The sequence below is a fragment of the Ranitomeya imitator genome, chromosome 2 (assembly GCF_032444005.1).
Source record: "Ranitomeya imitator isolate aRanImi1 chromosome 2, aRanImi1.pri, whole genome shotgun sequence".
NCBI classification, from domain to species: Eukaryota; Metazoa; Chordata; class Amphibia; order Anura; family Dendrobatidae; genus Ranitomeya; species Ranitomeya imitator.
In genome coordinates, this window is record NC_091283.1 from 460,151,289 (window position 1) to 460,295,467 (window position 144,179).

Below are 144,179 nucleotides of genomic sequence, written 5' to 3' on the forward strand. Positions count from 1 at the left end.
CGTAGGCGTCATGAAAGTCGGTGCCATTCCGACCCATGACGCCTATGCGGCGTCATGGAAAGATCGCGTCCCTGCAGATCGGGTGAAAGGGTTAACTCCCATTTCACCCAATCTGCAGGGACAGGGGGAGTGGTAGTTTAGCCCAGGGGGGGTGGCTTCACCACCTCGTGGCTACGATCGCTCTGATTGGCAGTTTCACTTTCAACAGCCAATCAGAGCGATTTGTAATATTTCACCTATTATAACGGGTGAAATATTACAATCCAGCCATGGCCGATGCTGAAATATCATCGGCCATGGCTGGAAATACTAGTGTGCCCCCACCCCACCGATCGCCCCCCCCAGCCCTCCGATCTGGCCGGTACACTGCTCCGGCTCCCCTCCGTCCAGTGCTCCGCTCCCCCCCGTGCTCCAATCACCCCCCCGTGCTCCGATCCAGCCCCCCGTGCTCCGTTCCAGCCCCCCGTGCTCCGTTCCAGCCCCCCGTGCTCCGTTCCACCCCTCCGTGCTCCGTTCCCCCCCCGTGCTCCGATCCCCCCCCCCGTGGTCCCCCCTACCCCATCATACTTACCGATCCAGCCGGGGTCCCGTCCGTCTTCTCCCTGGGCGCCGCCATCTTCCAAAATGGCGGGCGCATGCGCAGTGCGCCCGCCGAATCTGCCGGCCGGCCGATTCGTTCCAAAGTGCATTTTGATCACTGAGATAATCTATCTCGGTGATCAAAATAAAAAAAATAATAAATGACCCCCCCCTTTGTCACCCCCATAGGTAGGGACAATAAAAAAATAAAGAAATTTTTTTTTTTCCACTAATGTTAGAATAGGGTTAGGGGTAGGGTTAGGGCTAGGGTTTCGGTATGTGCACACGTATTCTGGTCCTCTGCGGATTTTTCCGCTGCGGATTTGATAAATCCGCAGTGCTAAACCGCTGCGGATTTATGGCGGATTTACCGCGGTTTTTCTGCGCATTTCACTGCGGTTTTACAACTGCAATTTTCTATTTGAGCAGTTGTAAAACCGCTGCGGAATCCGCACAAAGAAGTGACATGCTGCGGAATGTAAACCGCTGCGTTTCCGTGCAGTTTTTCCGCAGCATGGGCACAGCGATTTGTGTTTCCCGTAGGTTTACATTGAACTGTAAACTCATGGGAAACTGCTGCGGATCCGCAGCGTTTTCCGCAGCGTGTGCACATACCTTTAGAATTAGGCTATGTGCACACGGTGCGGATTTGGCTGCGGATCCGCAGCAGTGTTCAATCAGGTTTACAGTACCATGTAAACATATGAAAAACCAAATCCGCTGTGCCCATGGTGCGGAAAATACCGCGCGGAAACGCTGCGTTGTATTTTCCGCAGCATGTCAATTCTTTGTGCGGATTCCGCAGCGTTTTACACCTGTTCCTCAATAGGAATCCGCAGGTGAAATCCGCACAAAAAACACTGGAAATCCGCGGAAAATCCGCAGGTAAAACGCAGTGCCTTTTACCCGCGGATTTTTCAAAAATGGTGTGAAAATATCTCACACGAATCCGCAACGTGGGCACATAGCCTTAGGGTTAGGGTTGGAATTAGGGTTGTGGTTATGGTTAGGGGTGTGTTGCGGTTAGGGTTATGGCTACAGTTGGGATTAGGGTTAGGGGTGTGTTGGGGTTAGTGTTGGAGGTAGAATTGAGGGGTTACCACTGTTTAGGCACATCAGGGGTCTCCAAACGCAACATGGCGCCACCATTGATTCCAGCCAATCTCGTATTCAAAAAGTAAAATGGTGCTCCCTCACTTCCGAGCCCTGACGTGTGCCCAAACAGTGGTTTACCCCCACATATGGAGTACCAGCATACTCAGGACAAACTGCGCAACAATTACTGGGGTCCAATTTCTCCTGTTACCCTTGTGAATCAAAAAAAAATGCTTGCTAAAACATAATTTTTGAGGAAAGAAAAATGATTTTTTATTTTCACGGCTCTGCGTTGTAAACGTCTGTGAAGCACTTGGGGGTTCAAAGTGCTCACCACATATCTAGATAAGTTCCTTGGGGGGTCTAATTTCTAAAATGGGGTCACTTGTGGGGGTTTCTACTGTTTAGGCACACCAGGGGCTCTGCAAACGCAACGTGACACCCGCAGACCATTCCATCAAAGTCTGCATTTCAAAAGTCACTACTTCCCTTCTGAGCCCCGACGTGTGCCCAAACAGTGGTTTACCCCCACATATGGGGTATCACCGTACTCAGGAGAAACTGGACAACAACTTTTGGGGTCAAATTTCTCCTGTTACCCTTGGGAAAATAAAAAATTGCAGGCTAAAAGATCATTTTTGAGAAAATATATATTTTTTTTTTTTCATGGCTCTGCGTTATAAACTTCTGTGAAGCACTTGGGGGTTCAAAGTCCTCACCACACATCTAGATTAGTTCCTTTGGGGGTCTAGTTTCCAAAATGGTGTCATTTCTGGGGGATCTCCAATGTTTAGGCACACAGGGGCTCTCCAAACGTGACATGGTGTCCGCTAATGATTGGAGCTAATTTTCCATTTAAAAAGCCAAATGGCGTGCCATCCCTTCCGAGCCCTGCCGTGCGCCCAAACAGTGGTTTACCCCCACATATGGGGTATCTGCGTACTCAGGACAAACAGGACAACAATATTTGGGGTCCAATTTCTCCTATTATCCTTGGCAAAATAGGAAATTCCAGGCTAAAAAATCATTTTTGAGGAAAGAAAAATTATTTTTTATTTTCATGGCTCTGCGTTATAAACTTCTGTGAAGCACCTGGGGGTTTAAAGTGCTCAATATGCATCTAGATAAGTTCCTTGGGGGGTCTAGTTTCCAAAATGGGGTCACTTGTGGGGGAGCTCCAATGTTTAGGCACACAGGGGCTCTCCAAACGCGACATGGTGTCCGCTAACAATTGGAGCTAATTTTCCATTCAAAAAGTCAAATGGCGCGCCTTCCCTTCCGAGCCCTGCCGCGTGCCCAAACAGTGGTTTACCCCCACATATGAGGTATCGACGTACTCGGGAGAAATTGCCCAACAAATTTTATGATCCATTTTACCCTACTGCCCATGTGAAAATGAAAAAATTGAGGCGAAAAGAATTTTTTTGTGAAAAAAAAAGTACTTTTTCATTTTTACAGATCAATTTGTGAAGCACCTGAGGGTTTAAAGTGCTCACTAGGCATCTAGATAAGTTCCTTGGGGGGTCTAGTTTCCAAAATGGGGTCACTTGTGGGGGAGCGCCAATGTTTAGGCACACAGGAGCTCTCCAAACGCGACATGGTGTCCGCTAAAGAGTGGAGCCAATTTTTGATTCAAAAAGTCAAATGGCGCTCCTTCCCTTCCGAGCCTTACCATGTGCCCAAACAGTGGTTTACCCCCACATGTGAGGTATTGGTGTACTCAGGAGAAATTGTCCAACACATTTTAGGATCCATTTTATCCTGTTGCCCATGTGAAAATGAAAAAATTGAGGCTAAAAGAATTTTTTTGTGAAAAAAAAAGTACTTTTTCATTTTTACGGATTAATTTGTGAAGCACCTGGGGGTTCAAAGTGCTCACTATGCATCTAGATAAGTTCCTTGGGGGGTCTAGTTTCCAAAATGGGGTCACTTGTGGGGGAGCTCCAATTTTTAGGCACACGGGGGCTCTCCAAACGTGACATGGTGTCCGCTAAAGAGTGGAGCCAATTTTTGATTCAAAAAGTCAAATGGCGCTCCTTCCCTTCCAAGCCCTGCCGTGCGCCCAAACAGTGGTTTACCCCCACATATGAGGTATCAGCGTACTCAGGACAAATTGGACAACAACTTTCGTGGTTCAGTTTCTCCTTTTACCATTGGGAAAATAAAAAAATTGTTGCTAAAGGATCATTTTTGTGACTAAAAAGTTAAATGTTCATTTTTTCCTTCCATGTTGCTTCTGCTGCTGTGAAGCACCTGAAGGGTTAATAAACTTCTTGAATGTGGTTTTGAGTACCTTGAGGGGTGCAGTTTTTAGAATGGTGTCACTTTTGGCTATTTTCAGCCATATAGACCCCTCAAACTGACTTCAAATGTGAGGTGGTCCCTAAAAAAAATGGTTTTGTAAATTTCGTTGTAAAAATGACAAATCGCTGGTCAAATTTTAACCCTTATAACTTCCTAACAAAAAAAAATTTTGTTTCCACAATTGTGCTGATGTAAAGTAAACATGTGGGAAATGTTATTTATTAACTATTTTGTGTCACATATCTCTCTGGTTTAACAGAATAAAAATTCAAAATGTGAAAATTGCGAAATTTTCAAAATTTTCCCCAAATTTCCGTTTTTATCACAAATAAACGCAGAATTTATTGACCTAAATTTACCACTAACATGAAGCCCAATATGTCACGAAAAAAACAATCTCAGAACCGCTAGGATCCGTTGAAGCGTTCCTGAGTTATTACCTCATAAAGGGACACTGGTCAGAATTGCAAAAAACGGCAAGGTCTTTAAGGTCAAAATAGGCTGGGTCATGAAGGGGTTAACAAAGTTTGGAAATTTTCTTAACCACTTAGATCAGGGGTGGGGAATCTTTTCTGCCAGGAGCCATTTGTATATTTATACCATCCTTCGGGAGCCGTGCAAACTCCACCCACAAAGTACATCCTGACTGGCACTGGTGTCAAGCCGTAATCTTTCATTGCATGGTGTTCAGAAAAGTGTAAGGCTATGTTCACACTTTGCGGATTCCACTGCGGATTTTTCCGCAGCAGAATTCCAAAATCCGCAGTGAAAACACGTTGCGGTTTTTACTGCGGATTTATCGCGGTTTTTACTGCGTTTTCTTCTGCGGATTTTCATCTGCAGTTTTCTATTGGAGCAGGTGAAAATCCGCAGAAAAGTAGTGACATGCTGCGGAATGTAATCCGCAGCGTTTCCGCGCGGATTTTTCTGCAGCATGTGCACAGCGTTTTTTGTTTCCCATAGGTTTACATTGTAATGTAAACTCATGGGAAACTGCTGCGGATCCGCAGCGGTCAAATCCGCTGCGGATCCGCAGCAAAATCCGCAAAGTGTGAACATAGCCTAAGGCTGCCGTCACACTAGCAGTATTTGGTCAGTATTTTACATCAGTATTGGTAAGCCAAAACCAGGAGTGGAACAATCAGAGGAAAAGTATAATATAAACATATGCACCACTTCTGTATTTATCACCCACTCCTGGTTTTGGCTACAAATACTGATGTAAAATACCGACCAAATACTGAGCGTGTGACGGCAGCCTAAGTGAGTGAGTGCGTTCTAACAGAGCAAGAAATTACTGAGCTGGTGGCAATCAAAATATACCTCCCTGCCCACGAATGCAGTCCCTGACAATCTAATCGGGGGCCTGATAAAAGGTCATCGAGGGCCGTAAATGCCCCTGGGGCCTGAGGTTGCCCACCCTGACAGATAATAAAGAACCTAGAAATGTTTGGTGTCTACGGACTCATAATCACCTAGAGAATCACAATGGCAGGTCAGTTTTAGCATTTAGTGAACCTAGTAAAAAAAAATTTCCCGTTTTCCAGGATCTGAGATGTTAAAGCCAACGGTGTTGTTCAACTCATCCTGCAAAAACAAACAAACAAAAAAAAACAAAACACAACAAGCCCTCACAGGGCCATATTGACCGGTTTAAAAGAAGAAGTTATGGCTCTGGGAAGGAGGGGAGCAAAAAACAAATGCAGAACTGAAGAACCAAACATACCTCCAGTCCAGTCATGAAGGGGTTAAGCCTCACTCAAATGAGGTTTATCACAGTCAAAAGACAGCTCAGGGGTCTGTAATACACTGCTCACATCACAACACCCGGCTGGAGTTCAGTGAGGAGAACCAGCGCTGGATCAGGTAGTGTGGGCAGAGCACGTATCACACATGAGTAACACGGACCTAATTATGGGACTAATGAGCTGAACTTACAGTAGAGGGAGGCCACACGCTGTGTATTCAGGTAGTGACTGAGCATCAGGCCAGGATTTGCAGGTGTAAAAGAAATGCTATAAACACCTGATGGCGGTTTTAAAAGTGATGTGCACTAGTTGACACTTGTTAGGGTATGTGCACACGATAAGAGTTGCTGCAGATCTGAGTACTTATGCAGCGTCAAACCAGCAGCGGCCAGATGTTACAGCCTAGAGGATGATTTCAAGAAATCCCGTGTCCACTACGCGTGCATGTGCACCTGCGGATCACCCGAGGAGACTAAAGGTACCTTCACACTGAGCAGCTTTAGAACGATAACGATCCGTGACGTTGCAGCGTCCTGGATAGCGATATTGTTGTGTTTGACACGCAGCAGCGATCAGGATCCTGCTGTGACATCGCTGGTCGGAGCTGAAAGTCTGGAACTTTATTTCGTCGCTGGATCACCCGCTGAATCGGCGTGTGTGACGCCAATCCAGCGATGTGTTCACTTGTCACCAGGGTAAACATCGGGTTACTAAGCGCAGGGCCACGCTTAGTAACCCAATATTTACCCTGGTAACCATAGTAAATGTAAAGAAAAAAAAACAACACTACATACTTACATTCCGGTGTCTGTCGCGTCCCCCGGCGTCAGCTTCCCTGCACTGTGTCAGCGCCGGCCGTAAAGCAGAGCACAGCTGTGACATCACCGCTCAGCTTAACGGCCAGCGCTGACAGTGCAGGGAAGCTGACACCGGGGGACGCGACAGACACCGGAATGTGAGTATGTAGTGTTTGTTTGTTTTTTTTCACATTTACAATGGTAACCAGGGTAAACATCGGGTTACTAAGCGTGGCCCTGCGCATAGTAACCCGATGTTTACCCTGGTTACCCAGGGACTTCAACATCCTTGGTCGCTGGAGAGCTGTCTGTTACAGCTCTCCAGCGACCACACAACGACTAAACAGCGGCGCTGCATCATTGTCTATCAGTGCAGCGTCACTTAATGTGATGGTACCTTAACATGTGGTGCGTCTTTTCAGACTGCAGCATGTCAATTTCGCCAATAGAATTTCTTGAATGCGGTGAATCTGCACGGTTCAGTGAACACATGCGGATTCATCTGCATTCAATATACTGCAGCAAACCTAAGCTGCATCTAAAGTGCTGCCACAACCAGATCATGTGCACTCGGCCTTAATGGGAGTCTATGCGCATAGTCGGTGGATCGCCAGAACAGATCAGAGGCCATTAATAGGCTGCAGCGGACGGGTGCTTAGCGCATTAGTGCCCACTGATCAGCTGCAGCGCTCACATGACAAGATTACAAGCAGAACACCTGGCACAGACATCACTGGCGGGGAATAAAGTTTATTTTAGGCTACGTTCACATTGGCGTTCCGCGTGCGTTGTTGTGCGTTGTTTTGGTGGCGTTTTTCGCCACGTGCATCGTTTCCGACGCTAGCGTCGGACGCAAGAAAACGCTACATTGTAGCATTTTCTGTGCGTCCGATTTTCGTCAAAAACGACGCACGCGTCGCAAAACGCGCGCGTGTTTGCGCGCGTTTTTACGTGCGTCGCCGACGCAGGGCAGCGCAACGCTAGTGTGAACCTAGCCTTACTTCCCCATTTCACTGGTGGTCCAAGTAGAGGACAACCACTTTACATGTAGTCAGACATGGCGGATTGTTTGCAGATTTATATGGCGGTCCCATTCAACTAAAAAGGGTCCATATAAGGCACGCGCACCCGCTCGCAGTGACGGAACATCTACTTTGTGCAGTGTACGATGGCGCAGACGTGGGCACAGCTTTGGGTGGGCTCTCAGATGCCACCTTCACATCTCACAGGGTTTGGCGTGGAACAGTCACACTTTACCCACCACAGTGTGAAGTGGAGAGTTACATCAGGACCCCCCGTGGATGAGGCCACAAGTCTGTGCCACAGGAGTGTGGACAACGAGGTTATCATAAGTGATAACCCTATAGCGCCCCTGTCAGGGACCGCAGCTCCGCACAGAAGACGCAGGGACTGAACTGTCCGTAACACACCAGCGTCTAGTCACCGACAAGTAGAAAGTTAGAGAGCTGCAGACAGAAGTCGAGTCCCGGGACGGAGCGCACAGACCCCAACACACCCGGAGCAGTCAGCGCGCCCTCTCCTCCTCACGGCCCCGGAAATGCTGCGCCTCCCGCCCGCCCCCGGTGCCCGCGTCCTGCACACACCGCCTCCTATCTCCGCCCCCGGAGGCTGGGTGTGTGACAAGAGAGCGGGCTTGTGTCTCCCGTCCACAGCGCAGACAGTCGGGGGGACTTGTAGCCTCCCGCCGGCGGCAGGTGTGACGCCCTTCAGCCGGGCGCTCACCCGCAGCCATTTTGAATTAGCACAGACAAAGAGACGACCCCTCCTCCCCGTGCCCGCTGAAGGCGCTATTAGTCCCATGTTCCTGCCTCCAAACCCGTCTCCGAGCTCGGTTAAGTCCGCCAGGCCCGCTGCCGTGTAATGTGACCGCTGCCACCCCAGGAGCTCCGCTCCATACCCTCCTGGAACACCGAATACCGCTCGCAGCCATTTGCCCATGCTTTATATAGGGCGGCGCCGGCCAATGGGGGAGTTGGTTTGGTGTGACGTGTGTGGCCAGCCGCGCAGGCGCAGAGCGCCGCTGCCCTCCTGGAGTTGAGCGGCGGAGTAAAGATGGCGGCGGGTTCGGATCTGCTGGATGATTTCTTCAACACGGACGTGGACGACAAAGTGGTCAGTGAACTGGTGGGCTCATTGGAGTCCCAACTGGCAGCCGCAGCCCACCACCACCATCACCACCACCACTCACAGCAGCCGCATCCGGGTCCCCCCGAGGTCCGCAACCAGGCCCTAGCCAACCATGTTGCCAGCCCTGGGGTAGGGGCAGCAGCCAGTGCCGGGGTCCAGCCAGAGCCGAAGATAGGAATCTCCCCGGGGATGCCCAAGACTGGTGAGCCGGGGGAGCGGTGTGGTGGAGGGCTGGCGGCGCGCTGGATGTGCTGGGGGCTCGCAGGGGGGACGAGGACATGCCTGCTGTCACTGGTGGGGTGTGAGCTCCTGCCGGGGCCTCTGCCTGTCTGTCCCGGGGGCCCAGCAGTCATCAGGGAAGTGCTGGGGGTCATCGGAGCTGCACAAAGTCACCCTGGGGGTGATCAGGGGTCACTGAGGGGTCCCCCAGGTGTGGGGGTGCCACATGCGTACTGAGTGGGCTCGGGGGGTCTGCAGATGCGGCCTCTTGTTATTTTGGCGCAAACGGTCACATGATCTGACTTTCACGCCACTTGTACTGCGCCACTTTCCGTTTCTTCTCATAAACGGTAACGGAAATGTCATGTGACCACTACAGTCATGTGATCGTCGTGGTCATGTGACAGCCATTAATGTTTACCTGTCTGGTTACAGTTTACTGCAAGTTTTGCTGGTTTCATTAGTTCGGCCGTAAGGGGAAAGCGCAGTGCCAGTTTGTGGGCACTTCTCAGACATCAGTGACAGTTGTCTCAGTCAGGTAAGGGTGTGACAGGGGTTAATGCAGTGACCATCATGGTGGCGATATTAGAATGCAGCGATCTGCCCCTTTGCCAGGTGGTAGAGTATGCCAGGGGCGCCTGATGCCCTCCTGTCTTCCTCCTCTGTGGGATCACTGTGTCACACTGTTGTTCTGTCCCGTAGGAGCTTCTGTACCTGGAGTTCAAGGAAGCGTCATCAACAACAGCCGACCACAGACTGCGGCCCAGCAGCCGGATGATGTCCAGTCCGCTGGGTCTGAAGCGCCAGGACCGCTGAGTCAAGCCAAAGCTGGGGTCCTTGGCACCATAGCGACTGCTCTGCCCAACCACGGCTCAGGGAACGCAAAGACTACTGCCCTGCAGACCATAAATGGGAATAATGTGGTATTAAACTCTCACGGACCTGGTGGGCATGCCCCCGCATTTCAGGGGAACAGTAATCCTGTGCCAGGTGTTAACCTGGTAAACAACGGCCCCGCTTCTGTCGCCAAGGGTGGTATAAACGCAGGGGCCAACACCGTGATTCAGACTTCATATCTTGCAACGACTAATGTGTCAGCTTCTGTCATCTCCTCCTCCTCGTCAACACCGACTCCTGGGGCAGCTGCGCAGCCCACGGGCATGGCAGGTGTACCCACTACTGTAGCGCTGGTGAGACCTCTCGTGCATCAGGGAGTGCCAGCTACCCAGAATGGAAGCAATACTGTGATCAATTCCCCTTTGCCTGCTCCTGGCGGGGTCTCTTTGCAAATTAACAGCCAGCCCAGCCCGGCCTCTAGCCAGGTGATCAAGTCGGAGTCCCCCAAAACTATTATTCAGACTCCTCAGCAGAGCCAGCCTAACCCTGGAAATATGGTTATCGGACAGACTATGCAAGCAGGGCATCCTGGCCCTGGAGGAGCAGCTCCTGCACCTGGCACTCCTGCGGTGATGGGCAAAGCGACAGTCAGCACTGTGCCTCAAAGCTTGCCAAGGACTCCTACAGCAGCGCCAGCTGGTGGCATCAGGGCAACTATTGCACCTCCCATGTTGGCACCGCGGGTGCCGCAGCCTCCAAATCCAACCAACATCCAAAACTTTCAGCTACCCCCAGGTAAGAAAGCGGCGTGTGTTTTGCCTGGCAGAAGTGTTCCCGGGCCTCGCTCCCTCCCTGTGTTGATGCTGCTGCATGTGATGCCGTGTCTGGGACCAATCACTCTGTCGGCTTGGCAGCAGCTCTTCCCTCCGTGGGCACATAGGTGCTGTGAGCACTACTGTGTGGCTGGGGAACAGCGGTGGTGTGTGGGTCACCTGGCCTGCCCTGGCCCTAACTTATGTCCCCAGCTGCCCCCATTTCCTAGTTTTGTGCAGAAGTGGCAGGAGAGACTCTAACCTTCCGTGGCTGGTTGTTGTTGTACACCTCAGTTAACCCTTCACCTCTGTGAAGTTGCCGATTTGGGTTATTTATTGAGAATGACAGTGTCGGACGATGTCGTTTCTGTAGACTGCTAATAAAGCTACAGATTTCAAATGTCATTTGTTTTCATGTACTTTTATATTGATGATGGCCGCATAGGATGTGATCTAGGGCACTCATAGTAGTCACTCTTGTGTATTGTGGTACTGACTGCGGAGAAAGAGAAGGGGTCATCGGGGGTCTTATTTACACTAACCACTGTCATTTTCTCATGCATGGACTCCTCACTATATTAAAGACCCCTGGTATCCGAGTGATAACTGACCGGAGGTCGATCGTGTATTTCACAGCTGTCATTTGTGACCATTGTATCCCGTCTATAGACAGATCTCCTATGTTATGATAGGTTACTCCAGTGGCTTTAGCTCCAAAAGGAGACTCCGACTGGATACAACGGTGGTGAACTTGGCTGTGAGAAGGATACGTCCACTGACAGCAAGTTGTGAACTTGAGATTGGACAGAAGTGCCTTAAGAAGCTTAGATGGATTGTTTTGTTTTCTCAGATTTCTAGGAAGTAGGAGTTAGAAAATTTGCTTTCTGTATTGGGATACTGAATGACAGCGGCTGAGGGACTGAGTCTTATACGGGAGGTTGTGTATATATAAACTGGATTTGTATCCTTGTGCATTAGTGTTGCTGTACGTTTTGTTATTTCCGACTTGTCAAAATTGGGTCATCGCCCTCGAATGTTGGAGGAGCGCACCTGCAGGACTGCGCGGTGTGCGTACAGTTACGTATATCCACACATGTGAGCACACCGACCCTGCACCAGTTCTTAGCCGGGGACTTGTGTAAAACTGATTACAAATACTATGTGCATTACAGCCAGTGTAGACCATCCTTTGTGATCACCCTCAACTGGACTCCAGACCCTGCTACATTGTACCTGCGCTGATACATTGCAGCAAACTATCAGACGCAAGGTGCGTTTCATAGAGGACTGTTCACACTCTGGGGAGGGAGATTCAGTCTGGAGGTTTTTAGCTTCTGCATCTGAATGTGAATGTTCTACTTCACTGTCATGAAGCAGAAACATTGAAAATGGTGATTAAATCGTAACTCGCAGGAGATTAGAAAACTGCAGAACCGTTTATGAACTTAGATGAAATAAAAAAAACCTTTGGGCTTAAATTTAGACATTGGGCATTTTTCTCATGCACAAAAAACCCAGAAACAATGTCATCAATGTCAGTTTTTACCATCAGTGTTTCATCAGTGATTTTCACACTGAAAAACAATTGAGGAAAAACATCTACATTTGGCGCTGTTCATTGCGGACAGTACGACGACGCCTCCCGAGTGCTGACCGGGATTATAACGGAGTCATAGACTTGTATGCGAAATTGGGATCTGTTAGATGGATCAAAATTGGACATGTCAGGTGACTTTTTTTTTTTTCTTTAGTAGGCCTATAGTCTACAAAAAAACTAAACCGCAGCCATGTGTATAGATCTAATAGATATGTGTTATAGCCGTGAACACCACAAATAGTTCGTATGAGAAAACTGGCCTTAAAGGGAACCTGTCACCCCCAAAATCGAAGGTGAGCTAAGCCCACCAGCATCGGGGGCTTATCTACAGCATTCTGTAATGCTGTAGATAAGCCCCCGATGTATCCTGAAAGATGAGAAAAAGAGGTTAGATTATACTCACCCAGGGGCGGTCCCGGTCCGGTTCTGGTCCAATGGGTGTTGCGGTGCGGTCTGGTCCGACACCTATCTTCATCAGATGACGTCCTCTTCTTGTCTTCACGCTGCGGCTCCGGGGCAGGCGTACTTTGTTTGCCCTGTTGAGAGTAGTGTAAAGTACTGCAGTGCGCAGGTGCTGGGCCTCTCTGACCTTTTCCGGCGCCTGCGCACTGCAGTACTTTGCTCTTCCCTTAACAGGGCAAACAAAGTACACCTGCGCCGGAGCCGCAGCGTGAAGACAAGAATAGGACGTTATCTGATGAAGATAGGCCCCGGACCGGACCGCAACACCCATCGGACCAGAACCGGACCGGGACCGCCCCTGGGTGAGTATAATCTAACCTCTTTTTCTCATCTTTCAGGATACATCGGGGGTTTATCTACTGCATTACAGAATGCTGTAGATAAGCCCCTGATACTGGTTTGCTTAGCTCATCATCAATTTTGGGGATGACAGCAGGTTCCCTTTAACCAAACTGGACCAGGACTGTAGGTAATCTGTGACCTAAATGAGGTCACCACATAGCACACATGGTGGCTGACGTCTTGGGGCACTTGTATTACCGCAGTGGAGGTCTCCGCTTCTTCAGCTTCTCGGTCAGGAGGAGGATTTTTCCTATAAACCTGTTGCTGATAGAGCGCTATTCACACACTAAGGCTACTTTCACACTAGCATCGGAATCTCCCCGTCGCAATGCGTCGGGCAGAGATTCCGACGCTAGCGTTTGTCGCACTGCACAACGGGTGCAGCGGATGCATTTCTCCGGCGCATCCGCTGCCCCATTGTGAGGTGGGGGCGGAGTTCCGGCCGCGCATCCGCAGTCGGAAAAAGCAGTCCGTCAGGAGCAAAAAACGTTACATGTAACGTTTTTTGCTCCCGGCGGTCTGCAACAACACGGCGCAACCGTCGCACGATGGTTGCGACGTGTGGCAAAGCGTCGCAATGCGTCGCCAATGTTAATCTATGGGGCAAAAACGCATCCTGCAAACAACTTTGCAGGATGCGTTTTTTGCCATAAACGACGCATTGCGACGTCTGGCAAAAAACGCCAGTGTGAAAGTAGCCTAAGCTGATTTATAGTCGGCTATCTTTACACTAAACCTCCCGCTGCCATCTTGCGTTATGTGCGTTCCAGTTGCACGCCTTTCCTACCTAGATGGTAAAATAGAAAGCTCATCCCCTTCAATGAGCACGCACCGAGCGTTGTGGGATCTGTTTGACATTGGAGGCACGTTAGAAGCCCTGTACTTTTCGGTGGGTACCTTATTATAGCCCCGTCTAATACTGACCATTATACTAACGCCATGCGCTCGCTATATACCCTCATGGTGCCACAGGGTGACAAGCTTGTCTCGTAGCTGAGAAACAGAAAATGAAAAGTGCTGCCAGTCTCCACTTGGAAGGGTGACTAGGAACGAAAGCTTTTCTTTACAGACATTTCATTTCCAGCCCTTTTTTCTATCCGCCTTGGCACACACCTGTAGTACAGTGGTGATATGCACCTACCATGCCAACTCCCACCCCCTGCCCAAATCAGGCTGTGATGATTGCGGGAAGCTCTAGTTTCGGTGCCGTGCACCTGCAGATTGCCTCTAGAGAAGGGCGCTGTGCTTGCAGCCTGGTCAGCGCTGTCCTCAGTACCACCTAGCGGAGCAGGTAAGATCCCTTACCTCCACTGCCCACGGATGTAGCAAGTCCCTGCACCATTGATGTGTAGTACCTATAGCTTTTTCTCTGGTTTGCAGGAAAACACAATGACCCACAGAAGCCATTTAGCTGTATGCTCAGCTCCTGCGCATAGCATGATATAGTATGTATTTGTAGACCTTTATTATCTGACTTGTGTGACTAATGTGCCTTCTATGAAGTATAGGAGGATGCTAGAATATAAAGTACTGTTGACTTTGGAAGCCAGTTAGTTCACTCCAGGAGCCAACTGACTGGGCAATAATAATAAAAACAAATTGATATCTCAAGAAGCTACTCATCAACATCACGTTTCTGGATGTGTCAGCTACTTGTCCCCTAAACTGTCCGAAACCCAAATATGTGTGTATTCCTCACTGCCCCTGAGTCTTGCTGATGGCTGTACAGTTTGGAATCTATAGCTTCCAGCAAATAGTCGAGGAGTTGTAGGTTTGTCACAGGGAGGAGATTATTTTTTAGATTTTTCTACAATTTTATAAAATTCCCAGAAGTAATGACCTCCTCTCTATCAGTCCTCTGACTGCTGCTGGCAATTACTGGTCTCATTGATCACGTGTGTATGATTGGCTGCAGTGGTCAGGTGATTGATGGATGACACATCGTCATATATGGTATTTGCAGGTGATCCAAGGGGGTAAGAATTGCTTCTTAATTTTAAAACCTTACATGGGAGATCACATAAGATTATTGAAAACGCTGCAGCTCTGCCGGAGTGAAGTATATTTGGTTTAAAAAGCCATATTGAACCTGGCTGGGGGAATATAGGAAGACTCTTCCCAATATTTTACGGCATCTGTAGGATGGGAGGGGGGAGATCCTTGCTTTTTCATTCTATTTTCCCACCAAATTTACACACAGTGCAGTAGTACGTGTCACTAAAGCCTTGGGCTGTGCTCACATCTGCATCAGAAGCTCAGTTAGGAGCCTCCATTCCAGATCTTCCCTTACTGGAAAAAAATAGTATGGCTCCTATTCCTCCTATAAGAGGTCCTATTCCTCCAATAAGAGGATGGACACCATGACTGAAACTTGATGTACCTTAATACTGTCAGTGGGGCCCATTTGGTATCCTTTGGGTCTACCATGTGACTGATTTTTACCCCCTGCGTGAAGAGAGACTTCAATTTTTCTGTTCTTACATGGCTAGTTTCACATCTGCCGTTTGTGGTCGAAGCATGGACTGCAATGTCTGGATCGGCTGCAGGTCTTCTTACCCGAATTCAGTAGCCTCATATATACCCCTTGGGTTGTTGAGTCCTGGTCCAGGAGACCCATGGCCCGTCAGCACATGGCAGTCCCCCTTGGGTTGTTGAGTCCTGGTTCAGGAGACACATGGCAGTCCCCCTTGGGTTGTTGAGTCCTGGTTCAGGAGACCCATTGTCCGTCCGCACATTGCAGTCCATTCTTGGACCTGAAATATCAAACGTTTGAAGACGGCCTTACAGGTTAGAAAAAACTAATTCTGAGTGTACAGTTGTGGCCAAAAGTATTGACACCCCTGCAATTCTGTCAGATAATACTCAGTTTCTTCCTGAAAATGATTGCAATTCTTTGCTATTATTATCTTCATTTAATTTGTCGTAAATGAAAAAACACAAAAGAGAATGAAGCAAAAAGCAAAACATTGATCATTTCACACAAAACTCCAAAAATGGGCCAGACAAAAGTATTGGCACCCTCAGCCTAATACTTGGTTGCACAACCTTTAGCCAAAATAACTGCGAACAACCGCTTTCGGTAACCATCAATGAGTTTCTTACAATGCTCTGCTGGAATTTTAGACCATTCTTCTTTGGCAAACTGCTCCAGGTCTCTGATATTTGAAGGGTGCCTTCTCCAAACTGCCATTTTTAGATCTCTCCACAGGTGTTCTATGGGATTCAGGTCTGGACTCATTGCTGGCCACCTTAGAAGTCTCCAGTGCTTCCTTTCAAACCATTTTCTAGTGCTTTTTGAAGTGCATTTTGGGTCATTGTCCTGCTTGAAGACCCATGACCTCTGAGGGAGACCCAGCTTTCTCACACTGGGCCCTACATTATGCTGCAAAATTTGTTGGTAGTCTTCAGACTTCATAATGCCATGCACACGGTCAAGCAGTCCAGTGCCAGAGGCAGCAAAGCAACCCCAAAACATCAGGGAACCTCCGCCATATTTGACTGTAGGGACCGTGTTCTTTTCTTTGAATGCCTCTTTTTTTTCTCCTGTAAACTCTATGTTGATGCCTTTGCCCAAAAAGCTCTACTTTTGTCTCATCTGACCAGAGAACATTCTTCCAAAACGTTTTAGGCTTTTTCAGGTAAGTTTTGGCAAACTCCAGCCTGGCTTTTTTATGTCTCGGAGTAAGAAGTGGGGTCTTCCTGGGTCTCCTACCATACAGTCCCTTTTCATTCAGATGCCGACAGATAGTACGGGTTGACACTGTTGTACCCTCGGACTGCAGGGCAGCTTGAACTTGTTTGGATGTTAGTCGAGGGTCTTTATCCAACATCTGCACAATCTTGCGTTGAAATCTCTTGTCAATTTTTCTTTTCCGTCCACATCTAGGGAGGTTAGCCACAGTGCCATGGGCTTTAAACTTCTTGATGACACTGCGCACGGTAGACACAGGAACATTCAGGTCTTTGGAGATGGACTTGTAGCCTTGAGATTGCTCATGCTTCCTCACAACTTGGTTTCTCAAGTCCTCAGACAGTTCTTTGGTCTTCTTTCTTTTCTCCATGCTCAATGCTCTATTTAGGTTCTGTAGAAGGACGTAGATCTGGGGATTTATTATGATGGAATATAGGCTGAACTGGATGGACAAATGTCTTTTTTCGGCCTTACTAACTATGTTACTATGTTACTATGTTACTAATGTGGTACACACAAGGACACAGGACAGAGGTTGAGTCATCTTTAATCCATGTCAACTGGCTGCAAGTGTGATTTAGTTATTGCCAACACCTGTTAGGTGCCACAGGTAAGTTACAGGTGCTGTTAATTACACAAGTTAGAGAAGCATCACATGATTTTTCGAACAGTGCCAATACTTTTGTCCACCCCCTTTTTTATGTTTGGTGTGGAATTATATCCAATTTGGCTTTGGGACAATTCTTTTTGTGTTTTTTCATTTAAGACAAATTAAATGAAGATAATAATAACAAACAATTTGTGTTTGCAATCATTTTCAGGAAGAAACTAAGTATTATCAGACAGAATTGCAGGGGTGTCAATACTTTTAGCCACAACTGTAGATGTGAATAAAGCCTTAGGGGCCATAAAAGGCGTAAAGTATAAAAGGGCAGCAAAAAGTGTAATATGTGTCACAATATCCCACTGCTACCAAGGCTGTGAGCTTTATCTGTAACATAAATGTCATCCATATACATGTTAATAACTATAAACCCATAGTAAAACAAATAAACCCCTAGGTTTTTAAACCTCTTTGAGAACCATTTAAGGCTTTGAAAGCTGAGATGTCGCTAAAAGAAGTCACAAGACTGTTCTTCAGGCAACAAAGTAGGCTCTTCAGGGAAAAAGTAAGTATCTTCTGGTTCAAAAGCTACTCATCCATCTGCGTCTATACCCGGCCGAGTGCACGTGTCTGAAAAATTATTCCTGGGAGGGTTACGGGCGGCTTATCTTAACTTTGGACCCTCATCTTTCTCAAGGGCTGGGCCCAGTTACCAAATTTAAACCCCCAAGTTTTGTAACTCATCTAAATGAATGGGGAGAACAACACATGCACGGCCACCTCTCCAGTTCTGTTTGTGCGTGACAGTGCCCCCATCTCCAAGGTATATATGCGTCTCGGGGGATGCCCTAAATTTCTGAGATGAGAGTAGAGACCCCTCCTTTATAGGGAACGTGTCATAATTTCTGCTAACCATAAACCACAATAACAGCTATATAGGTGTTAGAAAGATGTTTTATAACATATCCTTTTATGATGGAGAGTAAATTACAGATGGCAATAAAGTTTCTCTGGTGCCATACTATACTGAAATGTCTCTCCAGTCCCGAGAATTGACGGGTTAGCTTTAAGATCTATTGGGGGCACATTATGCGCATAGAAATTTAGATTTAGAAGACACAATCATACTGCAGCTTTTGGCCAAATACTCCTTTTTATTGCTGAGTAGACAAATCATCTTTTGTACAGGGGCCTGGACCGTACGTGGCTGCTCGTGGCTATTCAGCAGGAGGCAGATTGTGGCTTTGACTTCATGCCTCCTATCCTCCGGATGGGACCTGGCCCTGTAGGTATTGGGGCACTGATGCTACCCCCTTCATGCTCCTTTACCCCATGTGGCGTGCCAGTTTCTTGCTCACTGGTAGAGTTGTGTAAGTGCCCTTGTAGTGTCATTAGGGCGTTCTGTAGGTTCCCGTACATTAGCCTGTCTGCTGCCCTAGTGATTATATCAGCAGGCTCCCTTTATGGTGATATTTCTGGGGGTGACGTGAGGACATTGGCTTTAGTTGTCAGATATGATTTTCCTATAATGAAAAACCATTTAGACTAGCCCATTATTGACCTATGGCGGCAATTTCCTGATGACCGAGCAAAACGCTCATTCATTGGGTGGTTGGATCGTTCATGCGCTCATAAAAATCCTCTTTTTGGGCAGCACATTGTCCTGTATGCTGCTGCTACAATCTATGGAATTGTACTCAGGAGGCTGATCAGGCCTGTAACAAACCAATAATCAACTTTTATATAGCTTATCGACAGTGGTTTACCAGCGGGTGTGTATTGGCCATAAGACTGCAGCTCTCCTAACCCGAACTCTGCGCCCTCCTAGGCCTTTGTGAGACTATCGAGTTTGGGTCCGTACCTGGTCTGTGCGTTGTTGTCAGAGTATGGACCGGGTAACACACGTGGGAATCCAGCCTAACTATGTAAGGTACTTTGAGCTGAGTTCAAAATAAGGTGGGAAACTGACCTTTGTTTTGTAGCCTGTTTTTGTTTCGGTTCTCCTATATAATTGTTAGTTTTATGATTATACGTGTCTTGTTTGACTGCTTTCGGTGTCCCCAATTTTTGCTTATAAACGCTTCTGCCTTCTCTTTCTTAGCCTGAAAAGATTTGGCTGCTTCTATTTTAACTATTCTAAGGCTGGGTACACACGATCGTATGCCATACCGACCGTCTGTTCTCCTTCCATTAAAAACTTACTTTTTTTTTTTTAAGTGTTAGCATCTTGAAAGTTGTCAAATACAGTTTCCTATCTTTAAAATTGTGATTGATCCGTAAAAAACGCATGACTTACGGATGGCGACTCCATATATGATCCATTTTTATGCACCCATTGACTTATGATAGTCGTCTGGTCCATAATATAGATCATAGTAGTGCATGCTATGATTTTTTTAAAATTTTTATACATGCAGTCCATCAGCTATCAATCAGTGTGTGTATGAAAGCAAAAACCTTGAATAAATCAGGATGGCTGCTATCTTTGTGTGAATAAGGCCGACTCTAGCTCTGTGCAACACTACTCCGCTGTTTCCTCCAGGTACAGACCAGAATTGATGCGTTTGTGAACGTTTCCACCCGTGCCTTGTAATGGTTTTATCCCGTCCCTAGGTCTCGGTCCTAGGTATCATGTGCCTCCAGTTTTATACAGGGGCACCCGGAGGAATGCAGGATGTATATTACAGCTATTCTCCCCCTGAAACCTTGCCAGTAGGGAAGAGTGCCATATATCATATAGGGGGCATCTTTCATTAGTTAAAAAGAATCTGAACAGTTGTTTTGCTGGAGACGACTTGTTTCAGTGTGGCAAGCCAGGCGTTGCACCTCCAGCGGACGTCACCTCTAGTGGGGCGGGGGAATGTCTGCTCCATATAAACTTGTCTTCCAAATTCCTCCATGCATTCTTCATATTTTCGAAAATGTATCCCCCATCTTACCAGATTTTTCTCCACCTTTTGAAGCCTTCTAAATCAACTTGAAAACCCATCTGTTCAAAAAATGCTGCCACTATCCAGTCATGTGGGCTGATGCTACGCTCATGTACTAGGTAGTTAGGAAAGCTGGAGGACTGCGGCAACGGTCTACAGGACCTCAGTAGTGTAAAGGTTGCTGCCATGTGGAATAAAGAGTAAACATGGCGTCTCGTGGAACAGTTTTTTAATAAATAAAAAAAAAAGCGTAAGGAAGGCCAAGCCGAGGTGTTACAAGTCACCGGATGATCCTCTTTCGCCACTCTATTGAGGTCCCGTACACCAATGGAGTCCTTCATCTCTCCTCGCTACCTTAATGTTCTTCACTTGCTGCTGAGAAGTTTTGGGAATTGGCAGCAGAAGTGATTTACGGAAATGAGGTCTTCCATTTTGCACCCTAAATGCAACTAAATTAGGTGAGCAAAAATGTAGTTCCCTTCCTTGGGATTGAGCCCCTACGATAACACACCAAGTACCACTCTTTTTCTTCTTTCCTTTCTACTTTCACATGCTGTCTCCCTTCCCTCATGTGGTGGGTCGTCAGTTTCCTCCTTTTCCAGTTGCACCTTTTTTCATTTGTACACTGCCCTGCAATTAATGGCGCTTCAAAATAAAAATGGAATGGAGTGGTCTTCATGTGACCTTATTGAATTGTTCCTTAAAATGGGCTATGTGTAGGTCGATTAGTGCTGTGATCATCCTTTATTATTACTTGTGCCGGCTGTAGACGACAGAGGAAATTGTGTCAATAGTCAAGTAGTTTTGGAACAAGTATTATTAGTATTATTATTTATTTATAAGATGGGTTTTCAGGTCTCTTTTGAAGGATCCAAATGTGGTGGATAACCTGACCTGTTGGGGCACAGAATACCCGAGGATGGGAGATATTCGGGGGGTCTTGGAGATGGTTGGGTGAGGAGAGATTAAGCATGGAGGAGAGAAGGTCTTGGGAGGACTGGAGATTACGTGAGGAAAGATATTGAGAGATTAGTACGGAAATATATGGAGGAGAAAGGTTATGGATGGCTTTGTAGGTCAGTGTTAGTAGTTTAATCTGGATATGCTGGGAAATTGGGAGCCAGTGAAGGGACTTGCAAAGAGGGGAAGCAGGAGTGTAGCAAGGAGAGAGATTAATTAGTCGGGCAGCAGATTTAAGGACAGACTGGAGGGGTGCGAGAGTGTTAGAAGGTAGGCCACAGAGGAGGATGTTGTAGTAGTTGAGGCGGGAGATGATTAGGGCATGCACAAGCATTTTGGTTGCGTGAGGGTTGAAAAAAGGGCGGTGTTACGGAACCACTCAGCACCCAGAATATGTTGTGCAGTTATATATATGTATAATAGGTTCCATGTCAGATGCATGTCCCTAATGCATCAGCCCACAGGCTGCGCCCTGGGCAGAGGGGACACAATATTCCCCTTTTGTCCTCCCCCCCACCTTTGTAATTCCCACAGTAAATATCGGCAGGCTCCGGCCACCTGCGGCTATTGTAATGTATGTCTGGCCTGCCGCTTTTCTATTGGCCTGCCCTCTGTATCTGTGTGATATATTCTGTGTCCTGTGAGTAAAGTGTTGTCAGACTGGAAATACGTGGAGAAGCAGTGATCTATGCGCCCATATAACCAAGCAATTCCAGCCAGCGTCCTTCATTCAGACTCCAGCCAAAGCAGAGTGGACCTCCTGAGACACGGGGTGGTACTGAAAGAGGTACCCCAGCTTGGTAGACCCCGTTACAGGCGGATTCTAGAAATATTTTTGAGCTGGAGGTGACAGGAGGTGGCGAGAGCTTGGATGTGCGGTTTGGAGGACAGGGCAGAGTCTAGGGTTACTCCGAGACAGCGGATTTCGGGGACAGAGGAAAGTGTGATTTCATTTATTGTGATAGATAGATCAGGTAGGGAAGGTGTGCGAGATGGAGGAAAGATAATTAGTTGATTTGTCCACGTTGAGCTTGAGGAAGCGAGAGGAGGAGGAGGATATGACACTCTGGGATTCTGGAGAACAGAGAGGTGACATCTGGGCCAGAGAGGTCATCGGCATATAGATGGTAATGGAAGCCATAGGACCTTATGAGTTGTCTCAGGCCAAGTGTATAGATTGAGAAGAGTAAGGGTCCTAGGACAGAGCCTTGGGGGACACCAATAGAGATGGGGTGAGATGAAGAGGTAGTATGGGAGTAGGAATCGCTAAATGTGCGGTTGGTGAGGTATGAGGAGATCCAGGATAGGGTAAAATCTTTCACACCAAAAGAAGTAAAGATAAAGTGGAGAAAAAGGTCATTTGATAGAAGAACTGTGGAATAGAAGCTACTTTGTTTACGTGTATATGGGGTGTATAACAATATACACATAGTATAATGGCTATATGGTTCCCAGTAATGCCTTGCGTGCAATGACCTCTGATGACGTAGCGGTCTCGCGAGACCGCGACGTCATCGGGTCATGTCGCAAAGCTTTACTGGGAATGCTAGCTGCCGGAATCATTGCGAGCATCGGTAACGCTGTGCGGGGCGCCGGAAGGTGAGAATATTGCGACTTTTTTTATTATTGTTAACATTATAGCTTGTAACTATTGATGCTGCATAGGCAGCATCAATCGTAAAAAGAGTAAGCGAGAGAGAATTTACCGGACTAGAAAATCCTTCCAGGCATGCTCAGTTTGAAAAGTCTGCATCCGTCGCTGGATTCCTGCTTTTCACAGTCAGCGACGGATCCTGCGCCCATAGGCTTCCATTATATCCAGCGTACAGAAAAAACGTTCCTCTGAATATTTTCTCCGCCTGACGGACAGCAATTTTCCAATGGATCCAGTGCACGACGGTTGAAACTGATGACCATCCGTCACAATCCGTCACTAATACAAGTCTATGGGGAAAAAACAGGATCCAGCAGAAAAATTTGCTGGATCCTGTTTTTTTCAAAAATCAACGGATTGTGACGGGAGCTAAAAGACGGGAAGTGTGAAAGAGGCCTTATATACTGCAGCAGAAACGTATTATATCTGCTGTGGGTTGGCATAACCACCCAGATTACCCATGTGGGGCTAAATGTGATCATTACTCCACACTGATACTCTGAAAGTAATTAATAGAAACTCAAGATGGGGTGTAAAGCATCCTGAACATTGGCCTTGCACGTGTGATTGTAGTTGTTGGTCTTGTTCTTGACAAGTTGTATATTACCCTCATGATTGACGCCTTCATTTTTCACATATCTGTTCGCTCTGTTCACATGCCGGTGTTTTGTTTTATTGTTTTTCATTGTGTTTGCAGATCATGTCTGGGGAAAAAAGTCAGAGACGTATCCGTTTGATCGAAGTCACAGCTCAAAATTACCCATAGAAGTCTATGGATCCATGATAAATCACTGACAGTATACATTAGTTATATGCATGCTGTCAGATTTTAACACTGTAAGGCTATCTGCACACATCAGGATTTCTTGCAGAAATTTCCTGAACAAAACTGGACATTTTCTGCAAGAAATCCGCATGCGTTTTTCTTGCGTTTGACGCGTGTTTTTTTTCCGCTTTTTTTCCGGAGGTTCCCAATGCATTAAATAGCGGGATAAACATGAAAAATCCACAAAACTAATGAACATGCTGCGTTTTTTACCGCGATGCTTTTTTTTCACGGAAAAAAATGAAACATATGCACAAAAATTGCGGAATGCATTCTAAATGATGGGATGCATATATATGCGGTTTTTATGTGTTTTTATAGCGAAAAAAGCACGAAAAAACGCAACGTGTGCACACAGCCTGATGGGTAAGAGAAGTTTTGCAATTTATTTTTTTTTTTTTTAGGAGAACATCACTAATAAATGACTGATCGTGAAAACTGACTTACTGATGAAAACCAGATCAAAAACCTTGATAAAAATTAGATTTTTTTTTTCTTCTTAATTTGTGTAAGAAGAAAAATCTCTGCATTTTGATTGCAGCCTAAGGCTGGGTTCACATTGCGTTAATGGCAATGTGCTGACGGCATCCGTTACATAGCGGCACTAACGCTATGTAGCAGATGCGTTAGCGCACCCATTAACTGCCATTATGTAGCGCATTGCTAACGCATGTCCTAATCGGCATTTGTTAGCGATGTTCCATCATTCTGTGACGGACCCTCGGACGCAGTCTGCAGCGTTTTCGGGTCCGTCACCGCTAGCACAGATAGAGCATCTGCGCTAGCGAGATCGCATAATCGCGATCTTTTTCGGCACTTGCGTTAACGCAGTCTATTAACGTATGCATTGAACGGACTGCACTAACGCAATGTGAACCCAGCCTCAGACTGTGTGATAGACTCTACTTTCCTCCATTGATAACATTTTGACTGTTCATATATTTGTGCGGCAGCACCGCTATCCTGCTTGACTGCTCTTCCCGCAAAGCAGACGTTTCTCATGTATCCATATAGATTTCACCATCCTTACCTGAAAAATATTAACATTTGAGAGTCCTCAGTGGTTAATACCGTTTTAATAAGTAACTTAAAGGGAACCTGTCACCCCCAAAATCGAAGATGAGCCAAGCCCACCAGCATCAGAGACTTATCTACAGCATTCTGGAATGCTGTAGATAAGCCCCCGATGTATCCTGAAAGATGAGAAAAAGAGGTTAGATTATACTCACCCAGGGGCGGTCCAGGTCTGATGGGCGTCGCTATCCGGTCCGGGGCCTCCCATCTTCTTACGATGACGTCCTCTTCTTGTCTTCACGCTGTGGCGCAGGCTTACTTTGTCTGCCCTGTTGAGGGAAGAGGAAAGTACTGCAGTGCGCAGGCGCCGGGAAAGGTCAGAGAGGCCCGGCAACTCTGATGCGCAGTGATGTCAGTAAGGTTTATGGTTTTTGGGCCCTTGCCAGGCTGATAATATAAGTCCACAGCTGTCTGCCTTACCTCCGCTGCTTATCAAAAATGGGGGAACCCCACATGATTTTGTTTTTCATTTTATTATTTGGTTAATACATTTAGGCTAGGTTCACACTTGCGTTGTGCAGTCCGTTCAACAAATCCGTTTAACGGACTGCACTAATGCAAGTGCCGACTTTGGCACTGCGCTAGCGCAGATGGAGCATCTGCTAGCTCCATCTGTGCTAAGAGTGTGCTAGCAGTGACTGACCCGGAAACGCTGCAGCCCGCGTCTCGGGTCCGTCACTCAATGACGGCACATCGCTAGCGCACGCCCATTGTGGGCGTACGCTAGCGATGTGTTCGCCATTGCTAGTAATGGCGGCGTTAACGGACTACGTTACACTGCGTTATGCCGCGGTGTAACGTAGTCCGTTAAACGGGTTCACACAACGCAGTGTGAACCCAGCCTTACCGTAAACAACACATGCAAAGCATTAATTACACACGTCTGCAACAAATATATTATTTTTGTGACGGTCAGCGACGGATCCTGCGTCCATAGGCTTCCATTAAAGCCGACGACGGACAGCACAGGATGCGTCGCTGACCGATTTTCCGACGTGCAGAAAAAACATTCCTATGAACGTTTTCTTTGCACGACAGCCCGCTATTTCCCGACGGATCCAGTGCACGACGGACGCAACGGATGGCCATCCGTCACAATCCGTCACTAATACAAGTCTATGGGAAAATGCAGGATCCTGCATTCTCAAAAAACGACGGATTGTGACGGATTAAAAAAAAGCCAAACTTGCCAAATTGCTTTTTTGATGGATCTGGCTTGCAAGATTTCTGCATTCCGGTCCTTTATCTGGGATAGAAGCCTCTACGAGTGTTTCTGATGACCTTTTATTCCCCCTCTCATCAGTGAGGACATACAGGTCCTTCTCAAAAAATTAGCATATAGTGTTAAATTTCATTATTTACCATAATGTAATGATTACAATTAAACTTTCATATATTATAGATTCATTATCCACCAACTGAAATTTGTCAGGTCTTTTATTGTTTTAATAGTGATGATTTTGGCATACAACTCCTGATAACCCAAAAAACCTGTCTCAATAAATTAGCATATTTCACCCATCCAATCAAATAAAAGTGTTTTTTAATAACAAACAAAAAAACCATCAAATAATAATGTTCAGTTATGCACTCAATACTTGGTCGGGAATCCTTTTGCAGAAATGACTGCTTCAATGCGGCGTGGCATGGAGGCAATCAGCCTGTGACACTGCTGAGATGTTATGGAGGCCCAGGATGCTTCAATAGCGGCCTTAAGCTCATCCAGAGTGTTGGGTCTTGCGTTTCTCAACTTTCTCTTCACAATATCCCACAGATTCTCTATGGGGTTCAGGTCAGGAGAGTTGGCAGGCCAATTGAGCACAGTAATACCATGGTCAGTAAACCATTTACCAGTGGTTTTGGCACTGTGAGCAGGTGCCAGGTCGTGCTGAAAAATGAAATCTTCATCTCCATAAAGCATTTCAGCCGATGGAAGCATGAAGTGCTCCAAAATCTCCTGATAGCTAGCTGCATTGACCCTGCCCTTGATGAAACACAGTGGACCAACACCAGCAGCTGACATGGCACCCCACACCATCACTGACTGTGGGTACTTGACACTGGACTTCAGGCATTTTGGCATTTCCTTCTCCCCAGTCTTCCTCCAGACTCTGGCACCTTGATTTCCGAATGACATGCAAAATTTGCTTTCATCAGAAAAAAGTACTTGGGACCATTTAGCAACAGTCCAGTGCTGCTTCTCTGTAGCCCAGGTCAGGCGCCTCTGCTGCTGTTTATGGTTCAAAAGTGGCTTTACCTGGGGAATGCGGCACCTGTAGCCCATTTCCTGCACACGCCTGTGCACGGTGGCTCTGGATGTTTCCACACCAGACTCAGTCCACTGCTTCCTCAGGTTCCCCAAGGTCTGGAATCGGTCCTTCTCCACAATCTTCCTCAGGGTCCGGTCTCCTCTTCTCGTTGTACAGCGTTTTCTGCCACATTGTTTCCTTCCAACAGACTTACCATTGAGGTGCCTTGATACAGCACTCTGGGAACAGCCTATTTGTTGAGAAATTTCTTTCTGGGTCTTACCCTCTTGCTTGAGGGTGTCAATGATGGCCTTCTTGACATCTGTCAGGTCGCTAGTCTTACCCATGATGGGGGTTTTGAGTAATGAACCAGGCAGGGAGTTTATAAAAGCCTCAGGTATCTTTTGCATGTGTTTAGAGTAAATTAGTTGATTCAGAAGATTAGGGTAATAGGTCGTTTAGAGAACCTTTTCTTGATATGCTAATTTATTGAGACAGGTTTTTTGGGTTATCAGGAGTTGTATGCCAAAATCATCAGTATTAAAACAATAAAAGACCTGACAAATTTCAGTTGGTGGATAATGAATCTATAATATATGATTATATCATTACATTATGGTAAATAATGAAATTTAACACTATATGCTAATTTTTTGAGAAGGACCTGTATGCCTGCTCAGCCAATCTGAGAGTGCATGTGCATAGCCAAAATAGCACTCGGCCAGATATCTGCTGAAGGTGTACGGCCCCAGTCGCATAACTCTCTGGGGCAGGTTCGCCGAATACCACCTATGGCTATGGATATTTTGAAACTTGTGTAACTTTTGCCGTTCTCTGTTGCAGAGTTGCACTAACGATTCATATTTCGACAATGAGCTATTATTTTTCACGCACAACAATAAATCATTCTATCAGTCTATTCTGTATGCAGTTACCAGCGTAGCGTGATGGCCGCATACAAATAACAGGTGGTGAGACATGGAAACCTCAGGATGAACGAGGGACACCGAGTAGATTTCACGGCTGTCTTCTTGCCTGTTTTGCATGGGAAATGGATCTTTATTGGATTTTTATGAAAAACTCTTTGTGAAATGCCATCCTTTGCTGTCTGCCCTATATCGTGTTGCCAGATCTTTCCATACAACTTGAGGCATCCGGCATTTTTATATTGGAGCCAACACAAGCTGGAGTGTATGTGTGTGGGGCTACAAATGTATGGCTTTATAGGTGGTCATCCAAATCCCCCCTCCAAGTGTTTATATTCGTCACTGATTTCAGACATAGAATTAAACCTATCCCAAAAATTTGCAGAAGTTAATCTGCAGCTAAAACGGCACGTGATGTATGTTCCACTATGTGAATTTGGCCCCACTCACCCCAATTTACTTTTTTTTTCCCAGTGGCTGAAATAATAGATATATAAATGGTATTTAAATGGGTTCTTTTTTTCGGGGGGCTTCATGTTGTGTTGTACAGGGGTTGTCTAAAGTGAATAAATTAGTAAAATTACAGTGTTTGTTAACCCCTTAAGCCCCAAGGGTGGTTTGCACGTTAATGACCGGGCCAATTTTTACAATTCTGACCACTGTCCATTTATGAGGTTATAACTCTGGAACGCTTCAACAGATCCCAGTGATTCTGACATTGTTTTCTCGGGACATATTGTACTTCATGATAGTGGTAAAAATTCTTTGATAGTACCTGCGTTTGTTTGTGAAAAAAACGGAAATTTGGCGAAAATTATGAAAATTTTGCAATTTTCCAACTTTGAATTTTTATGCAATTAAATCACAGAGATATGTCACACAAAATACTTAATAAGTAACATTTCCCACATGTCTACATTACATCAGCACAATTTTGGAACCAAAATTTTTTATTGTTAGGGAGTTATAAGGGTTAAAAGTTGACCAGCAATTTCTCATTTTTACAACACCATTTTTTTTTTAGGGACCACATCTCATTTGAAGTCATTTTGAGGGGTCTATATGATAGAAAATACGCAAGTGTGACACCATTCTAAAAACTGCACCCCTCAAGGTGCTCAAAACCACATTCAAGAAGTTTATTAACCCTTCTGGTGCTTCACAGGAATTTTTGGAATGTTTAAATAAAAATGAACATTTAACTTTTTTTCACAAAAAATTTACTTCAGCTCCAATTTGTTTTATTTTACCAAGGGTAACAGGAGAAAATGGACCCCAAAAGTTGTTGTACAATTTGTCCTGAGTACACCGATACCCCATATGTGGGGGTAAACCACTGTTTGGGCGCATGACAGAGCTCGGAAGCGAAGGAGCGCCATTTGACTTTTCAATGCAAAATTGACTGGAATCGAGATGGGACACCATGTTGCGTTTGGAGAGCCCCTGATGTGCCTAAACATTGAAACCCCCCACAAGTGACACCATTTTGGAAAGTAGACCCCCTAAGGAACTTATCTAGAGGTGTGGTGAGCACTTTGACCCACCAAGTGCTTCACAGAAGTTTATAATGCAGAACCGTAAAAATAAAAAATCATATTTTTTCACAAAAATTATCTTTTCGCCCCCAATTTTTTATTTTTCCAAGGGTAAGAGAAGAAATTAGACCCCAAAAGTTGTTGTACAATTTGTCCTGAGTACGCTGATACCCCATATGTGGGGGTAAACCCCTGTTTGGGCGCATGGGAGAGCTCAGAAGGGAAGGAGCGCCGTTTGACTTTACAATGCAAAATTGACAGGAATTGAGATGGGACGCCATGTTGCGTTTGGAGAGCCACTGATGTGCCTAAACATTGAAACCCCCCACAAGTGACACCATTTTGGAAAGTAGACCCCCTAAGGAATTTATCTAGATGTGTTTTGAGCGCTTTGACCCACCAAGGACTTCACAGAAGTTTATAATGCAGAGCCGTAAAAATAAAACAAAAATTTTTTCCCACAAAAACTATTTTTTAGCCCCCAGTTTTGTATTTTCCCGAGGGTAAGAAGAGAAATTCGACCCCAAAAGTTGTTGTCCAATTTGTCCTGAGTGTGCTGATACCCCATATGTGGGGGGGAACCACTGTTTGGCCGCATGGGAGGGCTCGGAAGGGAAGGAGCGCCATTTGGAATGCAGACTTAGATGAAATGGTCTGCAGGTGTCACATTGCGTTTGCAGAGCCCCTAATGTACCTAAACAGTAGAAACCCCCCACAAGTGACACCATTTTGGAAAGTAGACCCCCTAAGGAACTCCTCTAGATGTGTTGTGAGAGCTTTGAACCCCCAAGTGTTTCACTACAGTTTAAAACGCAGAGCCTTGAAAATAAAAAATCTTTTTTTTCCCACAAAAAATCTTTTTTAGCCCCCAGTTTTGTATTTTCCCAAGGGTAACAGGAGAAATTGGATCCCAAAAGTTGTTGTCCTATTTGTCCTGAGTACGCCGATACCCCATATGTTGGGGTAAACCCCTGTTTGGGCACACGGGAGAGCTCGGAAGGGAAGGAGCACTGTTTTACTTTTTCAACGCAGAATTGGCTGGAATTGAGATCGGACGCCGTGTCGCGTTTGGAGAGCCCCTGATGTGCCTAAACAGTGGAAACCCCTCAATTATAACTGAAACCCTAATCCAAACACACCCCTAACCCTAATCCCAACAGTAACCCTAACCACACCTCTAACCCTGACACACCCCTAACCCTAATCCCAACCCTATTCCCAACTGTACATGTAATCTAAACCCTAACCGTAACTTTAGCCCCAACCATAACCCTAACTTTAGCCCCAACCCTAACTGTGGCCCTAACCCTAACCCTAGCCCTAACCCTAACCCCAGCCCTAACTCTAACCCTAGCCCTAACCCTAACCCTAATGGGAAAATGGAAATAGATACATTTTTTTAATTTTTCCCTAACTAAGGGGGTGATGAAGGGGGGTTTGATTTACTTTTATAGCGGGTTTTTTAGCGGATTTTTATGATTGGCAGCCGTCACACACTGAAAAACGCTTTTCATTGCAAAAAATATTTTTTGCGTTACCACATTTTGAGAGCTATAATTTTTCCATATTTTGGTCCACAGAGTCATGTGAGGTCTTGTTTTTTGCGGGACGAGTTGACGTTTTTATTGGTAACATTTTCGGGCACGTGACATTTTTAGATCGCTTTTTATTACGATTTTTGTGAGGCAGAATGACCTAAAACCAGCTATTCATGAATTTCTTTTGGGGGAGGCGTTTATACCGTTCCGCGTTTGGTAAAATTGATAAAGCAGTTTTATTCTTTGGGTCAGTACGATTACAGCGATACCTCATTTAAATCATTTTTTTATGTTTTGGCGCTTTTATACGATAAAAACTATTTTATAGAAAAAATAATTATTTTTGCATCGCTTTATTCTGAGGACTATAACTTTTTTATTTTTTCGCTGATGATGCTGTATGGCGGCTCATTTTTTGCGGGACAAGATGACGCTTTCAGCGGTACCATGGTTATTCATATCTCTTTTTGATCGCGTGTTATTCCACTTTTTGTTCGGTGGTATGATAATAAAGCGTTGTTTTTTGCCTGTTTTTTTTTTTTTCTTTTTCTTACGGTGTTTACTGAAGGGGTTAACTAGTGGGCCAGTTTTATAGGTCGGGTCGTTACGGACGCGGCGATACTAAATATGTGTACTTTTATTGTTTTTTTTTTATTATTTAGATAAAGAAATGTATTTATGGGAATAATATATATATATATACAGTGGGGCAAAAAAGTATTTAGTCAGTCAGCAATAGTGCAAGTTCCACCACTTAAAAAGATGAGAGGCGTCTGTAATTTACATCATAGGTAGACCTCAACTATGGAAGACAAACTGAGAAAAAAAATCCAGAAAATCACATTGTCTGCTTTTTTAACATTTTTTTTGCATATTATGGTGGAAAATAAGTATTTGGTCAGAAACAAACAATCAAGATTTCTGGCTCTCACAGACCTGTAACTTCTTCTTTAGGAGTCTCCTCTTTCCTCCACTCATTACCTGTAGTAATGGCACCTGTTTAAACTTGTTATCAGTATAAAAAGACACCTGTGCACACCCTCAAACAGTCTGACTCCAAACTCCACTATGGTGAAGACCAAAGAGCTGTCAAAGGACACCAGAAACAAAATTGTAGCCCTGCACCAGGCTGGGAAGACTGAATCTGCAATAGCCAACCAGCTTGGAGTGAAGAAATCAACAGTGGGAGCAATAATTAGAAAATGGAAGACATACAAGACCACTGATAATCTCCCTCGATCTGGGGCTCCACGCAAAATCCCACCCCGTGGGGTCAGAATGATCACAAGAACGGTGAGCAAAAATCCCAGAACCACGCAGGGGGACCTAGTGAATGAACTGCAGAGAGCTGGGACCAATGTAACAAGGCCTACCATAAGTAACACACTACGCCACCATGGAGTCAGATCCTGCAGTGCCAGACGTGTCCCACTGCTTAAGCCAGTACATGTCCGGGCCCGTCTGAAGTTTGCTAGAGAGCATTTGGATGATCCAGAGGAGTTTTGGTAGAATGTCCTATGGTCTGATGAAACCAAACTGGAACTGTTTGGTAGAAACACAACTTGTCGTGTTTGGAGGAAAAAGAATACTGAGTTGTATCCATCAAACACCATACCTACTGTAAAGCATGGTGGTGGAAACATCATGCTTTGGGGCTGTTTCTCTGCAAAGGGGCCAGGACGACTGATCCGGGTACATGAAAGAATGAATGGGGCCATGTATCGTGAGATTTTGAGTGCAAAGCTCCTTCCATCAGCAAGGGCATTGAAGATGAAACGTGGCTGGGTCTTTCAACATGACAATGATCCAAAGCACACTGCCAGGGCAACGAAGGAGTGGCTTCGTAAGAAGCATTTCAAGGTCCTGGAGTGGCCTAGCCAGTCTCCAGATCTCAACCCTATAGAAAACCTTTGGAGGGAGTTGAAAGTCCGTGTTGCCAAGCGAAAAGCCAAAAACATCACTGCTCTAGAGGAGATCTGCATGGAGGAATCGGCCAACATACCAACAACAGTGTGTGGCAACCTTGTGAAGACTTACAGAAAACGTTTGACCTCTGTCATTGCCAACAAAGGATATATTACAAAGTATTGAGATGAAATTTTGTTTCTGACCAAATACTTATTTTCCACCATCATATGCAAATAAAATGTTAAAAAAACAGACAATGCGATTTTCTGGATTTTTTTTTCTCAGTTTGTCTCCCATAGTTGAGGTCTACCTATGATGTAAATTACAGACGCCTCTCATCTTTTTAAGTGGTGGAACTTGCACTATTGCTGACTGACTAAATACTTTTTTGCCCCACTGTATGTATATATATATATATATATATATATATATATATATATATATATATATATATATATATATATATATATATATATATATATATATATATATATATATATAAATATATATATATATATATATATATATATATATAAAATATATATATATAAAATATATATATAATATATATATAATATATAATATATATATATATATATATATATATATATATATATATATATATATATATATATATGTGTATATATATTATATATATATATATATATATATTATTTTTTTTTTCATTATTTAGGAATATTTTTTTTTTATTTTTTTTACACATTTGGAAAAAAATTTTTAAAACTTTTTTACTTTATCCCAGGGGGGGACATCAAAGATCGATGATCTGACAGTTTGCACAGCACTCTGTCAGATCACCGATCTGATAGCAGTGCAGGCTGCTTCACATCTTGGATCCGGGTCTGGAGCAGGCAGGGAGGGAGGTAAGACCCTCGCAGCAACGCAATCACATCGCGTTGCTGCGGGGGGCTCAGGGAAGCCCGTAGGGAGCCCCCTCCCTGCGCGATGCTTCCCTGCACCGCCGGCACATCGCGATCATGTTTGATCGCGGTGTGCCGGGGGTTAATGTGCCGGGGGCGGTCCGTGACCGCTCCTGGCACATAGTGCCGGATGTCAGCTGCGATAGGCAGCTGACACTCGGCCGCGCTCCCCCCGTGAGCGCGGCCGATCGCCTATGACGTACTATACCGTCGGTGGGAATTAAAGCCCACCCCACCTCGACGGTATAGTACGTCATATGGGATTAAGGGGTTAAAGACCAGAAACTTTTTAGTTTAGACGTTATTAAAAATCTTCTTGGGCTACATTCCCACTATCAGTATTTGGTGAGTTTTTGATGTTGCAGAATTTTTGCACCCATTATGTAAATTGGGTTACTTGCATTTTTGCGTGCGTTTTTTGTTAGTTTGGTGTGCCAAGCTTTAAATAAAGATACTTTGTATTTGAAACTTCCTTGTAGTTTACATTCTTAGATGCACATTATATGCATTTCTGATGCATTTACACCATGGACACCCTCTAAAAACCCCTGTGTTTTTTACCTGCTGATTATCCGCATCTAATGGAAATCTATGTGGGATTTCCACAGAAAACTCCGCATACCCAAAAGAGAAATTTGACAGTGGACATGAGATTTCTATAAATCCCATCCACTTTGTTGGTGCTGTAAAACCAGGGCTGTGGAGCTGGTAAGCCAAACTGTCAACTCCTCATTTTCCCTGACTCCACAGTACTGGTCACTACTGAGCATGTACATAAAGTGCAGCACAGATTCATCTCCACAGTACTGGTCACTACTGAGCATGTACATAAAGTGCAGTACAGATTCAGCTCCACAGCACTGGTCACTACTGAGCATGTACATAAAGTGCAGCACAGATTCATCTCCACAGCACTGGTCATTACTGAGCATGTACATAAAGTGCAGCACAGATTCATCTCCACAGCACTGGTCACTACTGAGCATGTACATAAAGTGCAGCACAGATTCATCTCCACAGCACTGGTCACTACTGAGCATGTACATAAAGTGCAGCACAGATTCATCTCCACAGCACTGGTCACTACTGAGCATGTACATAAAGTACAGCACAGATTCATCTCCACAGCACTGGTCACTACTGAGCATGTACATAAAGTGCAGCACAGATTCATCTCCACCAAAAGCCAAGATCCTTAGATCAGGAGCAGAACAGACATTTATAGGACATTTCATAACTTTCCTAAATTATTTTGAAAACATTTTCAGCACATCCTGCATTGTACTACTGTACCCAATTTATTATATATTTTAGGAGTCTGAGTCAGTCCATTTTATGTGGACTCCACCAAAATGGACACTGACTCTGACTACGCAGCCCTGTGTAAACCTCCAGTCCCAGCATGATAATAATAATAATAATCTTTATTTATATAGCGCCAACATATTCCGCAGCGCTTTACAGTTTAACAGTTTCAAACACAAAAGTCATAAGTAACAACGTTAACAATACAATAATTAAAGCAAAATAAGACGACCCTGCTCGTGAGAGCTTACAATCTACAATGAGGTGGGGGAGATACAAAGTACAGGTGTGTATTTACAATGATGTATTTACAATCATGGTCCAGCCATCTTCAGGGGTTGGGGAATAGATGGGGATAGTGAATGGGCTACACACACACAAACATAACATAACTTTGATTAGTGAACGTGATAGGCCGCTCTGAACAAATGTGTTTTGAGCGAGCGCCTAATATCTTGGGGTAGAGCATTCCAGAGGATTGGCGCAGCACGGGAGAAGTCTTGGAGTCGGGAGTGGGAGGTACGGATTAGTACAGAGGTTAGCCGAAAGTCATTTGCAGAGCGCAGTGGTCTGTTAGGCTGATAGACAGAAATGAGGGAGGAGATGTAAGGGGGTGCCGCACTGTGGAGAGCTTTGTGGGTGAGAACAAGTACTTTGAATTGTATCCTGTAATGAATGGGCAGCCAGTGTAATGACTGGCGGAGAGCGGGCGCGTCCGAGTAACGATTAGCCAGATGGACGACCCTGGCTGCTGCATTAAGGATGGACTGGAGAGGGGAAAGTCGAGTGAGGGGGAGGCCAATTAATAGAGCGTTACAGTAGTCCAGGCGGGAGTGGATCAGGGCGACCGTGAGGGTGACCAGTTACCTGGGCAAGGAGCACGCGATACGAGTCTTTATGCTTTACAGATTGCTTGTGCCACTCTTTCCCCCTGCACAAATGCCACAACCACACCGCTGGTCTGGACTGTCAATATTCTGCAGCCTCTTGCCGAGCAGAAAGCTAGGAACAGTCATCTCATCAACATTCATCTCAAGACTCCTCTAAACGAAGGTCCAAAATTAGAAGAAAAAAAAATGCCCACGAAGTGAGGGATGTATTGAAATAATGACATACTCTTTACATTCCCCTGCCATCCCATTGATCTCACCGATCTCTGGGAACTGTCCAGCAGCGATGTGATGGTGACCACACATATGTGACTGCTGTAGATGCCAATAATGGGTCTTGGTGGGTCACGGGCCGACTGCTACCAAATCTGCTGAGGTCAGTGCTTGGCTACCTTAGTCAGATGTACATGGTCGGTATTTCATCAGTGGAAGGCAATGCACAAAAACTGGCAGGACCATTGGAAAGGTGTGGGATTTACCTGGCGAGTACAAGTGTTTTTTTTTTTTTTGTGTGCCTATTCTGCTTTGTGGATCTTAACATTCACTGTTAGTATACAACTTATATATTTTTCTGTTTGGATATTTTCACACAGTGAGCTTTTCATGCTGCATGTTTTTGCTGCTCAAAAAAACCAAAAAGCAGCATCATATAGTTCCAGCAAAGTGGATGGGATTTATAGGATTTCTGAGATTTATTTTTCTCTTGCCGGTACTTTGAGTTTTATTTGTCCCACACAACACCTGCACACAATCACCCACACACTTCCTGGACCATTTCTCTGCCTGGCTGCCGCACTTCATGTCCTCAGAACTCCCAACCCTTATCCTGGGAGACTTCAACATCCCCATTAACAGCCCCACCTCCACATCTGCGTCCCAGCTTCTATCACTAACCACTTCTCTAGGCCTCTCACAGCTCTCAACCTCTGAAACACACAAAGACAGTGACACCCTGGACCTGGTCTTTGTCCGGCTCTGTTCAATCTACCTAGATAACTCACCGCTTCCCCTATCTGACCACAACATTCTATCCTTCACACTCACAATTCCTCGCCCACCCCAGCACTCTCCTACCTACCACCCATTCAGAAATCTACATGCCATTATCCCTCATACACTTTTAGACTTTTACACTCATCATTGTCCCAAATCTCTTCTTTTTCCTGTCCTGATCTGGCTGTACATCTCTACAATGACACTCTTAGAAGCACCCTTGACCAAGTAGCTCCCCTCACCCTCAGAACCTCCAAACACAGAGTAAAACAGCCCTGGCTCACATCGCTAACCCGATTTCTCCAGCGATGCGTTAGGAGTGCTGAACGCTTATGGAGGAAAACTCACACACCAGAAGACTTCATACACTTCAAATTTATCTTAATAACCTATAGCTCTGCCCTTCACCTGGACAAACAGACCTACTACACCACCCTGATCTCCTCACTATCCAACAACCCCAAGAAACTTTTTAACACCTTTCACTCCCTCCTCAGGCCAAAAGCACAAGACCCTATCACAGACATTTGTGCTGATGACCTGGCTTCCCACTTTATAGAGAAAATAGACAATATCCGTCAGGAAATCCGCTCCCAGACACCAAGTGCAATGACTCCCATCCATCCCTACATCTCTCCTGGCTCACTCGCCACATTCGATCCCATCACAGAAGAAGTCGTCTCCAGGCTCCTCTCCTCTTCTCGTCCAACTACATGCACCACCGACCCCATTCCCTCACACCTCCTCCAGTCTCTCTCTCCAGTCGTCACAACTCACCTAACTACAATCTTTAATCTCTCCCTCTCCTCTGGCATTTTCCCCTCCTCCTTCAAACACTCTATCATTACTCCATTACTAAAAAAAACCTACCCTCGACCCATCCTGCACAAACAACTACAGACTGGACTCCAATCTCCCCTTCATCTCAAAACTCTTGGAGCGCCTGATCTACTCCCGCCTTACCCGTTACCTCTTCACTCATTCCCTCCTAGACCCTTCACAGTCCGGTTTCCTCCCCCTACATTCGACAGAAACTGCACTCATCAAGGTGACCAATGACCTTCTGACAGCAAAATGTAACGGTGACCACTCTGCTGATTTTCCTCGACCTTTCTGCAGCTTTCGACACTGTTGACCAACCTCTCCTACTCTCTAGGCTCCAGTCACTAGGCATTAAGGACACTTCTCTCTCCTGGTTCTCCTCCTACCTTTCTGACCGCTCCTTCAGTGTTCTGTTCTCTGGCTCCACTTCATCTCCTCTTCCTCTCACTGGGTACCTTAGGGCTCAGTCCTTGGCCCCCTTCTCTTCTCCCTCTACACAGCCCCAATTGGACAGACCATCAGCAGATTTGGCTTTCAGTACCATCTTTATGCTGATGACACACAACTATACACATCTTCCCCTGACCTTACCCCCGCTGTACTACAGAACGCCACTGACTGTCTGTCCGCAGTCTCCAACATCATGTCTGCTCTCTATCTGAAACTCAACCTCTCCAAAACTGAACTTCTTCTGCTCCCGCCTTCTACTAACCTCCCTAAATCTGACATTTCCCTCTCCGTGGGTGGCACCATAATAACACCCCGGCAGCAGGCGCTCTGTCTGGGTGTTATGTTTGACTCCGATCTGTCATTCACCTCCCACATACAATCTCTTGCCCGCTCGTGCCGCTTACACCTAAAGAACATCTCTAGAATCCGTCCTTTTCTCACCATGGAGACAACAAAAACCCTCACTGTCCCCCTGATCCACTCCCGCCTGGACTACTGCAACGGTCAATTAATTGGCCTCCCCTCACTCGACTTTCCCCTCTCCAGTCCATCCTTAATGCGGCAGCCAGGGTTGTCTATCTGGCTAATCGTTACTCCTTTTGCATCCGCTGTTCGCCAGTCATTACACTGGCTGCCCATTCAATTACAGGATACAATTCAAAGTACTTGTTCTCACCCACAAAGCTCTCCACAGTGCAGCACCCCCTTACATCTCCTCCCTCATTTCTGTCTATCGGCGTAGCCGACCGCTGCGCTCTGCAAATGACTTTCGACTAATCTCTGCACTAATCCGTACCTCCCACTCCCGACTCCAAGACTTCTCCCGTGCTGCGCCAATCCTCTGGAATGCTCTATCCCAAGATATTAGGACCATCCACAACTTGCATAGTTTTAGGCGCTTGCTCAAAACACATTTGTTCAGAGCGGCCTACCATGTTAACTAATCAAAGTCATTTCATGTTTGTGTGTGTGTGTAGCCCATTCACTACTTCCATCTACCCCCCACCCCCTGAAGATGGCTGGACCATCATTGTAAATACATCATTGTAAATACACACCTGTACTTTGTATCTCCCCTACCTCATTGTAGATTGTAAGCTCTCACGAGCAGGGTCGTCTTATTTTGCTTTATTGTATTGTTAAGGTTGTTACCTATGACTGTTGTGTTTGAAACTGTTAAACTGTAAAGCGCTGCAGAATATGTTGGCCCTATATAAATAAATATTATTATTATTTGTGGATTTTCCCCATGTAATTGCATTAGCTGCGGAAAATCCACAGGTCAAAAAAACGTGAGTGTTTCTGCGGTTGAAATGCACTAAACGTGTATAATGTCTGCAATTCAATAAAGTTTTTTCTACAGCCAAATACTATGAAGTATCAAAAACAAAGCGGTGACGCAAGTAGTCAGTTACCTATAGTTGTAGCAAATCTGCAACATCGAAAATTTACCTTACACTCCTAGTGTTGGGTCAAGTTCCTATGATGAGCATTTGTAGTGTTTTTGATATTGCAGATTTCTTACAGCGTTTATGCATATTTAGGCTACTTGTATTCTTAATGAGTTTTTACATTACGTTGTTTTTGTCAGCTGTGGTTTGTCTCATTTTGATACTTCATGTTTTAAATAAAACTTTTTTTGTGTAGCTTCCTATTACTACTTAGCTGTGATTTAAAGCTTTATTGATAATCATGTGCAGATTACGTACATTTATTATTTTATTTTTTTCACTGTGTAAAAGCACTTAAAAAAGTGGATTTTCCAAATGCCATTCAAATCTATGGGGAGAACATCCACAAATAAAACCCATATTTACCGCAAGAGAAATCGACGTTCTGTGGATTTCAAAAGACGCACCGCAGGTCAATTTCTGCAGCAGGAAGCGAGCAGGAAAGTGTGTGAGAATTACATAGATCTAATCCACTTAGTGTGAACTGTGATTCTGTGCGTGTTTGTTTTTTGGAATATTGCACACTACTCGAACAGTAGGTTTTTCACTTCTGTTTTCTTTTCTATACTTCTAGAAGAAAAAAAAACAGAGGTGGAATTGCTGTGGATTTTTTTTCTCAGTACAATATATGCATAACGTACATTCATTATATGGGAGAATGGATGGTGTCATTCAAAACTACAATTTGCAAGAAAAAAAGTGCTAATACGAAGATGATGACAGAAAAATAAAGTTATGGCTCTTGAAAGGAGAAGGAGAGGAAAACATGACTTCAGATTTGGGAATCCTCACATCACACGCACTGCATGCTGTGAGGATTCTCCAGCGCTGTGAGTGGTCGTTCATACGATTTGCCGACTCCCGGCCACATTCCAACTAGACTGAGTCCAGCCTCGCCCAATACACTTCTAATTCCATCTAGTCTGCATGTGACTGCCTCCCTGCAAACCACATAATTGGGGTAGCCCTGGATAAGAGAATCCTGACAGAGTGCAGTGTGCACGATGTGAGAATTCATGAGTCTGCTGCGGTATAGAGTGACCGCAGACTGCGGCCACGTGCACACGTTGCGTATTTGATGATTTTTTTTTTATTTTTTTTTTTTACCCCAGTACTTGTAAGCCAAAACCAGGAGTGTGTGATAAATACAGAAGTGGTGCATATGTTTCTATTATACTTTTCCTCTGATTGTTCCCCTCCTGGCTTTGGCTTACAAATACTGAGGTAAAAAATTCATCAAATGCTCAATTTGTGAATGTGGCCTTGAAAATAACGTGTTCCTGTTTTGTCTGTTAGGCCACGGTCACACGTTCACTATTTGGTGAGTTTTTTACCTCAGTATTTGTAAGCCAAAACCAGGAGAGGGTGATAAATACAGAAGTGGTAACGTGTTTCTATTATACTTTTCCTCTGATTGTTCCACTCCTGGTTTTGGCTTAGGCTACTTTCACATTTCCGTCGGTACGGGTCCGTCGCTATGCGTCGGGCCGACGTACCGACGCACGTTGTGAAATTTGTGCACGACGTGGGCAGCAGATGCAGTTTTTCAACGCATCCGCTGCCCATTCTGAAGTCCAGGGAGGAGGGGGCGGAGTTTGGCCGCGCATGCGTGGTAGAAAATGGCGGACGCGACGGGGGAAAAAAGTTACATTGAACTTTTTTGTGACGACGGTCCGTTGCGCGATGGACGCGACGTGTGGCCATCCGTCGCGATCCATCGCTAAGACAAGTCTATGGGCAAAAAACGCATCCTGCGAGCACATTTGCAGGATCCGTTTTTTGCCCAAAACGACGGATTGCAAAAAACGCAAGTGTGAAAGTAGCCTTACAGATACTGAGGTAAAAAACTAGCCAAATACTGAATGTGTGAACATGGCCTACGGTAATACAAGGTATTGGGCATAGAGATATTTGTGTATTGAGCTCATGGTTGTACGTGTGCACGTGGCCTTATAGTTTAACACCAGAAAACTCTTTTAAGTAACTGGAAGAACCCAAAACAAAGCTGTTCTATTTATAACAGGACATACCAAAAAGACAAGCCATAGCAGAAAAAATGCTATAAAATTGCAATTAAAGCATAAGTCATCTAATTTATTTAATTGGTGCAGAAAATCTGCAAGATCAAAAACTCACAAAATATTCCTCATTGGATTGTTTTATTATGTTGCAGTTTTTCTGCGTATTTTTACTGCATCTTTTTCACAGAATTTGTTTTATTTATTTTTATAGTAAGACAATCTGTTACTTTCTCTATTCAAGCATAGTGAATACACCATGAAAACTCAGGCCCACTGGGTGTTTAAAGATACTATTGAACTGTATCTATATACATGACATGTGTACATGACATATACATATATGAGTATATATACAGTGGAGCAAAAAAGTATTTAGTCAGTCAGCAATAGTGCAAGTTCCACCACTTAAAAAGATGAGAGGCGTCTGTAATTTACATCATAGGTAGACCTCAACTATGGGAGACGAACTGAGAAAAAAAAATCCAGAAAATCACATTGTCTGTTTTTTTAACATTTTATTTGCATATTATGGTGGAAAATAAGTATTTGGTCAGAAACAAAATTTCATCTCAATACTTTGTAATATATCCTTTGTTGGCAATGACAGAGGTCAAACGTTTTCTGTAAGTCTTCACAAGGTTGCCACACACTGTTGTTGGTATGTTGGCCCATTCCTCCATGCAGATCTCCTCTAGAGCAGTGATGTTTTTGGCTTTTCGCTTGGCAACACGGACTTTCAACTCCCTCCAAAGGTTTTCTATAGGGTTGAGATCTGGAGACTGGCTAGGCCACTCCAGGACCTTGAAATGCTTCTTATGAAGCCACTCCTTCGTTGCCCTGGCGGTGTGCTTTGGATCATTGTCATGTTGAAAGACCCAGCCACGTTTCATCTTCAATGCCCTTGCTGATGGAAGAAGGTTTGCACTCAAAATCTCACGATACATGGCCCCATTCATTCTTTCATGTACCCGGATCAGTCGTCCTGGCCCCTTTGCAGAGAAACAGCCCCAAAGCATGATGTTTCCACCACCATGCTTTACAGTAGGTATGATGTTTGATGGATGCAACTCAGTATTCTTTTTCCTCCAAACACGACAAGTTGTGTTTCTACCAAACAGTTCCAGTTTGGTTTCATCAGACCATAGGACATTCTCCCAAAACTCCTCTGGATCATCCAAATGCTCTCTAGCAAACTTCAGACGGGCCCGGACATGTACTGGCTTAAGCAATGGGACACGTCTGGCACTGCAGGATCTGAGTCCATGGTGGCGTAGTGTGTTACTTATGGTAGGCCTTGTTACATTGGTCCCAGCTCTCTGCAGTTCATTCACTAGGTCCCCCCGCGTGGTTCTGGGATTTATGCTCACCGTTCTTGTGATCATTCTGACCCCACGGGGTGGGATTTTGCGTGGAGCCCCAGATCGAGGGAGATTATCAGTGGTCTTTTATGTCTTCCATTTTCTAATTATTGCTCCCACTGTTGATTTCTTCACTCCAAGCTGGTTGGCTATTGCAGATTCAGTCTTCCCAGCCTGGTGCAGGGCTACAATTTTGTTTCTGGTGTCCTTTGACAGCTCTTTGGTCTTCACCATAGTGGAGTTTGGAGTCAGACTGTTTGAGGGTGTGCACAGGTGTCTTTTTATACTGATGGTGCCATTACTACAGGTAATGAGTGGAGGAAAGAGGAGACTCTTAAAGAAGAAGTTACAGGTCTGTGAGAGCCAGAAATCTTGATTGTTTGTTTCTGACCAAATACTTATTTTCCACCATAATATGCAAATAAATTGTTAAAAAAACAGACAATGTGATTTTCTGGATTTTTTTTTCTCAGTTTGTCTCCCATAGTTGAGGTCTACCTATGATGTAAATTACAGACGCCTCTCATCTTTTTAAGTGGTGGAACTTGCACTATTGCTGACTGACTAAATACTTTTTTGCCCCACTGTATATATACACACACACACACACACACACACACTGTGTTCCAAATTATTATGCAAATTGGATTTAAGTTTCATAAAGATTTAATTGTTTTGTTTTTCAAATAAACTCGTGGATGTTATTGTGTGTCAGGGCTCAATGGATCACTGAAATCAATCTTAAACACATGTGATAATTAGTTTTCCAGGTGATTCTAATTAAAGGAAAACTACTTAAAAATGATGTTCCACATTATTAAGCAGGCCACAGTTTTTAAGTAACATGGGAAAGAAAAAGGATCTCTCTGCTGCTGAAAAGCATCAACTAGTGCAATGCCTTGGTCAAGGGATGAAAACATGAGATATTTCCCGAAAACTTAAGCGTGATCATCATACTGTTAAGAGATTTGTGGCTGAATCTGAGCACAGACATGTTTGTGCTGATAAAGGCACAATGAGGAAGGTTTCTGCCAGGCAAGTTCATCGGAATAAGAGACCAGTTGCTAAAAGCCATTACAAACCAGCAAATAGATATTTGAAGCTGCTGATGCCTCTGAAGTCCCTCGAATCTCAAGGTGTAGGATCCTTCAAAGGCTTGCTTTGGTTCATAAACCTACTTATTCGGCCACCTCTGAACAGTGTTCACAAGCCGAAACGGTTGCAGTGGGCCCAGACATACATGACGACTAATTTTCAAACAGTCTTGTTTACTGATGAGTGTCGAGCAACCCTGGATGGTCCAGATGGATGGAGTAGTGGATGGTTGGTGGAGGCCACAATGTCCCAACAAGGCTGCGACGTCAGCAAGGAGGTGAAGGAGTCATGATTTTGGTCCGGAATCATGGGGAAACAGCTGGTAGGGCCCTTTAAGGTTCCTGAAGGTGTGAAAATAACCTCTTCAAAGTATATAGAGTTCTGACTGACAACTTTCTTCCATGGTATAAAAAGCAGAAATGTGCCTTCAGGAGCAAAATCATCTTCATGCATGACAACGCACCATCTCATGCTGCAAATAATACCTCTGAGTCATTGGCTGCTAGGGGCATAAAAGGAGATAAACTCGTGGTGTGGCCACCATCTTCCCCTGACCTCAACCCTATGGAGAACCTTTGGAGTATCATCAAGCAAAAGATCTATGAGGGTGGGAGGCAGTTCACATCAAAACAGCAGCTCTGGGAGGCTATTCTGACTTCATGCCAAGATGTACAAGCAGAAACTCTCCAAAAACTCACAAGTTCAATGGATGCAAGAATTGTGAAGGTGATATCAAAGAAGGGTTCCTATGTTAACATGTAACTTGGCCTGTTAGGATGTTTTGGAGTTACATAGCTTTTTTGTTCAGTGAATATGACCTCCTAATGCTGCAAATTCCACAAATGAGCATTTTCAGTTCTTTAAAACATATCAAATGTTTATAAATTCTACTGTGCCTAATAATTTGGAACAATGCATTTTGAGTTTTTATTAATTGTGGAGATTATACTGTTATCATTGGGAGGTTTCTTCAATAAAAGGGTGATGACTTTTAATAGACTCACTGTCATTTGCACCGACCATTTATGAAAATCTGAGAAAGATGTAATTTGCATAATAATTTGGAACATTGTGTGTGTGTGTATGTATGTGTGTGTGTGTGTGTGTGTGTGTGTGTGTGTGTGTATATATATATATATATATATATATATATATATATATATATAATCTATATCTGTATTATAAAGCTTTAAAAATGCCACGGTTACAAAATACATCAAAGGGGAATGAGAGAATAATAATAATAATTTTATAATAATACTAGATGGTGGCCCGATTCTAATGTATCGGGTGTTCTAGAATATGTACGTAGTATACAGCACAGGCTACGTACTATATTGCACAGTGACGTAGTATATAACACAACCGACGTAGTATATAACATAGCTACGTAGTATATAACAGAGCTACGTAGTATGTAACACAGCCATGTGGTATATAACATAGCCATGTAGTGTATTGCCCAGGTATGTAGTATATTGCTGAGCCACGTGGTATATAGCAGAGCCACGTGGTATATAACATAGCCACGTAGTATATTGCACAGGCACGTAGTATATAACACAGTCACGTAGTGTATTGCACAGCTATGTAGTATATTGGTCAGCGACGTAGTATATAGCAGAGCCACGTAGTATATAACATAGCCACGTTGGTATATAGCACAGAGTGTAGTATATAACAGAGCCCACGCAGTATGTAACACAGCCCACGTAATATATAGCAATGTGGGCATTATATGCATGGTTAAAAAAGACTTAAAATAAAAAATAAACATATACTCACCCTCCGAAGGTCCCTTGAAGTCCTGGCGCCTGTGTGCGGTGCACGCGGCAGCTTCCGGTCCCAGGGTTGGTATGAGCACAGGACCTGTGATGACGTCGCGGTCACATGACCGTGACGTCATGGCAGGTCCTTCTCGCATAGCATCCTTGGCACCGGAACTTGCCGCTTGCACTGCCGAGGACAGAGCACCACGTCGGAAGGTGAGAATAACTTTATTATTATTATTATTTGTAACATTAGATCTTTTTACTATTGAGGCTGCATACGCAGCCTCAATAGTAAAAAGTTGGTCACACAGGGTTAATAGCTGCGTTAACGGACCGCGTTATGCCGCCATTAACCCTGTGTGAGGGCTGACTGGAGGGGAGTATGGAGCGGGCACTGACTGCGGGGAGGAAGGAGCAGCCATTTTGCCGCCGGACTGTGGCCATCGCTGATTGGTCGTGGCAATGGTCGTGGGCGTTTTGCCACGAACAATCAACGACTTGGATTTCCATGACAGAGGCCGCAACCAATGAATATCCGTGACAGACAGACAGAAGTGACCCTTAGACAATTATATAGTAGATTTTATTTATATATAGCGCCAACATATTCCACAGAACTTTACATTACATTATAGAGGGGACTTGTACAGACAATAGACATTACAGCATAACAATAAGCACAGATCAACAAGAGGGCCCTGCTCGCCAGCTTAGAATCTATGAGGAAAAAGGGGACACACGAGAGGTGGATGGTAACAGTTGCTTTCGTTGTTCGGACCAGCCATAGTGTAAGGCTCGGGTGTTCATGTAAAGCTGCATGAACCAGTTAACAGCCTAAATATGTAACAGTACAGACACAGAGGGCTATTAAATTCCTAAAGCATGTGAGAACATGATACGAGGAACCTGATTATAGTTTAAGTTTTTTGAATGGGCCACACAGGGATAGTTAGGTTAATGCGTTGAGACGGTAGGCCAGTCTTAACAAATGCGTTTTTAGTGCACGCTTAAAACTGTGGGGATTGGGGATTAATCGTATTAACCTCTGGGTAATGCATTTCAAAGAATTGGTGAAGCACGTAAAAAGTCTTGGAGACGGGAGTGGGAGGTTCTGATTATTGAGGATGTTAACCTCAGGTCATTAGCAGAATGGAGGGCACGGATAGGGTGGTAGACTGAGATGAGGGAGATGTAGGGTGGTGCTGAGCCGTGGAGTGCTTTGTGGATGAAGGTAATAGTTTTGTTCTGGATTCTGGAGTGGATGGGTAGCCAGTGTAATGACTGGCACAAGGTAGAGGCATCGGTGTAACGGTTGGTGAGGAATGTAATCCTGCCAGCAGCACTCAGGACAGATTGGAGCGGGGAGAGTTTGGTAAGAGGGAGACTGATTAGTATTGAGTTATAATAGTCCAGACGAGAGTGAGTGAGTTGAACAGTTACAGTTTTTGCAGTGTCGAAAGTAAGAAAGGTCGAAATGTTTTTGAGGTGCAGATGACAAGAGCGAGCCAGTGATCGGATGTAGGGGGTGAATGAAAGCTTGGAATCAAGTATGACCCCAAGACAGCGGGCATGTTGCTTGGGAGTAATGGTGGAACCACACACGGAGATGGCATTGTCAGGCAAAGGTAGGTTAGTTGAGGGAGGGAACACGAGGAGTTCAGGTTTTGACAGGTTCAGTTTCAGAGAGAGGGAGGACATGATGTTAGAGTAAGTGGTAAGACAATCACTGGTGTTTTTATAAAAAGGCAGGCGAGCTATCAGGAGCATAAGTGTATAATTTGGTGTCATCAGCATAGAGATGGTACTGGAAACCAAATCTACTGATTGTTTGTCCAATAGGGGCAGTATACAAAGAGAAAAGGAGGGGGCCTAGGACTGATCCTTGAGGAACCCCAACAGTAAGGGGAAGGTGAGAGGAGGAGGAACCAGCAAAAGATACAGTGAAAGAGCGGTCGGAGAGATAGGAGGAGAACCAGGAGAAAACGGTGTCCTTGAGGCCGATGGAGCGGAGCATAGTGAGGAGGAGCTAATGATCCACAGTGTCGAATGCTGCTGAGAGATCCAAGAGAATTAGCATGGAGTAGTGACCATAAGATTTCGCTGTTAGTAAATCATTAGAGACTATAGTGAGGGCAGTTTCAGTAGAGTGTAAAGAGCGGAAACCAGATTGAAGAGGGTGTAGAAGAGTTATCTGAGAGATAGCGGGTAAGACGGGAGTGGACCAGGTGTTCAAGGAGTTTAGAGATGAAGGGAAGATTGGAGACAGGTCTATAGTTAGCGGCACAGTTTTGGTCAAGAAATGGTTTTTTGAGTAATGGATGTATGATGACATGCTTAAATGAGGAGGGAATAATACCAGAAGAGAGAGAGAGGTGTTGAATATTTTTGTTACGTGAGAGGTGACAGCAGGGGAAAGGGACTGGAGGAGATGTGACCGAATGGGGTCGTTGGTGCAGGTGGTCGGGCAAGAAGATTTTTATTGCAGATTTAGTTGCAGACAAAAAGCAGCATTTACACTGTGTGAACACAGCCTTAAAAACTATTTCTGAAAATGCTCCAGGAAAAAGAAATAATTATCTAAAAACTCTCCAAAAAGGAGAATTTCTTGAAGTGGTTTCTGTTTGGAAATTTTTTTCCCCTCTTTTTACATCTTCCAAAAAACTTTTATCTATAAGTAACCTAAGGGAATGTTTTCAGGCATATTTGGAACAAATCTGCTCCAAAACTCGTGCTGCTGAAACGCTCCAAAGAATGCACACATGCATTTCTATGTAAAAGCGACTCGTTTCTCATATGATTTGAGTGTCTTTTAGCTGCTTCAGGTTTCCAAAGACACTAAAGAATTGATATGGCCATTCTTCTGCCAGTACAAAAGATGTGCCAAAATATCCATCAGTCAAAAAAAATCGCTAAGAAATGGTCCCATTGGGACACCTTTCTATCCTCCCCCCTTTATAGGTCCATTCATGGGTGATTCTCCTCTAATTTTAATCCACTTGTGACATGCTCTTTATAGGGAATCTGTCTCCCCCACACGTGTATGACCTGTTAATATGAGCATACAGGTAATAGAAATGTTACACTAGTCCTACCTGTATGCCTCATGTTATATATTATTATATATGTCCTGGGGGTGACAGATTTCCTTTAACTTTGTTTGACAACTCCTTTTCCTGTGTTAGGTTGGTTACTAGAGGGGGTATCTGAGCAGGAGACCTCCATATAAAGCATTCCTGGGCCCTTAATCCAACACCCAGTCAGGCTTTCTGGTCCATTTATCTCCTGATACAACCATGAATCTGTCAAAATCTCCTCCTTGACTGTATCCATTAGGGTGCCAGGGTATGCTGGGAGTTGTAGTGTTGTTCCAGCTGGATAACACAAAGTGATCGTCGGTATATTACCATGGGACTGCATTGAGGTACAAGTTGCGCTTTACACAATGTACAGAAAGTGCGTGCCCTTCTTCATTACCCCGCACGGCAGGCAGAGCTGCATTAAAGATGGCTGCCCTTGTGCGCCTCATCCTGCGCCTGGTGACGGAAAAGCGCAGACGTGGGGATGTCGCATGCCCAACGCAGGGAGGCAGATGGAGAAATTGCGTTACCATGGTGATTCAGTCACTTCCGTATATAGGTGTAGGTACGGCTGTCACATGTAGTGTTGTCCCGAACACAGATATTATAATAAAACTCCGTCTGTGGATTTCCTGTGTGGAAGTTTGGGAAATGTATTGGTGGTTTTGGCTTTAGGGAGTTTGAACTCTTTCTCTGCATTGTACCTGCGGGGTGTAATCTCTGCCCATTGTTTCAGTGCACTTACCTCATCTCTTCTGCCTGAAGTCGGTGAGGCAGCAGCGTCTCCCTGACGGGGCATCGTTTTCATAAATCTGTGCCCAGGCGCTCACCAGTCCAGGCCTCTGCAGATTCTCCCTGACCGCTTGTGCTAATCACACTCTGATCAGTCTGATCCCTGTGATCCGATTCTCTCGGATCAGAAGATTGAGGGGGGGGGGGGGGGGAGGGGGGATAAAAATCTCTGAAAATCTGATTATTTCTTTTATTTTACTGTATATATTTTTCTTTGTCCACGGATTTCTAGACTAACACATCCCTGTGCGATCTGCATATATGATGGAAATCGAGCATACTGTGACTTTATCCCTCGGACGTGAGCACGGTCCCATAGACTAACACTGGGTCCGGGTGCAAGATGATGTTTTGTCAGATCGCACTCTGACTGAAAATAGGACCGTCTGCCCCTGCCCCAAGAGTGATTTATTAGGTTATTTGGATTGGTATTGGAGGTGTTCTTATAGGTGTGAAGTCCCCCAAACATGACCTGTCTGGTTGGGGGTGCAATAGGGGCATGATTTGGGAAATTCTTCATGAATTAGCAATCTGTTCGGCTCAGGCCATGTTCACACATCTGCAGGAGGTGCTGTCCAGACCGCACACTAATTAGGCTGCTTTCACACATCAGGTTTTTTGTTTCAGGCACAATCCGGCAATTTTTGAAAAAAAAAAAACGGATCCGTTTTTTTTTTTTTTTAACGCAGCATCCGATTTTTTTCCCATAGAGTTGTATTAGCGCCAGATTGTGCCTGATGACCAGATGTTTCATCCGGTTTTTTTCCGGATCCGTCCAAATAGTCGTTTCCGGCGGAAGGAGAAAACGTCCACTGCAACTTTTTTTTCTCTGGCGGAATAAACCGCACATAGACGGAATCGGCCAAAAACACATGAAATGGACGTGTGAAACCATGAATACGGAGGCCGGATCCGGTTTCCAATGCATTTTCCATACAAATCATGCAGATTTGGCGTTCTGGTCTCTCTCTGCTGGTGAAAATCTGATCCAGAACACCATGTTGGTTTTTTTTTTGCGTGCGAGAAAAATCTATCATGTGAATGAGCCCAAACTGTGCACATTAGTAGTTAGCGGATGATGTAGACTAGCCGCTGTCACCTACTGCCTGTCCTGTATCTGACTTGTGTTGTCCCCATTGAAATAAACCAGTATTTGTGAGGGTATTACAACTATAATGATCGCTTGGTTGAAATCTTTAGGAAACTTTTCCTTTTACCATCCCCTGCTATGATAAACAGCAGAGAACAAGCCTTTCTACTGATAATCCGATCCAACCGTTCTGGTCCTGGCATGCAGGATGGAGGATGAATGAGTGCGAACACGCCGGCGACTCTATAAAACACTGTGCTGCCCGTACTACATCGCCACCTGCTAATAAACGGTGTGATCGCCTTATTGATAATCCAGGAACAGGAATATCCCATTAGATCCACGTGCACATTACTATCTGGGCTTCAACCTTACTCTTTATTCACACCAATTGCCAACTCTGCCCAGGCATCTGCTCTTAGTGGCAGCGAATAGGACCTCAGTCCCCTCTTCTGTAGGAATAGATGTGCATGGCTTGTGTTACTGACGGGGACGCCGAGAGAGCTGCCATCCTGAATAATATGGGAAAGCCTAAAGACATTCTTGGACCCCCGGATCGCTCCCCACAGGCCCCTCTGCATTTATCATTAACCAGCTAGATACCTATTCGGATGAACCGGAGGAATCTTGGCTCCTATCTGCCTGCGAGTTGTAAACGCTGGAGTAAGCAGCCGGCCCCGGACTCCTCACAGATGAATGTAGCGGCAGACAGCGAATGTCCTCAGCTCAACCCTGACTAAGTGCCGGCTAAATACAATATTCTCCAGGACTGTGACGGGATCACATCATTACCCAACATCTCTGACCAAAACACAGGGCGAAATACTGTAGTGATAGTCAGAATAACCATACTACCAGCAATGGGGCCGCAATAGCCGTATTATAGGACGTTCCCACCCTCCGCACAGATTACAGGTATCACACTCAGATCCGAGCTGTATCCACTGCTGTTGAGTACTGTGCCAACACATGGCAAAGATGGGAGAAAGTGAGTGCACCCCCTGCACCATCATCACACTACTTCTTAATCTTTTATTGGGAAAGGCAATCCCTGCAGTTGATGTTTCCTTAACGACCGCCGATACGCCTTTTAACGGCGGCAGTTAAGGTTACTTAAACCACAGCGCCGTTAACCCCTTCATGACGCAGCCTATTTTGACCTTAATGACCTGGCCGTTTTTTGCAATTCTGACCAGTGTCCCTTTATGAGGTAGTAACTCAGGAACGCTTCAATGGATCCTAGTGGTTCTGAGATTTGTTTTTTCGTGACATATTGGGCTTCATGTTAGTGGTAAATTTAGGTCAATAAATTCTGCGTTTATTTGTGATAAAAACGGAAATTTTGCGAAAATTTTGAAAATTTCGCAATTTTCACATTTTGAATTTTTATTCTGTTAAACCAGAGAGTTATGTGGCACAAAATAGTTAATAAATAACATTTCCCACACGTCTACTTTACATCAGCACAATTTTGGAAACCAAATTTTTTTTTGCTAGGAAGTTATAAGGGTTAAAATTTGACCAGCGATTTCTCATTTTTACAACGAAATTTACAAAACCATTTTTTTAGGGACCACCTCACATTTGAAGTCAGTTTGAGGGGTCTGTATGGCTGAAAATACCCAAAAGTGACACCATTCTAAAAACTGCACCCCTCAATGTGCACAAAATCACATTCAAGAAGTTTATTAACCCTTCAGGTGCTTCACAGCAGCAGAAGCAACATGGAAGGAAAAAATGAACATTTAACTTTTTAGTCACAAAAATGATCTTTTAGCAACAATTTTTGTATTTTCCCAATGGAAAAAGGAGAAACTGAACAACGAAAGTTGTTGTCCAATTTGTCCTGAGTACGCTGATACCTCATATGTGGGTGTAAACCACTGTTTGGGCGCACGGCAGGGCTTGGAAGGGAAGGAGCGCCATTTGACTTTTTGAATGAAAAATTGGCTGCACTCTTTAGCGGACACCATGTCACGTTTGGAGAGCCCCCGTGTGCCTAAACATTGGAGCTCCCCCACAAGTGACCCCATTTTGGAAACTGGACCCCCCAAGGAACTTATCTAGATGCCTAGTGAGCACTTTAAACCTTCAGGTGCTTCACAAATTGATCCGTAAAAATGAAAAAGCACTTTTTTTTCACAAAAAAATTATTTTCGCCTCAAATTTTTCATTTTCACATGGGCAATAGGATAAAATAGATCCCAAAATTTGTTGGGCAATTTCTCCCGAGTACGCCGATACCTCATATGTGGGGGTAAACCACTGTTTGGCACACGGCAGGGCTCGGAAGGGAAGGTGCGCCTTTTGACTTTTTGAATGGAAAATTAGCTCCAATTGTTAGCGGACACCATGTCGTGTTTGGAGAGCCCCTGTGTGCCTAAGCATTGGAGCTCCCCCACAAGTGACCCCATTTTGGAAACTAGACCCCCAAAGGAACTAATCTAGATGTGTGGTGAGCACTTTGAACCCTCAAGTGCTTCACAGAAGTTTATAACGCAGAGCCATGAAAATAAAAAAAAAATTTTCTTTTCTCAAAAATGATTTTTTAGCCCGCAATTTTTATTTTCCCAAGGGTAACAGAAGAAATTTGACCCCAAAAGTTGTTGTCCAGTTTCTCTTGAGTATGGTGATACCCCATATGTGGGGGTAAACTACTGTTTGGGCACATGCCGGGGCTCGGAAGTGAAGTAGTGACGTTTTGAAATGCAGACTTTGATGGAATGCTCTACGGGCGTCACGTTGCGTTTGCAGAGCCCCTGATGTGGCTAAACAGTAGAAACCCCCCACAACTGACCCCATTTTGGAAACTAGACCCCAAAAGGAACTTATCTAGATATGTGGTGAGCACTTTGAACCCCCAAGTGCTTTACAGAAGTTTATAACGCAGAGCCGTGAAAATAATAAATACGTTTTCTTTCCTCAAAAATAATTTTTTAGCCCAGAATTTTTTATTTTCCCAAGGGTTACAGGAGAAATTGGACCCCAAAAGTTGTTGTCCAGTTTCTCCTGAGAACGCTGATACCCCATGTGTGGGGGTAAGCCACTGTTTGGGCACATGTCGGGGCTCAGAAGGGAAGTAGTGACTTTTGAAATGCAGACTTTGATGGAATGGTCTGCGGACGTCACGTTGCGTTTGCAGAGCCCCTGGAGTGCCTAAACAGTAGAAACCCCCCACAAGTGACCCCATTTTGTAAACTAGACCCCCCAAGGAACTTATCTAGATATGTGGTGAGCACTTTGAACCCCCAAGTGCTTCACAGACGTTTACAACGCAGAGCCGTGAAAATAAAAAATAATTTTTCTTTCCTCAAAAATGATGTTTTAGCAAGCAATTTTTTATTTTCTCAAGGGTAACAGGAGAAATTGGACCCCAGTAATTGTTGCGCAGTTTGTCATGAATATGCTGGTACTCCATATGTGGGGGTAAACCACTGTTTGGGCACACGTCGGGGCTTGGAAGTGAGGGAGCACCATTTGACTTTTTGAATACAAGATTGGCTGGAATCAATGGTGGTGCCATGTTGCGTTTGGAGACCCCCTGATGTGCCTAAACAGTGGAAACCCCTCAATTCTAACTCCAACACACCCCTAACCCTAATCCCAACTGTAGCCATAACCCTAATCACAACCCTAACCCCAACCCACCCCTAACTCTAACTGTTGTGAATTCTGTGGCCAAGCTCCCTCCTGTGGTCGTGAGTGGTACTGCGGCTGGTTCTGTCTATAAGCTTCCTTTGGTGGATGAGAGTGGTACTGCGGCTTCTGAATTTCCTTCCTCAGGTGATGAGGTTAAGTCGTTAGGTGCTGCTCTATTTAACTCCACCTGGTGCTTTGATCCTGGCCTCCAGTCAATGTTCTAGTATTGGTCTTGCTTTCTCCTGGATCGTTCCTGTGGCCTCTCTATCCTGCATAAGCTAAGTTCTGCTTGTGTTATTTTTTGTTTGCTATATTTTCTGTCCAGCTTGCTATATTGGTTTTTCTTGCTTGCTGGAAGCTCTGAGACGCAGAGGGAGCACCTCCGTACCGTTAGTCGGTGCGGAGGGTCTTTTTGCCCCTCTGCGTGGTTGTTTGTAGGTTTTTGTGTTGACCGCAAAGCTATCTTTCCTATCCTCGGTCTATTCAGTAAGTCGGGCCTCACTTTGCTAAATCTATTTCATCTCTGTGTTTGTATTTCATCTTTACTCACAGTCATTATATGTGTGGGGGCTGCCTTTTCCTTTGGGGAATTTTCTCTGAGGCAAGGTAGGCTTATTTTTCTATCTTCAGGGCTAGTTAGTTTCTCAGGCTGTGCCGAGTTGCATAGGGAGCGTTAGGCGCAATCCACGGCTACCTCTAGTGTGGTGTGTTAGGATTAGGGATTGCGGTCAGCAGAGTTTCCACGTCTCAGAGCTCGTCCTATGTTTTTGGTAAATGTCAGGTCACCTTGTGTGCTCTGAACTTCAAGGTCCATTGTGGTTCTGAATTATCTGTTCATAACACCTAACCACAACCCTAATTCCAACCCAACCCTAACCCTAAGGCTATGTGCCCACATTGTGGATTTGTGTGAGATTTTTCAGCACCATTTTTGAAAAATCCGTGGGTAAAAGGCACTGCGTTTTACCTGCGGATTTACCGTGGATTGCCAGTGTTTTCTGTGCGGATTTCACCTGTGGATTCCTATTGAGGAACAGGTGTAAAACGCTGCGGAATCCGCACAAAGAATTGACATGCTGCGGAAAATACAACGCAGCGTTTCCGCGTGGTATTTTCCGCACCATGGGCACAGCGGATTTGGTTTTCCATAGGTTTACATGGTACTGTAAACCTGATGGAACACTGCTGCGCATCCGCAGCCAAATCCGCACCGTGTGCACATAGCCTAATTCTAAAGGTATGTGCACACGCTGCGGATCCGCAGCAGTTTCCCATGAGTTTACAGTTCAATGTAAACCTGTGGGAAACAAAAATCGCTGTACACATGCTGCAGAAAAACTGCACGGAAACGCAGCGGTTTACATTCCGCAGCATGTCACTTCTTTCTGCGGATTCCGCAGCGGTTTTACAACTGCTCCAATAGAAAATCGCAGTTGGAAAACCGCAGTGAAATGCGCAGAAAAACCGCGGTAAATATGCAATAAATCCACAGCGGTTTAGCACTGCGGATTTATCAAATCCGCTGCGGAAAAATCCGCAGAGGACCAGAATACGTGTACACATACCTAACCCTAACCCTAGTTCTAACTCCAACCTTAGTGGGAAAAAATTTTTCTTTATTTTATTATTGTCCCTACCTATGGGGGTGACAAATGGGGGGGGGGGGGGGGGGTCATTTACTGTTTTTTTTATTTTTATCACTGTGGTAGGTCTTATCACAGTGATCAAAATTCACATTGGAACGAACCTGCCGGCCGGCAGATTCGGCGGGCGCACTGCGCATGCGCCCGCCATTTTGGAAGATGGCGGCACCCATGGAGAAGACGGACGGACCCTGGGAGGCTCGGTAAGTATGATGGCGTGGGGGGGGGAGCACGGGGGGTGGTGGATCGGAGCACGGGGGGGTGGATCGGAGCACGGGGGTGGATTGGAGCACGGGGGGTGGATCGGAGTGCAAGCGGGTTGGATTGGAGCACGGGGGGTGGGATTGGAGCACGGGGGGAGCGGACAGGAGGACGGGGTAGCGGAGCACAGGACGGAGGGGAGCGGACCACAGATCGGAGGGCTGGGGGGGCGATCGGTGGGGTGGGGGCACATCAGTGTTTCCAGCCATGGCCGATGATATTGCAGCATTGGCCATGGCTGGATTGTAATATTTCACCAGTTTTTTAGGTGAAATATTACACATCGCTCTGATTGGCAGTTTCACTTTCAACAGCCAATCAGAGCGATCGTAGCCACGGGGGGGCTAAAGTACAATTCCCCCTGTCCCTGCAGGCTGGGTGAAATTACAGTTAACCCTTTCACCCGGCCTGCAGGAGCCCAATCCGGCCATGACGCATATGCTGCGTCACAGGTCGGAATGGCACAGGTTTTCATGACGCATACGGTGCGTCAAAGGTCGGGAAGGGGTTCATTAATGGCGCTGTGGAAAAAGTGAATAGCGCCCCCCCAGAGTCAGATTTTCTCCGGGGTCTCGGTTGCCAGGGGTAGCCGAGACCCCAGAGAACATGATTCGGGTTTTTTTTACCGACCCCCGGGTTACGATCGCCGGCAACCGTTTAAAAAAAAAACAAAAAAAAAACCGCGATTTTCCCATTTAATTTTTCTGTCCTCCGATGTGATCGCACATCAGGGGACAGAGAAATGGGGTCCCTGATAGCCCCCCGATACTCACCTGTCTCCCCCGATGCCGGCCGGCACCCGGAAATTCTTTGGGGTCTCAGCTGCCAGGGGTAGCCGAGACCCCAAAGAACATGATCGGGGTCGGTTTTTACCAACCCCTGTTTTGCGATCGCCGGTAATTAACTGTTTACCGGTGGCCGCAAAAAAAAAAGCGATCTGTCATTCTCTGTCCTCTGATGTGATCGCACATCAGAGGACAGAGAAATAGGTGGATTCGGGGACCCTGCTATACTTACCGGTGTCCCTGGGTCCTCCTCCGTCCCATCCTGCCCGCTGGCTTCTTCATCCAGTAAGAAAATGGCGGGCGCATGCGCAGTGTGCCCGCCATGATCTGCCGACCGGCAGCTGGAGGAGTTGGGGCTAAAATTAGGGTTGGGGCTAAAATTAGGGTTAGGGTTGGGGCTAAATTTAGGGTTGGGGCTAAATTTAGGATTAGGGTTGGGGTTAAATTTAGGGTTAGGCTTGGGGCTAAATTTAGGGTTAGGGTTGGGGCTAAATTTAGGGTTAGGATTATGGTTGGGGCTAAATTTAGGGTTAGGGCTAGGGTTAGGCTTCTTTCACACTTGCGTCGGCCCGACGTACCGACGCACATTGTGAAAATTGTGCACAATGTGGGCAGCGGATGCATCCGCTGCCCAGTCTATGTCCTGGGGAGGAGGGGGCGGAGTTTCGGCCACGCATATCGGAAATGGCGGACGCGGCGTACAAAAAACTTTACATTGAACTTTTTTTGTGATGACAGTCCCCCAAAACACAACGGAACCAGTGCACGACGGACGCGACGTGTGGCCATCCGTCGCGATCCATTGGCAATACAAGTCTATGGGCAAAAAACGCATCCTGCGGGCACATTTGCAGGATACATTTTTTGTCCAAAACGACGGATTGCGACGGATGCCACACGACGCAAGTGTGAAAGTAGCCTTAGGGCTAGGGTTGGGGCTAAAGTTAGGGTTAGGGTTGGGGCTAAAGTTAGGGTTGGGGCTAAAGTTAGGGTTGGGGCTAAATGTAGGGTTAGGGCTAGGGTTGGGCTAAAGTTTGGGTTGGGGCTAAAGTTAGGGCTAGGGTTGGGGCTAAAGTTAGGGTTAGAGTTGGGGTTAGGGTTTGGATTAAGGTTGGTATTAGGGTTAGGGTTGGCATTAGGGTTACGCTTGGGATTAGGGTTAGGTTTGGGATTAGGGTTAAGGTTAGGGTTGGGATTAGGGTTGAGGGTGTATTGGATTAGGGTTAGGTTTGAGGTTAGGGTTGAGATTAGGATTAGGGGTGTGTTGGATTTAGGGTTTTGATTAGGGGTATGGTTAGGGTTGAGATTAGGGTTGTGATTATCGTTAGGGTTGTGATTAGGATTATGGATCGGGTTAGGGTTAGGGGTGTGTTGGAGTTAGAATTGGGGGGTTTCCACTGTTTAGGTACATCAGGGGTCTCCAAACACGACAGCCAATTTTGCGCTCATATAGTCAAATGGTGCTCCCTCCCTTCTGAGCTCTGCCGTGCGCCCAAACAGTGGTTTACCCCCACATATGGGGCATCAGCGTACTCGGGATAAATTGGACAACTTTTGGGGTCCAATTTCTCCTGTTACCCTTGTGAAAATAAAAACTTGGGGGCTTCAAAATCTTTTTTGTGGAAAACAAATATTTTTTATTTTCACGACTCTGCATTATAAACTTCTGTGAAGCACTTGGGCAATCAAAGTTCTCACCACACATCTAGATAAGTTCCTTGGAGGGTCTAGTTTCCAAAATGGGGTCACTTGTGGGGGGTTTCTACTGTTTAGGTACATCAGGGACTCTGCAAACGCAACATAACGCCCGCAAACCATTCTATCAAAGTCTGCAAATCCAAAACGGCGCTCCTTCCCTTCCGAGCTCTACCATGCGCCAAAACACTGGTCCCCCCACATATGGGGTATCAGCCTACTCAGCATAAATTGCACAATACATTTTGGGGTCCAATTTAAACTGTTACCCTTGTGAAAGTAAAAATTTGGGGGTGAAAAGATCATTTTTGTGGAATAAATATGATTTTTTTTTATTTTCATGGCTCTACATTATAAACTTCTGTGAAGCAGTTGGGGGTTCATAGTGCTCACCACACATCTAGATATGATTTTTTGGGGGGGTCTAGTTTCCAAAATGGGGTCACTTGTGGGGGGTTTCTACTGTTTAGGTACATCAGGAGCTCTGCAAATGCAACATGACGCCCGCAGACCATCCCAGCAAAGTCTGCATTCCAAGCGTCGCTCCTTCCCTTCTGAGCCCCGATGGGTGCCCAAACAGTGCCCACCCCACATATGGGGTATCAGCATACTCAGGACAAACTGGTCAACAGATTTTGGGGTCCAATGTCTCCTGTTACCCTTGAGAAAATAAAAAATTGCAGGCTAAAAAATCATTTTTGAGGAAAAAAAAAAGGGTTTTTTATTTTCACGGCTCTACGTTATAAATTTCTGTGAAGCACTTGGGGGTTTAAAGTGCTCACCACACATCTAGATAAGTTCCTTAAGGGGTCTAGTTTCCAAAATGGTGTCACTTGTGGGGGGTTTCCACTGTTTAGGCACATCAGGGGCTCTCCAAACGCGACATGGCATCCAATCTCAATTCCAGCCAATTCTGCATTGAAAAAGTCAAACGGCACTCCATCTCTTCCAAGCTCTGCGGTGCGCCCAAACAGAGGTTTACCCCCACATATGGGGTATTCACTTAGGAGAAATTGCACAACAACTTTTGTGGTCTAATTTCTCCTGTTACCTTTGTGAAAATAAGAATTTGGGGGCAAAAAGATCATTTTTGTGTAAACAAATGCGATTTTTTATTTTCACTGCTCTACGTTATAAACGTCTGTGAAGCACTTGGGGGTTCAAAGTGCTCACCACACATCTAGATAAGCTCCTTAAGGGGTCTAGTTTCCAAAATGGTGTCACATGTGGGGGGTTTCCACTGTTTATGCACATCAGGGGCTCTCTAAACGTGACATGGCGTCCGATCTCAACTCCAGCCAATTCTGCATTGAAAAAGTCAAACGGCACTTCTTCTCTTCCAAGCTCTGCGGTGCGCCCAAACAGTGGTTTACCCCCACATATGGGGTATCGGCGTACTCAGGATAAACTGCACAACAAAATTTAAGGTTACATTTCTGTTTTTACACTTGTGAAAATAAAAAAAATGGTTCTGAAGTAAAATGTTCGAAAAAAAAAAGTTAAATGTTCATTTTTTCCTTCCACATTGTTTCAGTTCCTGTGAAGCACGTAAAGGGTTAATAAACTTCTTGAATGTGGTTTTGAGAACCTTGAGGGGTGCAGTTTTTAGAATGGTGTCACACTTGGGTATTTTCTATCATATAAACCCCTCAAAATGACTTCAAATGTGATGTGGTCCCTAAAAATAAATGGTGATGTAAAAATGAGAAATTGCTGGTCAAATTTTAACCCTTATAACTCCCTAACAAAAAAAAAATGTGTTTCCAAAATTGTGCTGATGTAAAGTAGACATGTGAGAAATGATATTTATTAACTATTTTTTGTGACATATCTCTGATTTAAGGGCATAAAAATACAAAGTTTGAAAATTGCAAAATTTTTAAAAATTTTCACTATATTTCCGTTTATTTCATAAATAATCACAAGTAATATCGAAGAAATGTTACCAATAACATGATGTACAATATGTCACAAAAAAACAGTCTCTGAATCAGCGGGATCTGTTAAAGCGTTCCAGAGTTATAACCTCATAAAGTGACAGTGGTCAGAATTGTAAAAATTGGCTCGGTCATTAGGTACCAAATTGGCTCTGTCACTAAGGGGTTAATTTGATGGTTCCCTTAAGGACTCCAAAACAGCTGATGGCTTACTTAGTACCTTAGAGATCCGTGCAGATGTCCGCACAATATTTAGGACAATCTAATGGAGATAAACGTGGCCGTGATCAGCGTGAAAGTTACTGCAAGAGTGACCAGTAAGTTGGGAGAAACCTAAACCTGTTGGATTGCGGCCACCGTCATGTTGCATTGTAGCATCGCCATACTTAAATCTTAAGTGGTATAGCTCCGAATTGTCAATTTTTGGCAGAAATCGGTCATTAAACGGTTTCAAACATTACAGAATTTTAGCGCAACTTGTAATCGTGCTAATTTTTTATTAATTGTTTTAGCAGAACTTAGACAGTATTGGAAGAGGATGACGGCAGCCGGCAAATTCATCATTTACCCTGCAAAAGTAGCAGAAATTGCTGCAAAAATGTGAAACAGTCACTGACTTGCGCACACTTATTAATGAATTTGGCGCCTCTCCCTCCAGCACACATATCATCAAGTCTGGCATGCAGAACACTTCTTGATGATATGGGCGTAAGTGTTAGGTTAGGTTCCCACTACCATATTTGCCATCTGATTGCCGGATGACCTTTTTTCATTTTTGTTTGGACCAAAAGTCTGGATGAAAAAAATCTCGGCATGCACTAGCCTGTTTCTTTTTTAAGGATTTGACTCTCCTATAGAAGTCAATAGGTGCATCATGGAAATCTGATACCATACAAATCAACGAAGCATCCACTTTTTACAGATACCTTGCAGCTCTTTGACATAGGACATTGTACATTTTAATAGCTACTGATGTATAAAAATGGATGACAATAGAGATGAGGAATCATCCGTTTTTCTGGATGAAAATCTGATTATTTTTTATTCGCTTGTGTGACGTTAGCCTTATAGTGAGTAAAACAAATGCTGCGGAGCCATCCTCACTGTAAATAAGTAATGCCTCCGTTTGTGCCTATAGGATGTGTACAAGGAGTTTATTACACCTGTCCATATAGAGCTGGGATCAGCAACCTTCAGCATTCCAGCTGCTGGAGAACTACAACTCCAAGCATTTCTTGATGGCAGTTATGCTGCTAGCAGGCATGTTGGCACTTGTAGTTTCTCAGCAGCTATAATGCTGAAGATTGCTGATCGCTAACATGGAGCATGAAGCTGTGTATGTGGACATGTACAGTGATTTGCGAAAGTAGTCACCCCTTTGGCACTTTCCGTGTTTTACTACCTCACAACCTGGAATTTCACTTTTTTTGAAGCTTTGCATCAGCTCATGTGGAGAACATGCCTACAACGGTGCACATCTGGTTTTCTTTTTATTGTGAAGTAAGCAACAAATAGGACAAAGTCATTTAAAACTTCAGTGTGCATAACTGTTCCCCCTCACCTCCTAAAAGTCAGTACTTTGCAGAGCCTCCTTTTGCGGCAATTACAGCTGCAAGTCGCTTAGGATAAGTCTCTGAGTTTTCCACACCTTGCCACTTGGATTTTTGCCCATTCCTCAAGTCAAAACTGCTCCAGTTCCTTCTAGTTAGATATTTCCTCTGGTGAACAGCAATCTTCAAGTCTGACCACATATTCTCAATTGGAATAACGTCTGATCTTTGACTAGGCCACTCCAAAACATTTACACATTTCCCCTTAAACCTCTCAAGTGTTGCTTTAGCAGTCTGCTTTGAGTCATTGTCTTGTTGGCAAATAAACCTCCATCACAGTCCCAAATCACTGGCAAACTGAAACAGGTTCAGCTCAAGAATATCCCTGTATTTTGCACCAGCCATCTTCCTCTCAACTCAGACCATTATCCCTGTCCCTGCTGCTGAAAAACATCCCCACAGCATGATGCTGCCACCACCATGTTTCACTGTGGGGATAGTGTTCTTGGGGTACTGAGTTGTGTTGGTTTGGCGCCAGGCATAGTATTTACCTTGGTGGCCAAAAAGTTTAATTTTGGTCTCATCTGACCACAGCACCTTCCTCCATACATTTAGGGAGTCTCCCACATGTCTTTTGGCAATCTCAAAATGAGCCTTACAATATTTGTGTGCAAGTAAAGGTGTTTTTCTGCCCACTCTTCCATAAATGCCACCTCTATGTAATGTACAGCGTATTGGGGTCATTTGGACAGATACTCCAGTCTCTGCTTGGGAACTGTAGCTCATCAGGGTTCCCTTTGGTCTCTGTGCTGCCTCTATGATTAATGCCCTCCATGCTTGGTCTGAGAGTTTTGGTCGGTGGTCCTCTCTTGACAGGTTTGTTGTGGTACCATGTTCTTGCCATATGATGGTGCTCCAGGTGATCATCAGAGATTGGGAAATATTTTTTTTTGTATGACCCGATCCTGACTTGTAGTTCTCAGTCACTTTGTCCCTGACTTGTTTGGATATCTCCTTGGTCTTCATGGTGTTGGTTAGTGGTGCCTCTTGATTAATGGTGTTGCAGCCTCTGTGGCCTTTCAGAAAAGGTAAAGTGTATACTGACAGACCAGGTGACACTTAGATTGCACACAGGTGGGCTTCCTCTCACTAAGCATGTGACTTACGAAGGGAATTGCTTATACAAGAAGTTTTTAGGAACTTCATAGCAAAAAGGGGGGAATACATATGCACATGCCAATTTTAAGTTATTTGGTCCCACTAATTTACGCCTATACTTTTCTCACTTCACTTCACTTTACCAACTTAGACTGTTTAGTGCTGAGAAAAAAAAAGAAAAGGTGAACCGACCATAAAGTTCCAGTACATCAAAGTATGTGAACCATAATCATATGACAGCAAAAAGATCACAAAACAATGACATAATCATACATTAAAACAATACAAAAACAAGGGGCGCACACCCAGGAAATGGAATTGAATTGACCACTGTCCAGAGGGAAAAAGGAATGTTCTTTGTTCTTGTATTCAAAAGTGTGTGTGTGTGTATGTATGTATATGTGTGTGTGTGTGTGTGTGTGTGTGTATATGTATATATATATATATATATATATATATATATATATATATATATATTGATAAGGTCATCAGTATATCAGTTGTCTTGCAGTAGGCCCTGTATGTACCAGCATTACTATGCTTGCACCTTATGTACCGTATATACTCGAGTATAAGCCGAGATTTTCAGCCCAAATTTTTGGGCTGAAAGTGCCCCCCTCGGCTTATACTCGAGTCACGGTAGCGGTGGGGTCGGCGGGTGAGGGCGCTGAGGTATACTTACCTAGTCCCAGCGATCCTCGCGCTCCCCCTGCCGTCCCACGGGCTTCGGCGCTGCAGTTTCTTCCTCTCTTCAGCGGTCACGTGGGACCGCTCATTACAGAAATGAATAAGCGGCTCCACCTCCCATAGGGGCGGAGCCGCTTATTCATTTCTCTAATCAGCGGTGCCGGTGACCGCTGATAGAGAAAGAAGCTGCGGCACCGAAGACAGGAGGGGACAGCGCGAGGATCGCCAGGACTAGGTGAGTATAGCATATTCACCTGTCCTCGTTCCAGCCGCCGGGCGTCGCTCCATCTTCCCGGCCGGCGCCTCCATCTTCCCGGCGTCTCTGCTCTCTGACTGTTCAGGCAGAGGGCGCGATGACGCATATAGTGTGCGCGGCGCCCTCTGCCTGATCAGTCAGAGCAGAGACGCCGGGAAGATGGAGGCGCCGGAACGAGACGCCGGGAGCTGCAATCAAGGGAGGTGAGTATGTGGTTTTTTTTCTTTATTGCGGCAGCGGCGGCACAAATTTATGTGGAACAGCTATGGGGCACAGTGAACGGTGCAGAGCACCGTATATGGCACAGCACAGCTATGGGGCACAGTGAACGGTGCAGAGCACCGTATATGGCACAGCACAGCTATGGGGCACAGTGAACGGTGCAGAGCACCGTATATGGCACAGCACAGCTATGGGGCACAGTGAACGGTGCAGAGCACCGTATATGGCACAGCACAGCTATGGGGCACAGTGAACGGTGCAGAGCACCGTATATGGCACAGCACAGCTATGGGGCACAGTGAACGGTGCAGAGCACCGTATATGGCACAGCACAGCTATGGGGCACAGTGAACGGTGCAGAGCACCGTATATGGCACAGCACAGCTATGTATGGGGCACAGTGAACGGTGCAGAGCACCGTATATGGCACAGCACAGCTATGGGGCACAGTGAACGGTGCAGAGCACCGTATATGGCACAGCACAGCTATGGGGCACAGTGAACGGTGCAGAGCACCGTATATGGCACAGCACAGCTATGGGGCACAGTGAACGGTGCAGAGCACCGTATATGGCACAGCTATGGGGCACAGTGAACGGTGCAGAGCACCGTATATGGCACATCTATGGGGCACAATGAACGGTGCAGAGCACCGTATATGGCACAGCTAGGGGGCACAATGAACGGTGCAGAGCACTATATGGCACAGCTATGGGGAAATAATGATCTATTTTTATTTTTGAAATTCACCGGTAAATGCTGCACTTCCACCCTAGGCTTATACTCGAGTCAATAAGTTTTCCCAGTTTTTTGTGGCAAAATTAGGGGGGTCGGCTTATACTCGGGTCGGCTTATACTCGAGTATATACGGTATATCCCTTTGTCCCTTTTTTCATTATTACCTATACATCATACTTATAGCTCCATACACACATAGACCTTATCACTTTTGACTACAAGAACATCCCTTTTTCCCTCTGGACAATGGTCAGTTCTATTTCCTGGCTGTGCATCTTTATATTGTTTTAATGTATGTTTATGTCATTGTTTTGTGGTCTTTTTGTTGTCACCTGATTATGGATCTCGGTCTGTTCCCCTTTTCTCTTTTTCTCTTGCATTGTTTGTCGACTGTCCGTTTCCGATGTCTTGATTGTGGAGATATTATATATACTAGTAAGTGTAAGCAATATTATATACCATAGTATCTTACATTAGGAACCAATCCCTTGTTCCTTTTAGTGCTGATGCATCACACACAAATCGGATTATACAAATATTTACACACAGGTTGTGATGTAACAAGATGGGGAAAAAGCCAAGGGGGTGAATACTTTCCCAAGCTACTCTATAGATAGATCAGCCCAGCCTAGTCCATGGGTTGCCCCTGCGGCATCTGATATGACACGGGTCTATGCTTAGCGCTCACTCAGAAATTAGGCGTTTGCACATAAGCTAGTGCATCTGATTCTCCAGGCGCCGCAGTATTTGGGGGGCTATTTGGTGGGAGGCAGCCTAAGCATACATTTGCTATGCTCTGCTTGGTGACGGCTGCCCTGTAACCATTTAATGACTAGGAATCCATAGATTTAAAGAAGAGTAAATCCAGATTAAATGATAAACGCTGTTATTATCACTTCTGGGGATGGAGAAACTTCCCGCCTATGTAATGATACATCACATAACTGCTAGTCTCCTGTTCTGCTTCTAAGTACTTTGCAGCAAGAAATCCTGTAAACCCTGGATAGTAGGTCGCTGGCTGTGATGGAAGTCCTGGTATACTTCACACGGAGACGTGCATCATCGGTATTATTTCCACTCCTTGGGTCTGTCTTGTAGCTGCTGCCCTCCATGGGGACAGTTAGTTTCTGATTAATGTCTCTCCAGGTGGAGGAGGAACTTGTATAAAGCCTGACCCTGTGATGTTCATTTAGTGTCATAAATATTTGTTTGTTTTCTAATTTCCTATTCTACATTTTCTACCTCCAGCTTATTATCCAGGTCGTTCCTAAATATAGAATTTGCTCTAAGGGAAAATGGCCAGCATTAAAGGGGGTGGCTAATGGATATTTTGGTTTACTTCCAAGACCACCATAGGCCTTTTTTTTCCCCATATAGTTGTGGACAACGTCTTTTTGCATGTTGATGCCTTGGCTAATGTGGGCGTCTTGTTAATGACCTGGGCGTTCTCTGCATGTTGTTCAGTGTATATATTGGCACATGAGCTGCTGGCGTTTATTGCGCTCTTATGTATATTACTATGACTCTCTGCTTGACCACGACTCTTTTCTTTCAGGGATGGTCCTCGTCAGGAGTGAGAATGGTCAGTTGTTAATGATCCCCCAGCAGGCTCTGGCTCAGATGCAGGCTCAGGTTCAAGCACAGGCCCAGTCACAAGCCCAAAATGCAATGGCCACTCGTCCCGCCACTCCTACTAGTGCCCCGCCGGTGCAGATCTCCACGGTGCAGGTACGTCATCAAGATAATGTACAGTCTATAGAGCCACCCCATGCTGCTCTGAGTGACTGCAGCTGCTGTGCCGCATGGGTGAGTGGCTGCGGCTGCTGTGCCGCATGGGTGAGTGGCCACGGCTGCTGTGCCACATGGGTGAGTGGCACCGGCTGCTCTGGCGCATGGGTGAGTGGCCGCGGCTGCTCTGGCGCATGGGTGAGTGGCCCCGGCTGCTGTGCCACATGGGTGAGTGGCCGCGGCTGCTCTGGCGCATGGGTGAGTGGCCGTGGCTGCTGTGCCGCATGGGTGAGTGGCCGCGGCTGCTGTGCCACATGGGTGAGTGGCCCCGGCTGCTCTGGCGCATGGGTGAGTGGCCGCGGCTGCTCTGGCGCATGGGTGAGTGGCCGTGGCTGCTGTGCCGCATGGGTGAGTGGCCGCGGCTGCTGTGCCACATGGGTGAGTGGCCCCGGCTGCTCTGGCACATGGGTGAGTGGCCCCGGCTGCTCTGGCACATGGGTGAGTGGCCCCGGCTGCTCTGGCACATGGGTGAGTGGCCCCGGCTGCTGTGCCGCATGGGTGAGTGGCCCCGGCTGCTCTGGCACATGGGTGAGTGGCCCCGGCTGCTGTGCCGCATGGGTGAGTGGCCGTGGCTGCTGTGCCGCATGGGTGAGTGGCCGCGGCTGCTGTGCCGCATGGGTGAGTGGCCGCGGCTGCAGTGCCGCATGTGTTACTACCAGTAACTTGTGGTCTCTAACAGCTGTCAGAAAACTACAAATCCCAGCATGCTCTGACATCCTGTGCTGCGAGTTGTAGTTTGGAAGCAGCTGTTGTGCCACAGGTGGGCAGGCCAGTGTACTGTGTCATAACAACCTGATGGGATTTGTACCATAAAATGTTAAGAATATTCAAAATTGACTGATGGGCAGATCATCTGTGACAAGACGAACGAGGGGCCTAATGAGAAATTTTAATCTTTCTATAACACATTTACAGCAAGTGAAGACCTGTCTCAATATTTCACTTGCAGTCTCCTGGTGCTCCTCTCTTGGCAAGGCAGGTAGCGCCAACTACCATCATCAAGCAAGTGGCTCAGACACCCACCACCATGCAGCCCACCACCACACTACAGCGGCCCCCAGTTGTACAGGTAAGTCTTTCACATCCTCCTAATACAGATTCACCAAACCATGGACGTTTCACCCCGTGCATCTGCGTCATCTTCTCTCATTCATGTGTCTGCACATCCAGGGCACAGCATTATGATGTCATCACAGTATTCTAACTGCAGCGTTTGGGAAGCAGAATCTTGCTCCTAGATTTCTTATACTGCTTAGTCCGGGTTCAGACTATGCTTCTTTGTGGTATTCTCCTTTTAAAGGGAACTTGTCATGTCCTCAAACCCTGTCAGTATATAGATTAATGGTGTTCTAAAGCTGGGCAGCTGCTGTACTGAAAGCCCTGAGTGAAAATGAACTATGTTCCTCCTGGCAGTCTCTGGCTTTCAGTCATAGAGGCACAGACTTCAGTGAGTACTGAGCAGCACTGACTGACAGCCAGCACTGCACAGATGTACTGCGGAGCTGGCTGTTCCTGCCGGGAAGACAGTTACAGCTGTCACTCACTATCTCATGAGCGGCGGCTGGATAAACACCGGCTAGCAGCGCCAATATGACTGAAAGCCGGAGGCTGCCAGGAGGAGTAAAGTTAATTTCCTCCCAGAAGCCAGGCCCTCTGTGTAGCGAACACACGGCTTTAGTACACTATTGACCTGCAGATTAAGCCCATATCAGCAGGTTACTAGCATCAGGGACATGGCGGGCTCCCTTTACGTGATAGTAATGTTGTTCTTAGCTGCATGTGAACCTGGCCCAAAAAACGTACCCATCACCCCTTCTGGTACCGATCCTGGGCAGGACTCTGTTCACACCTGTGTTTGGGAATGCCTATTGTCTTTGTGTTCAGTTTTATGAACACACAGAAGGAATTGATGTCCATAACGGGTCAGATGCATACGGAATTGGAGGGGCCGCATTGATTATTATGTGATCCATCTGGGTTCTGCCATGGTTAGGGAACGGGGGGGAGGGAATATTTTTCTAAAAAGGCGCACATAATGGAACTCAGATGGATCCCTTAACAGTCAGTGAGGCCACTCACTTTCCGTTTACAGCAGTTATGCAACCATTGAATGGAAAGTTGAGCAGGATTCCTGAACACATGTGTGAACCCGGCCTTACATGTGGTTTTCTTCTCCATTGTTGTCTAAAGTTGAATCTGAACTCTATTGGTTTCCCGTATATGAGAAATGACTCAAAATCAGTAAAAAGAAATTACAAAGTTGCTCTGATTTAATATCCGTTGATGGGTTATACCTGCGCCTGTGAGCGTTGGCAGCCTCCTGAGGGTCAGATCCCCACCGACTATTGTCTGAGCTGCCCCACGCCGTACGGCCTCCAGTATACAGAGGCCGATCACCAGGAGCTGGCACCCCTCACTGGCCATCCTCTAGGAATACGCCATCACTATCCGAAATTCTCCCTTTATTATGAAATGTTTAAAAAGGGGAAAAAAAAGAGAATTGCGCCTGACTCTCAGATGACATCACAATACTGCTGGCCACATCGGGAGCCGTGTACATCTATTGTTCATTTTCCCCTGATTTGTCGCAACAGCCATCTTCTAGCATGGAGTGCTCTGCATGATCATCCAATCACATAAATCATTTAGGACACATTGAGCACTATGAGAGGGTTAATGCTGTGGAAAGCTGTGTGTTGTGTGTCTGCCACCTAGAGGTCTCCATGGGCCAGTGCAACTTTTATTTTGATATTGGGGCTAATGTTGAACTGTCTGTTATGTGGGAAAGTGAGGGGGCGACATTAGGGTATCTGTGCAGGGATGATCTGCCTCCTGCAGGGTGATATTGGCAGTGCAGCCTCTAGGACCACTAACCGCGCAGGTGCTGTAGTGTAATCCCAGCATGGCCTGCTATAGTGTTTTCTTAGGAAGTCTTTTAATACTTGGTTTTATGTGTGACTGGCTGAGTGGCACCATTATGCCAGTTCGCCAGTTATAACAAGCGTGTTGTTTCTTCCGCACAGAATCAGATAGTACTCGGCAGCACGGCGCAAACTGCCACTTTGGGGACAGCAACGGCCGTACAGACTGGAACTCCTCAGAGACCGGTGCAAGGAGCTGCTACCCCTACGACAGCCACCACGGTACAAAGCCCAATGCCACAACCCTTCATTAATTGTAGATCTGCTCTCTGTGACGTGATGGTGCCTGGTACAGGATCTCCGTCTGTCCTGTGGTTAGGGTGAGGCGACACAGCGACTCATTGCAATATAAGATGTAATGGGAAGAGTCCTATATGGGAGGGTCGCAAGTCGCCTACATGGAGCTAGCCCCATAGTATGGCTCCCTCGTACACCTGGACAGTGTCCGTGTACCACCGAGCCATCTTACTACACGAAGTCAAACTATCAGGACATGCTGTATGGAGGATGGCTTTCCATGTCTCCTTCCTCCCAATAGGAAAATAGTAAAAAGTTTGTGCATTAGAAGATAAGTGCACTTTTTTACTTAAAATTGTAGCCCCAATGCCAGAAATTACACTACTGGGATACGAGAGGCCTCTAAAGTTCGGTACTGTCATCACTGGGTTCATATCGCTTATAACCTACTGTATATAGCGAACACTGATGAAGAATAGGGTCCACACCAGGCCTTCATGACATCACCACACCTGTCAGGCGACATTGTCACCTTAATCTGAATTTGGGGCGTATAATTTGAAGGGATCATATCTCCACATAGAAGAAAAATATGTCTGCTTTCCTCCAGAAACAGCGCTACAGCTGTGTATTGGTTGTCTGGTATTGCAGATTGCAGCTAGGGTCCGCATTACACTGCAGCTCCTAGTATTGTAATCTGTGGATATGTAAAGCATTATTTCTGGGGATAAAAAAAATCAGCCAGGAAAGAGGGTATTCATATCCCAAGTCCTAAAAAGTGTGATTTGTCAAGTTTGGCTGCCACTTCTTTTTTGACCACAAGATGGCAGCGTGGAGTGCTAGATGTAGTATTCAGCATGTTACCTGTGCGTCACCATGCTGCTGTCAGCAGAGCGCTGCTGCCCCCCTGTGCCCAGTCTCCTGCCCGCACCCATAAAGAATAGATAAGAACTGGATCACTAAATCCCCGGGACATCGCTGATCTCCAGTAATGGGCGTACTAAACATGTATGATTATGTAGTGCCATTAAATAGATGTATTGTGCGAGTGATTACAAGTTGGTTAAATTAGCAGAAAATTATACATACTTTTTTTTTTTGTTCTTGTACACATTGATGAATATGGACACGTGCTGGTGATTAAAACCTACATTGATTGTGCAGAGCATGAAGTTGCTATATGGGGAATGTGAACAATAGATATTGATTTCCACAGTGATAGTTACATAAAAGATTATCTCCTTCCGTATGGAAGTCTTCCTCTGTGCCATATGGCAGCTTTACCAGTCTTGAGGTTTAAAGGGAACCCGTTACTCTAATCATGCTGCCCAAACCATGGGCGACATGACTCCGAGCACGATTGCAGCCAGGTAGTTTTTTCTCTGAGCCTGGCTCCTATTCACATTGCCCGCGGTTTGGGCATGAGTAGAGTGATAGGTTCCCTTTAGTTAGTTGCCTGGTGACAAGTTTCTGTATGGCACAAGCGAGGTATCTCTGTGGTATATATAAAATAAAACCTCAATAACGTGCTGTAAAGGGTTGACTGATATTATGGACCGCTCTGAAACTTTCACAACCCACTTGTGTAACTTTTCTTTTTTATTATTATATTAATTAGGAGCAGCTCCATCACACCAATGTTTAGGGGTCTGTCAGGGTTTGATGGCAAGCATAGCGCATAATGCGACGCCAACCTTGTAAAAACAACAAACAAACCCAACAGAACACATCAGAAGTTAAACAAAAAATGTTAATGCAAAGGGAGGAAATCAAAATGTCCAGAGTTACTCAACTTTTCATGGATGTTTCGGCCATGTTCACACATCGCAGAACATTTCCGCTGCAGATTTAATCACAAATGTGACTTTCCCCTTACTATTTTACAAGGCATTGTATAAGGTGCAATGAAATTCTGCATAAGCGTGGTGATCTGGAGGGAGGAAAATCTGCCCCATGTTCTCATGTTTTGTGTGGATTCACTCGTACCTCCATTTTCTGCGGAGCTGGAATGTGTAAGCTTACCCTTAGGGTATGTGGGCATAGGACTTTCGATGCAAATTTGATGCTGCCGATTTTTGCTGCCTCAAATGCAGCGTCTTACAGCCCCGGCAAAGTGGATGGGATGTATAGTAATCTCCTGCCCACGGTGCTTCTTTTTACTCAGGGTAAACTGACCTACGGCGAGTTTCAAATCCACAACGTGTCAATTTCTCCCGCTGGTACGCTGCGTTTTCTGCAAAGATTTTCCCCACAGACTTGCTTTAGATGCAGAAATTAAATCTACAGGGGAAAAAACGCATAAAAAACTCAGCAAGAATGTTAATTTTTCTTGTCTGCGGCAAATACTTAGCGTGTGCACATACACTAAAGGAGTTATAACATGCTATCGCCTACCCATGGGGGATAGCTGACAGCCGCTTGGGCTTCACTCCACACAACAAGGCATGCATGTATCCTGTTGTGGCAATTGGTGGGGTTACAACTGATCTAGAGGTATCCCCTGAATCCCCCTTGTAAGATAGGGTAGTGGAAGCCTACAGCACGGGGAGAAGTTTCTAACCCATTATTTGGGAGCATTGGAGCAAATGTCCAATCATCTATCAGCCACTAGCAGAACTAATGGCAAAAATGTGACTTGTTCCTGATAATAGTGTATGTGCCTGTAGGGTTGCACATTACAGAGAGTATTTCATGTACACATGTCTGTCTTTCCGCAGGAAACCATGGAAAATGTGAAGAAATGTAAGAATTTTTTATCTACGTTAATTAAGCTGGCATCATCGGGTAAACAGTCCTCTGAGACAGCAGCTAATGTAAAAGAGCTGGTGCAAAATCTGCTGGTAAGATGTCCGTCCTGTGATTCCCTGGCTCCATGGTGTGATTGACTTTCCTTCTGAAGTAGCGGTCTGATTAACCTATGTCCTGACAGTGGCTCTACCTTTCCTTATATTGCCACTATTTTACACGTTTTTTGCAATTTTGTCAAAATCGCTGTAGCCAGATGTTGACAAAATCTCTATACAGAACAAAAGTCTATGGCCTCAATTTATCATCTGCATTTTTTTTTTTTTTTTTTTTTTTTTAGTAGATTTTTAAATAGGGTGGTCCGCCTCAGGCCACATGTCTGCAGTCACTGTTTGTGACTGCAGACTAGTGAGTCTTCACATTATGTGCCGTGAGGATTTTCCGGGAGCAGCAGCCGTGTGACCTCAAGTATGTGATTTGCATGCAGGCGGTCACGTGCCGACTAGGTGCGCGCAGCCTCGCTCAAAGCATATTATTATTATTATTTATTTATATAGCACCATTAATTCCATGGTGCTGTACATGAGAAAGGAGTTACATACAGAGTTATAGATATCGATTACAGTAAGCAGGTTTACAGTGACAGACTGGTACAGAGGGGAGAGGACCCTGTCCTTGCGGACTTACATTCTATGGGATAGTGGGGAAGAGACAGAAGGTCGGGGTGAGGCGGCGGCTCTGGCGGTGGTGAGGCGGCAGAATGGTTATTGTTGGCTGTATGATTTCTTGAAGAGATGGGTTTTCAGGTTCCGTCTTAAGGAGCCGAGGGTGGTGGATAGTCGGACGTGACTATATTGAGTAAGGCCAGACATGTCTAGTTGGAATGTGGCTGAAAGCATGCAAATTACATGACGGCTGCAATGTCAGAACATTTTTGCCTTAGGAGTACAAAATCTGTCATAATAAGAATATTATTATTGTGTGTGTGTATATATGTGTGTATAATATATATATCAAAAAGTTGAGTCAGCACACCAAATCCAAAATTATAAAGTGCTTTTTAATAGCCCATGTGGTGACGTTTTGGTCCTGGGTACAGACCTTTCTCAGGGTCTCAATTTCTCCACATGGGCTATTAAAAAGCACTTTATAATTTTGGATTTGGTGTGCTGACTCAACTTTTTTGGATAAGTATATACTAGGACTGGTATGTGCCTGTGAGGCGTCTGCACCCTACCTCTTAACTGTGCTGTTTTTTTCTATTATATATACAATATCTATCTATCTATCTATCTGTGTGTGTATATATGTATATATATATATATATATACGCACGCACGCACATACACACGCACACACACACATAATATTCTTATTATGACAGATTTTTGTACTCCTAAGGCAAAAAAAACAACATCTCTCTCTTTCTCTCTCTCTCTCTCTCTCTCTCTCTCTCTCTCTCTCTATAAATTTTATTTATCAGTTATAGAAGACTGATTGTGTGACATAAAGGGGTTGTCTGGCCTAAGGTTACCGTCACACAGTGGCACTTTTGTCGCTACGACGGTACGATTCGTGACGTTCCAGCGATATCCATACGATATCGCTGTGTCTGACACGCAGCAGCGATCAGGGATCCTGCTGAGAATCGTACGTCGTAGCAGATCGTTTGGAACTTTCTTTCGTCGCTGGATCTCCCGCTGTCATCGCTAGATCGGTGTGTGTGACACCGATCCAGCGATGCGTTCGCTTGTAACCAGGGTAAACATCGGGTTACTAAGCGCAGGGCCGCGCTTAGTAACCCGATGTTTATCCTAGTTACCATCGTAAATGTAAAAAAAAAAAAACAGTACATACTTACATTCCGGTGTCCGTCAGCTGTGCTGTGCATTCACTTTACGGCCGGCAGTCAGTCAGTGCGGGAAGCAGATGGCAAGGGACAGACACCGGAATGTAAGTATGTAGTGTTTGGTTTTTTTTTTACGCTGGTAACCAGGGTAAACATCGGGTTACTAAGCGCGGCCCTGCGCTTAGTAACCCGATGTTTACCTTGGTTACCCGGGGACTTCGGCATCGTTGGTCGCTGGAGAGCTGTCTGTGTGACAGCTCTCCAGCGACCACACTACGACTTACCAACGATCACGGCCAGGTCATATCGCTGGTCATGATCGTTGGTAAATCGTATAGTGTAACGGTACCTTTAGGCTACATGACTGCAGTCACTGTTTGTGACTGCAGACTTGTGAATCCTCACATCGCGTGCACTGTAAGGATTCTCAAAGGAAAAAAATCCCAGAAGCAGTGATGAAGAGGCCCCTGTATTTGCAACGGGGGAGAGCTTACTGATGGTGACCATGCCATCATGGGGTTTTTCCCCTCTTTTTGTACGCTCCTATACTGGACTTTGCATGCTTGTATAATATATGAAAAAGCTTAAAGCCTACCGATAATTTAACCTCTGCTCTGCTGCTGGGTATCAGTACTCTGACTGCCATTGATCATCAGCACATTTAAGTATGATATATCCAAAATTTAAAATGGCTGTGCTTTCAAAAAAACAAAAAGCATTGTGAGCACTTTTAATTAATTTCTTGTTATGATCTTATTTTTGTGAAAGAAATAGATCATATCTGAGGATCTTTAAAATAGCATGGTGGTTGTTATTGTCTGGAGATCTTGTTTTCATCCAGAGCTGAAACTTCCAGGGTCTTTCTGACCACCCAGCGTGCAGTGTTAGTAATTAGCTGTATTTGTGTACCTGTGGTGTATTACACAACCCTTGCCGCCTTATGTAACTGATCTGCTAAGACAACTCTGCTCTCCTCGCAGGACGGGAAGATCGAAGCGGAGGATTTCACCAGTAGATTATACAGAGAGCTAAATTCTTCACCTCAACCTTACCTTGTGCCTTTTCTGAAGGTGAGCCGGGGCCCTCTGTCTTCCTGGCTGCACTCTGAGTGATTACGGGGTCTATGTGGCTGGGTCATGCGGTCTCTGAATATTAACATTTTTGTTTTTTAATTTCCTACAGAGGAGCCTCCCTGCCTTGCGCCAGCTGACGCCCGACTCTGCAGCCTTCATTCAACAGAGTCAGCAGCAGCAGCCCCCCACGCAGGCCACGACCACCCTCACCGCAGTCATGTTAAACAGCTCTGTGCAACGCACAGCCGGCAAGACCACTGCCACCGTCACAAATACATTACAGCAGCCAGTCATCAGCCTTGCACATACTGCACAGGCCAAACCTGGACAGCCAACCCCACTGGTACGTAAGCCATAGGGACATCACATGTATAATCTGATTTTCTGTTTGGTTATGAACCAGTCTAACGTTCAGGAAGTGCAAGTCATAATGGCGGTTATGGAATAATCATTAGACTTTCGTCCATCCGGGTACCAGCTTGGCTGTGAAGCACAGCATTCCATTTTGTAATAGAAAGATGTCCATGGTCCTGGTTGGAGAGTCGCTGCATTAGGTAACCCCAATGACCAGGGTAGACAAAAAACTTAGAGGGACTAATGTCACTAAATACATTTATCACCCATCCACAAAACAAGGATAAATATATAATCACTCTGGGTTCAATTGCTGGGCCCCCAGAGACAGGGGGGTACCAAACTCCTTACTATAGCAGTAGTGTCCATCCATGGCCACTGCTCCACCTTCCTCTATCTGGGCCCCAGAGACAGGGGGGTACCAAACTCCTTACTATAGCAGTAGTGTCCATCCAAGGCCACTGCTCCACCTTCCTCTATCTGGGCCCCAGAGACGGGGGGGTACCAAACTCCTTACTATAGCAGTAGTGTCCATCCATGGCCACTGCTCCACCTTCCTCTATCTGGGCCCCAGAGACAGGGGGGTACCAAACTCCTTACTATAGCAGTAGTGTCCATCCAAGGCCACTGCTCCACCTTCCTCTATCTGGGCCCCAGAGACGGGGGGTACCAAACTCCTTACTATAGCAGTAGTGTCCATCCATGGCCACTGCTCCACCTTCCTCTATCTGGGCCCCAGAGACAGGGGGGTACCAAACTCCTTACTATAGCAGTAGTGTCCATCCATGGCCACTGCTCCACCTTCCTCTATCTGGGCCCCAGAGACAGGGGGGTACCAAACTCCTTACTATAGCAGTAGTGTCCATCCATGGCCACTGCTCCACCTTCCTCTATCTGGGCCCCAGAGACTGGGGGTACCAAACTCCCTACTATAGCAGTAGTGTCCATCCATGGCCACTGCTCCACCTTCCTCTATCTGGGCCCCAGAGACAGGGGGGTACCAAACTCCTTACTATAGCAGTAGTGTCCATCCAAGGCCACTGCTCCACCTTCCTCTATCTGGGCCCCAGAGACGGGGGGGTACCAAACTCCTTACTATAGCAGTAGTGTCCATCCATGGCCACTGCTCCACCTTCCTCTATCTGGGCCCCAGAGACTGGGGGTACCAAACTCCCTACTATAGCAGTAGTGTCAATCCATGGCCACTGCTTCACCTTCCTCTATCTGGGCCCCCAGAGATGGGGGGGTGGGGGTTACCAAACTCCTTACTATGGCAGTAGTGTCAATCCATGGCCACTGCTTGACCTTCCTCTATCTGGGCCCCCAGAGATGGGGGGGGGGTTACCAAACTCCTTACTATGGCAGTAGTGTCCATCCATGACCACTGCTCCAGCTTCCTCTATGGGACTGATGGAGACAGTCTTACTGTCATTGACTCTATCCACAGGAGTTAAGAAGCCCTGTTCTTGGGGTCCCAGCGGTGAGACCCGAGACAATAGTGTGCTTATCATCCTGTGGGTAAATTTGGTTAGTGGGTCAACCCCTGTTAACGATTGTGGTGTTATACTACTGTGGGAACAAGGAAAAGTGTTTTTTTTTTCCTTTTTTTCTCAGGCTTGGCCACTATTGTGAACGTGATGAATTAAAGGTGTATTCCCATCTCCAAGATCCTATCCCAACATGTTGTAGGTATAATAATATTAGCAAATACCTCCAGATAGAAATATAGTATAGTTCTTCTGATTCGCTATGGCACTTACCCCATGTGCAGGGCATTGCAGTAGCTTTGGTATCCATGGTTACGACTATTAACAACTAATTGTCACTTTATTAGTGGTTGTCCATGGATACCTACATGGGTTAAGCGACAGAGCGAATCAGAAGAACTATACAACGTTTCTAATTGGAGGTATTTCCTAATAATATTATTATTATTTGGACGCACCCAGCTCTAAATAAATGTGGCAAATTTTAGGGATGTCCATGCACCACACACAGATGTCTTCGCCAGCTCGGAACTCTTAGAGATATTATTCCAATGTCTGGCGAGACTTCAAGTAATTGTGTCAGGTCTCAGTTGGCCCAAAAAGAGGACGAGAGCAGCGTAAAAACAAAAACCAAATCTTTTTATGTAAAATGTGCATGCACCAAAATTTGCTTTTACCTGTCCAAAAATGTGGAATACGTGCCTTGATAGACCATCTCAAACAGTTGAGGGCTGGTTTTATTCCTGAAGTATTGAATAGGAGTTTGTATGTTCTCCCCGTGTTTCCTCCGGGTTCTCCCCACACTCCAAAGACATAGTGATAGGGAATGTGGATTGTGAGCCCCGATGGGGAGAGTGATAATGCGTGTAAAGCCCTGGGGAAATAATGGCGCCATATGAGGGAGTAAAACAAATAAAATTAAGATGGCATGTTTGTGAGCTCAGATAGGGATTTGTGGCCTATGACGTTCTTCTTTTTCTCCCTGCAGGTAATCCAGCAGGCACATAAAGCGGGAGCGGTGGTACGGCAGCCACAGGTCACATTGACCCCGACGCCCATGGTAGCACTTAGACAACCTCAAAGCCGGTTAATGGTCACTACTCAGCAACAAATACAGCTAAACCCGCTGCAGACAGGTGAGTCTTCACCCAGGCGCACTACAAGTCGCAGCTTTCTGTTTTGGCGGTTTTACACTGACTTACACTAGATATTTGCAGACACGGTAGGTTTTGTAATGCTCTTGTGCATCTTTTCCACAGTCCCAGTAGTGAAACCAACCATCATAACCGGAAACAAAACCTTTCCCACGTTGTTGGCGCAGGCGGCTGCGATACAGAAGAATAAATTAAAAGAGCCGGGGGGAGGATCATTTAGGTGAGCTGAGCCTAAAATGGCGGCATGGCGGTGTTTGATCCCTTTCCTAATTCTTGCAGATAGTTGCACCTTTTACTAACCATCTTTTAATATTCTGTCCCCAGAGATGACGATGATATTAATGATGTAGCGTCCATGGCCGGCGTGAACCTATCTGAGGAAAGCGCGCGGATATTGGCCACAAATTCTGAGCTGGTGGGCACGCTAACGCGGTCCTGTAAGGACGAGACGTTCCTTTTACCGTCATTACTACAGCGAAGAATACTAGAGATCGGTAAGTCACAATTTTGCTTTTTTTCCAGAGCCATTGACTTGTTTTGTACACAATGCTTTGATATATGATTATTCTGATTGTAAAGGAATCTGTTATCGAGTAGAGCCCATGTTAGGACGCTGTAACACGCAAGGGGGTCCCACCAAATAGCCGTCCAATTTGGGGATTTGGTTATTTAGAAGAACAAAAATATGGCTGTTTTCTAACCATCACATTATCTGTGTTCAGATTGGGCCCGGTAATGCAGCTCAGTTTTTTAAAGTAAATACAGCTGAGCTGTAGAACCACATACAACCAGTGGATAGAAGGGGGCGCTGTCTTTAGAAAAAAAAAAAAAAAAGCAGATCTGTTTTTCGAGTCCTGTACATTCATTTAAAGGGAATCTGCTGTCACGTTTTTGCCACCTAATCTGGGAGCAGCAAAATGTAGAAGTAGACCCTGATTCCAGCAGTGTCACTTACTGGGTTTCTTGCTGTAACTTTGATAAAATCACTGTTTTATCAGCATGAGATTATCACTAGAGGACAAATATATTTGCTGCCATGTTGTCTCCATATTTGCGTTCTGTGTAACCCCGCCCCCAACACTGATTGGCAGCTTTCTGCCTATGCACAGTGTACACAGAAAACTGCCATACATTCAGGTGTGGGTGGGGTTATACAGAGCTCAGCATTCAGAGAGAGTAACATCTGTAGCAGATAAACAATGATTTTATCAAAACTGAAGCAAGCAACCCAGTAAGTGATAAATTGCTGGAATCGTGGTCTGTACATTATGCTGCTCTCAAATGGGGAAGCAAAGACCTGGTGACAAGTTCCCCTTAACCCCTTTCTGCCATCGGACGTACTATCCCGTCCATGTGACCTGGGATTTAATACCCATGGACGGGATAATACGTCATATGTGATCAGTACTTCATCACGGACCGCTCCCGGCACTTTAACCCCTGGAATACTGCAATCAAACAAGAACGCAGCGTTCCGATGGCATAAAGAAGCATCGCGCAGGGAGAGGGCTCCCTGCATGCTTCCCTGAGACCCTTAGAACAACGTGATGTGATCACGTTGTTCTGAGGTTCTCCCTGCCTGCAGACCCCCGGATCCAAGATGGCCTGTCAGATCAGTCAGTTATCTGACTTTATACAGTGATGTCCCACCCTGGGACAATGTAAAAAAGTTTTTAAAAAAATGCATACCGTGTAAAAAAAAAATTTTTTTTTCAATTCCTAAATAAAAATAAATAAATAAAAAAAATATATTTTCAATAAACACATTTCTTTATGTAACATATATCTTTAACACATTTCTTTATTTCTTTATGTAAATAAAAAAACAATAAAAGTACCCATATTTAGTATCGCCGCGTCCTTAACGACCCGACTTATAAAACTTTCCCACTAATTAACCCCTTTAGTGAGCACGGTAAAAAAAACAAACAAAAACAATGCTTTATTATCATACCGCCGAACAAAATGTGGAATAAACATGCAATCAAAAAGACTGATGTAAATAAACATTGTACCGCTGAAAACGTCATCTTGTCCCACAAATAACGAGCCGCCATACAGCGTCATCAGCAAAAAAATAAAAAAGTTATAACCCTCAGAATAAAGCTATGCAAAAATAATAATTTTTTCTATAAAATAGTTTTTATTGTATAAAAGCGTCAAAACATAAAAAATGATATAAATGAGGTGTCGCTGTAATCACACTGACCCATGTCGGCTTTATCGATTTTACCAAAATGCTAAACGGTATAAACGCCTCCCCCAAAAGAAATTCATGAATTGCTGGTTTTTGTTCATTCTGACTCCCAAAAATAGTAATAAAAAGTGATCAAAAAATGTCATGTGCCCAAAAATGGTACCAATAAAAACGTCAACTTGTCCTGCAAAAAACAAGACCTCACATGACTCTGTGAGCCAAAATATGGAAAAATTATAGCTCTCAAAATGTGGTGATGCAAAAACTATTTTTTGCAATAAAAAGCGTCTTTTAGTGTTTGACAGCTGCTAAACATAAAACCTGCTATAAATAGTAAATCAAAACCCCCTTCATCACCCCCCTTAGTTAGGGAAAAATAATAAAATAAAAAAATGTATTTACTTCCATTTTCCCGTTAGGGTTAGGGAAAAAGTTAGAGTTGGGATTAGGGTTAGGAGTGTGTTTAGGGTTCGGGTTAGGGGTGTGGTTAGGGTTAAGGGTGTGTTCGGGTTAGGGTTGGAGTTAGAATTGGGGGGTTTCCACTGTTTAAGTACATCAGGGGGTCTCCAAACGCGACAGCATATTTTGCACTCAAAAAGTCAAATGGCGCTCCTTTTCTTCCAAGTTCTGTCGTGCGCCCAAACAGTGGTTTACCCCCACATATGGGGTATAGGCGTACTCAGGACAAATTGTACAACTTTTGGGGTTCAATTGCTCCTCTTACCCTTGGTAAAATAAAACAAATTGGATCTGACGTAAATTTTTTGTGAAAAAAAGTTAAATGTTCATTTTTTTTTTCTAAAACATTCCAAAAATTCCTGTGAAGCACCTGAAGGGTTATTAAACTTCTTGAATGTGGTTTTGAGTAACTTGAGGGGTGACAGAATGGTGTCACTTTTGGGAATTTTATATCATATAGATATACTCTGTCCTCCTCCTCCTGGACCTATCCTCTGCCTTTGACACAGTGGACCATTCTCTATTACTACAGACCCTCTCATCCCTTGGCATCACAGACTTGGCCCTATCCTGGATCTCATCATACCTAACAGACCGGACATTCAGCGTCTCCCACTCACACACCCCTCCTCACCTCGCCCCCTATCTGTCGGAGTCCCACAAGGTTCAGTCCTAGGACCCCTGCTCTTCTCCATTTACACTTTTGGCCTGGGACAGCTCATAGAATCTCACGGTTTTCAGTATCATCTCTATGCCGGCCACACACAGATCTACATCTCTGGACCAGATATCACCTCCCTACTAACCAGAATCCCACAATGTCTGTCCACTATTTCATCCTTCTTCTCTGCTAGATTTCTAAAACTTAACATGAACAAAACAGAATTCATTGTCTTTCTCCCATCTCACGTGACCTCCCCAACGAACCTATCCATTACAGTAAACGGCTTCCCACTCTCCTCAGTCCCACAAGCTTGCTGTCTCGGGGTAATCCTTGACACTGATCTCTCCTTCAAACCGCATATCCAAGCTTCCACTTCCTGCCGCCTTCAACTCAAAAATATTTCACGGATCCGTACATTCCTAAACCAAGAATCTGCAAAAACCCTAGTCCATGACCTCATCATCTCCCGCCTCGACTACTGTAACCTCCTGCTCTGTGGCCTCCCCTCGAACACTCTCGCACCCCTCCAATCTATTCTAAACTCTGCTGCTCGACTAATCCACCTGTCCCCTCGCTATTCCCCGGCCTCTCCCCTCTGTCAATCCCTTCACTGGCTTCCCATTGCCCAGAGACTCCAGTACAAAACCCTAACCATGACATACAAAGCCATCCACAACCTGTCTCCTCCATACATCTGTGACCTCGTCTCCTAGTACTTTCCTGCACGCAACCTCCGATCCTCACAAGATCTCCTTCTCTACTCCCCTCTTATCTCCTCTTCCCACAATCGCATATAAGATTTCTCTCGCGTATCACCCCTACTCTGGAGCCCTCTACCACAACATATCAGACTCTCGCCTACCATCGAAACCTTCAAAAAGAACCTGAAGACCCACCTCTTCCGACAAACCTACAGCCTGCAGTAACCACCGATCGACCAAACCGCTGAATGACCAGCTCTACCCTCACCTACTGTATTCTCACCCATCCCTTGTAGATTGTGAGCCCTCGCGGGCAGGGTCCTCTATCCTCCTGTACCAGTTGTGACTTGTATTGATTAAGATTATTATACCTGTTTTTATTATATATACCCCTCCTCACATGTAAGGCGCCATGGAATAAATGGCGCTATAATAGTAAATAATAATAATAATAATATAGACCCCTCAAAGTGACTTCAAATGTGATGCAGTCCCAAAAATAAAAAAACTGGTGTTGTAAAAATGAGAAATCGCTGGTCATCTTTTAACCCTTATAACTTCGTAACAAAAAAAATGTTGGTTCCAGAATTGTGCTGATGTAAAGTAGACATGTGGGAAACGTTACTTATTAAGTATTTTGTGTGATTTAAGGGTATGAAAATTCAAAGTTGTAAAATTGCTAAATTTTCGCCTAATTTCCGTTTTTTTCACAAATAAACGCAGGTAATATCAAAGAAATTTTTAACACTGACGTGAAGTACAATATGTCATGAGAAAATTGTCAGAATCACCAGGATCCATGGAAGCGTTCCAGAGTTATAACCTCATAAAGGGACAGTGGTCAGAATTGTAAAAATTGGCCCGGTCATTAACGTGCAAACCACCCTTGGGGGTAAAGGGTAATCTGACAGCGGACACATGCTGTCCTATCTACAGACTGCAGTATGTTTGACTCTGAAACGCTGCATCGTTTGAGTGACGGGTCTGTCCCTGCATGTCCGTGTACGGGGAGACCTGCCAGTCACTGGCAGCAGGTGGGAGAAGCCGCTGGGGGATGCCCCTGTCACAATAATCTCCGGTGTGGCTTGGTCCCTGGTGGCTCTTAAAGTATATTTTTTCTGTAACACCACAGCATTTCAGAGTTGGACATCCATGGCTGATATCATGCAGCCAGTACCTGATACATGCTCCTTGTGGATCGGGCAACAGGTATCAGCTGTCAGGTTCCCTTTAAAGACTCCTAAGAGCTTTGTGAGGGGGTCTGTGGGAGCAGTTTGCTTGTACGTACAACTGTTGAGGTCAATAGACTTCACAGACCTCTATGGGAACCAGAACATGGGCGGATTGCAGCAGAGCGCTGCTCAGGAAGGTGAAGCAAAACGCATACTGCATTCACTCATCCAGGATCTGGACAGCCTCCTGTCTGTAATATACCTAATGAATTCGCCCAACTAATCCCATAAATGGGGCCATATTTTGTTTAAAGGAAATATATTTAGGGAATTTAATGCGAAGGGGAAAACCCTTTTAAGAAACATTGCTTAATTTTAACACTTTTTTTCTTTTTCTCTAGGTAAAAAACATGGCATTACAGAAATTCACCCCGACGTGGTCGGTTATGTCTCTCATGCTACACAGCAGCGGCTTCAGAACATTGTAGAGAAAATCTCAGAAACGGCTCAGCAAAAGAACATTTCTCATAAGGTGAGTTGTTTAATAAAAATAGTTCTGAAATATGGGAGCAGTAGGATCTGTCCTGGAAGCAGTAGGGATCACAAGGATCTGTACTGGGAGCAGTAGGGATCACAAGGATCTGTCCTGAGATCAGTAGGGATCACAAGGATCTGTCCTGGGATCAGTAGGGATCACAAGGATCTGTACTGGGAGCAGTAGAGACCACAAGGATCTGTCCTGGGATCAGTAGGGATCACAAGGATCTGTCCTGGGATCAGTAGGGATCACAAGGATCTGTACTGGGAGCAGTAGGGACCACAAGGATCTGTCCTGGGAGCAGTAGGGACCACAAGGATCTGTCCTGGGAGCAGTAGAGACCACAATGATCTGTACTGGGAGCAATGGGGGAGTTACTAAAAGGATCTGTACTGGGAGCAGTGGGGGCCACAGGGATCTGTACTGGGAGCAGTGGGAACCCCAAGGACCTATACTGGGAGCAATGGGAACCCAAAGAATCTATACTAGGAGCAGTGTGAATCGCAAAGATCTGTACTGTGAGCAGTGGGGACCGCAAGGATCTGTACTGGGAGCAGTGGGGGGACCTCAGGGATCTGCAGTGGGGGCCACAAGGATCTGTACTGGGGGAAGTGGGGACCACAAGTTCCACCCATGTTAGGCCCAATTCTTTTATTAATGACCATGTGGATGGGACTGAGAGTAGTGTCAGACATTGCTGATGATACAAAACTTTGTAGAATGATAAAAACTGAATGTGACAGTATAAATTACAGAACGATCTGTATAAGTTGGCCGCACAGGCAAACACATGACAGGTAATAATATAATAATAATAATTTTTATTTATATAGCGCCAACATATTCCGCAGCGCTTTACAAATTATAGAGGGGACTTGTACAGACAATAGACATTACAGCATAACAGAAATACAGTTCAAAACAGATACCAGGAGGAGTGAGGGCCCTGCTCGCAAGCTTACAAACTATGGGGAAAAGCGGAGACACGAGAGGTGGATGGTAACAATTGATGTTTAATGTTGATATATATTTAATATATATATATATATATATATATATATATATATATATATATATATATAGTCAATAGAAAGGACTGGCGCATGATTTATTCCTTCCTTACTAAGGACAATGGGGCATTCATTATGTGTAGCGCAAAGGTGCTTCTGACATTGAAATAGGGAGGGGTTCTCTACAGTTAGAGCAGTCACACTGTGCAATGCCCTACTGTAAGAGAAAGCAATGGCAGACACTACATCAGTACTGTATAAAAAGCTGGATGACTTTCTAATAACCAACGGCATCCAATTACAGCTGGATAATAAAGTGTGACCAGGCCAAGAAGGGCCGAAATTGGGGTCAAAAGTGTGTTGTCTGTAGATGCTGTAGCTCCTGTAATGCAGAGGCACGTATAAGCCATGGTTAATGAAAAGGCCCATGTGTTACTGTAGCCCATGGCTTACTAGCTCGGTATAGTAGACTTTTTTTTCAGTCTCGCATTCTGTCTGCAGGATGACGACCGATACGAGCAGTCAAGTGACGTTCGGACACAACTCAAGTTCTTCGAGCAGCTCGACCAAATAGAGAAGCAGAGGAAGGATGAGCAGGAGCGGGAGATTCTCATGCGAGCAGCTAAGGTTTGTGTTCGCAGATGGTACCAAAGTTGCTTTTGGTGGTGGGAAAGTCGAAATCTGACCTGGGAACATTGCGGCCCGCAGGCCCCATAAGGCATTTTAGATGTTCCTGTCTGGCCTATGGACCTGGACATCCAAAGGGCTGGAAATGAAATGCAACTAAACAACATTTCAGTGAGACGATGACAAATGGGAGTCTATTCTAGAATACGTACCCAAATTGTCGATGAGTGAACCTGGGAGACTGTCGCAACTGTATGTGGTAAATAGGGCCTATAGGACACCCGACATGTTGTTTAGAGCTGGATTGAGATCTGATTCTGGGTGCCCTAGGTGCTCTCAGTCTCGGGCGGGTATACTACACATGTTGTGGCTCTGTCCCAGACTCTTTTCGTATTGGGTGGTAGTGTTGAACCAAATTGGGGTGCTTTATGGGTGTGCGATTCCCAGGGATCCAGTGGTTTGTGTACTTGGGTATGTGGAGGAAATCTTGGCCGACGAAACTGCAAAAATGGCAATAGCTAGATTACTCTTCATTGCAAGGAAAGTGATTGCGAGATACTGGATTAGGGAGGAACCTCCAACCAGGCGTGAGTTTGTTGCACAAGCGAATCATATTGTCCAGCTCGAAAAAAGCATTTATACCAAGAGGAATAGGATGGGGTTTTTTCAAAAGATGGGAATAATTGAGGGGTTGTGGTAAACAATGTTAATGATAAAATATGTCTGTAATAGGGAAGATCTTCTCTGAGAGTTTGGTATGGTTGGGGTTGGTTATCTGAGGGAGGGGTATATTTTCTTGTTAATCAAAAACACCAATGTAATTTGTTATATAAGTGGATATCATTTATTATGCTCAATAAAAATCTATCTGATTTAAAAAAAAACAAAACAACATTTCAGTGGGCACCTGACCTGCATAGATGCGTGGAACTAATACTTAGACACAGGCCCTAACGTAACGTATTGCTGTAGCAGATAGACAACACACTTTAGTTCTGCTCAATATGAAGTGATAAAATTATATAAATGAGAAAATAAATTGATTAATATCAATGTTTCATTACTTTTAATATGTTAATTTTGATCTGAATTAAGTTTAGCCTTATTGGTTCAGCTCTTCACAACATTCATAGTGTCTCACATGGCCCCTCTAGAAAATGAATTGCCCACCCCTGGTTCTCACTGCCATATACCAAGAAATGATTGATTCAGTGGACTCGGAATGAGTAGAAATGATAATTGCCAGTTTTGCATATTTCCATATTCAGTGAAATCTCACTTTTACTTTTTTTTTTTGCTTGCATAGTCACGATCACGGCAGGAAGATCCTGAACAGTTACGACTTAAACAGAAAGCCAAGGAGGTAGGACAAGTATCATTAATTTTTTTGTTTGTTTTTGTGATTACAGAAGTTCATTTTTTTAATAATTCTCTGTATCTTCCTTCCTTTATAGATGCAGCAGCAGGAACTGGCGCAAATGAGGCAGAGGGATGCAAATTTAACGGCGTTAGCAGCTATTGGTCCTCGAAAAAAGAGGAAAGTGGAATCACCGGGTCCTGGGTCAGGGTCAGAAGTAAGTAGGGACCACAAAGTCCTTTACTGGAATTAGAATTTAGAGTTCAAGGAGTCAGTGATCAAGACATGGAAAAGTACTTAAACACCTGTTTGTGGGGTTTTAGTGGCATCATGACTGAGAAGTAAAATTTTCAACCAGCAGAGTTGGCTATTTTAAAGGGAATCTGACAGTGGGTTTTTTCTACCTCCTTTGAGAGCAGCCTGATGTAGGCAAAGAGAATTTGAATCCAATGATGTATCACTTAGTTTACTGTGTGCAGCCATTCTCATACAATCAGACTTTTTAGATTTAGCAATGAAGCACAGCTGAGAAAGCTGCACCCGCCCACACCAGGCTCTGCGCACAAAGTCCATAGACAGTGAGCTGCCTATCACAGGAAGGGGGCGTGTCAGGAGGCACATGACCAGCTAGTCACAGCAATGATAAGCTCCTGGTGCTAAAATAATCATTGTAAGCAAGCAAAGCCTCTAAGCTTGATAAGAGAGGCATCCCTTAACCCTGCTGTTCTGTTGGTCAAAAATGACCGACTTTGAACTTCAATATTCTTTAAAATATTCAAGATGCGGCTCTGAAACCCGTGGCCGACCGACCCATCCTCATTTAAGTCAATCAACCACAAGTTTCAGAACCGCATCTTGAACACCCCAAAAAATACCAAAGTTCAAAATAGGTCTCCCCAGACCGAACAGAACAGCAGGGTTAAATCTGTGTTTTAACCCCTACCTCATGCTGTCACCAGCTTACATGGCAAAAACCTGCTGAGAGATTCCCTTTAAGTTCTGTGCCATTCACATGGAGCAATGCAGAAATACAAAGCACGGTGGATGCTAGTTATACAGTGTGGAGGCAGATGGAACTATATAAATAGCTCCTGGCTGTGGGGGTTTTAATAGTCAGACCCCCACCCCCAAAAAAGGATATTGATTGCTTATTCTAAGGAGAAGTCATCAATATTATGATCGTGAAATCCAATTTAAGAGCCAAGATGATTGAACCCCGGTTGCCTGACTTGTTAGTTGAGATCTGAAGTTTACATGTGGATAAAGAGCAGAGTCTTGGTGTGTAGGTAACAATGGTGTCTCCCCAGATGCACTGTCAATTTATACCTGTAAGAAAACAGTAATAGAACATGTCTTGAGATAAGACACAGGTTTATTTCAGTACAGATATAAAATATATAGACTCCAGTTAATAGTTAAAAAGACCTGTTGCTTGCTCAAAAAATTGGGTTAAATACCTTGTAAAAAATCCCCGAATTCCCTAGATTCTGCCACTTTTTTCTATTTTGTGCTGCTTTTTTCTATTGCAGAGATATTCACGTTTGTTTACTCTGGAACGCACTATGTGAAATCTCTGCTGGGAGTTTCTTCAGAGTCTTTTCTGTGTGGTGCGCTTTCCCCACTACCTTCCAAATGCTGCCAATCACTGCGCAGCAGCATCTGAGACTGCTGTAACATCTCCTGAGATGTGATTGGCAGTATTTGTAAAAGAGGGGTAAAAGCGCACGCCCCCAGAGAAGACTGGAGGAGCACCCAGCTGGACTGCAAGCAGAGATTTCACATATTGTGTTCCAGAAGCAAAAAATGTGAATAACTCTGCAATGGAGTGACGCAGCTTAATCCCTTCACGACATGGCCAGTTTCCGTTTTTTCGGCTTAGTTGTTCCTCCCGTTCTTCCCAGAGCCATAATTTTTTTTCCCCAGCAATATTGCCTTATGAGGGCTTGTTTTTTTGCTGGACAAGTTGTACTTTTGAATCACACCGTTAATTTTACCATACAGTATACTGGAAAACAGGAACAAAATTTCAAGTGTAGAGAAATGTGCAACGCAACAATTTTTAGTTATTTTTTTTTTTTTTAATTTACCATGTTCACTATATGATAAGACTGACATGGCAATATGATTCCTCAGGTCAGTACGAGTACCCTGATACCTAGCCTGTATAGTTTATTTACTTAAGTGGTGAAAAAATAATTCAGAAATTTTGTATGAAAAAAAGTTTTTGCATTTGTTTCTGTTCGGGAGCGCTTTGACTTTTTTTGGGGCTGGCTGAGGGCTTATTTTTTTTCCCCTGAGCTGACACTTTAAACTATACAACTTTGGGGTAGAAACGATGTTTTGATCACTTCTTATTGCAATGTTGCAGCGACAAAAAAAACCCCCACAATGTAATTCTGCCTTTTAAATTCAGCACGTCTATGTATCGAGAAATCTCGATCTCCGTCTGTAATTACCGTCATGGGGGTCTGCTGCAGACCCCGGCTGTCATGATAATCCATTGGCGACCTCGGTCACGTGACTGGGGCACCAGGGTCAGGATTTGCAACTCTCTTTCAGCTGTTTTTGGTTTTAAATCGTGCTGTCAGAGATTGAAAGCTGGATTTAGTCTGTTAAATCACGGATCTGCTCCACCTGCAGCTGGTAAAGCCACATGACGGCTGATTAAATTAGCTGTCATGCACAGGAAAAGATGCGGGCTCAGCAACGGAGCTTTCATCAAAGTTGGGGACGCATCATATGACATAAATGTACTTCATATGTCGTGATGGGGTTGAAACTGTAATTTAATGGCAGAATCAGGGGGTGCTCAGGGATCTTTACAGGGTACTAACTCAATTTGTTTGAGCAAGTGATAGGTCCCCGTTAAGACATTGCAACTGTGAGTAATTTCCTCCATACACGTATTAAAGGGAACCTGTCACCCCCCTCAGGCGTTTGTAACTAAAAGAGCCACCTTGTGCAGCACAAATGCTGCATTCTGACAAGGAAAGATTTCATGGTATTTTGTAAGCGTTTATTTCAGCGTGTGCAGGGACCCCAACTAAAAGAGCCACCTTGTCAGAATGCAGCATTAGTGCTGCACAATGTGGCTCTTTTAGTCACAAATGCCTGAGGGGGGTGACAGGTTCCCTTCAAGCAGTTAAGATGAGCTTGGGATCTGCTCTTTAGGACAGATGTTGCCCTGCGTACCCATGAGCTGTGCTCCACCTGATGTTCCTATATGAAGCTGAATGGTGGCAGCATATACCCAATAATAGGAACTTTGCCTTAAAGAAGCTCTCCCATCTATATTTTTATTAATTAAATCTACGTACATGTGCATGCGTGTACTAATATACTCATCTAACACTGCTCTCTCCGGTGTCCAGCGCCGGAAGTTCTGCCACTCGCGGAAGCTTATATCTTTATTACATCACACTGTTCCAACTGTGATATAATAAAGAAGTACGGTTACACCTACTGTGAGTGCCAGGACTTCTCTGAATTTGAACTATTTATCCTCTTGGGGCCCCACCACTACAGTGATTGTTTTGGAATCCTGATTTAGTATTGGGTCACCGTCTAGGCTTTTCTTGTACAGTGGTTCTCTAGGCCGGTGATGGGTACCACTGTGCAGCAAAAACTGGTGAAGGGTATAGAATTAAATCACCTTCTTCCTTCTCAAAATTAAGTCGGACCTCCACTGATTACAGCGTTTTGGCATGTACTAGTAATATACTAGCACAAGTAAAGAACAGGCGCTCTGTGCTTCACAGCGGGGCCAATCTATATAATCGTCTAAGGGGTACTTCCGTCTTTGTCTGTCTGTAACAAAAATCCCGCGTCGCTGATTGGTCGCAGCCGGCCGCGAATTGGCCCCTCCCTACTCTCCTCAAGTCAGTGCCAGTGTGTCGCCCCATCCCGGATCAACTTTTTACTATTGATGTTGCCTATGCAGCATCAATAGTAAAAAGATATAATGCTAAAAATAGTTTTAAAAAAATAAAAAAATTGTGCTATTCTCACCTTCCACCCAATGCGCGCGATGCTGCCGCCAGCTTCTGTCCCAGTGATGCATTGCGAAAATACCCAGATGACTTAGCGGTCTCGCGACACCATTAAGTCATCTGGGTAATTTCGCAATGCATCACCTGGAATGGAAGCTGGCGGCAGCATCGCGCGCATCGGGACTGCTTCGGTGGATGCCCGGAGGGTGAGTGTATAACTATTTTTTATTTTAAATTTTTTTTTTTTTACAGGGATATGGTGCCCACACTGCTATATACTACGTGGGCTATGTAATATACTACGTGGCTGGGCTATATACTATGTTGCTCTCTGTGTTATATTCTACGTGGCTGTGTTATATTCTACGTGGCTGTGTTATATACTACGTGGCTGTGTTATATACTACGTGGCTGTGCTAAGCGCCACGTAAATACTTAACATACATATTCTAGAATACCCGGTGCGTTAGAATCTGGCCACCAGTCCTTTATATACACCTTCACACCTGCTCGGTTTCCATCTATCTCCACCCTTCTCTGACTCTATGAAGAGAGAGCTGTCAATCAAAGAAGAGGGGGCGGAGATAGAGGGAAAACAAGCAGGTGGGAAGGTGTATAGAAATAATTGGTCCCGCCAGGAAGCACCGAGAGGCAGGACTTAGTTTGAGCAGTCATTCTGTGCTGACAGAGACCCTTTAAGCTGGGAATCCCCCATAAGCTGTGAAGTTTGTCTTCTAACAGATAGGGGTCTGCCATGTTGTAACCACACTAACCAAGTGTGTTCTCCTGTCTCCGCAGGCATCGAGCACAAGTACAACGCCCACCAGCAGCTCGGGGGCAGGTGGCAGCAGACAGTTTACAAGACAAAGGATAACACGAGTCAATCTCAGGGACCTCATACTTTGTTTGGAAAACGAGCGAGAGACAAGCCATTCACTATTGCTATATAAAGCATTCCTTAAGTGAAAAAAAAATACAGAAAAAAAAAAAAACTAAACAAAAATGGAAAAGATCAAGGTATTTTTGTTTTGTTTTTTTGCAAAGACGACACCCTCCACCTTTTTTTGCTGGGACTATTTTAGATTTTGCTAATTTTTTTCTTTGCCTCCTACCCCAAAAGTGTTTTATGATACGGTAATCATTAAACCCACAAAATCCTTCCATAATTTTTAATTATTCTTTTTTAACTGAAACCTCCGATTTCGCAAATTGCACCGAGAACTGCATCAGATGGACGGACAACCCCCACGACGAGGAAAGCTGCCACCTGCAAAACAAGCCATATATGGAAAACATGTTTCTTTTTAATAAACGGATTCAACTTATTAAAAAATTTTTTTTTAAACCATTTCAACAATGAATTGGAATTTCACCTTTTACTCTTCATTTACCCCATCTTTGCAGATGAGGTATTGAGAAATTCTGCATTGTTCTTTTTCTTTTTTTGCGGATGGAAGACACTCTTACCTCTTCACCTCCCCTTACTCCGCCATTGCTTCCTTTTTCATATTTATTGGTTTTATCTTCTCGGACACCTCTACTGCCGTGGGATGCACAGACGACCAGAATCCTCTTCGCCTCTGAAATTTTAACAATCTACAGTTTTTTATGTTATTATTTTAATTTGTGTGTATTTCATCACCCTCTCCCCCCTTTTTTTTTTGTTGTTGAAAAAATAAAACCGTCAATTTTAAAAACTAATTTTCCACAATAAAACTTTTTAAAAAAGTGTTTTTATCTGTAGGAAAAAAAAAGAATTTAAACTTTGGAAAAAAAATAATAATAAAACAATGCAATGCTTTTTTTTTGTTTGTAAAAAAATAAATGTACCCTGTGGGCAGTTGCAAAGATTATATGACAAAGGAAGGTAACATTTTATGACATAAATATATAAAATATATATATTTTACTTGCACTGTTTATTATTAATATTATTTTTTTTTATTATTATTATTTCTTTTATGTTGAGCGCTTCACCCTGCGTCTACCAGAGAAATCTGTGTTTTACCTGCACAGTAAGGGTTAAATTAAACTTCTTTTTTTTTTAAGTTCTGTGACACACGTGGTGAAGTCTATACATGGCTTGCTGTATTTTTTTTTGAGTAGTTACTGTAGATAATATTTGGCACTTGATGGGGGGGAGGGTAATATAACACAAATTCTCCCATTTTACCACAAATGAATATGTAGAATCCATAATTATTTTATTAATAACAGTATGCAAGCTTTGGAGACAAGCTTTCTGTCGCCATTGCAATAGCCCCGTCTTTGTACCTATTTTTTTATTGCAAAAAAAAAATATATACTAATTGGTTCTTTCTATTTTCAGAGGTTACTGTATTAAACTGTCGATTGGTAATACTTTTCTGAGTGTAAATAGTCTGGCTTTGTGTGTGTCCCCTTATTACAGAACTCTCTGCCTTGTTCACAGAACTCTGATCAGTATTTGTACCTGACCGCTGTTACATCACGTCGTCTCTCTCTCCCCCCGCCTGCCGATCTTGTCTTTCCATTTTGTTTTCTTGTACATTTTGCACAGTTACTTGTTCATATGTAAATATATTACTTTCAAAAAAATGAAGTTTTTAATTGCTATTGTTTTATATAGGATTGAAAGAAAATTAACTCCTTTATTAAAAACGAATTTATCTGTACCCACGTCTCATGTGCATCAGTTATTACATCACTTCGTACAAATCAAGCTGCAGACGTCCAGGGGAATGTTTGGAAAACAAATAAAAATGAATTGAGTAACCATAAGGGTATGTGTACACAGCGTCGTTTGGAAAGAGGCCCATAAAATGGACATAATGCACAGCAATATCATAACCATATTGCTGTGCACAGGTTTCATCTCTTTTGTAAACCTTGAAAAAGTAAAAGTGATGTGCACCTTCTTGGGACTTGAAAGTATAAAGTAAGAGGGGCAAGAACGAGAACAAAACCACTGGCGAAGCCGCTTTAGGAAATCGATCTCTTGCGTTTTCTTGAGGAAGACTTTTCTGGGTGGAATCTGTGGCTGAGCCTGGCTCTAAAAACCGACTTGTGCACATACCCTAAGGCTGCACTTGCACATCTGTATTAAATGGTCCACGCTCAGGTCACAATACCCAGTTACCCATTCCGACCGTGGGTCTCCGGGCCTGATTGAAGAGCCTCATAGACTTATATGAGGATTTCAGTTCAGATTGGGTATTGTGGTCTGAACAGGAACAGTTTGTTACAGACATGTGACTTCAGTCCTACCCATGTTGATTATATTATTGATCTTGTGGCCCAAAATATTAAGGAATTGTATTCTAGGCAGTCCCCTAATATACCGCATTTTTCAGGCTATAGGACGCACCTTACAAAAGGAATTGTATTCTAGGCATTCCCCTAATATACCGCATTTTTCAGACTATAATACGCACCTTACTCAAGGAATTGTATTCTAGGCAGTCCCCTAATATACCGCATTTTCAGACTATAGGACACACCTTACTCAAAGAAGTGTATTCTAGGCAGTCCCCTAATATACCGCATTTTCAGACTATAGGACACACCTTACTCAAAGAAGTGTATTCTAGGCAGTCCCCTAATATACCGCATTTTTCAGGCTATAGGACGCACCTTACTCAAGAAATTGTATTCTAGGCATTCCCCTAATATACAGTATTTTTCAGACAATAAGACACACCTTACTAAAGGAATTGTATTCTAGGCAGTCCCCTAATATACCGCATTTTCAGGCTATAGGACACACCTTACTCAAGGAATTGTATTCTAGGCAATAACCTGATATACCGCATTTTTCGGACTATAGGATGCACCTTACTATAAGACGCACCCCAGGTTAAGATAGCAGAAAATAGGACAAACATGTTTCCCTCTAGTTAAAAATGTCCCGGAGGTGTAAAAAAGTAGAGACATCAATACCATTAATTTTAATGTATATGGGTAAAATAGAGATGTTTCTCTGTAGCTGGTGTATTATACACATATAGCTTTACAGTACGCACATTATGTGCACTTTCTGCAGTGCACACATATAAACACTGCTGCATACACACACAATTCTGGCGCATAAGCACACACACAGCTCTGCATATATACATGTACACATAGCTTTGCTTCATATATGCATACATTACCAGACTTTGAAGTTCCTTCCAGGCATTTGATTAACCACATGACCTGAAAGATCCTTCTGTTTCTTGGCCGCTGGGCCGGTGCCACTAGCTTTTCTCTCCTGTTGTGCAGCGGTCACACAGATCAGTACTAGGCAGGAGGAGATAGAACTGTCCTCTCCGCGTTTAGGAAGGACCCTGTGACAGCATTTTCCTCCATCACAGTTAGCTGCTTCCGGACTAAAAGACAGATAGAAGATTTTTTTTCTTTTTAAAAAGTGCATCTTAGAGTAAGTTCACACAGGGCATTTTTGCTACTTTTTTATGCTAATTTCCAGCTGCTTTTTACAGTACCATCAAAGCCTATGAAATTTTGTGCTTTGCAGCGTTTTTTCGATATAGAGCGTGTCACTTGTTTCAGCATTTTCCAGCGTTTTTTCAGCATTTTCCACCCATTGACTTGAATGGATGGTGAAACACTGCTGCAAATACGCAAGGTTGACTTTTCTTACAGCATATTTGCTGCAGAAAAGTCAAGGACAGCCGGATGTGACGTCAGACTTGGCTCTGCTACATCTAGAAGACAGGCTGCATGATGCGTCCATGTAGCCTGTCATCCAGCAGAGTGGACCCCGATCCCCAGTCTTATGCATGACAGCGCCGCAAACACTGCTTCTGATCGGTGGGGAAATCCTCCCTGCCGGTCAGAGAGCTGTGATCGGAGGTGTAAACTTCACCTCTGATCACTGGTGTAAGCTGATGGGACAACTGCTCCCATCATCTGACACCTACAGCCGCTAATTACAGTGAGAGCAGGAGCGGCGGAGGGGAGTTTTCATCTGCCGCTCCTGCGCTATGAATTAATAAACATTTTTTTTTTTAAAAAGCACGCCGTGGGTTCCCGTCTAATTTTGATAACCAGCCTGACAAAACTCACAGCTGGGGTCAGCAACCCACAGCTGTCAGCTTCAGCAAGGCTAGTTATTAAGAATAAAGGGGTCTTCACGCTTTTTTTGTTTAATTTAAATTTTTAAAAAATGACGTGGGGTCCCCCCATTTTTGACAACCAGCCTTGCTAAAGTTTACAGCTGGGGGCTGGTATTTTCAGACTGGTAAGGGGCCATTGATACAGCCCCCCCCCCCCCCCCCAGCCTAAAAGTAGCAGCCCGCAGCTGCTCAAAAAAGGCACATCTGTTAGATGCGCCAATTCTGGCACTTTGCCCGACTCTTCCCACTAGCCTTGTAGTGGTGGCAAGCAGAGTAATGAGGGGTTAATGGCACCTTCCTATTGTAGGGTGACATTAAGCCAGCTTAGTAATGGAGGGGCATCAATAAGACTCCTATCCATTACTAATCCTATATCAGATAAAGGGTTAACTAAATACACACATGCAGAAAAAAGTTTTAATGAAATAAATCACCACACAGTTTTAACAATCTTTTTATTGTTCTGCCATTCCAAAGCGAAGCCATCGTTCTTCTGAAATAAAAATAAAATAATAAGCCAGCAGTATACTTCCTGATCCGTCGTAGTCCGATATACCGAGTGTCCCACGCAGTATCTGCGGGAGATAAAGCTGACAACCGTGAGCGCTGCTAATGCGACCGCTCCCGGCTGTACGCAACTGCAGAATGAATGAGACGATGTGGACGCAGGCTCAGTAACTAGCGGTGATGTCACCGAGCCTGCGTTCCCTCACAGCCTAACCAGAGGTAACCCCTACATCGTAGGAAAATGCCTGGGAAGAGGATACTGCAGGTTTTGTATCTATTCTGTCTATTCATTCTATCAATCTGTCTATTCATTCTATCTATTTTATCAATCTATTCATTCTATCTACAGGAAGTTGTTTTTTTTCTTTGTGTGCAATCAACTTTATTGGCATGTACAAAAAAAGCGCATGAAAAAAAGTACCAAAACCGCGGCAAAAACACACCTAAACCTGTGTTTTTGCTGCAGCTTTCCTGCCAAGATGATCATGTTTTGCTGCAGAAAAAAAAAACGCCCTGTGTGAACTTACCCTTATAGTCTAAAAAAATCCAGTCTTTCTAGTAGCTGAAATGCTTTTTTACTTGCAGCAGTGCTGATGGGGAGTTTTGCTGCTTCTTTGCGCTGATCTAGTTCACCTTTGCTTCAGTGCATGGTCCTGTGCTATATTGGCCTGTTATGTAGAGGGGAACCTGTCAGTAGGATGAACCTTCCAAAGCCATCTCTATTAGCTTTTAGATCAAAGGAAGCTGAATAAAATGACATCTTGATATCTGCAATCCAATGTCTTATTCCAGAGATATCCATGTTTTTCTTAATATGTAAATTATCTGTTCAGGGCCGGACACTGATCTGGATGAGAATCTGCCTCCAGTGCTTATTTTAAATATATGGGGGTGCTGCAAGTGTGAGGCATGTAAGGACTTATCTCACTGTAGAGCTATGTGAGGCAGACATGGGTGCAATACAGCAGAACTTTGAGAGCTGCAGCAAATGTGTTTGTAAGGAGACAAAATTCAGCTCTCCTGTTTTGTGTAAGTTACATGTCTCACACTGGAACTCTAGTGCCACCTATTGGAAGTAGCAATCCTAAAAGTCAATGTCGACCCTTTAGCGAGCCTTGTCACATGACTTCGGATAAAAGCCAAACCCAAATCTCAATTTGCAGACACTGTGTTTCGGGGTACTGCCCCTCGTCAGTGAAAAGTGTGGGATCCGATTTGGCTGTGTGAGAGGCGTCTGACCGGGATCCAAGAAGTATCGTTTCTCCTTGGGTAGAGTGACATGTTAAGCATGTCGAGATGAGGAGACTCTCACCCAAGCAAACCGGATCTCACACTTTGCGCTGATGAGGAGCAGTACCCAGAAACACAGTGTCTGCAAATTAAGATTCTGGTTTTGCTTTTATCCCAAGTCATGTGACAAGGCTCGTTAAAGGGTCGACATTGACTGTTAGGATTGCTACTTCCAATAGGTGGCACTAGAGTTCTAGTCCTCTTCCTCTCTGAAGAATTTGCATATTTCCCAGAGGAGCATTTCAGCTTTAAGTCACCTCATCTCAGCATGCTTAACATGTCACTCTGCAAGGAGAAACCATACTTCTTGGATCCCGATCAAACGCCTCTCCCCCTTTTCTTTGATAGACAGCTCTGGCTTCATATTGTCAGAGACGGGCGGAGATGGATGGAGATGGGCGGCGCACCCATACTTGGTCATTCTGTGCTGACAGTCCCTTTTAACTCCTTTCTACCATCGGACGGAATAGTACGTCCGATGGCAGAACCCCCGTTTTGATGTGGGGGTTGATTACCAGCTGGTGCAGTAGATTCTAAGAAAACCAACAGACTCGGAATTCATGATCTGCATGTTTTGAAGTCTGTGTATTAGAATAATTAATTGAAAGGGAGGTATTCAAAATAGTATCAGTGTGGAGTTCAATTAGTGAGGTGGTCAATCATTCTGTGAAGAAACATGTGAATCAGGTAGCCCTTATTTAATGGTGAAGCCAGGACATGTTGTACATGCATTTCTCCTTGAAAGCCTGAGAAATATGGGTCGTTCGAGAAATTGTTCAGAAGAACAGCGTACTTTGATTAAAAACTTGATTGGAGAGGGTAAAACTTATAAAGAAGTGCAGACAATGATCGGCTTTAGCTAAAATGATCTCCAATGCTTTAACCCCTTCGCGACATGCGCCGTACTAGTACTGCGCTGCCGGCACTGCATTTGTGCCAGCAGCAGTACTAGTACGGCGCACCGATCACCGCGGTCTCGCGCTGAGCGCCACGGTGATCGGGTGTGGGTGTCAGCTGTATATGACAGCTGACACCCCGCAGCAATGCCCACGATCGGCGGTAGCGCCGATCACGGGAATTTAACCCCTCTGATGCCGCTGTCAGTAGTGACAGCGGCATAGAGGGGGATCGCGCAGGGACGGGGGCTCCCTGCGCTCTCCCACCAGAGAAACGCGATGAGATCGCGTTGCTCCAGTGATCCGGAAGGAGTCCCCGGATGCAAGATGGCCACGGGACTCCTTCCAGGTCATTAAATGACCTGGCTAGCCGGCGCCTGCTGAGAGTTGGTGAGAGCAGGCGCCGGAAAGCCTCCTGAACTTGACTGTCAGATCGTTGATCTGACAGTGTGCTTTGCACACTGTCAGATCAACGATCTGATCTAATACAGTGATGTCCCACCCTGGGACAATGGTAGAAAGTAAAAAAAAAAAAATAGAATGTATAAAAAAAAAATTAAAAAAATCCCCAAATAAAGAAAAAAAAAACATTTCCCAGTAAATCCATTTATGTAAATTAAAAAAACAATAAAAGTACACATATTTGGTATCGTCGCGTCCGTAACGACCCGCTCTATAAAACTATCCCACTAGTTAACCCCTTCAGTGAACACCGCAAAAAAAAAAGACAAGGCAAAAAACATTGCTTTATTATCATACAGGCAAACAAAAAGTGGAATAACACGCGATCAAAACGACGGCTATAAACAACCATGGTACCGCTGAAAACGTCATCTTGTCACGCAAAAAAAAAAGCCGCCATACAGCATCATCAGCAGAAAAATAAAAAAGTTATAGCTCTCAGAATAAAGCGATGCAAAAACAATTATTTTTTTATATAAAATAGTTTTTATTGTGTAAAAGTGCCAAAACATAAAAAAATTACATAAATGAGGTATCGCTGTAATCGTACTGACCTGAAGAATAAAACTGCTTTATCAATTTTACCACACGTGGAACGGTATAAACGCCCCCCCTAAAAGAATTTCAGGAATTGCTGGTTTTTGTTCATTCCGCCTCACAAAAATCGGAATAAAAAGCGATCAAAAAATGTCATCTGCCCGAAAATGGTACCAATAAAAACGTCAACTCGTCCCGCAAAAAAACAAGATCTCACATGACTCTGTGGGCCAAAATATGGATAAATTATAGCTCTCAAAATGTGGTGATGCAAAAACTATTTTTTGCAATAAAAAGCGTCTTTTAGTGTGTGACAGCTGCCAACCCTAAAAATCCGCCAAAATAACGCTATAAAAGTAGATCAAACCCCCCTTCAACACCCCCTTAGTTAGGGAAAAATAATAAAATGTAAAAAAATGTATTTATTTCCATTTTCCCATTAGGGTTAGGACTAGGGTTATGGTTGGGGTTAGGGTTACCGTTGGGATTAGGGTTAGGGTTGTGTTTGGATTAGGGTTTCAGTTAGAATTGGGGGGGTTTCCACTGTTTAGACACATCAGGGGCTCTCTAAACGCGACATGGCGTCCGAGCTCAATTCCAGCCAATTCTGCTTTGAAAAACTAAAACAGTGCTCCTTCCCTTCCGAGTTCTCCTGTGCCCCCAAACAGTGGTTCCCCCCAACATATGGGGCATCAGCAGTGGCGTAACTACAAAGTTATGGGCCCCGGTGCGAACTTTCAAATGGGGCCCCCCCGCCAAAATATTTTTCACCCAAATCCACATCCTGCCCATGCTCCTGCCCCATCCGACTCCGCACTCTGCCCCATCTGACTCCGCACTCTGCCCCATCCGACTCCGCACTCTGCCCCTTCAGACTCCGCACTCTGCCCCATCCGACTCCTCACTCTGCCCCATCCGACTCCTCACTCTGCCCCATCTGACTCTGCACTCTGCCCCATCCGTCTCCGCATTCTGCCCCATCCGTCTCCCCATTCTGCCCCATCCGTCTCCGCATTCTGCCCCATCCGTCTCCGCATTCTGCCCCATCCGTCTCCTCACTCTGCCCCATCCGACTCCTCACTCTGCCCCATCCGACTCCTCACTCTGCCCCATCCGACTCCTCACTCTGCCCCATCCGACTCCTCACTCTGCCCCATCCGTCTCCGCACTCTGCCCCATCCGTCTCCGCACTCTGCCCCATCCGTCTCCGCATTCTGCCCCATCCGACTCCTCACTCTACCCCATCCGACTCCCCACTCTGCCCCATCCGACTCCGCACTCTGCCCCATCCGACTCCACACTCTGCCCCATCCGACTCCTCATTCTGCCCCATCCGACTCCGCACTCTGCCCCATCCGACTCCGCACTCTGCCCCATCCGACTCCTCATTCTGCCCCATCCGACTCCTCACTCTGCCCCATCCGACTCCGCACTCTGCCCCATCCGTCTCCGCATTCTGCCCCATCCGTCTCCGCATTCTGCCCCATCCGTCTCCCCATTCTGCCCCATCCGTCTCCACATTCTGCCCCATCCGTCTCCCCATTCTGCCCCTGTTTTCACATCTCACCAGAACAGCAGGAACCGGAAATCTGCTGCTGGTTGATACCAGAGAACACGAGCTGCACACAACCAGGACTGAGCTGCTGAGAGCTGAAGGACCTGTGGTGACGTCATCGTCATGTGATCAGGAGGCGGAGCTGATAAATGGTGAAAGCCCTATGATAGTGATGACGTCACCACAGGATCTTCAGCTCTTCCTTTCAGATCAGGCGTCGGCTGCTGATCTGATGTGTGCGCCCGGCAGGTCAGGTGGAGGGCCGGTCTGTCTGTTGCCGTGAGGGACGAATCACCTGCACGGCAACAGTTTTTAACTTTTTGCTGGTGTCGGCGTGCATCTGACCTGCCGGGGCCCCTGACTTCCCCCGGGCCCGGTCGCAGTGGCGACTGCTGCGACCGTGGTAGTTACGCCACTGGGCATCAGCGTTCTCAGGACAAGTTGGACAACAACTTTTGGGGTCCAATTTGTCCTGTTACCCTTGGGCAAATAAAAATGTCGGGGCTAAAATATCATTTTCGTGGAAAAAAATATATTTTTTATTATCACGGCTCTGCGTTATAAACTGTAGTGAAACACTTGTTGGTTCAAAGTTCTCACAACACATCTAGATAAGTTCATGGGGGGGGGTCTAGTTTCCAATATGGGGTCACTTGTGGGGGGTTTCTACTGTTTAGGTACATCAGGGGCTCTGCAAATGCAACATGACGCCTGCAGACCAATCCATCTAAGTCTGCATTTCAAACGGCGCTCCTTCCCTTCCGAGCTCTGCCGTGCACCCAAACAGTGGTTCCCCCCAACATATGAGGTATCAGCGTTCTCAGGACAAGTTGGACAACAACTTTTGGGGTCTTTTTTGTCCTGTTACCCTTGGGGGAAAAAAATTGCGGGCTAAAACATCATTTTGTGGAAAGAAAAAATGATTTTTTAATTTTCACACCGCTACATTCTAAACTTTAGTGAAACAATTGGGGGTTAAAAGTGCTCACCACACATCTAGATAAGTTCCTTAGGGGGGTCTTCTTTCCAAAATGGGGTCACTTGTGGGGGGTTTCCACTGTTAAGGCACGTCAGGGGCTCTCCAAATGCGACATGGGTTCCGATCTCAATTCCAGCCAATTTTGCATTGAAAAGTCAAATGGCGCTCCTTCCCTTCCGAGCTCTGCCATGCGCTCAAACAGTGGTTTATCCCCATATATGAAGTATCAGCGTACTCAGGACAAATTGCACAACAACTTTTGGGGTCCAATGTATCATGTTACCCTTGGGAAAAAAAATTGGGGGCAAAAAGATCATTTTTTGTGAAGATTAATATGACATTTTTTTTACGGCTCTACATTATAAACTTCTGTGAAGCACTTGGAGGTTCAAAGTGCTCACCACACATCTAGATTAGTTCCTTAGAGGGTCTACTTTCCAAAATGGTGTCACTTGTGGGGGTTTCCACTGTTTAGGCACGTCAGGGGCTCTCCAATCATGACATGGGCTCCGATCTCAATTCCAGCAAATCTTGCATTGAAAAGTCAAATGGTGCTCCTTCCCTTCCGAGCTCTGCCATGTGCCCAAACAGTGGTTTACCCCCACATATGGGGTATCGGCGTACTCAGGACAAATTGTGCAACGACTTTTGTGGTCCAATTTCTCCTGTTACCCTTGGTAAAATGAAACAAATTGGACCTGAAGTAAAAATTTTGTGAAAAAAAAGTTAAATGTTCAATTTTTTTTAAACATTAAAAAAATTACTGTGAAGCACCTGAAGGGTTAATAAACTTTTTGAATGTGGTTTTGACTACCTTGAGGGGTGCAGTTTTTAGAATGGTGTCACTTTTGGGCATTTTCTGTCATATAGACCCCTCAAAGTCACTTCAAGTGTGAGGTGGTCCGTAAAAAAAATTGTTTTGCAAATTTTGTTGCAAAAATGAGAAATCGCTGGTCAACTTTTAACCCTTATAACTCCCTAACAAAAAAAAATTATGTTTCCAAAATTGTGCTGATGTAAAGCAGACATGTGGGAAATGTTGTTTATTAACTATATTATGTGATATAACTCTCTAAGAGCACAAAAACTAAAAGTTTGAAAATTGCTAAATTTTCATAATTTCCGACAAATTTTTGTTTTTTTCACAAATAAATGCAAGTCATATCGAAGAAGTTTTACCACTATCATGAAGTACAATATGTCACGAGAAAACAATGTCAGAATCACCAGGATCCGTTGAAGCGTTCCAGAGTTATGACCTCAAAGTGACAGTGGTCAGAATTGTAAAAATTGGCCCTGTCACTTAGGTGAAAACAGGCTTTGGGGTGAAGGGGTTAAAATGGAAAGCCAAACCAGAGTGATGTGGAAGAAAATGGAAGACTACCATTCTAATGGATGGAAGAATAGCCAGAATGGTAAAAGGCTGAGCCAATTATCAGCTCCAGGATGATCAAAGACAGTCTCAAGTTACCTGTAAGTAATCTCTTAGCAAGAAGTCCAAGTAAAGTCCCACTGTTTAACCCCTTCCCGACCTGTGACACAGCTTATGCATCATGAAAGTCGGTGCCAATCCGACCTGTGACGCATATGCTGTGTCACAGAATGATCGCGCACCTGCAGGTCGGGTGAAAGGGTTAACTGTAATTTCACCCGACCTGCAGGGACAGGGGGAGTGGTACTTGAGCCCAGGGGGGATGGCTTCACCCCCCGTGGCTACGATCGCTCTGATTGGCTGTTGAAAGTGACGTTTCATTTTCAATCAGAGCAATAATAATATTTCACCAATGAAAATTGGTGAAATATTACAATCCAGCCATGGCCGTTGCTGCAATATCATTGGCCATGGCTGGAGACCACGATCTGCCACCGATCTTCCCTACGTCCTGTCCTCCGCTCCCCTCTGTCCTCCTGTCCGATCCCCCCGTGCTCCGATCCCACCCCCTATACTTACCGACATCCGGTGTCCCTCCCGGTGTCCGTCTGTCTCCTCCATGGGCACCGCCATCTTCCAAAATGGCGGGCGCATGCGCAGTGCGCCCACTGAATCTGCCGGCCGGCAGATCCGTTCCAGGTACATTGTGATCAAAATAAAAAAAATAATAAACCCCCCTTTATCACCCCCATAGGTAGGGACAATAATAAAATAAAATATATTTACTTTTATTTTTCCACTAGGGTTAGGACTAGAACTAGGGTTAGGGTTAGAACTAGGGTTAGGGTTGCAATTAGGATTAGGGTTAGAATTAGGGTTGCAATTAGGGTTAGAATTAGGGTTAGGGTTGCAATTAGGGTTAGAGTTAGGGTTGCAATTAGAGTTAGGCTATGTGCATACGGTGCGGATTTGGCTGCGGATCCGCAGCAGATTGGATTCAATAATGTTGTTACCATTTTTATGTGCCCCTTGACAGTATGTTATTAGTGTTCATGTGTGCCTACCTTAACATCCCTCAATTTTTTGTGGGGTGTTTATACTAGTATCACCAGGGGATCATTGCCAGTTTCCTAGGTCTCATGAGGTTTTTACGTCTCCTACCTCGCTGTATGTGTCCATATTGTTATGTTTGTTTAAATAAATAAATATATATTTTTATATGCATTTTTGGACTTATACACTATTATTTCTAGTGGTTCTGCTTATATAGCTTCAGTGTGTCCTACATATCTTTCCATATAGAGGCTGGTCTTATCATACAACTATGCTAGTATGAATATATAATTAAGAACCAGCCGTCAGTGTATGCCTTACTTTGCATGTCCAAACATATGGGGCATAAGCGTACTCAGGAAAAATTGCACAACAACTTTGGGGGTCTAATTTCTCTTGTTACCCTTGGGAAAATAAAAAAATGGGGGCTAAAAACTTATTTTGAGGGGTAGAAAATGATTTTTTATTTTCACGTCTCTGCGTTACAAGCTTCTGTGAAGCACTTGGGGGTTCAAAGTGCTCACCACACCTCTAGATAAGTTCCTTGGGGGTCTAGTTTCCAAAATGGGGTCACTTGTGGGGGTTTCTACTGTTTAGGCACATCAGAGGCTCTGCAAATGTACCATGACGCCCACAGACCATTCCATCAAAGTCTGCATTCCAAAACATCAATACTTGCTTTCCGATTTCTGTCATGCGCCCAAACAGTGGTTCCCCCTCACATATGGGGTATCAGCATACACAAGACAAACTGGACAACAACTTTTGGGGTCCAATTTCTCCTGTTACTTTTGCGAAAATAAAAAATTGCGGGCTAAAAAATGTTTGAGGCAAGAAAAATGATTTTTTATTTTCACGGCTCTGCGTTATAAACTTCTGTAAAGCACTTGGGGGTTCAAAGTGCTCATCGCACATCTAGTATAGTTTCCAAAATGGGGTCAACTGTGGGGGAGCTCCAATGTTTAGGCACACAGTGGCTCTCCAAACACGACATAGTGTCTGCTACCGATTGGAGCTAATTTTTCACTCAAAAAGTAAAATGGCGCTCCTTTCCTTCTGAGCCCTGCCATGCGCCCGAACAGTGGTTTCTGACCATATATGAGGTATCTGTGTACTCAGGAGAAATTGCCCAACAGATTTTAAGATCCATTTTATCCTGTTGCCCATGTAAAAATGAAAAAATTGAGGCTAAAAGAAAATTTTTGTGAATAAAAGTACTTTTTTATTTTTACGGATTAATTTGTGAAGCACCTGGAGGTTCAAAGTGCTCACTATGCATCTATGTAAGTTCCTTGGGGGGTCTAGTTTCCAAAATGGGGTAACTTGTGGGGGTGCTCTAATGTTTAGGTACACAGGGGCTCTCCAAACGCGACATGGTGTCCGCTAACGATTGGAGCTAATTTTTCATTCATAAGTCAAATGGCGCTCCTTCCCTTCCAAGCCTTGCCGTGTACCTAAACAGTGGTTTACCCCCACATGTGAGGTATCGGTGTACACAGGAGAAATTGCCCAACAATTTTTATGATCCAATTTATCCTGTTGCCCATGTGAAAATGAAAAGATTGAGGCTAAAAGAAATTTTGTGTGAAAAAAAAAGTACTTTTTCATTTTTACGGATCAATTTGTGAAGCAACTGGGGGTTCAAAGTGCTCACTATGCATCTAGATAAGTTCCTTGGGAGGAGTCTAGTTTCCAAAATGGGGTCACTTGTGGGGGAGCTCCAATGTTTAGGCACACAGGGACTCTCCAAACGCGACATGGTGTCCGCTAAAGATTGGAGCCAATTTTTCATTCAAAAAGTCAAATAGCGCTCCTTCCCTTCCGAGCCCTGTCGTGCCCCCAAACAGTGGTTCCCCCGCACATATGGGGTATCGGCGTACTCAGGACAAATTGTACAATAACTTTCAGTGTCCATGTTTCTCCTTTTACCCTTGGGAAAATAAAAAAAATTGTTGCTAAAAGATCATTTTTGTGACTAAAAAGTTAAACGTTAATTTTTTCCTTCCATGTTGCTTCTGCTGCTGTGAAGCACCTGAAGGGTTAAACTTCTTGAATATGGTTTTGAGCACCTTGATGGGTGCAGTTTTTAGAATGGTGTCACTTTTGGGTATTTTCTGCCACATAGACCCCTCAAACTAACTTCAAATGTGAGATGGTCCCTAAAAAAAAATGGTTTTGTAAATTTTGTTGTAAAAATGAGAAATCGCTGGTCAAATTTTAACCCTTATAACTTCCTAGCAAAAAAAAATGTTGTTTCCAAAACTGTGCTGATGTAAAGTAGACATGTGGGCAATGTTATTTATTAACTATTTTGTGTCACATAACTCTGGTTTAACAGAATAAAAATTCAAAATTTGAAAATTGCTAATTTTTCAAAATTTTCGCCAAATTTCTGATTTCTTCACAAATAAACGCAAAAATTATCGACCTAAATTTACTACTAACATGAAGCCCAATATGTCACGAAAAAACAGTCTCAGAATCGCTAGGATCCGTTGAAGCGTTCCTGAGTTATTACCTCATAACGGGACACTGGTCAGAATTGCAAAAAATGGCCAGGTCATTAAGGTCAAAATAGGCTGGGTCATGAAGGGGTTAAAAAAAATCCAGAAGAGGGTACAATTTGCCAAGGAACACATCAACTGACCTAAAGAGAAATGGAGAAACATTTTGTGGACTGATGAAAGTAAATATGTTCTATTTGGGTCCAAATGCTGCAGACAGTTTGTTAGACGACCCCCAAACTCTGCTTTCAAGCCACAATACACTCTAAAGACAGTGAAGAATAGTGGTGCAAGCACCATGATATGGACATATTTCTGTTACAATGGTGCTGGACCTACTTACCACATACCAGGGATCATGGACCAGTTTGCATATATTAAAATACTTGAAGAGGTCATATTGCCTTATGCTGAAGAGGATATGCCCTTGAAATTGGTGTTTCAACAAGACAACGACCCTAAACACACTAGGAAACAAACAAAATTTTGGTTCCAGTCCAAAAGGAATTGAGGTTATGAAGAGTCCATCCCAATCTCCAGATCTTAATCTAATAGAACAGTGGTGTGGTGACATAAAAAAATGCCGTTTCTGAGGCAAACCCAACAAATACCAACAAATTGTGGGACATACTCCAGCTCAGGATGCTTGGACTAACAGTTGACAAGTGCTAGAAGTTGGTTGACTCTATGCAACATAGGAGTGAATAAGTTCTACTGTGTGTATACAGGTGCTTCTCACAAAATTAGAATACTATCAAAAAGTTAATTTATTTCAGTTCTTCAATACAAAAAGAGAAAATCATATTATATACAGTTGTGCTCAAAAGTTTACATACCCTCGCAGACTTGTTGCATTCATGGCCTTTTTTCAGATAATATGAATGATAACACCAAAACTTTTTCTTCACTCATGATCAGTGTGTTTTCTCTTTTTAAATAATAAAGACAACCCAAAACATCCAAATGACCATGATCAAAAGTTCACATACCCTGGTGATTTTGGCCTGATAATATGCACAGAAGTTGACACAAATGGGGTTGAATGGCTACTAAAGGTAATATCCTCACCTGTGACCTGTTTGCTTGTAATCAGTGTGTGTGTGCATAAAAGCTGAGTGAGTTTCTGGGATCCAGAAAGACTCTTGTATCTTTCATCCAGCCACTGATGTTTCTGGATTGTGAGTCATGGGGAAAGCAAAAGAATTGTCAACGGGCAGATCCGTCCATATTATACAGAGTCAATTACAAACCACTGATAGCTTCAATAATTAGCCTTCTTCAGTCATGGAAACACTTTACATTATCTTTCTCAGGCCGATGTCACCTGATCAAAATGGTTGCATTTCCCAAATTGCTGTATGCTTTCCAAACTTTGCCTATACTGCTATCTAGGGCTGACCTCAGTTTGCTAAACTCAAATTTTCGAAAGTTTGTCTGGGGTGTGGGGGGCAGATCGCGTATAGGTCTCATAAAATTACAGGCGTTAAGGGCAGAAGGCGGAATCAACTTCCCTGACGTAGGAAGGTATAACTTGGCGGCCAACTTTAGATATGCCATTGATTGGATTAGAGGAGTCTCCCACTTTGCTAACGTTGGCTTAGAGCAACAAATATGTCCACACATTACACTGCCGGCATTGTTGCATTTGGGTGGGGAGGGGCTTCCAATGGAGTTACGGGAACACCCGACGATGTGGCAGACAATAGTGACTTGGAGACGATGTAGAAGGCTTTGTAATTTACGGGCTGGACTGTCCCCATTTCAATCATATCTTGGTAACCCTGGGTTCCTGAAAGGTAATCCACCATTAAGCTACAGGCTTCTGGCTGAACAGGGATGTAGACTAGCAATAGATTTGATGAATCTTGATTTTTCTGTGTTGTCTTTTGACGCAGCATCACAACGTTTTCCATTATTTAAGAACAACCCCTTCTTATTCCTTCAGGCACGGAGTTTGGTTCAAAAGTGTTTACTGACTGGGGAGGGGGAGGGGAGGAACAAATTGGATGGCTATATTAGGAATACAGGATCACAGCCAGCGTCCATAAGTGGCATTTATTCTCTGTTACGCAGGAGTTGGAAATGGGATGGGAAAGATACAGGATTAGCAAAGTGGTCAAAAGACCTTCCGGGCTTGAGGGTGGGGGATTTTCTTGATGCTACTAATGCGCAAAGGAAAATTTTGACATATAGCAGTTATACTGACATGGCTCTATTGATCCTACATAGGGCTTATATTACCCCTCATCTGCAGTCTAGGATGTCTCCTACTACTCTATATTATTGCTCTAAATGCAAAATGCGTAACACTGACATATATCACCACCTATGGAGCTGTTCGAAGATTCAGGAATTGTGGGGTACTGTACATGACGAATTGCAGAGGATGTGTAACATCAGTTTCTCACTCACACCACAATGGGCCATTTTCAATATTTTGGAAGAGGCTCATCATAGCCTACCTAAACATGTTAAAGCATCACTCATGATTTGGGCCTCTGCTACCAGAAAAGCATACTACATTACTGGTTGAGTCCAATTGCCCCACCACTCTCTCTTATTCAAGCTAAAGTTATGTTCCTTTTCAGAATGGAGTGGATGGATGCGCTGACCACCAAAGAAAAGATGTCTGGTAAATTCCTAACCACATGGTCTCTCTTCATCCCATCTCTCCCTATTGGGGTGAAAGAAAAATTGCGAGCCCAATTTGAAAATACACAATGGTATTTATTACAGTGGATAAGTGGAAACACACCAATTCCATAATATAAACCAAAAGTTGAGTGCACGCAGAGAAGGTGTGGTTGGGGAGGGGGTGGGGAAAGTTTGGATTCAGGGGTTATTTGTTTTATATGTCTTTTCATTCAAAACCTAATAAACAAATTTGGAAAAAAAACAAACCGCACACCCTTGGCAGGAAAAACACATGCGGAATTAGACGTGTTTTGCATGCGTAAAAAAAAAAAAAGAAAAAAAAAAAGAATTGTCAACGGATCTAAGGGAAAAGGTATTTGAACTATATAACACAGGAAAGGCTAAAAAAATATATATAAGGAATTGATAATGCCAGTCAGCAGCGTTCAAACTGTGATTAACAAATGGACATTCAGGGGCTCTGTAAAAACAAAACCACGGTCAGGTAGACCAACAAAAATGTCATCCAAAACTGCCAGGAAAATTGTTCGGGATGCAAAGAAAAACCCACAAATAACATCAGCTGAAATACAGGACTCTGAAAACTAGCAGTGTGGCTGTTTCAAGATGCACAATAAGGAGGCACTTGAAGAAAAATGGGCTGCACGGTCAAGTTGTCAGAAGAAAGCCATTACTGCGCATATGCCACAAAGTATCTCTCCTCCAATACTCAAAACAGCACAGAGACAAGCCTCAAAACTTCTGAAACAAAGTAATTTGGAGGGACGAGATCAAAATTGAACTTTTTGGCCACAACCATAAACGTTACATCTGGAGATAGGTCAACAAGGCCTGTGATGAAAGGAACACCATTCCTACTGTAAAGCATGGAGGTGTATCGCTGATAATTTGGGGATGTGTGAGCTACAAAGGCACTGGGAACTTGGTCAAAGTTGAAGGAAAGTTAAATGCAGCACGTTATCTGTAAATACTGGAGGCAAATTTGCACTCATCAACCCGGAAGCTGCGCATGGGACGTACTTAGACATTCCAACATGACAACGATCCAAAACACAAGGCCAAGTCGACCTGTCATTGGCTACAGCAGAACAAAGTGAAGGTTCTGGAGTGGCCATCTCAGTCTCCTGACCTCAATATCATTGAGCCACTCTGGGGAGATCTCAAGTGCGCAGTTCATGCTAAACAGCCCAGGAATTTACAGGAACTGGAGATATCTACAGGTAACTTTGACATAGTGGGAATAACCGAGACATGGTTAGATGAAAGCTATGACTGGGCAGTTAACTTACAGGGTTACAGTCTGTTTAGAAAGGATCGTAAAAATCGGAGAGGAGGAGGGGTTTGTCTCTATGTAAAGTCTTGTCTAAAGTCCACTTTAAGGGAGGATATTAGCGAAGGAAATGAGGATGTCGAGTCCATATGGGTCGAAATTCATGGAGGGAAAAATGGTAACGAAATTCTCATTGGGGTCTGTTACAAACCCCCAAATATAACAGAAACCATGGAAAGTCTACTTCTAAAGCAGATAGATGAAGCTGCAACCCATAATGAGGTCCTGGTTATGGGGGACTTTAACTATCCGGATATTAACTGGGAAACAGAAACCTGTGAAACCCATAAAGGCAACAGGTTTCTGCTAATAACCAAGAAAAATTATCTTTCACAATTGGTGCAGAATCCAACCAGAGGAGCAGCACTTTTAGACCTAATACTATCTAATAGACCTGACAGAATAACAAATCTGCAGGTGGTCGGGCATCTAGGAAATAGCGACCACAATATTGTACAGTTTCACCTGTCTTTCACTAGGGGGACTTGTCAGGGAGTCACAAAAACACTGAACTTTAGGAAGGCAAAGTTTGACCAGCTTAGAGATGCCCTTAATCTGGTAGACTGGGACAATATCCTCAGAAATAAGAATACAGATAATAATTGGGAAATGTTTAAGAACATCCTAAATAGGCAGTGTAAGCGGTTTATACCTTGTGGGAATAAAAGGACTAGAAATAGGAAAAACCCAATGTGGCTAAACAAAGAAGTAAGACAGGCAATTAACAGTAAAAAGAAAGCATTTGCACTACTAAAGCAGGATGGCACCATTGAAGCTCTAAAAAACTATAGGGAGAAAAATACTTAATCTAAAAAACTAATTAAAGCTGCCAAAAAGGAAACAGAGAAGCACATTGCTAAGGAGAGTAAAACTAATCCCAAACTGTTCTTCAACTATATCAATAGTAAAAGAATAAAAACTGAAAATGTAGGCCCCTTAAAAAATAGTGAGGAAAGAATGGTTGTAGATGACGAGGAAAAAGCTAACATATTAAACACCTTCTTCTCCACGGTATTCACGGTGGAAAATGAAATGCTAGGTGAAATCCCAAGAAACAATGAAAACCCTATATTAAGGGTCACCAATCTAACCCAAGAAGAGGTGCGAAACCGGCTAAATAAGATTAAAATAGATAAATCTCCGGGTCCGGATGGCATACACCCACGAGTACTAAGAGAACTAAGTAATGTAATAGATAAACCATTATTTCTTATTTTTAGGGACTCTATAGCGACAGGGTCTGTTCCGCAGGATTGGCGCATAGCAAATGTGGTGCCAATATTCAAAAAGGGCTCTAAAAGTGAACCTGGAAATTATAGGCCAGTAAGTCTAACCTCTATTGTTGGTAAAATATTTGAAGGGTTTCTGAGGGATGTTATTCTGGATTATCTCAATGAGAATAACTGTTTAACTCCATATCAGCATGGGTTTATGAGAAATCGCTCCTGTCAAACCAATCTAATCAGTTTTTATGAAGAGGTAAGCTATAGGCTGGACCACGGTGAGTCATTGGACGTGGTATATCTCGATTTTTCCAAAGCGTTTGATACCGTGCCGCACAAGAGGTTGGTACACAAAATGAGAATGCTTGGTCTGGGGGAAAATGTGTGTAAATGGGTTAGTAACTGGCTTAGTGATAGAAAGCAGAGGGTGGTTATAAATGGTATAGTCTCTAACTGGGTCGCTGTGACCAGTGGGGTACCGCAGGGGTCAGTATTGGGACCTGTTCTCTTCAACATATTCATTAATGATCTGGTAGAAGGTTTACACAGTAAAATATCGATATTTGCAGATGATACAAAACTATGTAAAGCAGTTAATACAAGAGAAGATAGAAACTTGGGCTGAAAGGTGGCAGATGAGGTTTAACAATGATAAATGTAAGGTTATACACATGGGAAGAAGGAATCAATATCACCATTACACACTGAATGGGAAACCACTGGGTAAATCTGACAGGGAGAAGGACTTGGGGATCCTAGTTAATGATAAACTTACCTGGAGCAGCCAGTGCCAGGCAGCAGCTGCCAAGGCAAACAGGATCATGGGGTGCATTAAAAGAGGTCTGGATACACATGATGAGAGCATTATACTGCCTCTGTACAAATCCCTAGTTAGACCGCACATGGAGTACTGTGTCCAGTTTTGGGCACCGGTGCTCAGGAAGGATATAATGGAACTAGAGAGAGTACAAAGGAGGGCTACAAAATTAATAAAGGGGATGGGAGAACTACAATACCCAGATAGATTAGCGAAATTAGGATTATTTAGTCTAGAAAAAAGACGACTGAGGGGGCGATCTAATAACCATGTATAAGTATATAAGGGGACAATACAAATATCTCGCTGAGGATCTGTTTATACCAAGGAAGGTGACGGCACAAGGGGGCATTCTTTGCGTCTGGAGGAGAGAAGGTTTTTCCACCAACATAGAAGAGGATTCTTTACTGTTAGGGCAGTGAGAATCTGGAATTGCTTGCCTGAGGAGGTGGTGATGGCGAACTCAGTTGAGGGGTTCAAGAGAGGCCTGGATGTCTTCCTGGAGCAGAACAATATTGTATCATACAATTAGGTTCTGTAGAAGGACGTAGATCTGGGGATTTATTATGATGGAATATAGGCTGAACTGGATGGACAAATGTCTTTTTTCGGCCTTACTAACTATGTTACTATGTTACTATGTTTTTGCCAAAAAGAGTGAGCATCTTCACCATCTGAGAAAATAAAGAACCTCATCCACAACTACCACAAAAGACTTCAAGCTGTCATTGATATTAGAGGGGGTAATACATGGTATTAACCCCTTCATGACATGCGCCGTACTAGTACTGCGCATACCGTGCATAAAGATTATTATTATTATACCATGTCACCCCCTTTAATGTGGGCTCCCGTGGTGAGCCCACATCAAAGTCGCGACATGTCAACTGTTTTGTACAGCTGACATGTGTGTGCAATAGCGACGGGTGAAATCGCTATTCACCCGCCGCTATTAACCTGTTAAATGCCGCTGTCAAACGCAGACAGCGGCATTCAACCGGCGCTTCCGGCCGGGCGCCCGGAAATGATGTCATCGCCAACCCCCGTCACATGATCGGGGTCGGCGATGCATGAGGAAAGTAACCATAGAGGTCCTTGAGACCTCTATGGTTACTGATGCCGGCCTGCTGTGAGCGCCCCCCTGTGGTCGGCGCTCACAGCACACCTGGATTTCAGCTACATAGCAGCGATCTGATGATCGCTGCTATGTAGCAGAGCCGATCAGGCTATGCCAGCTTCTAGCCTCCATAGCTAGAGGCTATTGAAACATGGCACAAGTAAAAAAAAATGTTTTTAAAAATATTAAAAAAATATAAAAGATATAAAAGTTTAAATCACGCCCCTTTCGCCCCATCCTAAATAAAACAATTAAAAAAAAACCAAAAACCTACACGTATTTGGTATCGCCGCGTTCAGAATCGCCCGATCTATCAATAAAAAAAAGCATTAACTTGAGCGCTAAACAGCGTAGCGGAAAAAAAAATGCGAAACGCCAGAATTACGTTTTTTTGGTTGCCGTGACATTGCATTAAAATGCAATAACGGGCGATCAAAAAAACGTATCTGCACCGAAATGGTATCATTAAAAACGTCAGCTCGGCTCGCAGAAAATAAGCCCTCACCCGACCCCAGATCACGAAAAATGGATACGCTTCGGGCTTCGGAAAATGGCACTTTTTTTTTTTAAGCAAAGTTTTGAATTTTTTTTCACCACTTGGATAAAAAATAACTTAGACATGTTAGGTGTCTATGAACTCGTAATGACCTAGAGAATCATAATGGCAGGTTAGTTTTAGCATTTAATGAACTTAGCAAAAAAGCCAAGCAAAAAACAAGTGTGGGATTGCACTTTTTTGCAATTTCACCGCACTTGGAATTTTTTTCCCGTTTTCTAGTAAAAGACATGGTAAAATCAATGGTGTCGTTCAAAAGTACAACTCGTCCCGCAAAAAATAAGCCCTCATATGGCCATATTGACGGAAAAATAAAAAGTTATGGCTCTGGGAAGGAGGGAAGTGAAAAATGAAAACGCAAAAACGAAAAAGGGCCGCGACTTGAAGGGGTTAAGAAATGAACTTTTGATCAGGGTCATTTGGATATTTTGGGGGTTGTCATTATGATTTAAAAAGAGAAAACTCAGTAGTTTGACAGTAAATGGCTTCACCCAACCACTAACTATGAGTGGAGAAAAAATGTTGGTGTTATCATTCATATTCTCTGAAATAAGGCCAAAAAGGCAAAAATTCTGCTGGGGTATGTAAACTTTTGTGCACAACTGTACATAGAAACCATAGGGTCCCATAGCAAAAATACTAAATGGGCCTCCCTCCCTACGATTGCAAGGTACCGATAAACTATTATAGTAGCTGGGGCTCTAAGAATGGCCCCATGTCTCGTATATGTATTTCAGATGCAAAAAAGGAGTTACAATCTCTCACATCAGAATAACCTCACTGATGTTTTCTCCACTAACTCATTTTACCTTTATTGGTTTCAACAATTATTTAACCCCTTAGTGACCTGTGATATACATTTTAGTCACAGGTTGTGTGTCGGTTACATGCCATGTCCTACGGAGCTAAGACTTCTGCATACTGTCCAGATTATGGCTGTGTTATACAGTCTCCATCTGCCTAGCTCCAATCTCTACTGTGAATCCATTTAGATAATGCTGTCAATCACTGACAGCCGCATTTAAGCGGAGCAAATGCCCCCCCCCAACCCAACGTGATATGGGGAGACGATGGATTAGCACACCAGCAGGAGGCCTGCTTTACTCCTGTGATGCCCAGCCACAGGCTGTCATTTCACATCCTACTTCTAATGTGCCCCTTTTCCATTAGAGTATGAAAAAAATATTATTCGTCGTGAAATTATGATTTTGGGCTGCTCCTGCCTAACAGCATTCAATTGCCCCTGCGAGCAGATATGTCTAGCTGAGGGAGTTTTGTCAGTGTTGACATTTAACGCTTTACAAGCCGCAGTCAATTGTGAAAGCCGCGTCTAAGGAGTGTGACAAGGGGATATTGTTCCCTCTGTCACTTCATCGGCTCCCTGCAGCACGGTCATGGGGTGCTGATGGTTGATAGGGCAATCGTAGACCTGTCAATGACCTCCAGATCTACCAAAAATTAAACCATAATCAAAAAGTAATATGTATCCAAAAACGGCACCAGTGGAAACTACAGCTTGTCCCACAAAGAATAAGTCCTTAAATAATTCTGCCTATAGGAATACAAAAAAAAGTTATGGATCTCAGAAGATGTTGACCAAAATAATGATATATTTTCTTTAAAATTAGAATTTTTTTTAAAAAGTAGTAAAACACAAAAAAATAGATAAAATTTAGTATTTTCATTTTTATAGCAACCTGCAGAAAAAAGTGCCTAATAATAATTATACTGAATGGTGTTAAAAAAAACAGGTTTACTGCTTTTTTTATGTTATAATTGAACCTCCCAAAAGGTGTAATAGAAAGTGATAAAATAAGTTATATGGAAACTAAATTTCTTCATACTTAAAATAAATTCTCATATAACCCCTTTCTGCAATTAGTTGTTATAAACAGCTGATCTCTGGCTGAGTGTGCTGGGATCACAACCATCACTGTAATCCCTCACATGCTGCTAATATGGACAGTGGCAAGTTTGACAAAGGGAGACGGCTTCCCTTGTTAGCTCAGCGGCACCATTGCAGCGCGATCACAGATTGCCAATGGGTTGCTATTGTCACCTAACATTGGCCTCCATGTTAGCCATATCCCTCAGTCAATCAGACCCCTCTACAGGCAGGGTCTGATAGGCTACCTGCCAATTAACCACCAACAAGTTATATAGTGCACTGTAGTAAATAAGTACAGTGTATTATTCAAGCGATCAAAGGATTTCAGGTTCAGGTCTCCTTTTGGGATTAGTAAACATTGCAAAAAAAAAAGAAACCTATTTGTAACTATGAAAAAAATAATTTTTCAATTATTGTTTAACAATAAAAATAAATTATTTCTGAAAAACAACAGTCCACTGCTAAAACCCTCATATACTGTATTTGGTAACACCGTGTTCTTAAAGGGAATATCTGGGACTAAGTAAAAAAACAACAATATGTCTAAGCACTAACAAGCAGGTAGTTGCTACTTACCTTCCAGTTGTGTTTGTCGCCGTTCTTCGCTGAGACAGAGCGGTCGTTCCATCGATTCAGCTGCCTCTACTGACGTCAGGTCAACAGAGTGGTGGCTTCTTTTCCGCACCGCTCTGTTAACAGGATATCAATCAGAATGATGGTGGAAGTCCCACCCTCTCAATAGAGAGAAGTAGAAAAGGATTCCCCACAAAGTCCCAGATATACCCTTTAACAAACTGTCTTATAAAACTGTATTATTTTTCATCCTGTAAAGTGAACACTTTAAAAAAAATAAAAAAACAAGGCCATAATTGCTGTTTTTGTTAAAGGGAACCTGTTAGCAGAATTGTGCTCAGTAACCTACAGACAGTGTCAGGTTGGCGCCGTTATACCGATATTTACATATATACTGTTGAACTTGGTTGTGTAAAATTTTGTTGGTTTGAAATAAATAGCAAAAATTATCCTGCTATGGGTGTAGAAATATGGTTGTTCAAAAATGTACTATTGTCATATATACTGCTGAACTTGGTTTGTGTGAAATTTCATTGGTTTGAAATTAAAAATAAAAATTGTCCTGCTACAGGTGTGCAGATTTGTTCCCTTGGTAGTCAGTCCCCAGCCAACACTATTTTTTTCCACTGTGGTGTCCCCGCCTTGTACAGCACATGTCCAGGAACACCACCCATGCCCCTACCAACGTGGTTACTGGGATTGTTCACTTAATGGCAGACACATTGACAAACGCTTGTGGCTAGAGAAGCTATTCCTGACAGCATAGTGGGTGAACATTGTGGAGGCCGGGTCCGAGTCCCACCCTACCACGGCACATTAGTTATCGAGGATTACTGACCCTAATTCTATCAGGGTTTCCTCCACCTCCTACACCAGTTCCTGCACCCCCTCCTGCTTGTCCTCATCCTTCATCTCTCAGCACGTCGTCCACATCAGTCAGAAGCTGGAAGCTCTGCAGCATTACCTTAGCGATGCGGGAACAGGCTCTGCTGAAGCTAATTTGTCTAGGAGACAAACCGCACAACGTAGTAGAATTAATGAAAGAAATAACAGACCAGACAGATCCTGCAACCAGGCATGGTCGTGTGTGATAATGAGCATTACCTGATAGCGGCTCTGAAGCTAGGTAAGCTCACCACATACCATGCTTGGCCCACGACCTAAACTTGGTAGATCAGTGGTTTCCCAGATTTTCCAGAGTTTCTGGTCAAGGTGCACCCCATCAGCACCCATTTCCGCAAGTCGGCTACAGCTGTTGCTGCTCTGGCAGTGCTACAGCAGTGCATGCAAGTGCCAGCTCACTGACTGGTGTGCAACGTGACCACACGCTGAAACTCCACACTGTACATGCTAGCAAGGTTTTGTGAGAAGCAGAGGCCAGTTGTGGAATACCAGCTCCAACACATCTGACAGTATTCAGATCAGCCTCCACATATAACAACTGAAGAGTGGGCATGGATGTCTGATATTTGTATGGTTCTTCAAGACTTTGAGGACTCCACAAAGATGGTGAGCGGCATCGACGCAATTATCAGTACAACGATTCCACTTCTGTGCCTACTTTAACGGTTGTTGCTGGAAATTAAACATGAAGCTTTGCATGTGGACCAAGTGGGGACAGAGAAAGACATGAGACAGGGAGATACTACCCAGCCTAGCCTCATCTCATCTGCTCAGTGCAGATTGGGTAACAATGATGAGGTGGAGGCTGAGAAAGAAGAGGAGGAAAAGGAGCTGGCTGCTCAAAAGAGGCTAGTACTCACACAAGCTGTGAGTAAAACCCACCGTGAGGCGGAAAAGATGGAGGAGGAGATGGAAAGTAGTCATCATGGTGGAGAAGTGTTGGCTGTAAGGACCTTGGCACAAAAGGCAGACTTTATGTACCGCTGAATTTCCCGTGACCCTCGCATTACATTAAAGGGACTCTGTCACCTCACTTTGGCGGGATATTAAAATGAGTTGTTACCGGTCAGATGGGCGGCGTATCCTCGTAATTTCTCTACCCGGTCCGTCCCTTTTTTCTGCAATAGTTTAGTGCATAAGAGTATGCGTGCACCATAGTTGGCACGTGCGCCTGCAGTCTTCGGTGGCGCACGCACAGTGTGCTTTACCCTGCTGCGGGCAAAGCCAAAAAGCATTCCTGTGCATGCGCCCATGCACTATGTTCCGTAAGTATTTCGCTGTGTTCCGGGACATAGTACGCGGGCGCATGCGCAGTAATGTTTTCGGCTTTGCCTGCAGTAGGGCAAAGCATACTGCGCGTGCGCCACTGAAGTGTCAGGATCCTGTCAGTATCGGTGCACTGCCACGGCTGGACAGGGTGACTCACCCACACTGCGGGAGAGCCCGGGGTCAGATACCACGAGGAAAACTCAGACAGATGGGACCTGAGCAGCGTGCTGAGTATGGTAGAGAACAGAAGGACCTACGATCATGTGACCACAGGGGGCGGGGCTTAGCGTCCTGTTGCTGAAGATGAGTGCAGGATTTTACAGGGAATCTGAAGTAGAGGAGAGGGGAACTCAGGTCGGACAGGCGGGGTTCATACACGGAGAGGGCGGCGCAGTACACAGGGGCAGTCAGAAGAATAGTCAGAACGTAGCAAGAGATTAGAAAACCATAACGGGCAATAGACGGTACAGAAACAGCAGGCAGGAATCACAACAGGGTCAAGACCAGATCAGAAACCAAACAGACAGTTAGTATTTGCACAAAGCAGAGGCACACTGGGGTCAGACACACTCAGCCAAGGGTCAGAGTATAAACGACAAGGATTGACCTCACAGTGAGGCTATAAAAAGCCTTCCAGGACCCAGAAAGAGGCCATCCGAGTTAACCCTGCAACTACCTGACCCGAGAGCACAGTAAACCATGACACGAAGACTGCAGGCTCACGCGCCAACTATGGCGCACACTTACTCTTACTCTTACTCTGACTTCAACTCAAAAATATTTCACGAATCCGTTCATTCCTCAACTAAGAATCTGCAAAAACCCTAGTTCATGCCCTCATCATCTCTCGCCTTGACTACTGCAACCTCCTGCTCTGTGGCCTCCCCTCGAACACTCTCGCACCCCTCCAATCTATTCTAAACTCTGCTGCCCAACTAATCCACCTGTCCCCCCGCTATTCCCCAGCTTCTCCCCTCTATCAATCCCTTCACTGGTACCCCATTGCCCAGAGACTCCAGTACAAAACCCTACCCATGACATACAAAGCCATCCACAACCTGTCTCCTCCATACATCTGTGACCTCGTCTCCCGGTACTTTCCTGCACACAGCCTCCGATCCTCACAAGATCTCCTCTATTCCCCTCTTATCTCCTCTTCCCACAATCGCATACAAGATTTCTCTCGCGCATCACCCTTACTCTGGACCTCTACCACAACATATCAGACTCTCACCTACCATCGAAACCTTCAAAAAGAGCCTGAAGACCCACCTCTTCCGACAAGCCTATAACCTGCAGCTACCACCGATCGACCAAACCGCTGCATGACCAGCTCTACCCTCGCCTACTGTATTCTCACCCATCCCTTGTAGATTGTGAGCCTTCGCGGGCAGGGTCCTCTCTCCTCCTGTACCAGTTATGACTTGTATTGTTTAAGATTATTGTACTTGTTTTTATTATGTATACCCCTCCTTACATGTAAAGCTCCATGGAATAAATGGCGCTATAACAATAAATAATAATAATAATAATACTCTTATGCACTAAACTATTTCAGATAAAAGGGACGGATGGAGTGGAGAAATTATGAGGATACGCCGCCCATCTGACCGGTAACAACTCATTTTAATATCCCGCCAAATTGAGGTGACAGAGTCCCTTTAATGTTGGCCCAAATAAGTACTGGTTGTTCACCCAGCTAGACCAACGCTACAAGGAGAACTTTGCATTTCTTCTTCATGAGACAGAGATGTCTGCTAAAATAGTGCTATACAAGGAGGCCATTGTGGAAAATATGTTGAAAAAATTCCCATCAGACTATGCTAGCGGCAGGGGGCAAGCTTCCTTGCCCAACCAAGGAGGAGAGGCAAGGAAGACACACACCATGTACAGCAGAGAAAGGGGTACATTGTCAAAGGCCTGGTTCAATTTCATGACAGCCTCCCAGTGTCCATGCCCTGATGACCAGGTATTTTTCACAAGGAAGGAAAAGTTTTTAAAGCTGGTCCAGCAACACCTAGATGACAAAAACCGCATACTCCCTAATTCGTCTGCAACCTTCAGCTGGACACCTCCTATGAGCTGTACATCTATACCTTGGAAGTGTTTTACTGCCCTGACATCTGCCATTGGGGGGGTCATAACAGACAGGCAATTTTGCCTCTCAACAGAAAGTGCTGACAGGATGACCCTACTTGTAATTTTTTTTCTGGCTTTGCATATGGTGCAAAGACTTTATGAGTGTAGAAGTACCACAACTACACTTTCTTAATTTGGTGCCTTCAAGGGATGACCCTGCTTGTAATTATTGGCTGGCTTTGCACTGTGTGCAGGTGCCTTTTTGAGTGTAGGAGTAGCACAACTACATTTTGTTCACAATATTTGAATGAGCACTACAATTGGTGTATTCAAGGGTGTATGGATGACCTTGCTCGTAATTTTTGACAGGATTTGCACTTGGTGCATAGCCTTTATGAGTCTAGGAGTACCATTACATTACAATTTGAGCAGAATGTGTATGAGGCCCTACCTTTTGTCTAATACAAGGTGTATCTGAGTCCCTTTGAGTCCCTAATTTTTGGCACGTATTGCTTCCTTCATAAATTACACTGACATTTCCAATTTTTTAATAAGAAATTCAAATTTGGTTTACTTAAATTCTATATTTTTTTAAAATCCACTTTAAATTTTGGTATACATACAAGTCATTATACAGGAAAAAATGTTTCTTAACATTTTTTTTCCTGTAAACTCCAATTTCTCATTGATTTTTAATGTTTTATTGTCAGTTCTTAAAGTGGAGTAAAAGTGTGACACGATTGTTGTCAGCAGGGATCTGGGATTCAGAGATGTTTCCAGGGGTCTTCCCTATAATGTTCTCGTTCCATTCAGCACTTTTTACATCCATGTCAACATTTCCACTGCTCCCTAGACCTCCTTGTACGGTCTGCCTGGAAAAATGCTTGGATTTCCCATTGACTCCTATTATACACGTTACTTGAAATGAGCATTCGAGTATTAGGAATTACTCAGTTCGAGTAACGAGCATCCAAGCATTTTAGTGCTCACTTATCTCTATTTGTTACACAAAAAAACAAGCCTCATACAGTTTGGAAAGCAGAAAAATGTAAAAGTTAAAGCTTCTTACAAAGTTCTTAAATGGAAACCTAACACCTAAGAAAACCCTATATCTGCAGCTATTGAGTTAATCTGCAAGAAGATAGCGTTACAATACTGACTGACCGCCGCACTAAAAGTGCCACCACTGGGAGAACATTAACGTACCGTATTTTTCTAACTATAAGATGCACCGGACCATAACTCGCACCCCAAATTTTCAGATAGAAAATAGGGAAAAAATTATTGTGTCAAATGGGGGTCCGTCTTACAGTCCTGAATTCAGATTACCCGGGGAAAATCGGCAGTGCTGGTGGAGCGGAGTCAAAGGGGGTGTTTGATGGTCTGGCGATATTACCCAGACTGGTGTGCAGGTTTGCGGTACTCATGGTGCTGGGGGCTCCACTGGCATTTTGTGAAGGTTAGAGGCTCCCGCACATCCCTTGCTGTAATGCAGTGGCTTCCGGGAAATCCCATGCCAGGCTGGGGCGGCAGGTTCGGCAGTGCCCTGTGGTGTGGGGGGGAAGGGGGGTTGGCTCCAGCGGCATTTTGTGAAAGCTGCGATGCGGTGGCCTCTGGGAAAATGGCAACTGAAGGCGGTGCATGCTCAGAGTGAAATCTATCTATCTATCCATCTATCCCCCACTCCCTGAAGATGGCTGAACCATCACTGTAAATACACACCTATACTTTGTATCTCCCCCACCTCATTGTAGATTGTAAGCTCTCACGAGCAGGGTCGTCTTGTGTTGCTTTAATTATTGTATTGTTAACGTTGTTACTTATGACTGTTGTGTTTGAAGCTGTTAAACTGTAAAGCGCTGCGGAATATGTTGCCGCTATATAAATAAAGATTATTATTATTATTATTATTATTATTATTAAATCTCGGCAACAACATCTCTTCCAGAGATCTCATTGTCGAGATCTCAATCTGAGCATGCGCCATCCCCGGCGGCTATTTTGCCGGAGGCAATCGCAGATGTGCGGGGGCCCCCAGGCTTTCACAAAAGGTCAGTGGAGCCCCCTGCAACACAGAGCACCGTTGAACCTGCCGCACCAGCCTGGGAAGGGAGAGTGAGCTTCGCCCTGCAGTGTTGGATGGGACCGCCACAGAATCGCCTGACTCCTGCTGCCGCCACACTAATTGTAAGTATATTCTGACTATAAGACACACCCCCATTTTCCCCAAAAAAAATTTTGGGAAAAAAGTGCATCTTATAATCTGAAAAATACGATATTTCCTTCTGGGAGATGTTGGCTTTCAATCATGTGGTCGTGCACAGAGGGGTTACATTCACTGTTCACTATACTGTGAGCTGTGGCTGGAGGCACGCCCTAGCACTTTGATTGACAGCCAGCCAGTGTTGGACTGTGGTGCCAAGGGCCCATCAATATCTGACTTTGGGGGGCCCACTTTTCATCTGAATACAAATATTACACTACCCTGGTTCACAAACAAATTTACCTATATCTCTATATAATAATAAACTGGGTAGTTTTGGTAAATGAATGACGAAATTCTGCTTTTCTTTGTACAGCGTGAATCAAGTGAATTATGCCAAGTACCTATATAGTGGGGTTGGGGCCCAGATCTGCACAGGGGCCCACCGGGGGATTCCCCTGTTACCCTTTGGGCCAGTCCGAGCCTGCAGCCAGCTATGCAGTAAATGCTATGACTGAAAGCCATCATTTCCAAGGAGGAAATAGGTTAATTTTCTTCCTCTAGCCTTACTTTCAGCAATGTGGCCAGGCAGCTTTGTAACTCTATTTCCCTGCAGATCAAGCCTATGTCTGCAAGCAAATAGTATTTTCCAATGTGAAAGGTTCCCTTTAAAAGCCCAGGAGATGTGGTATGATCAGATCATGTTCCTGTAAGGTCAGACACGGCCAATACACAGTACACAGCAGGGGCACATTTATAAGATTATCTCAGCACAGGAACATTTTTTTTAAACACATCCAGTTGTGTAAATTATTATTATTCCACTCCAACGAGTGTCATACGAGTGCCATGTGAGAACAATGCGATTTTTCTCACCTAGCATCTGTATGACATCCGTATATGCAATGCATTTTTTACATCAGTTTTTACATACAGTAATTCTCTATGTCATTTCTAGCTAGTTTACTTATAAAACAATCAGATACACAAATAGATAGAAAGATAGATAGATGTAATTGAGATATATAATCAGTGCAGTGCAGCTGACTGTACATGTATTTAGGTCATAATTAAATACGAAAAATAAATAAATGGTGTGGTGTAGTAGCTGATGGTCTGCTCCCTAACACTCTAAGGGGTTAAATGTGTTTTATATTCATGCATGTTGTGAAGGGTAACAACAACTGGAGCTGCAGTTTAGCCTAGGCAGGGTTAACTGTAATGGCCGGCTCAGTTTGGGGAGGAGGAACTGAGAGTTAGTGCCAAGTTCAGGCATTGACAGTTTAGTGCAGGACAGTAGCATGAAGTGATAGCAGCAGTCTCACACATTGGGCTGCTAGGGACAACATGGATCTAATATTCAGGGCAGTGGATTGCCAAAAATACCCTTCCATGTGATTCCATCTGCCAGTCTGGGGGACCTTGAGATGGACATTGGGGCCCTTGGGCGCACTCAACTTGTGAAGCTACAGGGAAAGATGGACTCTATGAGGTGGGAGGTGTTGCAGTCCAGGTGCACTTCTAGTGGTGGTGAAGATGTCCTAATGTTAGTGAAGATGGCAAGAGGGACACTCTTCCAGGACCGGACTGGCCATCTGGCAATTCTGGGAAATGCCAGAAGGGCCTGTCTGGTCATGGGCTGCCTTGTCCGCTACGTTGTTAACAGAATCTGTGTTCTCAAGACACCCATACTGTTAAGAGTTGTGATGGAGCACAAAGTTGCTGACTCCGTCACTTACCCCAGCAGGCCACGGGTATCATTAGAAATATTAGTCTTGTAGTAAATCTTGCTTTCCTCAGTCCAGGGTAATATTAGTAATATATCCCCATCTGGTTCATGGGGATGGGGACAACATGGGCCTGAGTGAGTTCAAATGACAGGGCTGAATTTCATCCTCAGTCCGTACCTGCACTCTACTCATATCAAGAACCAGGGCTGAAGATTTGTCCTGTTCTTGTGGGAAAGATGACAACCTGTTGGGCTCTATCCTATATGTCTGTTTGTAAAGACGCCCAACTGTCAAGTAAAAGTTTGATTGTTTTTTACAAAACATGTGTCCCCTTGATTGATTAGTGCAAAGGTTCCAGAAGAGGAAAACCTGAAGCCAATGGAGGCCTGCAGGCCAGAAGTAAGTGTGATCCATTTTTTCGGCACTTTTTTTCTGGAGGATTCTGCCTAAAAAAGCCGTTGTGTGTACACACCCTGAGCATTAGTATGCAACCAGCGATATCATTGTAGGCTTTTAATATTACAGTTTTATTATTATTCCACAAGATGGAGCTGTAGGTTCAGGAATGAGGATAGAGCTATCAGCCTGGTAATGATTTCATGGGCAGCAGCCTTTTATTTTCTATCACTTTCCTCTGTATGTACAGGATATATCATCTGGCTGGTTATATTCTGTGTCTTGCGGGAAGTCGATAAGTCAACCAAATTTTAAATTTATCCTGACAAGTCCTAACTCCTACAGATATATTCCTAAATATAGCATGAACAATACCTGAAGGCTAACGAGGCATTTAGGGTACGTGCACATGGTCAGTAAACGCTGCAGGTTGGACGCTGTACATATCCACAGTGTCCTACCTGCAGAGTCCAGATGTTACAGCATAGTGGGTGTGATTTCAAGAAATCCCATGTCCATTATGCGTGCACCGAAGACCTGTGCTTACCTGCGGAGACGGACATGCGGAGCGTCTTTCCAGACCGCAGCATGTCAATTTATCATGACATCTCACTGCAAAATGAAAATAAATTTATATAATTTATACAATGTGATTTTCTTGATTTTATTTTTGATATTCTATCTCTCAATGTTAAAATTAACCTACCCTTAAAATTATAGACTGTTCATGTCTTTGTCAGTGGGCAAACTTACAAAATCAGCAAGGGATCAAATACTTATTTTCCCCATTCTGTATATATACATATATATGCTTCAGCAAGGCTGGAATTGGGCAGGTTGTTCTTTGCGGAGGACGTATGAATCAAGCCGCATACAAGGTTATCCTGGAAAAACAGTTGATTCCTTCTGCTAAGGGAATATTCCCCTACTTTGAGGACTGTTTTTTTCAGAAGGATAATGCGCCATGCCACACAGCTAGGTCAATCAAGGTGTGGATGAAGGACCACAACATCATATCCCCGCCATGGCCAGCCCAATCTCCAGACCTAAACCCCATTGAAAATCTCTGTATGAGAGGAAGATGGATAGTCACAAGCCATCAAACAAAGAAGAACTGATTAAATGTTTGTACCAGGAGTGGCATAATGTCACCAAAAAGCAGTGTGAAAGACTGGTGGAAGGCATGCGAAGACGCATGAAAGCTGTAATTAAAAATCATGGTTATTCCACAAAAAATTGATTTCTGAACTCTTCCTGAGTTAAAACATTAGTATTGTTGTTGCTAAATGATTATGAACTTGTTTTTTTGCATTATTTGAGGTCTGCAAGCAATGCATGTTTTTGTCATTTTGACCATTTCTCATTTTCAGAAAATAAATACAAAATGTATTGCTTCGGAAACATGTTGTCAGTAGTTCATAGAATAAAACATTACACTATACTCAAAAATATACATATAAAGAGAGAAATCAGACAAACTGAAAATTTTGCCAGAGCAGAGCATCTTTATTCATTACATAGTGGAATGTGTTGAGAACAATAAAACATGAAAATGATCAATGTAAATCAAAATGAATATCCCATGGAGGTCTGGATTTGGAATGATACTCAAAATCAAAGTGGAAAATCAAATTACAGGCGGATCCAACTTCAGTGGAAATGCCTCAAGACAAGGAAATGATGTTCAGTTGTGTGTGTGTTGCCTCCATGTGCCTGTATGACCTCCCTACAAAGCCTGGGCATGCTCCTGATGAGGCGGCAGATGGTCTACTGAGGGATCTCCTCCCAGACCTGAACTAAAGCATCCGCCAGCTCCTGGACAGTCTGTGGTGCAACGTGACGTTGGTGGATGGTGCGAGACATGATTTCCCAGATGCTGTCAATCAGATTCAGGTCTGGGGAACAGGCGGGCCAGTCCATAGCTTCAATGCCTTCATCTTGCAGGAACTGCTGACACTCTCCAGCCACATGAGGTCTGGCATTGTCCTGCATTAGGAGGAACCCAGGGCCAACTGCACCAACATATGATCTCACAAGGGGTCTGAGGATCTCATCTCGGTACCTAATGGCAGTCAGGCTACCTCTGGCGAGCACATGGAGGGCTGTGTGGCCCTCCAAAGAAATGCCACCCCACACCATTATTGACCCACTGCCAAACCGGTCATGCTGAAGGATGTTGCAGGCAGCAGATCGCTCTCCACGGCGTCTCCAGACTCTGTCACATCTGTCACATGTGCTCAGTGTAAACCTGCTTGCACCTGTGAAGAGCCAGTGGCGAATTTGCCAATCCTGATGTTCTGTGGCAAATGCCAAGCGTCCTGCATGGTGTTAGGCTGTGAGCACAACCCCCATTCTGCTATGTCATCATTTCGCAAGACCGCAATGCACTCTTCAGACCGGAGCGCGCGAGGAGCGTCGGTAACCGCTTTGATCCGGGGGCAAACGGAGGGTGAGTATATAACTATTTTTTATTTTAATTCTTTTTTTAACAGGGATATGGTGCCCACATTGCTATTTACTGCGTGGGCTGTGCAATATACTACGTGGGCTGTATTATATACTACTACATGGCTGGGCAATACACTACGTGGCTGGGCAATATACTGTGTGGGCTGTGCAATGTACTGCACAGGCTGTGCAATGTACTGCTCGGGCTGTGCAATGTACTGCGCGGGCTGTGCAATGTACTACGCGGGCTGTGCAATATACTGCATGGGCTGTGCTATACACTACGTGGCCTGTGTTATACACTACGTGGGCTGTGTTATGCACTACGTGGCCTGTGTTATACACTACGTGGCCTGTGTTATATACTGCGTGCGTGGTACTGCGCGGGCTGTGCAATACACTACGCGGGCTGTGCAATATACTACGTGGCTGGGCAATATACTACGTGGCTGGGCAATATACTACGTGACTGGCCAATATACTACGTGACTGGGCAGTATACTACGTGTCTGTGCTGTATATTATGTGGTTCTGTGCTGTATACTACGTGACTGGACAAAATGCTACGTGGCTGGTCAATATACTACGTGGCTGGGCAATACACTACGTGGCTGGGCAATATACTACGTTGTTGGGCAATATACTACATCGCTGGGCAATATACTACGTGGGCCGTGCAATATATTACGTGGACATGCATGTTCTAGAATACCCGATGCATTAGAATCGGGCCACCATCTAGTAGAAATATAAATTAATTAGGTCTGTGCTCCATTACCAGTTATTCTCCTGCATCCTCCTCCCCAATTTTTTCTAATTATACCCCAAAATTAAATCTACAAACCCTTCAATTCATTATAGTTACATACCCCAATTCATTATAGTTACATACCTCAATTCAGTATACAATGTCCTCTTTTACATCTCTACCACCAATCCATCATAATGTAATATTTTCTCACCCATCCCCCAACCCAATTGATAATATACTGTGCTCTCATCCACCCTAATTTATTGTAACATACTGTGCTCTCATACCCATGACCCCACTCCAATTCATTATAACATTCTAATCTCTCACCCATCCCCTCACCCTAATTCATTGTAACATACTGTTCTCATACCCGTCCATCCCATCCCCCACTCCAATTTATTATAGCATACTGTGCTCTCACCCATTCCCGACCCCACTTCATTATAACATACTGTGCTCTTACTCACTCCCCTGTTCCAATTAATTCAATTTAAAGAAAAAAAAAGAATAACTCACTGCTACTGGCCATCCCCTACAGCTCTGCTTCCTTCCTCTTGTTGGCGCGTACATGGTAAAGGACGCAGCTGTGTGATGACATCATCACTCCGTCCGAGTCATAGCAGCAGCCTGCCGCTGTCAGCTTTGCCTGGCTGATTATCAAAAAAACGGGGAACCCATGCCGGGTTATTTTTTTTAATTATTTATTTAGAGCTCAGGCATCTGCTGATGATTACGTCCATCTTTCAAGCCTGCTCTCGTTTTTAGTGGCAGCAGGAGTAGGCTGATAGGAGTAGTAGTCCCATCAGTCGACACCAGTGGCCAGAGGTACACTTTATACCTCCGGTCACAGATGTGGGCTCACGCATTCACTTGACAGCATTAGAACCGTGGCTCTGTGACCTGCGGTAATGATTTTACTGCCGATCAGAGGCAGTGTTTGCAGCATTGTCACGAACATAGCAGTGTGGCAAACACTGGATATTCAGGACCCTCATTCAAGTGAATGGGGTCCGGATTCGGGTACTGTTCTGGTACACAAACAAAACTTTTTTTAACTGTCCGAACCCGCTGGATCCGAACATTCAGTGGTTCGTCCATCTCTACCCACAAGTGTTCGTTTTGGGTGTGTATACAGTTTTTCCTTCAATTCTACCCACAAGCGTTTGATTGGGTTGAGGTGTGGGCACTGTGGGGGCCAATCCAGCACCTCTACTTCATTGTCATTGTCATTGAACCATTTCTTCTCCAATCTTGATCCGGGTCATTGTCCTGCTGGATCACGGTCATCATTTACAAACCGATAGCCCTCAAGTGTACGAAGTAGCTCGTCTTGTAGTATACTCACATACAGCTCAGCATAGAGACCACCATTGACCCTGGTCAAGTATCCAATGCCTTTGGTTGTGAAAGAAGCCCATATCATCAGACTTCCTCCACTGAACTTGACAATTCCTTCAATTCTTGATCCTTTAGCAACTTTTTCCCCCAGTTTCTTCCAGGCTCATTTGCACCCATCACAGCCTAGCCTATTGACTTTCATCTCTTCGCTCCAAATCACCCATTTCCAGTCTTCTAATATCCACCAACGCTTCTTATGAGAATTTTGAGGTCAAGGTTCCTAACTTTTCTTGGGCCACCACTACAGACTTGTGTGACGTGTGTTGAACAGTGCTTGGATGTCCGTGATCTCACTATTGCGATGTATACGAGCCACCTCCACTGGCTTGTTTGTCTCGTCAGAACTGATGTGATGAGCCGACTTGTTGACTCTGATACTTTGCCTGCACATCTACCTCTTGACTTTTGAATGGATATACGGAATTCATTTGATATTCTTCCAACTGTCATGGCACTCTCATGATGCAGTTTGGCAATATTTTTGGCCAAGAGACTGATATCGACGAGCTGGATGATGCTGTTTCTCTTTTCTTAGGAAATCTTCATCATGGCTGCTCCTCGATTTGAACCAATGACCTTTGACTTGGGAATCAACCTAATAATACACTGAGCTATTAGGGAATGTGAGAACAGGTTGTAATTTGTAGTATACAGGAAGAAAAAGATATTCCCTCCGGCAGGAGCAAAACAGTAACAATGCAGTGACATGACAAGAATCTGCCTAACTAATCATATGTTAAATAGTTGCAAGTCAAATTTATGTATAAGATAGCCAAGATGAGTGTCTATGAAATGATGGTTTTCTCACATTAGAACCTGTAGTGAATCTACTATATAATTGTCTAATGGTCACTTCCGTCTGTCTGTCTGTCTTTCTGTCTGTCTGTCACGGATATTCATTGGTCGCGGCCTCTGTCTGTCATGGAAATCCAAGTCGCTGATTGGTCGTGGCAAAACGCCCACGACCAATCAGCGACGGCCATAGTCTGGCAGCGAAATGGGCGCTGCTTTACTGCCCTGCAGTCAGCACTGAGCGCTCACACAGGGTTAATGCCAGAGTTAACGGACCGCAGTGTAATGCACTCCGTTAACGCAGCTATTAACCCTGTGTGACCAACTTTTTAATATTGATGCTGCGTATGCAGCATCAATAGTAAAACGATCTAATGTTACAAATAATAATAATAAAAAAAAGGTTATTCTCACCCTCCGACGTCACCTGCTGACCTCGGCAGTGCAAGCGGCAGGTTCCGGTGCCAAGGATGCTATGCGAGAAGGACATGCCATGACGTCACGGTTATGTGACCACGACGTCATCACAGGTCCTGCGCTCATACCAACCCTGGGACCGGAAGCTGCAGTGTGCACCGCACACAGGCGCCAGGACTTCAAGGGGTCTTCGGAAGGTGAGTATATGTTTATTTTTTATTTTAAGTCTTTTTTAACCACGCATATAGTGCTCACATTGCTATATACTACGTGGGCTGTGTTACATACTGCGTGGGCTCTGTTATATACTACATCTCTGTGCTATATACGATGTAGCTGGGCAATATACAACGTGACTGTCCAATATACTACGTGGCTGTGCAATATACTACATGCTCTGTGCTATATATTACGTAGCTGTGCAATATACTATGTGGCTGTGTCGGTTCTGTTATATACTACGTCGACTGTGCAGTATACTACGTGGCTCTGTTATATACTACGTGGCAGTGTAATATACTACAATATACGACATGGCTATGTTATATACTACGTGGCTCTGCTATATACTACGTGGCCGACCAATATACTACGTGCCTGTGCAATACACTACGTAGCTGTGCAATACACTACGTGGCTATGTTATATACTACGTGGCTGTGTTATATACTACGTAGCTCTGCTATATACTATGTACGCTGTGTTACATACTACTTAGCTCTGTTATATACGTCGGTTGTGTTATATACTACGTCACTGTGCAATATAGTATGTAGCCTGTGCTATATACTACCTACATATTCTAGAATACCCAATACGTTAGAATCGGGCCACCATCTAGCGGTGATATATTGAGCCTTAAAGTAGAAAGTTCAAAACATTGTTACTCTTTTGCTTGTCGGTGTACATTTGGATAGACAACCAATAATCACTTCTAAAGACATCAATTGAAAACAACCCTCAATGTCAGATACCAGCAGTCACCACTAGGGGGATATAACTGCATTCTAGCTACACAATGAGCTAAATAACTACACAGTATACAGTGTGCTCCACCTAGTGGTGGCTGCATGTAGAAAACATATTATCATTTATAGGAGTTTGATATTTAGGGACTGTCACTGGGATAGACTATCAAAATCAGGTTTATTGTGGATCTGACTCCCTGGACTTAATGATGTTGTCACACAAAGTACATTTTAATTAATATATCTTGGAATAGTAATAATTTCCATAATTGGATATATTAAAAACAATGTCCCTGTGCTGAGTTAATCTTTTAAATATGGCCTTGCTGTGTACTGTGTATTGGCGGTGTCTGACCATGCAGAGCTGCTCCAATTCATGGTCAGCATATACCACAGTTCCTTGCCAGGGATGAAGCATAAGTCACTTATGATAAGTGAGTATAGAGACAAAACAGCAGGGGCTCACAGCTGTTGCCTTCTGACAGTATATCCTTGCCTTTTTTTATCATGAGTGAGTGCTTCTGTCATATCACCATGACTGTGAAGTCATCATAAATCAAGTCATTACAGCCATTACACAGTACACAGCAGGGGCAAATTTATAAGATTATCTCAGCACAGGAACATTTTTTTTAAACACATCCAAATGTTGAACTTATTATTATTCGAAGATCTATTGACTAAAAGGTAGTTTTTAGTGGAAAACGTCCATTATGGGGTTGTCAAATTTCATCTTTGGCTACCAGACCCAGCTCCATACTTTGTGCATTGGTTGTATGCGAAATTGCAGATTGTATGGAACAGTGCAGGTGCAGCCATCAAAGAAATTTATAGAGGAATGTCTGGTAAACAGCACAATATTTCCAATCTCTACATTGGCCGAGAATACGCAGTAGCTGCGTTTTCAGGAGGGCGTTAAGTCCAAACATACCAGTCACCTCTCACTTGCACACTGATTTATATACAGAAGTTAGTTGCTCATCCCCTTCCTCTTCTTCCCGCTCAGCAGATCTTGTGATTCCGCTTGTGGTCACTGAACCATTCGGATTCACTGCGTCCAATGCATTCTAAGGGTGAAATTTCTCTTGCATGCTCATGGCCCCTCCAAGAACCCATTAAAAATGAAAGTCCAGCATGAATATTCTAGAAAAGAGGCGAGGGATCAGAAGATGTGGCGAGGATGGGACAGGTAGTGGTGAGTAGAAGAGGGGCTAGAGAAGTGAACAGTAAGATGTGTATAAAGATTTGTTTTAAGTTTTTGACAGCCCATTATGGTTCTTAAAAAGGGCGTCCATAAGGCACCATTTTGAAAAGCCTGCAAGGAAGCGAATTAAAAAAAATATGCATTTTGTTGAATGCAGATTTTTGTAAAATTGAATATGCAAATAGCCTCTTCAGAGAGGAAAATTACTAGAACTCTAGTGCCACCTACAGTACAGACCAAAAGTTTGGACACACCTTCTCATTTAAAGGTTTTTCTGTATTTTCAGGACTACGAAAATTATACATTCACACTGAAGGCATCAAAACTATGAATTAACACATGGGGAAATATATACTTAACAAAAATGTGTGAAACAACTGAAATTATGTCTTATATTCTAGGTTCTTCAAAGTAGCCGCCTTTTGCTTTGATTACTGCTTTACACACTCTTGGCATTCTCTTGATGAGCTTCAAGAGGTAGTCACCGGGAATGGTCTTCCAACAATCTTGAAGGAGTTCCCAGAGATGCTTAGCACTTGTTGGCCCTTTTGCCTTCACTCTGCGGTCCAGCTCACCCCAAACCATCTTGGGTTCAGGTCTGGTGACTGTGGAGGTCAAGTCACCTGGCGTAGCACCCCATCACTCTCCTTCTTGGTCAAATAGCCCTTACACAGCCTGGAGGTGTGTTTGGGGTCATTGTCCTGTTGAAAAATAAATTATGGTCCAACTAAACACAAACCGTATGGAATAGCATGACACTGCAAGATGCTGTGGTAGCCATGCTGGTTCAGTATGCCTTCAATTTTGAATAAATCCCCAACAGTGTCACCAGCAAAGCACCCCCACACCATCACACCTCCTCCTCCATGCTTCACAGTGGGAACCAGGCATGTAGAGTCCATCCATTCACCTTTTCTGCGTCGCACAAAGACGGTGGTTGGAACCAAAGATCTGAAATTTGGACTCATCAGACAAAAGCACAGATTTCCACTGGTCTAATGTCCATTCATTGTGTTCTTTAGCCCAAACAAGTCTCTTCTGCTTGTTGCCTGTCCTTAGCAATGGTTTCCTAGCAGCTATTTTACCATGAAGGCCTGCTGCACAAAGTCTCCTCTTAACAGTTGTTGTAGAGATATGTCTGCTGCTAGAACTCTGTGTGGCATTGACCTGGTCTCTAATCTGAGCTGCTGTTAACCTGCAATTTCTGAGGCTGGTGACTCAGATAAACATATCCTCAGAAGCAGAGGTGACTCTTGGTCTTCCTTTCCTGGGGCGGTCCTCATGTGAGCCAGTTTCTTTGTAGCACTTGATGGTTTTTGTCACTGCACTTGGGGACACTTTCAAAGTTTTCCCAATTTTTCAGACTGACTGACCTTCGTTTCTTAAAGTAATGATGGCCATTCGTTTTTCTTTACTTAGCTGCTTTTTTCTTGCCATAATACAAATTCTAACAGTCTATTCAGCAGGACTATCAGCTGTGTATCCACCAGACTTCTGCTCAACACAACTGATGGTCCCAATACCATTTATAAGGCAAGAAATCCCACTTATTAAACCTTACAGGGCACACCTTGTTAGGTGTCGAGTTCCCGCCTCTGCACAGGGGGAATCTCAAACCATCTCCGCTGCAGTCTCCCATTCTTCTCCAACCACAGTGGAGCCTGCTCAACGGAGATGTTGGTCCCAGCGTCTGGCTCAGGCAGATACTCTGCACCTGTCTACTGCTGTTCTTCCAAGCTTTGCCATTATAGCCAGTAGTGATCTGCAGCGAGGACTCACTTCTGGGACTAAGTCCTGCTTTCTCCCTTCTGAGGAGGTCAGGGGTCACACGATCAGGTCCTGAAGCAACTCCCATTGGTCCTCAAGAAAGGTCCTGAAGTTGCTGCAGCTATAAAAGGTTTGCAAGGCCGCACGGCCATGCGCTAATATCAATCTTTGTCATGTGCTTTGCGCCAGTGTGGTCATGTATGCTTGTGGTCAGGGTCGGCTGAAATAAGCCACTAGAATACCGGCACCTCCGGTGAGGAGTTTGTTTGCATGTATTCAGGGCCTGGCTGCAATAAGCCACTAGAATACCGGCACCTCCAGTGATGAATTGTTTGTGTGCTCCTCTGACTGCATGACCACTGACTGCTATCAGCTCAGCAGTTAGCTGAGAACTCCTGTGAGCTTAACAGGACACAGTGCTTTTCTATCTCGGCGACTCTGTGAATTAACAGAGGTCTCTTATACCGCCATATAGTGCCATTTTGCTAGCAGCAGGTTCTCCTCCTGCATGGTGGACCCCGGGCTGCACCAATAATAACATCTATATTTACTCAGTGCGTTCCGCCTGCCCTAACACACCTGTGAAGTGAAAACCATTCCCGGTGACTACCTCTTGAAGCTCATCAAGAGAATGCCAAAAGTGTGCAAAGCAGTAATCAAAGCAAAAGGTGGCTACTTTGAAAAACCTAGAATATAAGACATATTTTCAGCTGTTTCACACTTTTTTGTTAATAATATAATTCCCTTCTTAATTCATAGTTTTGATGCCTTCAGTGTGAATTTAAAATTTTCATAGTCATGAAAATACAGAAAAATCTTTAAATGAGAAGGTGTGTCCAAACTTTTGGTCTGTACTGTATGTACTAAAGTTCTAGTCCTGTTCCTCTCTGAAGAGGCAATTTGCATATTTAATTCCCCAGAGGAGCATTACAAGGCTTAAAAGCTTCCTCCCGATGGCAAGCCAGGCTTGGAATGTCACTCTCCACAAATTGAAATGCTACCCCTTGGACCCATGTAAAATTGAGTAGAATTCAATTCAACTCCAATTAATTTGGCTCATCTCCAGCAGTGAGTTGTCACAGACGACTTCACTGACACACAATCAGAGCAGGATGATCTTTTGGTGAGTTTTTGATGTTCCAGATTTTCTGTACCATTTCTTCACCCATTAAGTAAAAGGCCGGGATAACACATACGCGAGATACATCCGAGTCTCGCATGTTAAAACCCTTCTCTGGCGCCGGCACTCCGGAGCGGAGCATGCAGCCGCACAGCAATACATGGAGCGGCAAGCTCAGCTCCAGAGTGTCGGCGCCAGAGCTGGGTTTTCACCTGCGAGACTCGGACGTATCTCATGTATGTGTGATCCCGGCCAAATAGGTTGCTTGCATGTTTTCTAAAATCCGCAGAGCAAAAGAACTCACCAAACACTCATCCTGGGAACATAGCCTAAGGCTTTATTCACAATGTGTTTTTGATCAGTATTTCACCAGTATTTGTATGCCAAAACCAAGAGTGTCTCCAAAACACAGAACAGATGTCAATCTTTCAATTATATTTATGTGGAAAGGAAAAAAATCTGCTGCAAATACTCAACGTGTGCACATTGCCTTACTGAGTTAAACAGATGAGTTAAATAGCTTTGTATTTTGAAAGACCAGATTATTATGAATGCAGTTATTCATTTAATGTCCTTATTTTTCATGGAGAAAGGGGGTTTATTTGAATTTTAATACTTTCAAAATGTTTATTTTTTAGCTCCCTTTTAAAGGGAACCTGTCACCTGAATTTGGCGGGACCGGTTTTGGGTCATATGGGCGGAGTTTTCGGGTGTTTGATTCACCCTTTCCTTACCTGCTGGCTGCATGCTGGCCGAAATATTGGATTGAAGTTCATTCTCTGTCCTCTGTAGTACACGCCTGCGCAAGGCAAGATTGCAAGGCGGATTTGATGCCTTTTTTTACGCGGATTTTATGCAGATTTACTGCGATTTTGTGCAGATTTCTTGTGTTTTTACCCCTGCGGATTTCTATAATGGAATGGGTGCAAAAACGAGGCAGATCCGCACAAAAGAAGTAACATGCTACTTCTTTTAATCCGCAACGTTTCCGCACGGAATTTTCCGCACCATTAGCACAGCATTTTTTTTCCATTGATTTACATTGTACTGTAAATCACTTGCGGATCTGCAGCGTTTCTGCATGGAAAAAAAGGTGCGGATCTGCAGTAAATCTGCAACATGTGCACATAGCCTATAGGTCTGGCTTTCATGGTCGGTAGGTCAAAGATGGGCGGCATGCCTACCAACCATATCCAGGGTGTGGCTGGAGGGAGTTAAATGTCCAGCCAGTTTTTTTTCTCTTTGTTGTTTGGAGGAAGGAAGCCTCCAGACTGAAGCTCCTGTGAGAGCTGCCATATGTGTTGTGGGAATGACTTTATATGAATTTTTTATTTTCATTTGAGCCAGGAAGGCTGTTTTCTGTTACTAGTTTGGGCTTCATGGTTTATGAAGCAATAAACCACCCAGAGACTTTAACCAATGTGTTCCTGTGTCTACCTCGGGGAGCAGCTAAGTGGGCAGACCTTCCACACTATGGATCGGGTTTGATATGGTCTGTGCTTGGTACTATTTTGGACACTGACCATTGTATCTACTATTCTTTATTCATTTGACTTGTGTACTCATATCAATTCTCCGGTTGGCCCAGGCACTAACACCTGCTGACATACTGGCCAGCAGCTGCCTAAGGCCCTCACTGCTTTAGGGGCCCTCAGCCAGTGGCTGTGGGGCCCCTGAGTCAAGGGAGCATGTCCTGTGCTAGTGGAGCAGCAGCGAATGACAGAAAGCTACGCTTGTCCCTGCTGCTAAAGAAAAATTAATATTTACGCTTCTCCACGCCCCCATGGGCATGGAGAGGAGTGAGTACCATTTCACTTTAATAGCGGGCAGCGTTAGCCGCAGGCTGCAGCTAACAGTGCCCACGTGTAAAGCCCCACCACCACACGGCACCACACACACACGCACGCCTCAAAGCACATCCCGCTTCCTGCCTGGCACTTCCTGTCTGAGACAGGGCAGCTGGATGATGTCATCATTCAGCGCGTGGCTGTTTCATACAGAAAGCTGCCGGCGATGTAGAGGCTGCTGTGATGTGCTGCGAGTGGTACTGTGTGACTGTCTGCTTGCATGTGCGTATGTGTATGTGGTGCGATGCGGTGCTTTGTGTGTGAGTGTGAGAGAGTGGTGCGGTGGTGTGTGTTTGTGTGTGTGAGAGAGAGAGAAAGAGAGAGAGTGGTGAGGTGTTGTGTGTGTATTAAAGATTGGCAATGATGGGGTGGTGGAGAAGAAAGCAATGTGGAGGTGGGGAAATGGGCAATGATGGGGTGGTGGAATGGACAATGATGGAGTGGTGGGGAGAAAGCAACGATGGTTGTGGTGTAAAGGACAATGATGATAGTGGTGGAAAATACAATGGTGGTGGTGGAATGGGCAATGATGGGGGTTGTGGGAGAGAAGGCAATGATGGAGGTGATAGAAAGGGCAAAGATAGGGGTGGTGGGGGAGAAGGCAATGATGGGGTGGAGGGGGGAACAATGATGGAAGTGGAGAGGGGCTGCATTATACCCTATGATGGGGGCTGCATTATACTTTATGAGGGGGCTACATTATATTCTGTGGTGGGGCTGCATTATTCTCTCAGGGGACTACATTATATTCTGGGGGGCTACATCATACTATATGAGGGGGGCAGCATTATGCCCTTTGAGGGGGCTACAGTATACTCTATGGAGGAGATTGAATTATACCTTATATGGGATTTGCATTATATTTTGTGGGGTGCTGCATTATATTCTATGAGGTGGGCTGCATTATATTCTGTGAGGGAGGCTACATTATATTGTATGAGGGGGCTACATTATTTTATGAGGGGGGCTGCATTATATTCTATAAGGGGAGCTACATAATATTCTATGAGGAGGCTATATTATATTCTATGAGGTAGGCTGCATTATATTCTGTGAGGGAGGCTACATTATATTGTATGAGGGGGCTACATTATTTTATGAGGGGGGCTGCATTATATTCTATAAGGGGAGCTACATAATATTCTATGAGGAGGCTATATTATATTCTATGAGGGGGCTACATTATATTCTATGAGGGTGGCTACATTATATTCTATGAGGGAGGCTACATTATATTCTATGAGGGGGCTACATTATATTCTATGAGGGAGGGAACATATTCTTTGAGGGAGGCTACATTATATTCTATGAGGGAGGATACATTATATTCTATGACGGGGCTACATTATATTCTATGAGGGGGCTACATTATATTCTATGAAGGAGGCTACATTATATTCTATGAGGGGGCTACGTTATATTCTATGAGGGGGCTACATTATATTCTATGAGGGGGGCTACATTATATTCTATGAGGGGGCTAAATTATATTCTATGAGGGAGGCTACATTATATTGTATGAGGGGGCTACATTACTGTATATTCTATGAGGGGGCTAGCCAAACCCCTGCTACATAACTAAGAAGTGTACTACGTTATATTATACCCTGATATTAGCGCGTTTTACCACACAATTGGTGGTCTTGTATTTATTTCTATGTAACTACATAGTGGGCCCCAAGAATGATTTTCTCTGGTGGGTCCAAGGTGCTCCAGTCCGATGCTGAATGCACTTATCTTTGATACTAAACATCTGTGCTGTGTATTTACTAAAACTCTTTTTGTAGTTGTCCTGCTTTTATTGTATCGCACTGTTTACTGCATATGTAATTTCAATATCGCATACATTTAAGCTATAGAAACTTCTTTTATTTTTTTCTGTGTAAAGCCTGTGTGGAGTTGGCTCAACTGAAAAACAATGTTTGTATAATGCATGAATTAGGTATTTGATAAAATGTACCCTGTGGACATATTTTGTTTATCTACACTGAGTACTGTATCTAATCCCAGCATGTGATGCACTACACTGAGCCCTGTATCCAATCCCAGCATGTGATGCACTACACTGAGCCCTGTATTTAATGGCAGTATGTGATACATTACACTAAGCCCTGTATTCAATCCCAGCATGTGATGCACTACACTGAGCCCTGTATTTAATGGCAGTATGTGATACATTACACTAAGCCCTGTATCCAATCCCAGCATGTGATGCACTACACTGAGCCCTGTATCTAGTCCCAGCGTGTGTTACATTCAGCGTATATCTATCCCCAGCGCGTGATACAGCACTAACAGCCATCCTCGGTGACACTATAGACATATAATGACTCCGCACTGTGATCCCAAACTTCATCCTCCCTTTTGCAAACACCCAGATGAGAGGGGAGGAAGTGACATCACACACACTTGAGCAGATCCCGCCCACTTTCACTCCCCCCTACTACTTAAAAGTGGAAAATATCAAAACTTTTTACAGAATTTTTTTTATCTGCTTCATTAAAAACAGATGTTAGTATTACTATTTTTTTTTTTAAGTTTACATTCTTTCAATTGTTGAAAAACACTTTTTTCATGGAATCGGGTCCCTAATATTCAGATATGATATTTAATGAAATTTCAATCCCTCCTTTAGGAAAAGTAAAGCTTTGCACTTCAGATTATCTCCACAGCTTCCTATTTTAAGCAGATTTACATCACGCATACAGTATATAAAATAGACTTCAGATATATGAGAGTCCTATCCCTTTAAATTCTGTGTTACATGACTTACATGACACTAGTCAGCAGCCAATAGGATCGCTGCATTTGAATTTGAAAATAAAGCAAACTGTCAATCATCCTCAGTCTGTTACAGGACAGTGAGCAGTGAACATGGATGTTGGTGAGTTGCTCCCATCCCATCATCTGCTGTAACTGACACTGATTTATCTCATCCCCCTGAAGATTTATTCCTTTTATCTGGAATCCGCTGATGATTTTATCATTTCACCTAAACCTAAAGTAGGAGAGAAAAGGGCAGAGTAGACAAATGTGCCACAACGGCAGTTATCACCCTCCACTAGGGGGAGCTATGTGCATAATATATACTGGTGCACTGTGCTCCCCCTAGTGGCTGCAGTAAAGCAGAGTTTTATCTTTGGGTTACACAGGACACTCTGCTGCCAGTATTAGTTATTGAGGGACATTTTTATGCCACTAATGTCAATGGGATTAGTGTTCTGGCACTGTTAGTGGGGGTCCGGCTTTATGTGCTGGTAGTGAAGCCTATTTGGGTGTCATTGTTTAGGGGTTACCTGTACTTATGGGCATGAAGAGCACAGAAATACCTGTATGCCTTTATTTACAGGGCACCAGTACAATCCAGTGCACCTTATGTGTTGTATGTGGTGTTACCTATACTGGGGCCTCTGCTGTCAGGAGACTGTACAAGCACCCAGGAAAGGCTATGCTCCACGGGGTCATATTACCTGCATGTATGAGTGTAATGGGGGTCCGATACCGGGGGGACGTTCACTATGAATGTGTGAGGACAGCTGCAGTGTTTGAGTCTTTATCAGATCTGTGACTAAATCTTTTTTGGATTCACAGATTTTTCTATGGCTACTACAGGAGATGAATACAGGATGGCTGCGAGCTGCGGATCTCTGGGGGTCAGCAGCTTCATTATAACCGGACCCCTTGTCCTATTCTCCACCCCTGAGGAGTGATAAGTGGACACTGACCGGATTCTGTTTTCTTTAGGACTTCTACCTCCGCCAGGAATGTGTCTTCGGAACTGGATACTTCTCATGTGAGATTATTAATTAAATAAAAGTATTCCCAGTTAATCTGAACATATGATTCCCTTCCTTTTATCCAGCATTTAATAATCCAGAATGTTTATTAGTCCAGCACAGAATTGCATCACAATGTAGAGTGAGCAGAAAATCAGAAATAGTTTTCAATAGTAGATTGTATGCTCTTCTGTCCCGGAATCATTCAGAATCTGTCAGGTCACATTGATGTTGGGTTTAAGGATCTTCCTGTAATTTTAATGATTTGATTCCTCTGGACATTGTGTGATTGATCCCTTATCTGCTTGTGTTTTCTTTCCAGCTTATCCCTGCACAAAGGAGGAAAGAGAACAACAACTTCTGATCTACTGCACCAGATTCCTGCCGTCACCGATCTTCAATATGGAGGTCACTGATCGTACCGCATATAATGTCGTCCATGTTCTGTCCATAGATGTAAAAGAACATCTCAGTAGACAAGTGACTGAATCTATTCTTTCCTTAGCGCCTCATGCCGACCAACCGAGAAGCTCAGAAGAAATATCTGCCATTTCCTTTGGATGATGAAAAACCAGAGCTGACATCAATGCCAGAGGAACCGAAAGAAGAGGAGATGGAGATGCCCAAGGACGCAATGAAATATCGGGAAATTAAAGAGTTTGATGAAGATGAGGCAGAAGACATGGAGGAGACAGAAGAAGAAGATGAGAAGGCATCAGAAGAGAAAAAAGAAGTTGTGCAGAAGAACAGCAACTCCACAAGAAGAGTTCAGAAGCAGCCGGCACGAAGACACAAGATCCGCCAGCAGTCCATCCTCCAATACGTTAACACCAACCTCAGAGGAAGGAGGAATATCATCTGGACCATCCTCCTCAAAGCAATGAGGCGCTGATGGACGTCTGAAGCTGAGTAA

General features: G+C 44.3%; 1 protein-coding gene across 2 annotated transcripts; it reads left to right on the forward strand.

Annotated features, from left to right (window-relative positions):
- Positions 1 to 8,141: 8,141 nt before the first annotated feature.
- TAF4 (TATA-box binding protein associated factor 4) lies at positions 8,142 to 94,439 on the forward strand. 2 transcript variants are annotated; one of them, XM_069751203.1, is made up of 16 exons: positions 8,142 to 8,873; positions 9,593 to 10,522; positions 67,019 to 67,191; positions 68,201 to 68,320; positions 70,275 to 70,394; positions 73,127 to 73,249; positions 75,984 to 76,073; positions 76,186 to 76,419; positions 78,906 to 79,053; positions 79,177 to 79,291; positions 79,396 to 79,565; positions 84,666 to 84,796; positions 86,314 to 86,439; positions 87,746 to 87,802; positions 87,894 to 88,013; positions 92,584 to 94,439. In XM_069751203.1, the coding sequence occupies exons 1-16, from the start codon at positions 8,597 to 8,599 to the stop codon at positions 92,749 to 92,751; spliced, it is 3,102 nt and encodes a 1,033-aa protein (XP_069607304.1). In that variant the 5' UTR covers positions 8,142 to 8,596; the 3' UTR covers positions 92,752 to 94,439. The 2 variants fall into 2 exon arrangements, with proteins under 2 accessions (XP_069607304.1, XP_069607305.1); XM_069751204.1 differs by lacking the exon at positions 70,275 to 70,394 and having other exon boundaries at positions 8,536 to 8,873; positions 92,584 to 92,899.
- The last annotated feature ends 49,740 nt before the right edge of the window (positions 94,440 to 144,179 follow it).

Coding starts and splice junctions, on each gene's coding strand:
- TAF4 (XM_069751203.1), top strand. CDS start 8,597: ATGGCGGCGGGTTCGGATCTGCTGGATGATTTCTTCAACACGGACGTG. Junction 79,566..84,665: donor GCGAAGAATACTAGAGATCG/GTAAGTCACAAT, acceptor CTTTTTCTCTAG/GTAAAAAACATGGCATTACA. Junction 86,440..87,745: donor TTCTCATGCGAGCAGCTAAG/GTTTGTGTTCGC, acceptor TTGCTTGCATAG/TCACGATCACGGCAGGAAGA.